Source organism: Chionomys nivalis, chromosome 6, assembly GCF_950005125.1.
Source record: "Chionomys nivalis chromosome 6, mChiNiv1.1, whole genome shotgun sequence".
NCBI classification, from domain to species: Eukaryota; Metazoa; Chordata; class Mammalia; order Rodentia; family Cricetidae; genus Chionomys; species Chionomys nivalis.
The window spans coordinates 42,490,185-42,599,658 of record NC_080091.1 but is presented as its reverse complement, the minus strand read 5'-3'; the positions used below and the strand labels follow the sequence as shown (position 1 = coordinate 42,599,658).

The window sequence follows — 109,474 nt, the reverse complement described above, 5'->3', positions numbered from 1 at the left end:
CAATGGTTTCCAAGCTATGGGAACTGCCCAGGAATCTCATGCTGGGAGAAGGAAGACTGGAGCCTGGTGCCAGGCGGAGGGGAAATTTGTCTCCCAGAAAGAGATTTTACACGGTTCTGACAACTTGTCAGACCGTGATGCAAAAGATATTGGAGCTGAGACAATGATGGTGCAGCGATGGGCAGGACCACACCTTGACCAGGACAGTTCCGTTATGCAGACCTCTTTCTCTCTACTTAAAACTAACTTCATGACAGAACCCTGAAAATGGTCTCGGTGGAGGGGGGTGTCACTGGACACCTTTGTTCCTCTTTCCAGTGTGGCCACCGTGAAACATCAGTCTCCTTTCTCTGCTTTTCACTGTGCTTATATGTATAATTGCCCCATTAAGTGTGGCCGCCAGGGCCCAGGTTGAGCATACTAACTTGGGGCCATATGACTTGTCTCTTCTTGCTGAGGTCCTGGGGTGGCCTCCACGATGGTCCATAGTCTCCACACACCCGCAGCAATCGCGCTAGTGCAGTGGGCTGGTCTCTGAGCAGCAGAACCTGACAAAGAGAGCAGACTATCTCTAAGGGGCGGGGGCTCTGAGCAACGCTCTGGATGACTCTATGGAGAGGCCTGCATGCTGATGGACTGAGCCCTCCAGCCAGCAGCCAGCCAAGCAAATGGAACAGCCTCCATCCATGTAATCTCCCAATCCAGAAATGCAGATTGGCTGTGTCTCCCTCTGACCAGGGCCTGTCTTCTCCTGGAGCCTGGCTTCAGAAACTGGGAGGTGATGACTGGTGACACCTTTTGCTGCTTGGGGACAGTTTGTTACGCAGCAGCTAAGGACAGACTCTCCAGCACTCCTCAGGAAGCAGCAGCAGTCCTCTGGGTTCTTTTCCTCACCCCTTAGAAGTCCCCACAAAGGCTGGAGAGATGGCTCAGTGTTAAGGGCACTGGCTCACAACTGGACATAACTCCAGTTCCTGAGAGTGCTGATGGCCCTCTTGTGGCCTCTGCAGGTACTGCACACACACGGTCCACAGATAAATGCCGACAAGCCCCAGGAGCCTTGAATGCTTTGACCCCACAGCTGCCAACAAAGGTGAGTACCTCCCTTTTTTTTTTCCTGAATAAATTTTGTTTTTCTAGATGTTTCCATCACTCTTGTCTCAGAGTTTGTATATTGAAGTTTAAGGAGGCAATATTCCTGACTGCCAGGACTTGGCAGTTTTCAGACATCCTAAGGCGAAACCACAGAATAGAGATGTGGAAGCTGTCATCCCCTTCAATGGGGACGGAGGTCTTGGCCTTGTCTGTCAGGATCAGATGTGGCCTTCCCACAAGCATTCTTGTGCCTTGGAAACTGAAGTTCCCAGAGGGGAAAAGGCTATGTTGAAGATTCCACAGGGTTGGTTGATTAGGACTTGCTGAGTGTGGGGGCCAAGGAGGAAGCTCAGCACCACTGTGGTGTGGTGGTGTGGACTTGTAATCCCAGTGCAGGGGAGGCAAAAACAGGAGCATCTTGGAGTACTCAGGGCTGACTGTGATCTACACATACACACACACACACAGACACACACACAGAGCGATTCTGCCTGGGTGCTCTGTTAAGCTTAGGCTTGGGAGCCATTTGGGGTTTAACAACAGCGGTTTTCATCAGAGTGGCCGCAGGCACTGTGCAGCAACCTTTTGTGATACACAGATACGGGAAGCCGGTAGACACCCACAGAAATGGAAACACTCCCTTTGGCTCGTGCTGCTGGCTGAGCATCATCCTGCAGCTGGCAAGGTTCTGAAACAGGAAGAATGTTCCTCCCATGCTCATCTCAGTTCTAGAACGTGTGCCTGCACAGGTGTCAGAGACGCAGCTTCCAGTCTGGCTGTGCTTTGCTGTGTAGCCATGGGCAGACCCCTAGGTCTCTCTGAGCCTCAAGCTCCTCCTCTCTGCAGTGTGAGGACTAAGTACCAAGGGCGGGTTTACTCTAAGAAGAAATAAGGAGTGTACAGTGACCGGGCCCTTCGGGTCTCCATCAGTGGGCACGACCACATAGCTCCAGGCATGGCGGAAGTTTGGACAGTGGCTAAAACATCCACCACTACCCCTGCAGGCCCCATGCTGAAGGGGCAGCTGCAAAGTCCCAGAGCACAGTATGGGCATTCTGACCAGGGGCTCTGGGGGCAGAGTCTGGCACCAACATGGCAGTGAGTAGCCTTGAACAACTTAACATCTTCTGTAGGATGACACGTTGGTGGTTGAAATATGCACACAGCCCTTAGTACTACACACGGTTCAGAGGCATCCCGCGCTGTGTGTGTGTGTGCGCGCGCGCGCTCGCATGTGTGTGCTCACATGAGTGCACGTGTGTCTGTGCATGTGGAGGCCAGAGGTCAACCTTGGATACTGTCCCTCAGAAGCTGCCACCTTATTTTTTGAGCATCTCTCATTGTCTTGGGGCCAATGATCCTAGTAGCTGGCCCAGGGTTGGAACTAGCCCCAGGTCCTCCCTGGTGCCAGGTTTATAAGCGTGTGCCACCATGATTGGCTTCCCCTCCCCCTCCCTGTGGGTTCCAGGCTTGCATAGCATCCATCAGATGACAGATCCATCTCCCCAGAACCGGAGGAGTCCCTCTTCTTACTGGTGACACGGAGTGAAGGGGCTGACAGGTGCAGGGATCGCCGGGGATCACGGGGCTGTGCAGAGATTAACATACAAGCTTGTTTTCAAAGGGCAGATGACCCTGAAAGGCTCTGGAACCCGAGTCTGAACCTGAGCACTGCTTCATGAAGGCCTGGAAAGCTCCTCCCCAGGGCATCAGAGGGTCCTGTCTGCTGTCCAGGGTGCAGTGTTATGGTAGGTCTGGCTGGCTGCCCCTCTACTGTTCAAGTTCTGGCCCTGGGATCCATTCCTCCCCACCTATGACCACTCAGCTCTTCAGGAAAGTGCCACCATCTTCCCCTTTAGGAAGGCCTCAGTGTGGTCTGGGTGGATCCAGTTCCCACCCTTGCTGCCTGTTCTGTGCTCTGCAACTTGGGCAAGTCCTGGGACACACACACACACCCCCCGCCCGAGCATCCTGTCTGTAAGGGAGGTGGGAATGTTCCTACATGACCTGAGGGAAGGTTCTAGTGTGCTGGCCTGGGGCTTCTGTGACAAGGGCCACAAACTCGGTGTTTTAAAAGGAACACATTCATCTCTGCACAGTCCGGAGGCCTTGAGTCCAATGTGGCTCTCAGTAGGAGAAGTCAAGGTTGGCAGGGCTAACCTGGAGTTAGCCAGTCCTCTGGAGGCTCCAGCAGTGACACAGCTCAGTCAGTAATGCATGCTGGACAAGCATGAGGACCAGAGTTAGATTCCTGGAACCCAAGGAAACCAAGGTGAAACCATTGGAGGAGAAAGGAGGATTCCCAGCTAGCTACCGGAATTGGCAAGTCTCAGGCCAATGAGAGACTAGAGACCTCCTAGAGTCGCTGAGGCTCCTCCTCCATCTCTACAGCCAGCCATGGTGCCTCTCTGAAGCTTTCCTTGATGTCACAGAGGGACAGATAGTCCCCCACTATGGAGAGCTCAGGAGATCTGATGGGACCACCTGGGTCATCCGGGATAGTCTCTCTACCTTAAGGGCATGGGAGCAGCCGCCGACACCAATGATGATGTTCTGTCACTGTAGCTGAAGTTGGACTTGGTGAACCGAGGTCACAGCATCTGATGCCAGCTTCCTACTGTGCTAACACTGTGCTAACACTGTGACCGTGACAGTTTGAATCATGACCCACCACCTCCTAGTTTTACCAATTCAGACATGATCCTTAGTTGCCTGTGAGCCTCAGTGTTCCATATAGGAACTGGGTATAGTGACAGTACTCTGTCCATACTCTAGAGAAGCATCCTATGGAGCTGAGGCTAGCCGATCCTGTATCAAAGTCTGCACAAGGGCACCGAGCCTCCATGACAGAGCTTTTATCTCGTTAGTCAGTCAGAGGTCCTGCAGAGCCATGCTCTGTTTACACGTGTGGGTCAGAGGTCAGCCAAATGACACATGGCCAGGAAGTGACCTCATCTCGACGCTGACATGTGGACAGATGGCGATCTTAGTCCTGCCGCCCTCCTGAACCTAAAGGACCTTGAGTGTGAGAGGTCTGGGCTGCAAGGAATACAGGGAGCTGGGAGCTCTGACTTCCTCCATCCAGCTGTCCATTTCCAGAACCCAAAGCCTCTGCAGGGTGCGGCCCACCAAGGGACTCTAGAGTTGAGGCCAACTCCAGAAAGCACACGCAGCCGGGATACTAGGCTAATGCCCCTCTCCGAGCCTCAGTTTTCTTCCCTGTGTTTGTACTGAGTCATACACACTGCTACCCAGGGAGACAGGCCATTCATGGAACACATGCCCGGCAGAGGCTCTGCAGGCTGCCTCCCCCAGGCACATATACGATTGGTGTCCCTATTGACTGTTTCCTCCACCTGGGTTAGGATCAGGGCCAAAAAGACGCTGCCAGATGTGACCCCACCCCACTAGCCCCCCTCCTGGACCAGCTGTCTAATCAGCAGCCTTCTGAGCCTTGTCTTAGATGTAACATTTGTTATTTTATTGGAAAAAGCTGGTATTAACATATTTATAATTTTATTCAACAGTTGGATAGTTTGTGAGACACCAAAGAAGAAAACAAGAATGCACCTATGAGCCACAGAACCCCAAATGACTGGGCCTGACTATGTTACCAGCACGGACAAACCCAACACCCTCCAAGGGCTTTGCCCTCAGAGAAGAACCAAAGCAGAAGAGATAAACTCAAAACCCCAAACAATGTCGCGATGATTATGGGAATGCCACATATTCGAGACCAGAGAACTGAAGCAGAGTCAGGTAGCAAAGTCTGTGGCTTGGCTCTGGTCCCTCTTTCTCACACTGCCCCTCCCCCCTCCGCAGCTCTGTCCTCAATCAAGACATGAAGCGCTATTTTCAGTCTGCTCTGGACCTGGGTGATGTCCTGGGGTCCCAAAGACATGCTTTTCTTCTGAGATCGTGTTCTGTCTCTTTTTCCTTCCTACTTTGGTACCCAACGTTTAAAACATAAGTCTAGAAACGAGGGGCATATGAAAGACCCCTCCTTTTGAAGACCGTGTGAGATCGAACTTTGAAGACAGCACCCGTGACACCTGCAATCTCACAGCAGCAACCAGCTCCCAAGACAAGAATCCTTTCTAACGCCGAACTGCAAAGGCAGGTGGGTGTGCCAGAGATCCAGACCTGCGTGCAAGGCCCTCTCACCTGGATTTTGGCTTCAACGAGATTTTTGTACAACTGGCCACATTCTTCAACTTCCTTTACAAGAGGGGAAAGTCACCCGATCTTTTGATTGCTCTTTTTAATCAGGGTCAATATGTACATATAATACTGTCCAGAGTGCCTGGATTTTACAGTGATGGATAAACATTCTTCATTCACGTTGATTTAAAAATAAACTAAAAAAGAAAAAAGACCCAAAAATGTAATGGACCCAGTTTCTGTGTAAATACATGGCCGGAAGTGAGTGTGCATGCGGTTGTGCTTTGACACACACAAGGATACCTTGATCCACTGAGAAAAAAAAGCTCCGTTGCATCTGTTTCCTGGTCGGCAGTTCAATCCATGTTGTAAAAACAAAAGCCCCTCTGCTCGCTGCTTCCAGAGTCGAAATGCCAAGTCCTGCAGTTCTGGGATTCCAGGAGGGAGGATGGGGGAGGGGTCACCGAGTGGCCACTGACCTGTGGCTCTGGGGAAGGCCGCCTGGCTGCATGCAACCTCCTCGGGGAGCAGCTGGGAGGGCAGGAGAAAGCTGCAGCAACAATGGAGGCGAAGTGCATCTGGGAGGCATGCCCAGATGCCACCAAGCAGAACGGGGAGCCACGGCCGATCTTCTCCGTCTTCTCTCCCATCACTGGTGTACCTGCTCGGACTTCACCAAGTACAGATGCTTCCCTTCCAGAACCTTCCATTGGGACGCTGCTTGAAAACCAGTCACCCATGTGGTGGGCCGGAAAGAGCCCATGGAAAGACCTGCATGGGACCCTAACTCAGCCCTTGGGGTGTGACTCCTTAGGCACCCCGTTTCTCTGCTTTAGTTTCCTCCTATGTACAAAGGGGATGGTAACTATACCCCATGCCTCATGGCTTGAGGATTCTGCAGTCAGGGACAGGACCCACTGTAGGCTGCGGGAAGATGACTGGCTAGCATGGGAGGGCGACAGCAAAACCACCACAGAGTGGGCTGTGGGAATCCATCCACAGCCACTGTGGACTGAGCACCATGCCCAGCGTGCAGTGGGCACTCACAAATGGACGGCAGTGAGGTAAGGGCTACAGCCACACAGGGTCCCCAGTCCTGCCTCTCAGGACTTGCCCCAACCTGGAAAACCACACAAGGAACCTAACCCCGCCTCAAGATTAACCCTAGGACTTCAGCTCTGCCTCTCAGGACCTGCCCCGGCCTGGCACCTAGGATACGGAATGACATCCCAAACACCCCAGTGGGGAGCTGGCATTGCCAGCACTCAGTGAAAATGCATCGTCCAAAATCCAACATGAGCCAGCAGCTCCGAGTCAGGGCACGTGGCTGGCTCCTTTGAGGACCCACAGATCTTGCCTGGCTTGGGAGCTTTCACTCTTTCTCTGGAGCCCCATCAGGGACCAACTTGACTTTCCCTGATAGGAACTGACCCACTGTGGTAAAAATCACCCCTGGACCCGAATCAAGTCCTGATAATAAACAAAGGCCCAGCCTGAAGCAGAAAGACCGTAAACAAAGGAACCCTGGACCAAGGCCTACCAGGCACATCCATTTTATCACCTGTGACTCAGGCTCCTTCCTTTCCTTTGTTTAAACCGGCATTTGCCATCCAAGGCAACTCCAGCCGAGGGACTCACATCCCCACAGTGGCCACCATGCTCATCTTGCCTTCCTACAGAGGTGGCCAGGAGGGCCACTGAGGCCAGCTAGTGCATGTCAGAATTGACCTTATCCTGGAAGATGTACAGGTTGTTGGTGGCCGCAATGGCGATGATATTCTCGGCTGGGTGCCAGGCCGTGTGCAGGATCTTCTTGGTGAAGTCCAAGCTGTCCACGCTGATGTCATCACGCCGCCGCTTGCCACCCACACACACGCGCCGGGGCTTGAGCACTGCCCTGGGTTTGCTGCTCTCCCTGGAGGCCTCCAAGGTCACATCCCGCTTGGTGTTGCGGTCGAACATGCGGAAGAAGTTGTTGTAGGCCCCTGTCATGATGACACTGGGGAGAGAAGAAGAGGACTCAGCGTGGGAAGACGGAGGGGACACGGGCGCCCTGGAGCTATGATGTTGCCCCAACACTATGGGTACTTTCCCATCATTTGTACACAGCCTAAGAGACACAAGGCTTGCTTGTAGCCCCAGGGGCAGCAGAGACAGGGATGACTCTGAGATGTGACTGTGGCTGTCCCAGGGCCTCTGTACCTGCCAGGCCTATGTCCCCTCCACAACCTGAGTGGCTAAACCAATGGATAGATTAGTGCTCACCGCCATGGATGACACGGAGTGAGGCACATACCACGGCAGACAAGGGGTCCCTGGAAGCAGACTTCTGCTCTATGCCTTCTGCTCCATGGACTTCGTCCAGTGAGACATGGTGTATACATTAGTCCCCTGATGCATGTGGAAAGCAGGCCTGGGCCTAGAGGAAGAATTTGGGCTTGGGCCTGTGAGAGGCTGGAAAAGCTATGGGGAGAGGAGGAGGAAAAGCCCAGGGTGGGGGGAAGCTGTTTACCACAGAGGGCTCCACAGAGGAGGGAATATTTGAACTGTTTCGGAGGCTGATGAAGAACATAGGCCTACACCAGCTTTGTTTATACAGGTCGCAGAACACCACTTCCTTGTGTGTATGCATATGTGTGTGGGGGGGGGGGTCATTAAGCCTAAGACATTGGCAAAGGCTACATAAAGCCACTTTCCAGGGGGCTGACTCAGATAAATTCATCAGGTCCCAGTCAGGGAGTGAAATCAGGAATAGAACCAAAGCTGGGTCCCGTGCCCCGACTCAGCGATGCTGGAGGGAATGAAGGTGCCACCTTCACTCAGGGAGCGGCACAGCAGCCCTCTGTGGGCCCTAGAAGGTAGGCATTGAGGTCCCTGTCCACAGACAGACCAGGCTCAGAGGAAGGCAGGGGAAGGGGCAGATTGCTGTTTACTTCCCAGAAATATGGATAGCTATTGGCTGGACACTCTCCTGAGGTCCCTCCCGGGGGAAACAAGTACAGAGGTAACGAGAATTTGTCAATTCATAAATAGCGAGCTACAGGAAGAAAGCCCAGGACTCTGTGGGGCAAGGCAGAGAGCCCCAGGGCAGCTTCCTGGAAGAGACGGCAGTGGAGCAAGCTTAAGTAGCATGTGCTTCAGCAGGATCCCAGAGTCAGGGAGAGTGGATGTGAAGGAAGAAAAGGAGGCGTGGGACACATCTATGCGAAGTATCAGGCAGAAGTAGGCTGCTGCTGGGCCTCCATCAGTCAGAGAGGCTCATTGTTTTTTGTGCTGGGCTTAGGGACTCTCTGGTTACATACGCCCCCTGGTGGCAACATGAAATGCAGGCAGTGGGTGATAACTTCAGCCATCTACCCCAATATCCTGCCTTATCATTGTCCTTCAGTGGACTCTCTGGACCACCACACGCGCGCTCTGTTCAGCACGGTTATGTCACGAGCCCGTGCAGAACTGGTGGACCCTTGCGATAACAGCAGCTCCCATGTGGGTCCAGGCCTGCTCAGAGTGGCTTCCTCAGACTGGTTCACTCGCTGTCACCACCACCCCTACTTGAGCACCACTCAGCCTTGAACACAGCCACCCTTACAGGCCAACTCAGAAGCTCTGGAGCATCCTGCCCACCCAGGCGCAGGGCAAAGCAGATGCCACCTGTGTGGATCCACCCCTGGATGGAGGGGAGTTGGGCTGAGGCTCTCATGCCACCACTTCTCACCTGCCGATGGAGGGACAGGGAACGCGGGGAGGGAGGTGATGCCTCAGAGGCTCCGATACAAACACATGCCAGGTACTATGCTGCCCTGGTCACCTGGAGCCTCTCTCCTTCATCTGGGTGGGGGGATATGCAGCTGTCCATCCATAGGAGCTGAAGAGGTTCACCTACCAGCCACAGGTAACTAACTGGGCCTGAGACCTGTGGGGCCTAAGAAAGCATGAGGGGGGACAGGGAAGCAATGTCCCCTCGCCAGTAGAAAAGCTTCTGAGCTTTGGGATGGGGGACAGGCACACAGGAAGGCAGACTCTTGGGTACGGGAGGGGAATGAGGTGGGGTGAAGGATGCAATGGGCCCATCCACATCACTGCCGGGTCCAGGCTGTGGTAACACAGGAGCCTGTGCCATGTACTAGGGGCTGGGTTCCAGGCTGTGGGATGAGAGAGGTCACCAGTTCAAGTTGTGAGCCCCAGAGGACCTGTGTGAGGCTGCCAGAGCGATGGCAGGAGGAAAGTGTGGGTGGCCCAATGCCTTTCTGTCTTCTGGGGATGGAGATACTGGGCTACAGCCCTCACCCGAGGGCCCAGGGTGTGGGAGGCACTTGGCTGATCCTGACCTAAAATCTCACAGCACCCTAGGATAGGGGGTTAAAGTGGGTGTCAGCATCAGTCACAGGGGTGAAGCAAAGCTCACTTCTCAGCCCTGAACTTGAGTCGGAGAGCTCTGCCTGCTAGGGAGGAGACCTCCCACACCGCGACCTGGCAAAGCTCAGCTCTGTGATCACAGATGACAGAAAAGACCCCTCCCGGGGTGAAGGGTGAGGGGCACGGCAGGGTGGCTGAGGCTGGGTGCCTGCAGCTGGCTCACCTGTCACTCCCATTCCACGCACACTCAAACTTGTCAAAGATGCAGTCACTCTCATACAGGGAGCAGAGCTTACTCCGCAGGTAGTCGTGGACCTGGAGAGAAGAGGGGAGAGGCTGAGCAATGGACACCGAATAGCCCTGACACCTCCATGGGACCAATGGTCTTGGCATAGCCCTGAACACACAGCCGACTCGGAGCTGTGTGACATGGAGACAGCATCAGGGAGCGTTCACCTCTCAGAAACCATAGAGCCTGTCACTGGTGAGGTGGCAAAGGGTGGGCACTGCTGTCTACAGATTAGGGGCCCACTCCTCCTGCTCTAGACTTTGGCTCACAGCCCTACTGTGCTGTCTCACCATCCCCATGGTCCCACCTGCCTGGGACCCCAGAGGACCAAGCCAAAGCTCTACATCTCTCTGATCCCAAGGCCAGCACCCAGCAGTACACTGACTAAAACCAAAGGGACCCACGGTGCTGCCAACCCTGCCAGCAGGAGGGGTCCTTAAGTTCCCATCCTCTCGCACAGGCCCATCAGTCATTAGCAGGTCCAAGCAGAGGTGTGGCAGATTCTCCTGTGTGCCAAGCCTGGTTTGCTCCCCGGGGGCAGGAGGAGATGGTTCAGCTATAGGGAAAGAGTGAACACCAGACTTCCTGGGCCTGCCGTGAAGGATGTTCCATGCTTATGAACCCAGCATCTTCAAGAACCATGGGCTGAGGGAGATGGTGAAGTCTTGGGAAACCCCACTCATTGCAGCCCATTCCAAGACTCTTTTTGATGGATGGATTAGCTCTCACGTGTCAAGTACTGCAAGCTGGCCAAGCACAGTCCCACTATCTACGGTTTCCAGGACACAAAAGTCACCTCCAAAGACCTGAGTGGGAATAGTCATTAATCATGGCTATTTTAAAAACTGTAGGTCAGCTGGACGGAAAACCAGGCACCGAGCTTCAGCGCTGGTGAAAACAGTAATGCTGCCCCTTCATGGGGGCCCCCAGGCTTTCAGAGGCCCAGAGCCTCCACACTCACCCCTCCTTAAGAAAACATGTATACACCTAGGCCTGTGCTGTCTGCAGTATTGGGATGGCCCCAGGGGGCTGGGAAGGCGCTGGTTCAGTCAGCTCACACCTCACAGGAGGTTGTTTCCAACCTCAAGTCTTGGGCTGCTGACATTTTCACAGGGGACACAAGAGGGCCTGTCCCTATCTAGAGTGTACAGGGCAGGACCTAGAGAAGAGGGGAGCCACAGGCCCTGCCCACTGCTAACAAAGGGGCGGCTGGGTCAGTGGGAGAATGTGGCTTCTAGGAGTCCCTGCCGGAAGCTTTTCCTCTTGGGTGCACTTCCTCAGCTTTGGTAGGAGAGGAAAAGGGCTGAGCTTTGGGCATGCCACCACTGGGCTGAGATGCCTCTGTCACCCTCAAACTTCCCAGAGTGTCCCTTGTCTGCAGAATGGGCAGTCAGTATTGTCTTTGCTGGAGCAGGACAAAACAGGCGATGGGCATCTGTGTGGACACACACACACACAGCCCTGTGGGTGCGGGTGGGTTTCTGGTTGATTCCTTATCTGCCAACCCAAATTCCAGGCGACCTTCAAGGCCCAGTACAAATGCAGTTGCCTCCAGAAAGCCCTGTCCTGCCCCGCCCCCACATGTGCCAGACACCAACAAGCTACACTACACATGTGTTGTTTTAACAACAAGTCAGCTTTATCCCATGCTCCACCAAGAGACCTGGCAGGATGAGGAATGAAGGAAGCTTCCCCAGAAGTGCTCAGAGGTCCACCCTGCACACTGACTCAAGACTACCCTGAGGGTCTAGAAACATCTCCCACGCGGCCACTGAACACAGTCCATGCTTACCTACTTATTGATAAGGCTGTGGGTGCTGGGGGTGGCATCTGCACTCTGACTTTAGGCCTGGCTTCATGCCTTTCTTTGCCTCTCCCTCCCCTCCTTTCCCAGAAACTGGGGTTCTAGATGCAGGTGGCAGTCCCATGCAGGAGCCTCCTCAGCACCAGTGTCTGGGGTGGAAGATTCTTTGCAGCTTCATCTACAATGCAGCAGAGGAAGCCCCTGTGGCTGGGCAGCCCCCTGTGGGGATGTCAGCAAAAGGAAGGGGGTGTTCCTGGGAGATCTCACCCCACACAGAGGGCCCCGAGGCTGCTAGACATCCACACACACCTGGTAGGTCTCTATGGGCCTCGCCTCCATGTTCAAGTCCCAGACCTTGACCGTGAGGTAATCCCTTGTGAGCATGTAGCGCCCACTGTGGCTGAACTTCACGTCGGACACCGAGGAGATGATCTCTGAGAAGAAAGAGCGGTTGCTGGGGTCCTCGGGCTCTTCAAAGACTGTGGAGAGAGAATCAGCGGCTGTCATCGACTGCCTTGCTCACAGTCAGAACCACACAGCCCACTGTATCAGGCTTAGCTGTCTATCTAAACCATCATCATTCATTCACTTGTCAAGCCTTTCCCTAAACACCTACCAAAGCCCTTGGCTCTAAGAACTCTCCAAAGAGGAAAAGCCCTCAAAGGGCTTCCTTGTGGAATTATGCTAATTGAGTATTTACTGTACTGTGAACGACTTCATCTAATCCCTAATAAAAACGGCAGGGTGGTAGCCTAATTATCCCATTTTATATCCAAGAAAACCAAGGCTGAGAGCGAATCCACGGACAGCTCTCAGAGGCAGATGAAAGTGGGGTATTTGAACCCAGAGCTACACCTGCTGCAATGCTCTGCTGCCCCCTACTGGCAGTGTAGAGCTGAAAGGTTCTTGCCAGTCTCTAGGCTGGGCCTGATGTGGTTCTGGTCCCAGGTCTTCAAGCCAGAAGCTGCCTCTGGACCTGCGCAGTGGATGCCTGAGGTCACGCCCCCTAAGTATCTGGTGGCAGAGCAGATAGGGACCAGGATTACTGTGGGGCTGGCATTAACTCCCTGGGCTCTGTGGGCAGACAGAGGGTGGAGTAGGAGTGGGGTGCTGGCTGGCAGCCAGCCATGATCTAAGCATCTCCAACCTGTAGAGCCAGCCTCAGGAAGCCACTGAGTGACAGCCCTGACCACTGCCTCACTGGAAGAAGAGGGCTGGCCACAGCTCCCAAGAGACTTGGGACAGACCCTTCCAGTGGGCCCCTGGGGAATCACAGGTGTCATGGCCGGCCTCCTGGGTCCCACCCCTTTGCCTCTCATCTGGGACTTGCCATTGCCCTCTTGTTCAACACACATATCATTGCTGCCCTAAGCTGTCCAGAGCCCCCACAGGGCATCTGAAGATTCTGACTTCCTTGCTAGGCACTCTCTCAGTCAACAAGCCCACGCCAAGTGTCTGTGATGCCCTGGGCTCTGTTCAGGGTACTGGATGAGTGACACAAAGCTCTGCTTCCCGAAGCCAACAGGACAGGCTCTGCCAGGAGGCTGTGCCAAGAGCAAGGGAAAAGATGGAGGCAATCCACCTGGAGCCTGGCCCAGTACTGTCGCCCCTCCTGAGCCTTTCCAGGACACAAGGTTCTCAAGAGTCAGGGGAAGGGTTGAGAGGGAAGAAGCAGGCACCCTGGGGAAGGGAAAGCCATGTCAGGAGAAAGAGGCTGCACACCTTCTTTTCCAAGCCCAGCCCCGGCATTAACCCCCAAGCAGTGGCCCAGCCCAGAAGGGATGGAAGCACTGAGAAGCCGATGTAGCAAAGCTCTCTGACTACTGACTGACAACTATCTGTTACCTGAGCAGCCTCATACAACTGGTCCCCATGTGACAAAGTGAAATCTGTTCCTAGTTGGGGCCCCTCAAGAACTGACATGATTTGGCACCCATTTCTGAGTCCCACTGTCCCTTATACTGTAGCATGCAAAGGGCACCCCTGGGGAAGCTCTGGGCTTCACCCCACAGGCTTGCTCTGCCAGAGCGGCCCCTTCCCACCATGCTGGTTAAGAACGCTATATTGAGAATCTTGAAGATTCTCCTGAATCTTGAGATGGGATGGAGATTTGCACTGGCTGCCTAGGGGCTGGAATGACAGCCGTGAGCTGAGAGGCACGGCGGCTTCAGCAGCTGGAAAGGACAAAGGAACAGCTGCTCTTAAAGGTAACCCTGCCCACACCCTGACTAGATCTCTAACCTCCACAACTATGCAGAACACACATGCGCTGTTTTAAGCCACAGGAAAGAAAGCTCTCTCACGGCTCCAGGGTGATAACTTCAGAAGCAGAGGAAGTGTATGTGCCTTTCATGGGTTAAGGGGTATCCGTGGCTCTACCCTGGGAGGCTCTGAGCATTTGATGGTGTGCCACTGTTAGCTGTAAGTGTCCCAGTCATTTGCCATTCACATGGCTGGAGTCCCATGACGGTGAACCATCACCCCCACCCATTCTGACCAAGTGCATGCTCAGTGCTCAGCCCTTCCTTCTCGCAGACTCTGCTGCAGAAATAACTGTCTGTTCTGAAGACTCATGGATGGCTGTTTCTATGGTTACCCTGTCACGGTGCCTAGCAGACAACAACCTGGGTTTCATCTAGAGTTTCTGAGAGAGCTGAAGCCATGGATGGGAGTACAGGATAGCCAGTATACCCCAGCCTGACCTGGTTCAGACAGGTCTGAGGAGCTCCTGTGCTCCTTTGACTTTTGGCCTCCTCCTCTGCTCAGTGCCAGATATGATGAGCACACAGTGGTCTGCAATGCTTCTCACTAAGTGAGAAGAAAGCCACAGAGTCATCCTGTTAGGAAAGGAGGCTGTGGGCAGGACCCTGAGGGAGTCGCTGACAGCTACACCCTGGCTTTTGAACATAGGAGTGGGAGGCAGAGAACCAGCCAAAGCTCCAGACTTCTTACACAAATACAGCTGGAATGATGGTCATGGCTAATTAAGAACAACCTGTGCCCGGCAACTGGGAATCAGCTGCTTGACTTCTTGTGAACACTGAGAACAAACACTATGGATGAGACACACAGTTTAGGGACAGTTGCCCTTGTAGCAGCATCAAAGTGTAAGATGTTGTGGCAAAGGCGTGGTTTAGTGTCAGAGTGTTATCTAGAATGCTCTTGGCTTGGATTCCATCCACTATGGGGTCGGGAGGCAAGCAGGTGAAGATTGAGTCTGGATTCCGGATTCTGGATTCTATACAGGTGACTTAGAGGGTGAGGAAAAATTTTCATAAGAATGTAAAATATAGAATTAACTGGAAAAGAACACCTGTATGAGCCTGATCTACAAGAGCTAGTTCCAGGACAGGCTCCAAAGCTACAGAGAAACCCTGTTTTGAAAAACCAAAACAAACAAACAAACAAAAAACCCCAAAACCAACAACAAAAAACTGGTTTGCACACACCTAACCCACAGATAGACATATGATTAAAGGAAATATAATAAGCCCTTGTGTTAAAAGAAAAAACCATGTCTCTCCCTCAAAAGGATATCTGCCAGATGTACACACGACCCATACAAGACCCTGGGGGATGGTTGTACGATGCCAACCTCAGGAAAAGGGAAGAGAGCAGAGATGAGAGCAAGGAAAGAGCTATCTTGATTGGGGGAGCCATTGTGGGGTAGCAAGAAACCTGGCTCTAGAGAAATTCCCAGGAATCCACAAGGATGACCCCAGCTAAGACCCTAAGCAATAGAGGAGAGGGTGCCCAACTGGCCTTGCCCTGTGGTGCTGTAGGAAGTCTTACTGTCTCTTTGCAACACTGTAGTTAGACTTGAGGGGCCTCAGTTTCCTCTTTGGTTTCAGTAGATCCCTTGGAGCAATATGACCATCACCTGAGACAGGTAGAGTGTGGCAGACTTTGCCAGAGGTTTCAGAAATGACTCTTGCTGTTTTTGACTCTATCCTGGGCCTTGCAGACGCCCCCTGGCGAGGGTGAACATTATACATCCTGCCTTCAGGAGCTAGAACAACCCTCCCAACCCATGCTGGTGCACCCACTTGCCAGTCCCAATATATCTAGTCCCTACCCACCCACCCACTCCAGTGCAGAAACTTACGCTTAGAGTGCTTGTCGCACAGGGCAGCTGCCCGCATGTCACAGAGACGCAGGGAACCCTTGCTGCTGCTGTAGACAAAGAGGTTGCAATGGTGGGGATGGAACTCGGATGCTGTGATCACCTCCGTGAGGTCTTCCATGTTGGCTGGCTTGATGTCGACGATATCTGGGTTGGCGAGGTCAAGGGCAACAGTGAGGGTGCTTTTGCTCTCTCCCTCCATAAGACCCAGGGCAAGCCCAATCTGGTTTTTAAGACCCCCTACCCCAGCAACCAACACACCAGTCCCTGGTCCTCTAAGCCACACGTACTCACGTAGAAGACTGCTGCCCAGCACCCCTTCCCAATACCTGCCCACTGGCACTGCAGAACTGAACTCATACCCTCTCAGAGAAGAGTGACTGCCCAGCCCTGAAGTCACCATGGCCCTCTCCTGACAGCCCACCTTCCTCTCTCAGCAACCAAAGAGAAGGGGTGCTCAGTGTGTGCTGTCACGGTGAGCTATCCCCCACAGGCTTGTCCCCCACCAGATGATTGCCCTCCAGTCGCTGCTGCTTGGGGAGGGTCACTAGGGGCAGGACTTTGAAGGCAACACCTGCCCCTGGTTCCTGTCTTACTCTCCATCTCCTGGGCCACACACTCCCACGGTCATGGACTATGTTCCTCCACCGTCCCTTCCTTGCCCAGGTCAAACTGTCAACCCAAACCAACCCTTTCCTTCCATCAGGGGCTGTGGTCATGGAGACTCAGCAGGTGATAAACAGACACACCCACTACATGCTGGGCCATGGGCACCTTTAGTGAGTAATTTCACATCACTTCCCCACTGAACTGTGTCTGGACCATGTGCATTGGTTTGTTGCCCCAGCAGCTACTCTCGTTCTACCCACAGTATCAAGACTCTCCAGTGGAAAAATGTTCTCTGATCTCAGCCAGCCCCACACAGCTCTGACCTGTGCCTTGGAGGCTCCAGAACCTGGAATACAGGGATGCTGGGACATGGGTTCCTTGGGGTTGGGTGGGAACAGAGGAGAGGATTCTGGGGCCTGGAGTCACACCCCAGTCCCTGCCTGCAGGGCAAAAGAGCATTCCACAGTATTCAGGCTGTGGGCATTTAGCTGGCCACATGATCGTGGAGCTTAGGATTGGCCAGTACCTGTTGGGCATCAAAGTGGCCTACAGGCTGTAGGTGTCCAGTTAAGTGCATGGCTCTAGGACTCAAGGACTGGCCAGTGCCACTGCCTGGCTGCTGTCAGGTGCCACTGGGATGGACGTTATTACGTACTGAGGGTCTATGCATTACTTCCCTCTCTCATGGCTTCAACAAAACACCTGGCAAGAGCAACTTGCGAGAGGAACATGCAGAGAATGCTGATATCACAGGCACAACAAACAACAGTTAATAAACTGAAGCTCATGAGACTGAAAGGCTCCTGCAAGGCAAAGGACAGCATCAATAGACAAGATGGAAGCCTACACACTGGGAAAAGATCTTCACCAACTCCACATCTGACAGAGGGCTACTATCCAAAAGATACAAAGAACTCAAGAAACTAGACAGCAACAAACCAAACAATCCAGCTAAAACAGAGAATTCTCAATAGAGGAACCTAAAATGGCTGAGAAACACTTAAATGGTCAACATTCCTAGCCAACAGGGAAATGCAAATCAAAACTACTTTGAGATTCCATCTTACACCTGTCAGAACGACTAAGATCAATAATACAATTGACAGCTCATGCTGGCGAGGATTTGAGCAAAAAAAGTGCAAACATATCGCCACCATGAAAATCAATATGGCAGTTCCTCAGAAAATTGGGAATTGATCTACCTCAAGAGCCAGCCATAGCCGGGCCGTGGTGGCGCACGCCTTTAATCCCAGCACTTGGGAGGCAGAGGCAGGTGGATCTCTGTGAGTTCGAGACCAGCCTGGTCTACAGAGCTAGTTCCAGGACAGGCTCCAAAGCCACAGAGAAACCCTGTCTCAAAAAACCAAAAAAAAAAAAAAAAAAAAAAAAAAAAAAAAAAAAAAAAGAGCCAGCCATACCACTCTTGGGCATACACCCAAAAGATGCTCCCTCCTATCAAGAGTATTCTCATCACTTTAAAAAAAATGACATGAAATTTGCAGGCAATTGGATAGAACTAGAAAAAAATCATGATGAGTGAGGTCACCCAGACCCAGAAAGACAAACGTGATAAATCCTCACTTTTAGGTAGATATTACCTGTTAAGTGACTGATAATCACGCCACAATCCATAGAGCCAGAGAGGCTACGTAACAAGGAGAGCTCAAGGAGGGAATGAATGAATCTTCCTGGGAAGTGGAACAGATTGCACGGGTGAACTGGGGGCAGTTGGGGATGGGAATAGGAGGGATCAGGTTGGGGGAGGGATGGAGGAAGAGCAGTACTGGGAGAGACGACAGGAATTGGGGGGCACTTGGGGCTCAATGTGGAAACCTATTGAAGTGGAAATTCACTGGAATCTACAAGGGTGACCCTCGTGAGGACTCCTAGTAATGGAGGACACGGAGCCTGAACTGCCTACCTACTGCAACCAGGCAAGGCTTCCAGGGGTAAGGCTGGGAAACCAACCCAGGCACAAAACCTTCGACCTACAATCTGCCTTTTCTTGTAAGATCTGCTGGGGCAATGGTGGTACAGAATTTGTGAGAGTGACCAACCAATGGATGATCTAATTTAAGGCCCATACCACAAGAGAGAGCCCATGCTCAACACTGCCTGGATGACCAGGAACTGGAGGCTAGATAGCCCAGAGACACAGGTCAGAACCAAACACAACTGGCAGGAAAAAAATCAATGAAAAGATTCCTAAGATATTATGCTATACTCACAGATTGGTACTTAGTCCAGCTGTCGTCAGAGACTGCCTGCCTCCAGCAGATAGATGATGGGAGCAGACACAAAGACCCACAGTCAAACATCAGACAGAGAGGGAGCCCATGTCAGAGGTCTCCATCAGGTCCCTCATGCGGAGCCCAATGAACCATGTGGAAGAGGGGGAGGAGGAATTGTGGGAGCCAGAAGGGTTGAGGATACTGAGAGAGCACAGCCCATGGAATCAACTAAGCATGGTTCATAGGGGCTCACAGAGACTGAAGCAGCAGTCACTGAGTCTGCATGGGTCCTTGCTAGGACCTCTGCGTATGTTATAGTTGTTGGCTTGGTTTTTTTGGGGGGGGAATCCCGACAGTTTTTAGGACCCTTTTCCTCTACTGGGCTGCCTGTCCAGCCTTGAAGCAAGGGTTTGTAGCACTCCAGAGGCAGTTGTAGGCTCTGTTAATTTGAGGTCAGCCTGGTCTGCATAGCGAGCTCCAGGCTAGCCAGGGCGACATAGTGAGACCTTGTCTCAAAAGGGGAAAGGGGGTTCTGACTTTGTCCTTTTCACTCTTTCAGGGACCTGAGCCCAGGGAATGGTGTCACCTACATTTGAGATGGCTATTCCCCACCACCTCAACAGAAGGACTAGGGATTGGTTTCCATGGTGATCCTAAATCCAATCAAGTAGACAATCGAGATTAATCATCACAACATATCCCACTAAGTTTCACTGAATCTGTCCTAAAGCAGGGGACTGAAGGAGACATCTGAGAAGGGGGTGGCTGCAGGAGGAACACACAGCACAAATGCACCGCGCACACTCTCCTTGCAGGTTGTGTCAGCGGGGTCTTCCAGATACCCTCAACTAGGACCCCTCCATATGACAGCACTCCTGGCTTCCCCTGGTGTCCTGGAGTCCAACCCAAGTGTCCATATTAGACCATACAAAAGAAAAACTGGCACAGAGTGCTGGGGGTGGGAGACAGGCACATACCGAGTGACTCAGTGATGGGGACAGCAGCTGCCACCAGGGACTAGAAGGGATGGTAGTGGGTAGACCACCAGAGACAGCCCTGAAAAGCAGGTGGATCTGCGGGTCAGGCAAGGGACCATCAGGCTACGGCAGAGCCAGGCTCCAGAATGACATCTGTGGTCCTTGGTCAAGGACACAGGAAATATGAGCCACACGGGCCTCTGCAGCATTGTCAGGCTGTAGGGACTTTTATAGGCTGTCCTTCATCTCCTGTCACCAAAGACACTGCCTGATCTCCCGAAGCTCAGCCTGGGTCATGCTATCACTTTGGATGGGTGAGTTGTGAAAAGGAGGGGCTAGGTGTCCCATGAATTCCATTCACTGAGTCTCAGCATCCATACTATGCAGTGCTGGGGACTAAGGGCCACTCCTCCTTCACAGGGGATTCTCTGCTAACCATCCACTGAGTCTGGACTGCAAGCTGGAGAATCATTGACTTGTCTAACAAAATACCAAGCGAGAAGTAGGCACAGAAAGCAGAGAACCAACACCAACCCCCTTCACATGGGCATTCATGGAGACACCAGGAGGGAAGCTAGGGTGGCAACGATGAACTGGGCCTCCAGACACAGCCCTGGGTAATTAACAGCATGGAGCCCATCCCTGAAGAAAGCGGGGAGGCTGGGGTGAGCAGAGCCACACCCAGAGCCACACGTGGAGCTGTAGAGGAAGGAGCCAGCTGCCAAACACCAGGGCAGGGCAAGCCTCCCAGCAGCCTCAGCATGCCAAGGGCCCTGAGGTTGTGGCTGTGGCTGTGACACCAAAGTGGATGCCAAGTGCAAGCGGAGGTTTCATGGGGCTCCAGACTGCACCAGGAAAAGCATGAGGCTCACCCGCATGTCTTCCCAGGAGCCTGCTCTCAAGACCAGATGTTGTCATGGCAACCAAGTAATGACTGGAGTGAGACAAGAGGCAGCTCTGCCAAAACCCTGCAGAAGGGCCTCCTTTGTGGAGCGCCCCCAAGGCCTTCTGCACATAGAAGTGGTCTAAAAATAGAATTGGTTTTTCTCTCCCAATTTTCTTCAGCAGATGACCTGGCTGCAAACAAGAGCTGAGGGCACTCAAGACACAGCCTGTCAACTCCTAGACCCAGGTCCTGGCTGCCATGGCTCAATGCCAAAGGTGGGTGCGTCAAGCCTCACGCACCTGGCTCTCAGAATTTTTGAAGCTAGAAGTTCACTGCTAAGGTAAGGATAGGGAATAAGTCACCCAAGGCTCTATTGATGGCATTTCCAGAGGTCACCTTCTCTGTTCCCTGTGTCCTTACCCCTGCTGGTGTGAGGTATCAGCATCTCCATCACCTCTTCAGCTAAGGCCACCAGCTATACTGGACCCCTAGAGCTTGATTATAAACTAACAATCCCTGAACACACTGATGGCAGATCAGCGTCATCTTGGGATTCTGGACAGGGCTTCAGAACACCAGTGAGGGCCACAGCGTGATGTCAGCAGCATAGTAAGTCCCTGTGCAGAATAGCTCTCTGACTTACCAAGAATCACCAGCAACCACTGAGGAGCACAGAGCAGTCTCGGAAGCCAAAGGAACCCCTGCGAGCTTTGAGCAAGAAAGAAAGGAATGCAAGACCCTGGCCCTGGTCTAGCCCCAGCCCAGCTCCCTGCCCTCAGTGTGGCCTCCAACCCTGATCTCAGCTTCCTCCTCAGGATGAATGAGCCAGAATCCTCCAGGTGACCCATGCTCAGAGGGTATCTCATAAGCTCAGAGCCAAACCAGCTCAGCATGAGGTCACACATCTTCTGGCCCCATCCATGCTGGAAATGAGACATCTCCAATGACTCAGCTGCCATCATATCTGTGGAAACACCTGCAGCCCGGAGTCCAGACCCTTTTCTGCTAAGGGAGGCTCACCAGAGCTCTGCCCCAGGTGTCTGAATCTCATCCCTCTGTGGCCTGGCATTAGTAGCCACAGGGAGGCAGCACAGTTCCCCAGTGAACCTGTCAGTCAGAGAGGAGGCTGCTTTTAATACTAGTTTTCCCTAAGCTACCTCTGGGTCTTTAGCACATGACACACACCCCTTCCTCCAGTGAACAAGCCAGGCATCTCTTGTCACCGGCTTACCAGGCACTTTCAAAATGGAGCCACACACAAGTTGGATACAGTTCCACAACAAACACATTAGTTGCCTAGTTCCCACAGGCCCACCAGTCCACTGACAAGCTCCCCTTCCACTCGAGTTCCCACAGGCCCACCAGTCCACTGACAAGCTCCCCTTCCACTCGAGTTCCCACAGGCCCACCAGTCCGCTGACAAGCTCCCCTTCCACCCCCTCTCAGCAGCCCAGGTTCTCCGGTCAATAATCCCACTCACTTTCATACATGCCATCTGCTCCAGGCCCACAGATTCACATGGCAAAGGCCCCCCTTGGTTTCCTCTCTGCCAACCTGCTGCCTATGACCCATGGCATATGCTGGTCTGTGTCCAAGACCCCCAGTACTGGTCACGAAAGACTCCTGCATGCCAGGGCCTTGCGTACCTAATGCCAGTTTCAAGCACGTCAGTGGGTATTTGATAAACACCTGAGGGTGAGTGCTGTGCTCTTCACATGGGTGAGCATAAGTCCTGTATTCTGGATGGGAAAAGGAAGCCAGTGACAAAGAGACAGGTCTCAGTGTCCTCATTCACGACTAACTTGTTCTAATGTCCTGTGGCCACACAGGTTCAAAGACAGTTACAACTCAGCCCAAAACGACGAAGTCAACATTTTTTACTGTCTCCATTTTATAGCAGCTATGGGCTTCCTTGCCCCTCACTCTCTCCCAGGAGATACTTGTCATCTATGAGCTCAGGCTCTATGACTCAGGTCCCTTACTGGAAAGGTCTGGTGACAGTGTCTGCCTCACTGAGTGAAAGGCCAGTGCGTAAAGCTTAACTTAGCATCGCTGTCATTAATAGTCCGCACAACAGTGACAAGGTAACAACCTGCCCTTCCTGGACTGGCCCTGACCTTCCCCAGCTTGGTGCAGGCTATACACGCACATCCTGTAGGTGGTCCTCTCCTTAGCAGGCCGCAGGAGGGGCAGTGCTTAGTCCTTAGCTTGTTCTGACACCAGGACCCCATTTCTGCCTGGCTTCAGATACCCAAGTCTCTGATACCCCAGTTGTCACTCTACATCCAGGGTGACACACACTGGACCAACACAAGGGAATGCAACCTCTAGGTAGCTGTCCTGGGGGGTCAGCCTCCTCTCCTCCAGGGCATGGTGCTTCTAGCTCTCTCGCTCCTTCATGGTTCCTATGGGGACCCAGGTGATGGAGACCACTGCCATCCTAAGGTGGCACTGGGTGTGATGGAGCCTTCACAGCAACCATGTCCTTTAAATGTTCATAAACACACACCTCGTGATCCCACACCTTGCCTCCTTTACACTCTAGGTGGGACAGTCCTTCAGTGAGGAAGTCGCCAAGCCTGAAGCCCTGGAAGACAGTACGCTTATACACCAGCCCAAAGTCACTTCCCTGCAGGTCAAGCCAAGGATACTAAAGCTCCTATCAGTGATGGCCAGGTGCCAGAGGTTGATGCGCAGGTCATCCGCCGACATGTATGTCTCACAGTCGCTGTTGACTGAGATGGAGTTGATATGGTAAGTGTGGCCATTGGCAAAGATCCTCCTCGGGCTCACCTCCACCATCAGGTCCATGGGCTTCAGCACAGGCACCTGCAGAGCAGAGGCAGGCAGAGTCACGTGGGACAAGTGTCGGGAGACACATAATCTTTTTTCTTTCAAGACAGGGTTTCTCTATGTAGCCCTGCCTGTTCTGGAACTCATTCTGTAGATCAGGGTGGCCTTGAACTCATAGAGATCCTCCTGCTTCTGCCTCTCGAGTGCTGGGATTAAAGGTGTGTGTCACCACTGCCTGGCAGAAGACTCACAATCTTCATGGGAGACTGCATCACTCATTCGGGAGCCGGGTGCGAAATAAACAGTCACATGTGAGATAAGTGATCACAGATGGCAAATGGCCTTCACCTGCCCGGCTCATGCAGCATGTTCTGTATGGCTGTTCAACTGTGAGGTTTTCAAAGTTTCCTAGCCTGTACAAGGGGCTCAGGTGGTAAACCTGACCCACCTCACATGAACTGAAGTGCCCAGCATGTGTGCACACACATGCGTACACATTCTCTCTCTCTCTCTCTCTCTCTCTCTCTCTCTCTCTCTCTCTCTCTCTCTCTCTCTCTCTTTTCTCTTTCTCATTCATTTTATATTTTATTTAATTTATTTTATGTGTATGAGCATTTTGAGTACATGTATGCATATACACTATGTGTGTGCCTGGTACCCAGGGAGGTCAGAAGAGGGCATCGAATCCCTTAGGACTATAGAGAGTTGTAACCTATAAGCTGTCATGTAGGTGCTGGGAGCCAACCCAGGTCCTTTGCAAGAAGAGCAAGTGCTCTTAACCACTGAGCTATCGCTTCAGCCCCCTGAACTCTTTCTTGCAAGTTCCACATTCTGCTGAAGGATGCAAGCTCTTGTGCCTTTTAATTAAGCAGGACAAATGCCCAGTTTGGTACAACTCTACAGCGCCACCTTCTGGGCTTCACTGCACCAAAGATCTAGCCCAACTCCCTCCAACTCCCTCTGCCAAATAATAGCCCAGGGCTGGGGAGCACTGAGTTCAATTTAGTAACTGTTGGAGAAGTGTGGCCATACACTGGGCCTCAGTTTCTCCTTTCTGTGTGGGTATTTTCTGATTTGCTATCCCCCTCAACTGCATATGAAGAGCCCTTCACAGACAAAGCCCACCACACCAGGCCAGTAAGGAAGTAGCCAAGGTATATGCTGTATAGTGGATTAAGGAAGAATTCTGAAGACATAGGATGTAAAAGGGAAGTAAAACAACAGGCTATTTTAGGACAGGATGCTTACAAGGAGGTGAAACAACAGGATGTTCTAAGTTCTCGACCTCTGGGTCGACACCCCTCTGGGGGTCAAATGGCCCTTTCACAGGGCTCACCTCAGATCTCCTGTATATCACATATTTACATGATGATTCATAACAGTTGTGAATTACAAAATTACAGTTATGAAGTAGCAAAAATTAGTTTATGGTTGGGGGTCACTACAACATGAGGAACTGTACTAAGGGTCACAGTATGGGGAAAGTTGAGAACTCCTGGTCTAAGGAGAGGTGAAACACTTCCATCCTGCAGGAAAGCTCCTCTGGACAGTAGATAAACAACCCATGATAGCGTCAGGAAGTCCCTGAAACTGACCAGGGTCGCTGAGTCCCTCCCTTTCCAGGAGCATATAAACAGGAAAGCCTGCCAAGAGTCGCTCTCCAACGAGCTGAGCTGCTCGGCTCAGAAAAGGCTTGGGCCGGCAGCCTGAAGAGACTCAGACCAGCCGAGTCACCTGGAAAGGGCACCTGTCGAGCTACCTGCAGGCTGTGCAGTGTGCTCCAGGTCCCCAGCTTTGTGAGCTGTCACCATGCTGGGGTGGACTTTGCTAAGGTATCTGTTTATCACTCATTTCTGCTCCTGGAAGTAATCCCAATAAAACTCATTGATTCGGTTAGGTGTGGTGGCACATGCCTTTAACCCCAGCACTTGGGAGACAGAGGCAGGGGAATCTATGTGAGTTTGGGGTCAATCTGGTTCATAAAGTGAGTTCCAGGACAGTTAGAGCTGTTACACAGAGAAAACTGTCTCAAAAAAAGAACAAAAACAAAAACAAACAAACAATATTTAAAAAAAAAAAACCCAAACTCATTGGTTCACCATGGTGGACTTGGTAGTATCTGTACTTTGGTCTGTCGTTGGTTCGCCATCTAGGATATGTAGAATAACATCACGACAGTATGGCTCTGGCCCTGACACCAAGAGTCCTAAACATCTCATGGCTTAGGAGGACATAAATGCCAAATATTCTGTTCAAGAAGCTCACCTGCAGCGATGTCACCGTGGACAGGTCTTTCAATTTCCCCTCCTCATCCTTCAGGTTGTAGCCCTCGGGCCTCTTGTCTCGTTCGGTGATCTTCCATAATTTAATAGTTTTATCTTTAAGAATAGAACAGGAAGAATAAGGCACCCTGTCACAGCCAGGTCAGCCCAGCCCAGGTCTATCACAGCCAGAGGGACGTGACATGTACCTCAGGAGTCACCCCACAGCCCTGTTCTCACACAGCCAGGTTCTCCCTCCCAACGCCTTACACAGAATACACAGAATACCTCTACTCTAGCCTCAGCCCATCTTCCCGAGTCCCTGGCAGGGGATGCTGCTAGGTCAAAGGGCATGGTCCTTGCAAGGATCACTACTGACCTCTACATTGAGTCTGTACCACTGTGTCTTCCTGAGAAGAGGGTGGCCTCCCTGCCATTGCTAGCTCAGTGGTACCTGCCACCCAGAAGCCAGTTCCAGGAGCCTCTCTTCTCTGAACTCCTCTCTTGCACCTCACAGGAGGAAGCGCAGGTGATGGTAACCTTATGGCTCACCTGGGCTGTGCCAGACACCATCCAAAATACAAGGTTGGTAAGAATAATGGGTTAATATAAGTTATAAGAGCTAACAAGAAGCCTGAGCTAATGGGCCAAGCAGTGTTTTAATGAATACAGTGTCTGTGTGATTATTTAGGGACTAAGCTAGCTGGGCGGCCAGGGCTACAAGCAAGCCCGGCCCTCATGCTACACATTGTCTCTTGCTAGGAAGGGTCTTTCAGATGCAATTAAAATTTAAATCTGGCGAGCAGATAAGCTGCCATCAGGAGCTGGGCCTTGCATCACTGCTGAAGGCCCTGACAGAACCAAAGTGCTGCTTCTCTCAGCAGACATCCTCCAGGCTTGAGCTGTGTGCTTCTGACCTCACAATCACAGGGGCAAGTTCCTCTCCATCTCCCTCGTTCCCTCTCTCCTCTCTCTGGATTCCCCAGAGAACCCCGATAACCTCAGCAGTCAAAAGAAACAACAGTGTAAGCATGGGAAGGATTGAGAAAAACTGGTTCCAGATGGGGCCTTCTATAAGGGTCTTCAGTCTTCTGTAAGGACAGGGCGGAACTGGGGTACAGAGGATCTATAAGTTTTGTGGGGCTAAGAAGTGGGTGACTCCCATGGCTGGCCTTCCTTCCAGAATGGCAGGACGTTATTTTTGAAGACATATATGCATGCATGGGCGCTCACGTGTGTGCATACACATGCATGCGTACACACACACACACACACAAGCTTAGTGCCATCTTTGCATGCTCTCATGTCACTATCCACCCACTCTCACACAGGATAAAGACCCCAGAGTACAGGTGTGCTGAGCTGATCCCAGGCAAGCCTCTGGGAGGCCAGCTAGATCCTGTCCTCTCAAAGCCTGACAGATGCACAGCTAGAATGACAAGTGTCCTGTCAAGGATGGTCCAGAAGAGGTGAGACATCAGGACAGACTTCACGGGGACGGACAGGGGAGGAGGAGGGAAGTCACCACGTGAGAGACTGTGGTGGGGTAGGCAGGGGGTAAAAGCTGAGTCATTCTCAGGAAGCCATTGAAGCCCCCTCAGTACTAGGACTTCCTCAAGGAATGCAGAGGTGACGCCATCTCACCAGCCCACCTCAGGCTCACACAGCATTTACTCTTCTCAGAGCCAGATGGATATAGTATCTCATAACCCCAGAAGGGAGCTGAGACCCCTGGGCAGTGTGCAGACTGAGGCTAATGAAAGTAAGACTACATTGTCCCAGTCCACAGAGCTGGCCTGGACCCAAGTCTGCCCCACCAGACTCCTGGCCCGGGCTCATGGGCTAAGGAGGGGAGGGAGAAAAGCAAAGCAAGTGTGGGAACTAGGAGGCCAGGAGGGGCTGGGAGGCCTAGACCCAATCTAGAGGTGGCAGTCAGAGCTAGCATGTAGCAACAGCTTTCTGAGATCACAGCATGTCTTGAAGCAGAGGGACAAAGGCCAGCTACCTGTCTATTCTCCCCACCACTCAGGGCAGCTTCAGGCTGAGTGATTTGTGGCTCTGAATGAGAATTCAGTTTGTATCTGGTGGTCGCTGGTTTCTGGCCCTGGTCCCTGTTTCTGGAATATTCAACTTCATCTCTACCTTGAAAACATCCATGACCATTATATTTACAATGAGGGGAGATTCGTGATCAGCCAGGGAAAGCTGAAGAGAATGGCCTGATTGTCACTAAAGCCACAGAGAAAGGGGGAAGCTTGTGTGAGGTCAGGCTGGCCCCACCACCAGGCCTCACCATTGGTGGACAGCAGCGAGTGCGCGGCGTTCTGCTGCGGGAGCCATTTGATCTTGTTGATCTTCTCCTCGATCTCCAAGCTCTTCAGGTAGTCAAACTCGGGCTCATGGCTCTGGAAGGTGCTGTACACATCGTACTCACCCTGGCTGTGAGGCGCGTTCTTACTCTGCAGGGAAACCCAAACGCAGATGAGCCACAGAAGCAGCCAGGGCGAATGGAGGCAGACATGAGATGAGGCTGAATTCGCCTTGCTGTGGGGGGTGCTATCCACACCACCAAAGGAAGATGCTAGTGCAAGTGTACTCGTATTGCAGGGGTGTGTGTGTGTGTGTGTATAGGGTGGGTATGTGCAGGTGTGTGTGTGTGTACACAGGGTGGGTATGTGCAGGTGTGTGTGTGTACAGGGATGTGTGTACAGGCTGTATGCAGGGGTGTGTGCATGTGTATAGGGGGCATGCAGGTGTGTGTACAGGTGTATATGTGTGTATAAGGACATAGGTGTGCATGCATGTGTGTGAGTACGCATACAGAGACAAGGGACAACCTTCGATGTTATCCTCGGAACACTGTCCACCCTCTTTGAGGCAGGGTTTCTCATTATCCTAGACCTCACCAATTAGACCAGCAAGCCTTGGGGGCCTGCCTGTCTCTGCCTCCCCAAAACTGGAATCACAGGCACATGTATTTTTTTATGTCAGTTCTGGGGATCAAACTTAGGTCTTCATGCTTGTGAGGCTAGGTATCTATGACATGGCCACCATTCACCCTGATGAGACCAGATGCTAATGTCAAGGCTCTACCTACCCTCATCTGTCTGGTCCTAACCCTGCTCCGCATGATGGCATTTGGGGCTGCAGAGTTCCTGCTATGAATCTCCTCTCATTGGAGAACCCCAAACACTGAATGTTAGACCTGCCATAAACACCAGGGATCACTTTTCCAGCAGACAAATCAAGTTTCTATGACAACATGAAATCACAGCTGGGAACAAGTGAAAATGGCCAGCCAAGCCCGGCGTCAGGCTTTTCTGTTCATTTTGAAAGTGTCTATTTTTAGGTCCCCATCTCTGTCTTGCGTTAGGATCTGTTTGAAAATCCTTCCACGTCTTTTGCCTCCTCTTTCCATGAGCACGAGTTGCGAAAATGTCAGCAGGACCAGCGGGAGGAGACAAACGGAAGGAGAAAAGCCAGAACCTCTGAGCTCATTTCTCTTTGCAGCAGACAGAACGATGGCTGACGCTGATGTGGGACGGTCGGTCTGCCTTGCGACACCTGTGCGCATCGGGCTGTCCCTCTCCTGCCCTTGCTGAGCTATTTTAAGCCCTCTGTGCTGCGCTTCTTGAGCTGTCAGAGGAAGGGTGACAGCAGCTCTCTGCCTGGTGGGGTGGCAACACAGGGTTGCATTCTCTATGAAGCACGGGGACCACACTCAAGGAGGCGAAGGTGGCTTCAGCTCCTCTCTCTAGCCCTGCCTCCCTTGAGCCTCTCCCTTCTCCCCTCCCTGGTTTCTCAACATTCAGTGGTGAGAGGACCCTGCCTGGGGTGGTACATGACCAGGCAGCAAGAGCCTGGCAGATTTCCATGGGACTGGCTTCTGATTGGCCTGTCTGTAAATGGGTGTGCATCTGTACCCTCAGGGACCAGCAAGGAGCCAAGGCAGAAACTGTATGGAAATGGACCGCTCAGCCCAGTGTCTGCATGAAGTATGTCCTCCGTGAAGGGGCAAGGTTTCAGAAATGACCTCCTGGGGGGATGGTCTCAGGTTGTTCTTGGCGTGTTCAGATTGCTACTGCATAGCAACTGGGGAGGACAGAGGTGCAGATGGAGACTTGCTCGAAGGGTGGAGGCCTGCGCAAAACCTGCCAGGGTCAGCAGAGAGCTGGATGGGGTGGGGGTGGCAGTCCCCGCTCCTAACACGGGCAGGATAGGTTCTCCTGGGGGCTCGTTGGTTTGCCTGGGACTGCAGCCTTGTCAGTGAACAGTCAAAAAACTCCTGTTGAGTGGGGAGGGGGGCTCAGAGCGTAGCTTTAGGAGCTGACCCAGTCCAACTGCCAGGTCCACTCCCTTTCCCTGCAGCCCCAGGGACCTCGTGACAGAGGGGAGCCAGTGAGGGACTAGATGGAACACTGGACAAGGTGGGCCAGAAATCCTACTCAGAAAACGGTCTGCACCCGGCCACACCTACACCTGCCTGACCCCACCCTCACGCCCGCATTCTAGCCATCTGCCCGTCCTCTTCCAACCTCCCTCTTGACCCCTCCACACACGTACCTCTGGTTCCCGTTGGAAGATAACCACGCGGCCACCCTTGTCACCTGTGGCCAGCAGTTCCCCAGTGTGGTTGAACTCAACAGTGGAGATGATGTCAGCTGGAGGGAGCAACACAGAAAGCATTTTCAGACTACGGCACCATCACACAGTGACATCAGTACAGGGCTCTGCTCTGCAGACCCCACAACCCTGGGGGCCCATGGAGCAGGCGGGAGCCCAGGCGAACAGAGCATGCTGAGGGTCCCCACCCTCCTACAGGAGTGTGTGACTTTTCCCTACACCCTGTCCCTCACATAGCATCAGGCAGCTTCCTCCTGTGCTCAGCAGGTCACTAGTACAAATCTGACACTTAGGCTGAGCTCCAGGCCCAGGGGACAGGACTGGGGACAGTGTGGGCCCCTTGCTGAGGGCCTGGAGCCTGTTGGGTATCGGAGCACGGAGGCCACCACTCCACAGCCCTGGATGCCATCGGGGCCTTCCACAAGTCAGGCTTGTTCAGCCTTGGAGGTCAGGCAAGGGAGAGCAATTTGTCTATGGGGACAGTAGGGACCAGGGGTCAAGACACGGTGGCTTGTTTGTGTCTAATGGGCACCTTTGGGGAAACTAAGGTCTAGGCCTAAAGTCAAAGCCACTGCACTGGGACAGGTAAGGAATGGGTGCAAAGTTGGGGACCACCATGGCTAGCAGACTGCCTACGAACTGGGGACAGAAGGTGACATTGAAAGCCACCTGGGTTTTCTTTGCCTTCCTTTTCTTGAACCAGGCTTCATGTTCACTCCTAACACCTGTGGCAGGCCAAAAAAAAAAAAAAAAAAAAAAAAAAAAGGAGCCACTCCCCCATCAGCACAGTACCTGGTAGGGGTTGGGTTGAACTGTCTGCTCTACCTCAGAGCTTCACCTCCAGGCAGGCCTCTAGAAGGCTGAACTCAGCTTGAAACCTAGAGGCCTTCCTCATGGGTCACCCCAGTAACTGGAGTGTCTGACCCACCTATGTGTGCAGATGTCTAATTAGAGCCCACAGCGCTCAACCCAGACTCCAGCCTCAGTATCTGGAATGAGGGCAACACCCAGTCTATTCCCCAGCCTTCTCAGGCTCTACGAAAATGGAGTGAACATCTCAGGGGCCATGCTTGGAAAGGCTAGCCCCTGGCCTGGCAGAAGGAAAGTTCTTCATTCTAGAAAAAGCTCCAGAGTTCACCAGCCCCAAACCCAAGACTGCCCTACCACCAGGCTTTATTAGAACCCCCAAATAATCTTTGTTTTTAATTTAAACATATTACTAATATTTAAAAAAGTGTTTCCTATATATTATGAATCACAGAAAGTTCTACAACGTTGGCCCATATGCCCAAGCAGCAACTGTTGGCAGGGCAGGGCAGAGCCTACTCCTGTGAATGGGCTCCTGGTCATTCTTCACATTCCTGGCCTGGGCTCTCTCAGTGCCAAAATCTCTGGCCCCAACTGCGGTAACAGGACCATCTGTGACAGCCCTCCAGGGACCCCAGTGGGGCACCAGCAGGCCTCCCTGCCTATTCTACTCTTCAGATAGTCACCAGGGAGATGCTTACACCCTTGAATCTTGGCATCTTGCCTCATGCTCCATCCACAGCAGTTCCCAAACCTAGTTCTCTTCTCTGGCTTTTAGCAGTAGCCCCACAGACAGGTCTCAGCTTAGCTTCCATGACACCCACATCCCTGTGCTATTCCCTGTCTGTTGCAGAATATCTGTTTACCTGTGCAAAGATGTGTTGCTGTTTTACCTTGTGCTCCTAAGACACCTGATTGGTCTAATAAAAAGCTAAATAGCCAATAGCAAAGGAGGAGGTACAGGCAGGACTTCTGGGCAGGGAGAGGAAGGGGGAGGAAGAAGTTAGGCTAGGGGGTGGGGATAAAGAAAAAGAGATGCCAGGGAGATGCTGGAGACCAGGCAGACAGACAGAGGAAGCAGGAAAGTATGACAGAATGAAACAAAGGTAAAAAGCACCAAGGCAAGACACAGATGAATAGAAACAGGTTAAATTAAGTAAGAGGAGCTAGTGGAACAAGCCTAAGCTAAGACCAAGCATTCATTGTTAATAATAAGTCTGTGTGTCTTTATTTGAGAGCTGGTTGGTGACTCAAAGAAAACGGCAATCACACCTGTCCTTCAAAGGAGGGCCTGAGCCCCTCCTAAATGTTCACCTACCTCACGTGCCCCACAGACTGCAGGGAAACAACAGGCAGGGCCCAGCAACACCATGACTGACACTCTGATGTGTCACTTCCCTGCCCAAGGCTTCTAGCAGCCTCGTACCCCACATTCAGAGCCATCTGCAATTGTGCACGTCAGGACCCCAGACCTTCACGTCCCCTGTGCCTGCTCCCCTCTTCAGAACTCACATGCCTCCCACCTGCCCTGGCCTCTGGGCTGGTCCCTGGGATTTGCTTGGGCCTCTGAGACAATAGCTGGCGAGCTGCAGCAGGGCCAAGAGGGCCTTACACACTCAGCTCTAGCCTGCTGCCTCTGCTTTTGCCAGCAGAGGGACCTGCCCGGGCTAGTCTGCCAGTCCCCACAGGAGCAGGTGCAGCAGAGCTGCTGGCCAAGCCCAGCCTGGAGCAGGCCACATACAAGCCCAAACTCAGCTCTCTGCAGATGCATGACAAACTGCTTGCCAGTGATAGACACCCTCTAAGCCTTATCCTGTTCTACCTCGCCATCATTCCATGCCTGTCCAGGAGCCTCCTCATCCCAGCTGACATCAGTGCCCAGTCTGGACATTGGGCCTGGGTGTCCTCGCTTGACATCAGTACTGCACAGTCGCCTAGAGACTTTCTTCTCATCTTGCACATGGGCAGCCTGCTCAGTGAGCCAGCGTGCCCACCTTGTTGAACCTTTCATCCTGTGCCCTCTTCCCCTGGCCCAGGCTGTATGCAATGTCCTTGTCTGTGTCTGGCGCCTGGCTCCATGATGGCCGAGCTCTGAGATGTACTTCAAAACCTCACTGGCACCTGTGTCCGGTATAGTGTGTGTGTCTACATAATACGAACCTTTTGCTTATCAAAACCTTTAATTTGAGGGTGCCGGGCTAGGACCTAGGGTTTTTATAGCCCATCATTGAGCTGTATGCCCAGCTCTAATGTGTGCCCTCCAGAGGGAACCCCTGATGCACACTGGGCCTCTGAGAAAAATGCCAGTCGTGGTAGCAACCAATTAGGGCATAGACACAAGATGTTAGCAGAACATACCTCCTTTACATTTAAATAGAGGGGACCGGCAAGTGCCTGCTACACACGCTGACCCCATCCCTCCACACAGCACCTGCCCCAGCCCACGGACACTCTGGGCTGACCTCACCCTGCAGTATTGGGCTCCCGGATGGAGCAGTGGCTATTGATACTTCACGTTAAAACTCCCTAAGGGGGAAAGAGCAGAATATAAAATTGCATATAAAATGTCTTAATTATATAGACCAGTGATCACAGCCTTGTTTTAAACAAGCAAACAAGCTGAAGTGGGTGGGGGGGTGGAATTTCCCAGAATGTCAACAAAGCTTTATGTAGGATGGATGCAACAAAATAAATTTCCCTTCCTGATTTTGTAGATGTTCTGCAATGCAGCGACATTATTTTAATAACTTTATTAGGATGTAATCAGTACATCAAACCCGGCATATTTAATGTAGACAACTTGATGAGTTTGGGTATATACATAACGCTCGTTATTTTTATGATGGGAAAATAATGCAATTAAATTAAAATGCTGGCATAACCTCACTATCCAGAGCAATCGAGGTCCACCGAGGCCGGACGGTTACCACAGTAACAGACACTAATGTCTGTGGGCAATTTACAATTTGTATGTCATTTTCATGTCCACTGCTTCCTTGGTGCCTCAAAAGCGTCCCCCACCCTACCCAGGGGAGAGATTAGTGTGACTTACAGTTGGTGGCAGGAAGACAGTGCTCCTTCCACAGGCAAAGCTGTGGGAGCTCTCCATGGACCAGTCAGAAGTCTGGGTTAGCATCCTGGCTCCCACAGTCAGCTGTGTGGCCTAGAGTGGGGATCCCTGCAGGGAGCAGACTGCTCCGGTCATGATAAAGATGTCAAGCTCTAGGAAGACCAGCTCTAAGCACAAAGACCTAACATGAAGATGGAGGAGGACACAGAGGCACATGGACATGGGGAAGGGACCACATGATGAGAAGCAGCAGGCAGACCCTAGTCTACAAGCTAAAGACTACCAACAACACCAGAGTTAGGAAGGGGCCGGGTGGAGTCTAGCCTGGGGCCTACAGGGGAGCACCAGCGCCACCTTATGGATAGCTGGACTTCAGCCTTCTGGCCTCTGGTGCTCAGAGGATATGTGTCTTTTGTTTTAAACTGTATAGTTGTAGATGCTGGCCCTAGAATTCAGCACACTCAGGCTGTGGTGAGGTTATGCAGCCATGACTCCTGGAAAACAGGAATCCCCATCTGTGCCCAAGTTGGCCTTCCACATCATGCCGTGTGGACCTGAGATGCCCACTGAGGTTCATCAAGGTGTGGCAACCCAGCCTGAGCTCCGTTACTCCCGAGCTGTGTCTCACCCATCTCAGCTTAGACCACGCAGTGATAAAAAGAGGAACTGTCGCTGGGCGGTGGTGGCGCACGCCTTTAATCCCAGCACTCGGGAGGCAGAGGCAGGCGGATCTCTGTGAGTTCGAGGCCAGCCAGGTCTACAAGAGCTAGTTCCAGGACAGGAACCAAAAAGCTACGGAGAAACCCTGTCTTGAAAATCCAAAAAAAAAAAAAAAAAAAAAAAAAAGGAACTGTCATCCTCACCTGGCCACCATGTGCCTAAGGTTTACAAACAATTCAGATGTCTGGGGCCGAGTATGGTAGGCACGCCTCTAATCCCAGCACTTGGGAGGAGGAGGCAGGCAGATCTCTGCAAGTTCAAAGCCAGTCTGATCTACATAGTGAGCTCCAGGACAGCCAGGGCTATATAGAAAGACCCCAACTCTAACAAAAACAAAACAAAATTCTTTAAAATAAAAAAAAAGCCAAAACAGGGATGCAAAGGAGGACCTACAACATGGAAACCTCAGTTCACAACTGACTGCTGGCCACAGCTGTGACTCCTGGTCAAGTGTCTGTTGGACAGTAGGGAACTGGCAAAACACAAGAGAAGGGATCTGTGACAGAAACAGACATCCGTATCCACCTGTCAGAATGACCAGAGCAAGCAAAGTCCCTGCAGGTAGGATGTTGCCTGTCGTCCTTCTCACCTTCCTCAGCCTGGACTCTTGCCCACCTCCTTCATGGTGGGATCCTGTAAGCATAGTAATCTTGTGCTGAGGTCAGCATGTTCTCGGCTAACTCAAAGCCCCCCACTTCTGCAGTGTACCTCCCCCTCTGTGGATTCCACACACTGGGAAGCCAAGAGTGCCATCTGACTCACACTCCCATCTCCCAGAAGGTTCTAGACCCTAGCAGCATTCTAGTCCAGCCCGGGAGCCACACACCTACTTCTATCCCTGTGGGATCTGACTACTGCCATTCTACATAAATAGCATCTCACGGTGCATGCGGTCTGTGAGGTCCGAGCACACTGTACTCGTTAGTGCCCAGTTGCCTTTGAGACTGCAACGCTCCACTGCCATTGTGATGGTTTTAAGACACATTCCTTATCCCTCAGGGGTGTGAGCCTCTGAAAGCCACCAAACCTTGATTAGGGCTGCAGTTGCTGAGGGAGCTGGTGGGAAGTGAGAACCTACTGCCCCTTCCACTTCATAAGGACAGGGTGGAGGTGGCTGGGACCCAGACAGTCAGTTCCTCCTACCCAGGCCAGATGACTTGATCCCCGCCCATGGCATGTCTGCTGGCCAGACTGGTTCAACAACAGATGGGTCTGGAAGGCAGACAGGCAGCTGTGAATTTGCCTGTGGTCAGTACCATGTGGTCACCCTGCTGTGCCTTGAGGCCAGGCTGGATGGTGCTCAAAGCAGGAGGACACCCAGCTCTGGTTCCAGCCTCATGGCCAGGTGGACTGAGGCCAGCCTCTGGCCTCGGGACAGAACAGGGTGAAGAAGATGGAGAGAACACCCTCCAATCACCGCCTGCTTCCCTGAACTTCCATGGAAGGGTTTCCATGGTACCCAGCTTCTCTACCAAAGAAGATCCCAGAGTTCCTCCTGACCTGGAGGGTCTGACGGGGCGTGGAATCTGCAGAGGGACAACTCTTCCCTGTGTGCTGAGATCGGAGGGGGATCATCTGGCCAGAAGCCATCATTAGGTACAATTAGCATGCTATCATCATCACCACTGTGCTGGCTAGGTTTATGTCAGCTTGGTAGAAGTTAGAGTTACCTAAGAGGGAACCTCAACTGAGAAAACGCCCCCATAATGTCAGGCATTTTCTTTATTTGTGATTAAGGGGGAGGGGGGCATTGTGAATGAGAACACCCTTGGGCTCCAGGTCCTGGGTGCTATAAGAAGGCAGGCTGAGCAAGCCATGTTGAGTAGGGGAGTGAGCAGCATCCCTCAAGGCCTCCGCATCAGCTCCTGTTTGAGTTCCCATCCTGATTTCCTTGGTTCCGTGGTCCTGGTAGACCATGATGTGGAACTGGAAGACAAATAAACCCTTTATTCTCCAACTTGCGTTTCACTCAAGGATGTTTCATCGCAGTGACAGAAACCCTAAGCTAAGACAGGCACTGTCAGCATCACCACAGTTCTAAGCATAACCCCGACCCCATGGCCACCATGATACTGACGCATGAATAACAGACATCTGGAGAGAGATGATGTGGGATGCTATGCTCTGCTGGGGACCTGGGTTTGAATCTAACCTGGCCCTGCGGCATGGTTTCGGTAGAGTCTCAGTGACTCTGTAAAGTGGTGACAACGGCGGTCGAGGATGAGGACGCTGCCCTGTGCTGTGCCAGAGGGAGGGGCACTGGCACTGATTTGGACTGACCACCCAGAGAGCTGATGCTGGTTGCTGGGGCCAGCTTTAGCCCTTCCAGCACCTGCAGTCCCCACTCAGGCTGCAGCTGTCAGGAAGGAAGTGGGGACCATGCCGATCTGGCACCATCAAGTCTCATCCCATCACTGTGTCCACCAGACCTTCCCAAGGATTGTCTGCTCCAGAGTGGGTCAGGCGCTGAGCTGTGGAGCTCTGAGTGCTGAGGTCACAGTTGGCAGGACCAGCCCATCTCTTCTACCTCTCCTGCTCCAGCTCTGGTTCAAGTCGTGACCAGCAGCATCCTATCCCAACTTTCCTACAGCTTTCTGTGGATCCCCATTGCCTCTGGGATACAGCCCCATCCTCTTATCACCTCCCACAATGAGCTCTGCCCTATAGCCAGGTCTCTGATGCTCTAAAAGAGACAGGCCTCTACTGTTCACCCACTAAGCATCCATTGCTCACCTACTAAGCGCCAGACCTTATGCTACACAAGGATTCAGAAGTGTGTCAGGTGAGTCTGACAAGCGAGGAGCTGTCCTCACATGCTGTAAGCATTCACACAGCCCGGAACAATGCTGGCCTCTGCCCAGTTCCTCCTCTTTCTCTGCTGACACCCACCCAGCCCCTGCTGACACAGCCTGGCCTGACAGCAATGGAGATAGTGGCTTTGGAGAGGTCCCTCACCTAGACACCAAAGGGCCTTACACAGATGCATTACACAATACGAGTTAACCCAGGAACGGGCGGCTACTTCAAACCTGCTGACCTCTAGGGCCAGTACCCTCAACTCCACCATGCAGGCAGACCCCTGAGCCTTTCACCGTAACAGCCCTGCACCTTCACGGAGCTCGACCACAGCACTGGGCTTCTCAAGCCTCGTCTGAGGCTGATGATCTGGAAGGCCAAGCATGGTCTTTAAAACTGGTTCCAAACCACTGTGGTTTAACAATTGCCTTTGAAAAACTGAAACAGCACAGGTGGCTTCCACAGCCAGAGTAAGCGGCGAGGCCCACCCAGAACATCAACTAGATACTACCTCATGGTCAGCCCTGAATGCCAGTGTCAGTCTGAGTTCAGATTCTCACCATTGAAGCACCGTGCCCTATGTGGCTGTCACATGACCATTACAAAGTCCCCAGGGAGGAGCCAACACCACAGACACCAGAACCAGGGAACCGGGCCTGAAGGACAGTCAGACCCCCACTCCCTGCTCCTGCTATGGTCAATGGCCTAAGTAATGAGGCTCAACCATGGCCAGGGTCTGGCTGGCTATGGAGAGTTCAGCTGCTTAGTGTAGAGGTACTGCTTCCACAGTGTGAGTCTGCCAGCCTTGGGTGCAGGGCGAGGGGCCGCAGGGATACCCTGGTGAATTCCTTCTCCATGGCTACTTTGGCCAGGGCATATGGACAAGAGCCAGACACCCCCTGCCTGCTTGTGCTGATTAATTTTATGTTAACTCGAAACAGGCTAGAGTCATCCGAGGACAGATCAAACTGAGAAAATGCCTCCATAGGATTGGGCCATAGGCAAACCTGTAGGATATTTTCTTAACTAGTGACTGATGGCAGAGGGTTCAGTCCATGGTGGGTGGTGCCATCCCTGGGCAGGTGTTCCTGGGTTCTACAAGAAAGCAGGCTGAACAAGTAAGCCACAGGGAGCAAGCCACTAAGCAGCACCCATCCAGGGCCTTTGCCTGAGCTCCTGGCTCCAGGATCCTGCCCGGCTTGAGTTCCTGCCTGGCTTCCTTCAGTGGCGAGTTACAACATGGAAGTGTAAGGGACATGAACCCTTTCCTCCCCTAGTTGCTTTGGTCATGGTGTTTCATCATGGCAACAGAAACCCTAACTAAGACACTGTCCCTAACCAGCTGTGTGGATTGGGGACAGCAAGTGATCCTCTCTAAACACTGGCACTCCCCTGTCGGAGAACAGTGTCCCCTGGGCATGGCTGTGACCGTCTTCGCCTGAGCAGCTGTGGTTAGCACAGAACAGGAACCCTCCCAGGATCAGACCCCTTGGCTGTCCAGCGTAGGAGGGTGCAGAGGCTCCTCAGGCTCTCACCTGAGATCCCACCTACTTCTCCCTGGCCCTTGCTCCCAGCCATCTGTAATCCTGCCCCGGTGACAGGATTATACATGATTATACAGGATTAGTGACCACCTCTAAAGGTGCTAGAGAGTATGGAGGGGGGGGAGATTAAGTGAAGGGGCATGCTATTTACTCAGCTTTGGGGTGGCACTGCCCACACTGGGGTGCGTGGACCTCTGAGGTTCCACCTGTTCCAGCTGTTTTAAGGTCACCCGTGATCGGGTTTCTTTGGTACATAGTCAGTGTCCTATCTGGGGTTATCAGACATTTGCTCACACCTCCCAGGGAACGTTAGTTACCACAGTCCCTTCACATTAGGGTTCATGATGGGGTGAGTGACAGCGTCCGTGGGGTCCTTTGAGGCTGTGATAACACAGAAAAGGATCTGGAATTCCAAGGGGTGGTGCTTGCTGCTCTCATTCCAACCAGTAGCCTGGGGAGGGCATGGGGAAGCCAAGGTTGCCAGGCTGATGTCCTGGCCAAGGCTGTAGAGCAGGCTCGCACGGCACACACCTCGCTGGTCTCTAACTACCTTACTGAGGCTCCTCACACTCTCCTCCCTGTGTCAGCGCATCAGATTCGCCCTGTTCGCGCTACAGGGAAAGCACGGGAACCTGGCAGCTGCCAGTGTCTCTGTGTCCTCAGCTGCAGCATGGACAAGGTTTATCAACCCATAGGAGCAGAAATGCTGCAGGTGGGGGACCACAGAAGGGTGTGCATGTATGCAACCGTTCCAGAGGGAGCCTGGGCCCCATTAGATCCTGGAATACCAGCTTCTTGCAAACTCAAATAACCACCAGGGAAGCCCACCCCACCCTCAACTAGGCAGCCTAGCACTCTAGGCCCTTATTTTAGGCAGCTAGCAAAGCCAGGAGGCAGGAGGGCGCCTCTCAGCTAATTAGAACAACTGAACAGCCAAGGACTTCAATTATGGCGCCTGGCAGGATGGTGCCTCCCATGCAGGTGAAGATTAGGCCCACCAGGCTGGCACTCTCTAGGCAGCTAAAGACAGGCCAGACAAGAGCAGCTTTCTAGCTAAGGTGGGTGGGGCATTCAATGCTGCAGATGGGAGCCTGCTCAGAAATGGTCCAGAGGCAAGAGTCACAGAAGCTCTTCCTCGGGCTCTGTCTGGGACCTCCCAAGAGTCTTGTCTGGTTGAGCAAATGAATTAAAACAATATAACTCTCAGGCACCCTGTGTGGAGGCAAAGGAGGACCTTGACAGCAGTGAGGCTGCCACAGGATCCCCAGGCTAGAGGGATGTCCTGCCAAGGGTGTTACTGTCCTTATCCAGGGAGCATCCTTTCCCCTGGTCTGGATGCTGCATCTCCGAGCATGAGAACACAAGCCCTCTGCCTACGGCTATACTACCCTGAATGTGCCTGGTCTCATCAGGTCTACAGGATGAGAACATGAGCCCTCCCTGTTGACAGAGGGCGCCTGCCAAAAGAGCTTAGGCTGCTTCTGATCCTGCCGCTCACCATGCCTCCGCAAATGGGGACGTTTTCACTTCTTGTGTTTGGTGCAGTATTTGTGCCGTTGGTTGCGAAGCACCTGGGAAGCACACTCAGTCTCATGAGGACTTGAAGGGACAGTTAGAAGTATCCTAGAGAGTGGGGGTTCTATACACTCAGCAAATCAGAAGCACCTCCAGGGTCTGCCAGGAAATAAAGGGCTCTGAGATCTCTAACTGGGAAGACTGGGGGCAATGGGAATCGGTAATTAAGAAGGTAATGTGGGAGGGCCATACCCTGTAGCAAAGGTGGAAGACACAGAAAAGCCAGGTGGAGCCAAGCCCAAGTGCTGAGGACGTGGGTATGACCAGAAAAAGACTCCTCCTGATCCTCTGTCCTGCACCTGGAAGATGTCTGTGGCCAAGGATTGCTGTGCCAAAATATCTTACATAAGCCGTGGCCTTTAAATAAGCCGTGGCCTTTAAATGGATGAAAGTCCGGGGTGGGGGAGTAACTGCCTAAATTAAAGCCAACCAACACCGTTCCTTAAAACTGGCCTGCCTCAACCCCCTTGTAGATATCACGGTCCCCGCAGCAATGTCCTGCTGCTCTCAGATGCTAACCAGTGGAGGACTTTTCTCTGTGTTATTTAATGTGCCGGGACAATTTTGGTAGTCTGGTCTGTGTGGGAAGCCCAGATGAGCAGGAGTCCCACAAAAGCTGCGAGCAGGCAGAGGCGTGCCAACCATAGACAGGACTCCCATTCTGCATGTGTCACCTTGAGTGAACCCCTGTCCTTTCCGGATCCCAACTGCCACGGCAGCCCAATATGAAGGATGCTTGCAAGATCCTACAGAGAGCTGCTAGAAGGGCTAAAAGAAGAAACAGAGGAGGTGCGCAGAGGAGCATGGGCACAAGCTAAGTGCAGCGTGAAAGCCGTGGCTTCTGTTACTGCCCTGTGGCAGACTGGGTGGGAGGTCACCTCTGTCCGTACCTTGGATTCTTGAAGTCACTTGTCTAGCAACTGTTGTTACGTAAACATCATCTCATAGATGAGAAAACCAAATCAGGATGCTAAAGGGACTCCCCAGATTGAGCACAGGCTTGGTGGCCCTTCTCTCCTTCCACCCGTCCACTCAGAACTGGTTTTCAGCAGGCAACCAGCTGGGATTTGGGGAGCAAATAAATGAATGGGGGTTGATGCCTAACAAGTGCCGTGGGGAAGCCTACCGTTCCTTCCACCCCAAAGCAGGAGGATCCCCGATTTAATTATGAGGAAGGAAGCCGCAGGCAGCCCCATGCTGAGCCTCATCTCCAGCGCTTTCATTACAGCTCACAGCTTCCTGGGCCCATTAGCACATCCCCAGGTTCCCTGGGAGTGATCAGCTGAAGGAGGGGCCAAGCCACTCCCCCACCACTCCCACCCCCAGAGCATGGGATCCAGGAAGCAGCCACCTTCAATCCAGACACTGACATAACATCCCAAGAACCTCGTTTGCAAATGCAAATAGTGCCATCCTGGTGGTCGTGGAAGGATGGCACACACGTAACTAAAGCCATGAGCAAGCATGACTGTAGATGGCAGGGTCAAGAGGAGCGGGCAGAGCTCATAAAGGCTGCCAGCACGGCGATCCAGCTGTTGGCTTATTGACTGGGCTGTGCTGTGTATTCTAGCAGGGGCACTTTGAGCTTCGTTTATCTATTATGGTCTATTGTTGCTCATCTGTTATCATCTATTATTGAGTTGATGGATATTAACTCAATATCCACCAGTAGTAGTATTTAGCTACGCGGTGAAACAGGGTGGGATATGGAGTACCTGAGGGACAGGGTTGTGGTATACAGAAGGGTGCTTGTTTGGGACCGTGACAGGCTTTCTCAGTTTCCTAAATGTTCATCAAATGACCTTCTCCCCCACCCTGCCCTTTGCTGGCCCTGGGGAAAGTAGCCTAGCCCCAGCCAAGAAGGGCAGTGGTACCCACTAGATAGGTGACCTGCGGCCATTTGCACATTTCCTGGATTAAAAGAACAAACTGCTAATTCCTTGCATCTCGGTCCAAAACAGAGGCTGAATGACGTCTTCCAGTGGCAAGTCTACCCACTGAGCCCCAGAACCTGTGTGTGTGACTTCATTTAAAAGGGGTCTTTGCAAATATAATTGAACAGAGGACCATTTAAGGAGTTTATCCTGGGTCACCCCGGTGGACCTTAAAGCATCCGGTGAATAATCTTATAGAAGACACGGAGTAGAGAGGAACAGGATGTGATGGGAAACCAGAGGAACATGGCTGCAAGTCAAGAGATGCTAGCAGCCCCGCACGGCCTTCTCTGCAGAACCAGAGAGAAGAGATTCTGGGGTTTTTAGCCACCCAGTGAGCACTGACATTACCACAGTCACTGTGGAGGAATGGGCTCACTTTGCGGTATACCAACCGTGATGGTGCCAGGACACGGCAAGCCAGAATGGCAAGCCTTCGTCCTGCAAGCGCCCCCTGCATGTGTGAGGCTGTGAAACCTTACACTTTAACATCAAATAGACTTAGACAAGTACACTGAAGACTCCTTCGATTATTCTGATGTGAGAAAAGATGCTTCCTTAAGGAAGCTATGGTGTACATGGTGGGTAGTGGCACTAAACCTGGCAATCAAACTAGAGGCGACCTTCCTGCCTCTGCCTCCCGAATGCTGGGATTTGGGGCATGAGCCACCATGCCCAGGGACTGCTAGATCTTCAATTCCATATGTGGTCTCAGTGCATTCCCACTGCCTAGCGCACTCACACAGGCTGCTGGAAATTGATAAGCCCAGCACAGGGGATTTAAATTAAGTGCTATGTGACCTCGGATTAGTTTACACACACATATCCATTGTTCAGACGAAAGAGACTCCAAAAGGAGGCCGACATGCAAAGAGCCATAAACAATTTCTTCCTGCTGTTTCTGCCAGGAGGTCAGCTCAGCCTGGACATAGCTTCGCACTGGCCACTCCCACGCTGCCTTCAGATGATTGAATCAAGAGGTAGTCATATCCTTCTACAAACAGCCAGTCACCAGGCTTCCCAGAGATCTAAATCAATCCTGTTTCTCTTCCAGGAATTTGAATGTGAGTTGTGGTCAGGTAGGGAGGGTCTCCCTAGAGAATAAAAAAATAACATTGCCAACATAAAGAAATGGGGCGATTGTAGCCAAGAGTGATCACTGGCGGGCCAGAGGTTGCTACTGAGTGGGACACGAGGTGAGGCACCCCAAGATTCACCCCATGGATAGAACAGGGTGGAAACAAGTAGGAGTCAGGTCTCTGGCCTCCATGAGCATGCTGTCTCCCCACTCTGGGACCCTCATCTCCCAAGTCCTTGCTGCCCTGGTCCCCTTCCTCAGATCCCATCCGCCTGTCTGTCTTGTGTCTGTTGAATGAAAGTTCCAGTTTCACTGCCACCTGAGGACTTGCCTGGTGTGAGGGTTTACAGAGACTTCAAAGGAAGTGGATACAAGCCGGGAGCCACGCCAGTGTCGAATCTACCTGACAGTCCCCATATGCCCTTAATCTCACTGGGCTAAACTCCACACAGCCCAGCAGGCAGGCCATGCCCACCTTGAAGCAGATTCCAGTGGGTTCATGAAGCCCCCCAGGCCAAGCTCTCCCTGGGCACGGAGCTAATGAGGCTGAGACTGAGCTGTAATTACATGAGCTCACGGGCGCTCAGGGGCTGGGCAGGCGTGCATGCTTGTTCACTCAGGGCCTAATGAGGCATCCCGTGTTCTACAAAGCTTTACCTCGGGATTTAATTAGCCCTCTGCTCTGGTTTTGCCCCCATCGCCCACCACTCATGGAGCAGACTCCCCGTGCCTGATGGGGGAGCAGGGCAAGGGGTGAACATTTGGATATGCTCTAGACGCTGGCATGGCAGGGGTCTCTATGCCCACAGCTAGTGGGGGATGGGCTTTGAGCTCAGATTTATATAGAGGTAGTCTTGGAATGATACTCTGGGGGGGCTGTTCAGAGAGGCACACCTGTTGCCAAAGTCAATGAAGGGAAAGAGCAGAGTGTGATATTGGGCCTTACAGGTCACTCTGGATGGTCTGCCCTGTGGAACAAACACAGCTGAGTACATGGTGGTGAGAACTGGACAGAATCAGTGAGCCACAGCTCTACCCGGTCACATCTCAGTGAGTAAGAGGATGTCACCCCTTCAGAAGTGTGAAGCCATCCTGATGTACTTATGAACCAAATCCATTTTGTATTTGCTACTCTTGCAATGGCATCCGAGAGGATCAGCAGCATGCCTGCAGTCACCCAGCCAGGAAGGGGTGTGCCCAGGTCTCCAGCCTCGGCTTTCTCACTGTTTGCTACTGCAGTCCTGACCCCCTAGGACCACGAGGTCAGCTCTGGAGTACAGGGGTGACTACCGGAGCTGGTGAGAGGCTGCGGAGTGACACCATCTGCTGTCCCTCCCTTCATTGTCTGCTGATCTTCTGAAGTGTTTGCTGCACTGTGGTGTGGCTTGCATGTGTCTCCCAAAAGGTTCTGTGTTAGAAATTTAATCCCTAAACTCATGGTCAATGGCATTCCGTGGTGGAGCTCTGGGGCGGTGTGATGGCTTCATTGTCAACTTGACAGGATTTGGAATCACTTAGGAGACACACCTCTGAGTATGCCTGGGAGGGTGTCTCCAGGAAGGTTTAACTCCAGGAACACCTACCCTGGAGCAAGACCAGGAAATGCATCCCAGGGGGTGGGGGCCTGGACTGAAAGGAGAAAGTGAGCTGGGCACCAGCACTCATCTCTCCCTCCGCTCCCTGGCTGTGGATGCTAGGTGAGCTACATCAAGGTCCTGCCACCATGCCTTCCCAGACACAGTGGACTGTACCCTAAGAGCCCAAATAAACCCTTCCTTCCTTGAGCTGCCAGGTACATCATTGGTGCCTCATACACATTCACCTCAGCCTGAGATTGCGTGTGTCAGGTGTGTATGCATGGTAAGTGTGAGAGCGTGTTCCTGGAGTGACCATCAGAGTTTTCCCTTCAGCCTCTTAGGCAGCAAGAGTGCTACCAGATTCCACTAACAAGCCAAGACCTGTGTCTATTATATATAGGTACCCCAGCAGCCCTTCTGTGGGCAGATGGAGATGCTAAGGGCCGAGGAAGCAGTGTGACCATAACTCTGGCCTTCTAGCTTGCCCCCAGGCTGACAATGTGAGACAGCAACCTTGTTAGCACACCAAGGTCACCTACAGCCTCTCCCTATTCTCCCATGAGTTCTTGGTTATGATTAGGACCAGCATGCCTCTGGAGCTCCACAGGCAGTGCCAAGGCAGCGCCAAGGCAACGCCATCTACCAGATGAAAATGGTCCAGATCTACTGAGTGATGTGCTGGGCATTAATATAGATCTCACACTTGCGTGTGTATGTGCGTGCATGTGTGCATGTGTGTGTGTGTTAATGTATGTGTGTGGAAGTGTGCTCAAATGTTGAGTACTCCAATGAAGCTAACAAAGAAACTTTCTACCTTAGGCAACTGAAGCACAATTAATAAAAACTCAGAGAAAGAAACTGGGGTTCAACCTGAAGGTCTGAAAAGCAAAGCAGCCAGCCACTGGCTCTTACCTCCACCTCAGTCCAAAATGGCAATCCTGCCTCCAGGAATCTCAGAATGAGACTATGTCTGAGAGCTGCCTTCTCCTGTTTTATAATCTCTCTAGAGCTGGGATAAAAGGCATGCACTGCTTGTTTTCTATGGCAACTAGTGTGACTACTGGGATTAAAAGTGTGTGTTACCACTGCCTGGTCTGTAAGGCTGACCAGTGGGGCTGTTTAACTCCCTGCTCTTCAGGCAAGCTTTATTTACTAAAACACAAATGAAATGCCACTACACGCTACTACCATTTCCACAGCTTACCCATTTAAAGACCTCTCTGGGGGTTTAAACAACTCTCCACAAGCCTCTATACTATAAGATTCCCTAACTGGTCCAGCCCTGCCAACCAGGACTAGACAGAGCATTCAACTCATGTCTCTATCCATATGAGTGATGGAGACCCCCAACACCAGTTTCTTGTCCTAAATTTCTAGCCATTTCTTCTCACCACACATCTCTTTGATCTGCCACCAGCAATCTAAACAACATGCCTAGGATCCAGATGACCATATTACAAACAAACCCCTCCTCCACTACTCCCGCCCCTCAGCCAGTTGGAGGGCTGGGCAAGGAACACTCCTCTCCTCAGCATGGACAGTACTGACATGATGATCCCTGTGTGCTCTTGCTTGGAGTAGATGCATTATATAAACGACTTTCTAGGGCCCCTCCCCCACACTGCAGATAAGGAACTCAAGGCTCAGAGAAGTCATATGACTGAGTCAAATCACAGAGACCAAACATGGGAGCTGGGACTCGAGCAGAGGTCTCTCTCAAAGCCCCTTTACTACCCCTGAAGCTGCCCTGCAGCTATTTCTGAGCCTCCCCACATCTCCTTCCAGATGCCCATACCTGGCCCTGGGAGGGCTCTTTTGCCTCTTTCTCTTACCCACATTCTCCTAGGAGTGATTTTTCTTTTTACAAAGACATTGGTAAGGCGATCCATCACCCTCCTCTTGGAAGTCACTCTGCTCTGCCCCTCCCACTGCCGGCACCCAGCACAGGGTGGATGTACCATACCAGCGGGGCTAATGGGTCTCAGGGGGCCCCCACGGCCACCATGCCCAGGCCAAGTACTAAGGAACAGCAATAACATGGTGACAAGGGCGAGACTAGGCTCCTCTAGTTCTTCTAAGTGAAGAGAGCCATTTCCCAGAATTCTGGTAGACCCTGCTGATGGAGTTGAGGAGCGGGGAGGGGTAGTAATGATAGAAGGACAGGTAGCCTAGCTTTCGTGTTACAGAGCGCAGGCTCGCTATGGCTGGATAGCATAGCGCCTGAAGTCATTACCTCCAGTTCCATGACCTTGGGTTTGGAAATCTTCCACTGAGCACAAGCGGCCAAGGGACCTATTGCTTTTCCCTGGGGTGACCATGCTCTGCCTTCTCCAAGGAACCACCCTCTTCTTGCCTCATGCTGAGACTGAACCAGGCTCCCTGAATCCCAAGGGAAAGCCACTGATGTGTTGCCTGCCTGGCCCAGCTCCCTCTGGATGCTCCTGTTCTGGTTCTTAGTAAACACGTTCACCTGCTGAGGCCCACAGAGGCTCTGAGGACCCACATCTATGGCCACACCCTAGAGTCACTGTTCTCATGCCTCCCACTGAGCATCAGACCCGGGATGAACAGGGATACCAAGGACACCCCATCCACACTTCACTCCACCCTCATGGTGGAGTCTGGCCAAGTCACCTTGCTAACAGGCTATGCATATGAGGAAAGTCTGAATTCATGACTCTAATCCGGGATGGCAAACTGCACCGCACAGGTGTGGCTCAAGAGCAGAGAGTACTTTTTGAAAGGGTTGTGGAACAGCAAAACAGAAAAGTACACCCAAGGAACTCGGGCTCCGAGTCACCCAGCCCTTTACAGACACAGCGGCATGATCGCGGCTCAGGACAAGCCTCAACCTGCAGCTGGGAGACCAGGGTCAGCTGGGATGGGCAGGCAGGTCTGCACATCACCAGCCTGTGGCAGGGGACAGAAGTCCATTGTCTCAACACAGCAGTAACCAATTCTCCTCCAGCTCTGGGGAAAGAGAAGCAGGGTGGCACAGGGCAGTCCCTCTGGACATGCGGGTGGTTCCAGGCTTTCTCAAAGCTTGTTGAGTGGAGCAATTCTGTTGTAGATGCTTTGCTCTAACCTCTGCCTCTGTGCTCACATACCTTCTCGTCTCTATCCTTTTTCTCTCCTCCCCTCCTTTCATAGGGATCCCAACCATAGGGTCCATCTAACCCACTGTAGCCTCATTCTAACTGGCAACATCACTAGGAAGCCATCGCAAATAAAGTCCCATCCTTGGGAATCTGGAGAAGATCTGTAATATGGAACACATTCTACTCTGAACCTCCGATTTCTGTCTCCTCTGCAGGACTGTGTTCTCAGGATGTAGACACCTCCCCCTCCTTTCGTCCACTCCCCTTACACACACACACACACACACACACACACACTACTCCAAATGACAGGTGAGCAAGACTTCCCAAGGACAGGTTGTAGGGCGACCTGCAGGCTGGCATGCAGCCGTGACAAACGACTTGTCTCTTGCCAAGTCCCACTGCCAGTGTATCCTTGTACCAGTCTGACCCAGTGGCGATGCAGGTGGGAATAAAACCTCTGCTGTGTGTGGCCCACCAGCATCATCCCGTCTGCTGTGGGGCCAGCTGCCAGCAGCTTACACAGGGTTCAGAGATGGCGCTCAGAGCCTTGTAGGCTTCTCGTTCTAAAGAGACAGAGACACTTTTTCTGCCGAACATCAGCCCTGCCCCAGCCTTAGGGTCCAAGCAGCTCCCCTCCCAGCTTCTCTGTCTGCCTCTCCATCTGATATGCTTAAATCTAGAAAAGGAATTGTCCTCTGTGGAGCTCTTGTGTGCTTGGGATGCCCCTCTAGGACTTCTTATGACCTGCTCACTAGCCTGCTGCAGGAAACACTGAAGAAAAGGGTGGAGTTGAGTCCATATACCTTTCAAAAGTGCCCACTAGTACAGCTTGAGCGTGTACCTCAAAACTCATCAGCCGGAAACATAGTCCCCAGAGCAATAACGCTAGATATCATGTCTGTGCTGCTGGAACAGCCATGGACCTCCTGCTCTGGGGCTTCCAGGCTGCCATTTTCACAGACTGCTTTTCCAGCCCTCCCCTGAGTCTACGAGTCCCAGATGGAGCCAGGGTGCATCCCTGCTTCTGGCTGCTCAAATCACCCTAATGGTACCTAGGTATGGAGTATTTATGGGTACATGACGAACAGCTCCAGACCCTTCACACCAGGTGTTCTGATAGCAGTCAGAGGCAACCATGACTGCCACATCCCCAGACCTGGCTCTACTTGGTCACTGGTAGGTGGGTCATATGGCACCAAGCTAACAGGCTGACCTCAGTGGGAGCTGAGAGGGAAGGGGAAGGGTGCACAGCTGAGGACTGTACCTCCGCATCTTCCCTTCTTTCTTTGAGACAGTCTCCGATAGCCCCAGGTTATCTTGAACTGGTTATGTAGCAGGAGCTGGCCTGGAACTGATCCTCCTGCCTCTGTTTCTCAAGTGCTGGGATTATAGATCTGTGCCACCACATTGAGCTGAACCCCCACTTCTTAAAGATGGGAGAAGTCTTCCAGATTGAGGCTCTCCGGAGCAGCTCTAACCAAATAAGGCAGACACCTGTCTTCTACTGATGAGGCTGGGAGCTGAGCTCAAGGTATTAGCAAGCCAGTTTCTGGGGCTTCTGCAAGGCCACTGTCCTAGGCTTGCAGATGGTTCCTTCTCTGTGTGTCCACACTTGGAGTTCCCTCAGTGTCTGGGTCCTGATCTGGACATGGAAGGAAAGCTGCCAGCCAGAACAGGACTCATCGTAGGGACCTCATTTCTCTGTGATTGCTCCTCTTTAAGAACCTGTTTCTAACCAGTTACATTCTGAGATCCTGGGAGACTAAGACTTTAACATAGGGTGTGTGTGTGTGTGTGTGTGTGTGTGTGTGTGATTTATATATGGTAATAATGTGTAAAGTTCAACATACACAGTGGGATCCCAATAGATGTCACACCTTCAACAACTGGCATCCACCAAGCACCTAGTCATTTCCACTTGCTGGGTATTTGATAGGCTTTATTGTTACTCACTCCGAGAACATCCCAGGAGATGCTCTGCCTCCTCCCCGGCAGGTACAGAGGAGCTGCAGAGCACCTGCACAGCCCCAGGTCCTGCCTGGGTGGTCAGCAGGAAATACAGCAAGAAACTACAGTCCAATGTACCGAGGCACAGGCCTCTGGGGAGGAGACCACTGCAGTAATTGTTAGGATGCTAGGGGCCCAGGCTGAAGCTGAGGAGACGTTCAAGAGGGCTTGAAGCACCAAGGAGGCCCCCTAGAAGGAGATAGCAGAAGGAAAAATATAGTGAACTGACTTAGGACAAGGGACAGAAGGGAGAGGGCACACATTTGGAAGGACAATGGATGGTTTTGCAAGGCAAGGATGAAAGCCTATGTTAAAAACTGATACTTAATGTCTTTCAAATAATTCACTGGAGAAGAACAGAGATGCATGGGAGTATGCTGATATCCCCACCCCCAGAGATTAGCAGAGCAGCCCCGATTCTTTGGCCAGTGCCAATTCATCAAAAACACACCAGGGCCTCAGCAGAGGACCATCCACAGTGGTCCGCTTTGGGTCAGCAGACTCGGCTGTGGATCACACCCTAGGACAGATCATGACCTCACCCTGCCTGGAATGGGCAGTCAAGCCTGGATAGGGGAGGCTTCTTCAGTATCCAAAAGAGCCAGGTGGGCCAGGCAGCACCAGCAAGTATGGGAGCCACTCACCTGGGGACATGGAGAAAGTTCTGCTCCACTGAGATCCTTGAACCAAGGAAGGGCCAAATGAGAGTCAAAGGCTCAAAAAAGTAGTGCCTCTTTATGTGACACTCCTGTCCCCAGACACTGGGGAGAACTGGTCCTCAGAATCTCCCCTCTACATGAAGAAAGGAAGACCCAGGGCCAGATGTCCCTCTTCGTTGTGCTGACCCTCAGAAAAGACAGCCGGCCCCAGACAGGCTGGGACAATAGTGGCCTGTTGCCAGCTCACTCAGAGCTGATGAGTTGACATGCCTACTTAGAGAAATCAAGCCAAGTCCGGGAGCCGCTGGCTCCTGCTTTCCACAAATAATGATTTTAGAGATAAGTGATCTTGCTTGCTCCCTCATAAAGTGCAGCAGAGGTTGAGGAGATTTCCCATGGTCCTGAAGTGCTCTGATGTCCACTGTCCACCCACTTTAAGAAACAAGGCCTTGGGGGAACGTACATGGGGGTCAGATGACAGAGGTGGCTGTTTGTGAGCTCAAAGGACTGCCTGGCTTGAGCATAAAGCCTGGAGAAAGACCGCTGACAAGAGCAGTACAACGTGGCCAGGACAAGGCTCTAAACTTCAGCACCCACTGGCTTCCAGTGTGTGTGTGTGTGTGTGTGTGTGTGTGTGTGTGTGTGTGTGTGCTGTATATGTGTGTGTGCTTGCACATATGTATATATGTATATATACTTGCACATGTGTGTGTGCTTACACATATGTATATGTGTGTATGTGTGTACTTGCATATATGTATATGTGTGTATATGTGTGTACTTGCACATATGTATATATGTGTATATACTTGCATAAGTATGTGCTTACACATATGTATATATGTGTGTATGTGTGTACTTGCATATATGTATATGTGTGTATATGTGTGTACTTGCACATATGTATATATGTGTATATACTTGCACATGCGTGTGTGCTTACACATATGTATATATGTGTGTATGTGTGTACTTGCATATGTGTATAAATGTGTATATGTGTGTGTTTGCACATGTGTATATATGTATGTATGTATGTGTGTATATTCCTGCCCTGCTGATTACATGACCACCCACAGACCCACCTTACCTATTGGCTCATACCAAACACAGCACACAGGAGCTCAAGTGAGCCAAGTGCCAACTGCTGGTAGCAGAACCATACCTCTGAGAGTGAAGAACTAGATGGAGTGCCAAAGCAAGGACCAGAACTCCAGAGAGCTCAGGGTTAGGTCCTCAACCACCTAGTGAACTGGAATTCAGTCCCACATACCCTGTAACCCTGAGGGTCTGGGAAGAGATTCATGGAGAGTCTGGAACATGTGTCCGAGGCAGGCTGGAGAGCTTTAGGAAGAGGTATTCCACTGGAGCCCCCAGAACAGGCCCCAAGACAAGGATCAGGGTGCAAGTGATTAATAAGGAAAGTGCCCAGAGAAGCCCAGGGAGAGGATGCTCTGTAGGAGTAGCATGTCCTGCCCTGCAGGAGGTCTCCATGGACAAGTGGGCCTCACCCAGGCCAAGGCAAGACAGGAGCCTCTGCTCTTCTGCACCAGCTGTTGCCCCAGGAGCTGGGCATTAAGCTACCAACCCTCCCAACTCCCTGTAGGGATAGTGAAGCAGCTCTCGTGTTCCGGTTCCATAGAGAGTCCAGGGTCAGGTGGAGAGCCCCACAGCCCTTGGGCCAGACCCAGCATTTCAGAGCAGAGAATGTTCCAGATGGGAGAAAGTAGTAATACAGTATGTGACTACCCGCTGGATCCATCAGCCCCAGGAGATCTGGGACAGAACTCAAGCATCAAACATACGACAATTCACACTCCTGCGAGAAACAAAGACCATAAATAGCCTTGCGTCAATTTAGGTCGGTCTCTCTGCCAAGCATGTTCAGCAGAGCCCACGGCTGGCAGAGCCTCTCTAGTTCCCTGACTCCCTGGAGATGGAATGGAGATGCACGGGGCTGCAGGCCTGGGCTCCTTTGACATTTCCCTCTGTGATATTGATGAGTGCACCAAGCGACTCTCAATGACTCTTTGCTTCTCCAGCCTCCCTACTCAAGGTAACAGGAGTGACACAGACCATGCCAGACAGGGTGCTGCAAGGCCCACCTTCATAATACCCCCCCCCCCCGTTCTTATGCCTGCCAGCAACTTCAGAAGCACACCTGAGTCACAGTGGTCTGAAGAGGAGGTCACAGTCCTTCTGCCATTACTAGTGACCCTACAAGGCCGACTTCTGCAAAACAGTCTGATCACGTGATTGGTGGATGGGGGATGCGATCAGTACCGAGTGAAGGTTGGGTTGAATCCCAGTTTTTTGGAAGCTGCCCCTGTCTTGCAGCAGTCCAGGGTAAAGCTTACAACAAATGCCATCCCTTACTCAGCAGCCCCTTCCATCTAGCTGCCTTTCTTCCCTCAAGATTAAACTCTCTAATTACTGCCCCATCTCCTTATTGGGAATTAAACAGCCTTTTATAAACTGTGCCAGATCTCCAAAGGATTCATGCTTTTGTCCCTGTCAGGTGAAATACGGTATAGGCTTCCAGGGCTCTAAGCCAACCTTAGTTGCGCCTTGGTCCCCAGGCCAATTGCTTGTGAGCTCGGGAAAGCCAGTGCCTGGTTACAGACAAGACCCGCAGCTGTTTAGAGAGATACCCAAATGATCTTTTGCTGCTTCCATTTGTACGCTTGTTTTCCCTTAATTGGAGAGGGCCACGTACCAAGAAAACAGAAGGTGACTAATATATACATGGTATACTGGTGGCTCTTGGCTGACTAGTGTTTAGGAGTAAGAATCGTGACGGTGAAGGCACACAGAGAAAGGCTAGTTAGTTATGAGTTCAGGTGGGTCAAAGGACCTCCTGGCATGCTGGGCAGAATCCATGTAGACAAAGAATTCTCTCCTTCCAGAACTGCACACAGAGATGTGGAAAGAGCCCAAGAAATGCCACATGTTGCTATTTTGCAATGCCCATTTCTAGAAAGGCCAGAATGCAGTCACAGAACATTTCTCCCTGCAAGATGCAGGCAGAAGAGACAGTTTTACATAACGGCAAAAGCGGTTCAGAGAAATGTGCTTCGCCCGACGTGTTGGTGCTTCTCTGCTAAGATCAGCAGAAAAGACTAATTCCTGCACTCCGAGGCTCGCGAAGACAAAGTTAGAGCCATCATCAACGCACCATGTGCACACAAGTCGACCTGGCTGGCTTTGCAGCTGGTGCACTGATTCATGGTGCTCCATTTGAACGGTTGTGATTTTATTTCCTAGTGCTCTAAATGAGCCACAGATTGAACGAAAATTGGAAGTGTAACCCCAGCAAGGCTCAGAAGCTCGTTCTCATCCCAGAGAAACAGAACAGAAGGACCGTGCCTCTGATGTTCTCCTGAGGTAGGGAAAATGATCTGGGCTGGTGAGAGGCTTCAGCCTGGGACCCATCAACACATCCCTCTCCTCACCCCTATGTCTGGAGAGATCTTCCTAACCTGGAAATGTGACATCATATTCTGGTAGGTTTTATTTTTGATTTTACAAAATAGACTCTCTTATATCCCGGCCTGTCCAAAGATGACCTTGAACTTCTTATCCTCCTGCCTCCACCTGCTAAGTGCTGGAATTACAGATATGCTCTATTATGCCTAGTTTACACAGTGCTGAGGGTCTGGTTCAGGGCCCTACAAATGGGAGGCAAGCACTCTACCAACTGAGCTAACTCTCCTAGACCCAGGTGGAGAGCGTCCCCTAAGGTTGGAGTCCAAAAGCCTTGAGGGGATTTCCTGGAGTCCTGGCTAGCCAAACCCATGCCCACAGCCCATCTCAGCTTGCACTTAAACCACACCTTGCCTTTGGGAACTTCTGCACCTAAGACACCAACTCACATACGGTCCACCCTCCCCCCACTGCCCTCTCCCTATCCCCTTCCTGTGTGGAAAAATCACTAACCTCTGTTGCCCAGCTCAAGCCCAGTTCCCAGAAAGCATCCTGGTGTCCTCCTCTCTTCCCTGCCTTCTAGCTCTGCCACCACACCAAGGTATGGTCCATTGTCTTGTCCCCTGAAGTTACGTCCCCGCAACAGCCAGTTCAAGTTTGCTCAGGGGAAACTTAACCCCCTGTGAAACAGTGGTAGGAAGCAACTGGCCCAAAGACTTAGTCATCAGAGACAGATTAATGTCACCATCGGGCTGAGTTTACGAGAATGGGCTTGCTGTTAAAGCTTGGCCCCTCAAGTCCTTTTGCCTTCAGCTGTGAGATGGTACAGCACATGAGTCCTCTCCAGGCACTGGCTCTCAATCCCAGATTTCCAGTCTCCCAAACCAAAAAAAAAAAAAAACCTCCTGATTGCCATTTCCCAGCCCAAGTTAGGACATCCATAATGAACTAAAAGACCTATGTATCTCTGGGGCCCATAAAACAAGATGCAGGACAGGACAGGTGGGCAGATGTCCCATGGGGCCTCACCCATAAAGTCATCCAAACAGAGCGTTTATCTTTAGGGCGTTATACCAAAGCACCCCAGCAAGTCTGCACCATTTCCCAGGACATGGAAGAAAAAGAAAGTGAAAATCCAAATCTTCCTAATGGCCAACCATCTGTAGGGTGATTGTGGGGGCTCAGAAGAGGCTCACTAAGGCACTGCTTCCCAACAATGGCAGTTCAGGACCTCTCAGCAGTGGAACAGACTGACATAGCATGTTAGTTCTGTAACATTGTGCGGAAACCAAACACCCAGGTGATGCTGATACCCAGGCAGGGGCCATACATCCCCAACTGTCCGCCTCATTCCCCTGAGTCTGTACTCCATAGTTCCTATTCCTAGACCTGGCCATATCTTCCCCAGCATCTGGGTTGGGCTCCCCTGCAGCAGACTCAGAAACCAGAAGAGCTGTGGAGAAATGGAACCAGAGCAAGAAGACAGCCAAGCAGAGTAACTGCAACAAGTCCCAGGAGCATCTCAGAGAAACCTAGGCAGGATCCTGGGACCTGGGCTGTATTCCCACTGTTGCTGGAAGCCAGCCAGAGGATATGAACTCCCAGGATTCATAGCTATTGAGTACACAGCCAGGGTGGGCTCCAACAGCCCAAGGTCAGACTCCTGCAAGGTGACCGGTACAGGCTCTGGAAGAGAAAGCAGCAATGGGACCCAAAGGGGATCTGCGCAGTGCTAATGACATCAGCTAGAGACATGACCTGTTTCTTCCCTGAGTCCTTCCTTACACTGCAGCCAGAGGCTTTCTCCACCTAGCCCCCATCTCTTGCTTCTCAGTTCAAAGCCCTAGCAGACTCCACCCTTTCCACCCACTGATCTCCGCAGCACAGATCTACACCCTCTGCCTGCTCCAAGCCTGCACCACTCCAGCGGTGCTTGCAGCCTCACCTGTTCATCCCCACACACCTGCTCTCTTGCTTCCCTGCACCTCCGCTCATGCTGTTACCCTCCCTGGGGTACCACCTGGCTAACAGCACCCCATCACCTTTGCTCAGCATACCCAGGACTCTGCAGCTACCTGTATCCAGACCTCCAGTCTGCACCCCAAGCCTCTTTCTCTCTGCTCCCTTAATATTGTCCCAGTGAGGATCAAAAGGGATTTTTAAAATGTGCAGAACTGTGAGAAGGGGTGGGGAGTTGGAGACTACTATGCACAGGCAAGGTCTCACTCTGACTCACTTGTATGTCTAGGTAGGAACCACCCAGCCTCCCTCTGCAACACAGTTACAGCTCCTCCTGGTACTGCTGGCATCAGAAACAGATGTCTTGGGGCTGAAGAGCTGGTTCAGTAGTTAAGAACACTGACTGCTCTTCTAGAAGACCTGGGTTCAATTCCTGGCACCCACACGGCAGCTCACAACTGTCTGTAACTCCTGCTGTACAAAATTCAAAGCCCTCATACACACATACTTGCAGGCAAAACACCAATGCACATACAATAAAAATAAGTAAGTTTTAAAAAAGAAAGAACTGCCTGGTGCCTGGCAGCTCTCAGCTACCAAAGCTTTCTTCCTGCCTGTGCACCTCTCATAGGCTACAAGGGAAGCAACTGACTACTGGACAGACAGAACAAATCTAGTTTGAGCCTGAGTGTGGAGGAGTAGGGAGGACAGATTAGGACAGCAGAGGACAGAAGAAGACAGAAAGGGAAAAAAGAGAACAGGAGAGGAGAGAGGAAGGGAGAAGAGGAGGCAGTGAGTCATAGTGACCAGCCTGCGGTGGTCACACTGTCCCTATACCACCCAGCCATGCCTGCCACATTCTGACGTGACTCAGAGACTACCAATAGCTTGGGGACCCTGCTCTTCAAGGAGGCTACTAAACTGTGTCTCACACGCCACCTCCTGCCCCTGTTTCCAGCACTTGGACTATACTCCAGCCATCTGCCCCCAGCAGAAGGCCTCCCCACCCACAGGCTGCAGACGGCCCTCCTGCTTGGGGCTGGGAGGCATCATCGTGCCTACCCGAAGCAAAGGACACATGGCTTCCCAACAGCCTATTTGAAAATGGCAGAACCCTGTGGAAAGGGAAAGGGATCTGCCCTTAGGGAACGGCTTCGGCTCTGGGGTCACCAATCCATCACCACAGAGGGCCACAGGCTCAGCTTAATCCAAATGGTTTCAGGCCCTACTGTGTACCACAAAGCATGGCCTAGTAGGCTGGAAAGAGGAGACGATGATGATGATGGCAGAGACCTTGGTGACTATGAAGACACCACGAGAAACTGGCGGCTGTGTGCTGAAGGTTACTCTCCCAGCAGGCCTAGCATGGAGGGACAATTCTACGACCTTCATCCTACAGAGAAAGAGAGTGGGCACAGAGAAGTTAGGCAACTTCACTGTGGCACAGGACTGAGAGCTGTGGGGCTTGGGGTGGAAGCATCCTGATTCCAGAGCCTTGGTGCTCACTAGCTCAGGATGGAGCAGCCGAATCTCCTGGGAGGCTGTGCTCTGTATGGAGGTCTAGAGCATCCACCCAAGAGAGGCGCCGTGACTGTGGTCTCCCGTCACAGCGAGGAGATGCAGGCTCTAAAAGCTCACAACCTGCTCTATGACACATGGTGCACTTGACCCTTGTTCCCCACCCCTCAGTATCCTTGAAAGCGGGACCCCGTAGAGAACCCCAGTTTCTCACCTCCCGAAGCCTCTCCCTTCCTGCCTCCCCCTGCTCTCTTCCTTCTCCCCAACTCTTCTTTTTACTCTTCCACACTCCCGTACCCGATCACAAGCCTCTCGCCTGCCTTCCTGGCAGTCTGCCTCTTCAATGATGTTGAGTAAACTTCTCCCTTCCCCCAAATTTATTTGGAGAGGTTTTGTATTGCTTTTTAAGAGGCAAAGGAGCCGGGTGGTGATGACACACATCTTTAATTCTTGTACTTGGAAGGCAGAGGCAGGCAGATCTCTGTGAGTTCAAGACCAGCCTTGTCTACAGAGCGAGTTCCAGGACAGGCTCCAAAGCTACACAGAGAAAGTCTGTCTCAAAAAGCCAAAGAGAGGTAAAGGGTGCTTTAGGATACACACAGAGCCGCGACAGACCCAGTCTTCCTGTCTGTCTGACCACAATAAAACTGGGTACAGTCTGGACTTCGAGACAAGGTCCAGGGACACACTGGGACTGAGGTCACAGCCCTCAGGGGCCCAGGAAGTCAGAAAGCCCTAGGTTCGGATGTCACCTCTGCCACCTCCTAGCTACATGACCTTCACCTGTAGTTGAACCGTTCTAGGCCTTCCATTCCTGGTCTGTTTAAGTGTGGGCTGTGATGAGGCTCTCAAAGATGCTGGGTATTTGGCAAATGTCTTCCCTCCCCACCCTGCCCCCAGGAGTCCTAACAGACCATCTGGTCCACGGGCTGCAAACAGATGGCTCTTGGTGCAGCTTAGTGGGCCGCTTCACTCAGCCCACGCAGCCGAGAGGCAGCAACCATGGGGACGCACCCTGGTCACGCACTTACTGCTTGCAGCCCTCTGCCAACAGCAGTGTCTAGGACCCCAGGCTGGTCCAAAGACTGGTTAGGGAAGTGAGCAGGACCCTAAGCCAGAGGTGATCTCCACAGGAGGGTGAGGCTCACGACAGGAGGGTGGGGATCCGAGGGAACAGACCCGCCCACCTGTGCAGTCAAGTCTTCCGAGCAAAACATCTGAGCGTTTGACTCCATTGGTTAGAAAGCCAAGAGACTGGCACTTAGGGAGGTCACATGGCTTCCCTGGGTACTCTCAAGCATCCTGCACAGACCCAGATGCTGCACCTTTCCTGTATCCTGCTATGCCAAGGACAAGGCCTCTGCATTTCAAAGCTGCAAAGCCCACCTTAGTTTCCCCATTTCTTTACACTGTGGGAAGCTGTGTATGAGGGGAAGGCAGAGCTCTCCCTTCTCCCAGCACACACACTTTGCAACGGGCTTGCTTGCTATCCACAGTGTACACAAATTTCGCTGTAACTACGCTGGTAGATGGGAACCATGCCCTAAACAAAGATACAGTCCTCAAAGGTCACTTCTGGGGACATCCTCACATCCATGGCCCAGTCCATTACAAATCCCTCTCTATACCTCTCTGGCATGACTCCTGATCATCCCACAGCCATAGCTAAGAATGTTCCAGATAGTTGTGGGTAAGACAGAACCTGCCGGAAGCACTTGCATACATACATGTATTAGCAACCACGCACTCAATTCCTCCAACTGGAAACTCTACAAGGGAGGTCAAGAACTAAGGTTGGCATATCATGGGGTTTCAGCCTGCTACCTGCTAATCAAACCCTCAGAATGGTGACAGCAACGGCCCATCTGCCACACAGGTACCACTTCATAAACAAACTGATGATTGCTACAAAGTCCAAGACTTAACACCAGCTCTCAACAACCTCATTCCATGAAACAGGGGCTCTGTGTCTCTCTGCCTTTCACCCCTCAGGACCCAGGACTAGGAGGATTTCTGGGCCCTATCGCTGTATGTCCTCAATCTACGGGTATTGTCTCCTGGTTTCGAAGCTTACACTGGGTATTGTCTCCTGGTTTAGATGATTAAACTAGCACCTGTCTCAGGGCCCCAAGTACCGGTGTCTCATGTGCCTCTGGCTCTGGTTCAAATCCACCAGGCACAGCACTGAACCTCTCTGTGCTTTACTTTGCTTGTCCTTAAAAGCCAGTAACAAAGGTATAGATCCTTAGAGAAAGTGAAGTTTACAACCAAGCACCCGGAGCAGCACCTGACCCTCGGGAGCCATTTAGAACGCATCAGTTAAAACCCCAAGATCCCAGAACTCAGAGGCATTCCTCCAGCTTCCTTGCCACCCCTATAGACAGTTCCCTCACAGTTTCCCAACACCAAGTATCACTGGCCTTAGCAATGCTCGAGGTCCTTCTCTTCCTCAGCTCCCAGCCCCACCCCAAGGCAGTACAGCAGCTAGGCCATGGGGTAGTGGCAGGGGGTGGGGGGCGGCGGAATCCTCAAAGACCCTGGGGTGAAGCCAAGCTGTGAGCTCAGCACCTCTCTGGACCTCAGTCTCCTCAGTTTTAGGAACAACAACATCATCTGGCCTCCCACCCTCCTCCCCCCACCAGGCCCTGCAGAAGCAACAGAGATACCTAGAACCCGGAAGCCCACTGCTCATAAATGGATGAAGGGATCCTACTAGGCTCCATTAGAGGGCACTTCCCTGCATCTTGCATTCCTTGGTGGCTTCCCTGCCTCATAGACTTCACCTGCCACTGCCCACCCAGGGCTGAGGAAATCCAGACCGCCACAAAGCAGCTCCCTCTCCACTGCTGATCTGAGCCACACCAGCTGGGCAGGGCAGGCACCACGGTTCCCATTCGTCAGATGGGAGAAGTGAGGCTCGCAGAGGTTCTGCAGCACTTTCCTGGGGCGAGGCATGCCATGAACTATAAAGATAACTCTCTGCCGATAGAGAAGAAAGGGGGGACGGGGAAAGAGAAAAGGAGTTCTGGGAATTATCCAGTCCATGGTGGGAAAAGATTTGGAGAGAACCCAGGCTTCAAAATAAAGAGCTCTAGGCAGGAGAACACTGGAAGCCTCCAATAGCCCCAGTCCAAACTGGCTGAAGAAAGAGGTGATTGGCAGGTGGAGCCCAGTTTGGGGATCTCTGGGGAGCGAGCGAGAGAGAGAGAGAGAGAGAGAGAGAGAGAGAGAGAGAGAGAGAGAATAATGTAGGGAGCACCCCCCTCTCTCAGGCCTCTGCAGACACCACTGTCAAAGTAGGTCCTTCATACCCTCTGGTAGGACAGGCTGCCACTGCAACCAACTCCCTATCTGTGGCTGAGAGGAGCCGCCCACTCTCCGTTTCCATGGGGATCCCCTTGAAATAACCCCGAAGCAATGGCTGCTATTCTTCCCTGCAGAGGAAGAGCTGGGAGGAACAGAATAGAAGGAGGCAGCACTTGCTGGCACCCAGGACGCTGTGGAAACTCAGGCCCCAGATCCAATCTCAGGTACTGGACTCCCGTCACTACTGGGCTCCCAAAGACAAGGGTGGTATCAGGCCTCAGAGAGACCTCCCCTTTATTCCTCCCCATCTATGGGAGACTGCTTCCTTGGCAATTATTTAATGGAAAAGAGGAAACTGACGATCACACCATGGAACCCCATCCTTCTCTCTGAGAGGACTCATGAGGCCCAGTAAGGCCTATTTGCAGGGCCACTGCCAAGGTTTCCTTCTGAGGAACACTGAAACCTCGATAAATGTTTCAGATTCTCAGGCTCTACCTAGCATCGGGCCCAATACTCAAAGCCTGCAGCTCAGAACCACAGACTCCTCCCTGGTGTGCAGGGTGGAGCTGCCTGAATGTCCAGTGTGCTGAGAAGTGCAGGCGCCCAACCACACCTTCCGGAAAGGGGCCTAAGAAAGGTCTGCCTTCTCTTCTCTTTTTTTTTCTTTTCTTTCTTTCCTTCTATTTTAATTTTTAAAACACTTTCTCAACTCTATAGCCCAGGGTAACTTGGGACCCATGCCAGTCCTCCTGCCTCAGCCTCCTACATGCTGGGACTGCAGCCACCCTACCTAGCTTTCTATACATTCTAAGGACTGCAGCCACCCTGCCTAGCTTTCTATACATTCTAAGGACTGCAGCCGCCCTGCCTAGCTTTCTATACATTCTAAGGACTGCAGCCGCCCTGCCTAGCTTTCTATACATTCTAAGGCTTCCCAGCTCTGCCAGGCTAGTGAGGGAGAAACTGTGGTCATTACGGAAAAGCAGAAATGTTTATTGAGCTTTTGTGCAAAGCCCTTCCATCCATTTTCTGGGAAGGACCTCCCCGCACCCATTATTAGGGCTCCAAAGTCTCTCACTGAACAATATGAAGGTACTGAACAGTCACAGAACCAAGCCAGGCCACAGCCCAGGTGTTCTGACTTTAGTCCACTAAACAGACTGCTTTGGGCCCTCCCCACCCTGCCAAGGGCCAGTTGTACCCACTGAGCTCAAGCTGGGTTCTCAGGCAGACTCTGCTGAGTGCCCCCTCACACCATCCCCCTCCCCTTTCCTCCAGGCCCAGAGTCTATGGTTCTTCTCCACTGGATGGGGTCCAAGCACACAGTTATCAAATCTCTGATACTACACGATACTCTGGACTCCAGTAGAGAATTCCTGGGCCAAGGATCAGAACTGCCAACATTATAAAAACAGAGAAGTCAACCAATGGAATCGAATAGAAGACCCGGACCTTAACCCACAAACCTATGAACACCTGATTTTCGATAAAGGAGCTAAAAGTATACAATGGAAAAAAGAGAGCATCTTCAACAAATTGTGCTGGCAAAACTGGATGTCAATCTGTAGAAGAATGAAAATCGATCCATATCTATCACCATGCACAAAACTCAAGTCCAAATAGATTAAAGACCTCAATATCAGTTTGAACACACTGAACCTGATAGAAGAGAAAGTGGACACAGGAGACCACTTCCTACGTATAACCCTAGCAGCACAGACATTAAGGGCATCATTGAATAAATGGGACCTCCTGAGACTGAGAAGCTTCTGTAAAGCAAAGGACACTGTCACTAAGACAAAAAGGCAACCTACTGACTGGGAGAAGATCTTCACCAACCCCGCAACTGACAAAGGTCTGATCTCCAAAATATATAAAGAACTCAAGAAACTAAACTGTAAAAGGCTAATCAACCCAATTATAAAATGGGGCACTGAGCTGAACAGAGAATTCTCAACAGAAGAAGTTCAAATGGCCAAAAGACACTTAAGATCATGCTCAACTTCCTTAGCGATCAGGGAAATGCAAATCAAGACAACTTTAAGATACCATCTTACACCTGTCAGAATGGATAAAATAAAAAAACACCAATGATAGCCTTTGCTGGAGAAGTTGTGGAGAAAGGGGTACACTCATCCATTGCTGGTGGGAATGCAAACTTGTGCAACCACTTTGGAAAGCAATATGGCAGTTTCTCAGGAAATTCGGGATCAACCTACACCTGGACCCAGCAATACCACTCTTGGGAATATACCCAAGAGATGCCCTATCATACAACAAAAGTATATGCTCAACTATGTTCATAGCAGCATTGTTTGTAATAGCCAGAACCTGGAAAACAACCTAGATGCCCTTCAATGGAAGAATGGATGGAGAAAGTATGGAGTATATACATATTAGAGTACTACTCAGCAGTAAAAAACAATGACTTCTTGAATTTTGCATGCAAATGGACAGAAATAGAAAACACTATCCTGAATGAGGTAACCCAGACCCAAAAAGAGGAACATGGGATGTACTCACTCATATTTGGTTTCTAGCCATAAATAAAAGACATTGAGCCTATAATTCGTGATCCTAGAGAAGCTAAATAAGAAGGTGAACCCAAAGAAAAACATATAGTCATCCTCCTGGATATTAACCTTCATCAGGCGATGAAAGGAGACAGAGGCAGAGTCCAACATTGGAGCACCGGACTGAAATCCCAAGGTCCAAATCAGGAGCAGAAGGAGAGAGCACGAGCAAGGAACTCAGGACCACGAGGGGTGCACCCACACACCAAGACAATGGGGATGTTCTATCGGGAACTCACCAAGGCCAGCTGGCCTGGGTCTGAAAAAGCATGGGATAAAACCGGACTCGCTGAACATAGCAGACAATGAGGACTGCTGAGAAGTCAAGAACAATGGCACTGGGTTTTGATCCTACTGCACGTACTGGCTTTGTGGGAGCCTAGGCTGTTTGGATGCTCACCTTACTAGACCTGGAAGGAAGTGGGTGGTCCTTGGACTTCCCACAGGGCAGGGAACCCTGACTGCTCTTCGGGCTGATGAGGGAGGGGGACTTTATTGGGGGAGGGGGAGGGAAATGGGAGGCAGTGGCAGGGAGGAGACAGAAATCTTTATTAAATAAATAAATAAGTAAATAAATAAAAGAACTGCCACCATGTAAGACCCTTTCATCTGCTCTTGAGTGTCCTCTCCCCACAACTGAGCAAAGGAACCACAGCCAGCGGCCCTTACCCATGGGACTGGATGCAGAAGGGCACCTGCATGAATCAGGGCAAGGTCTCTGCAGAAGTGCCGGTCAGTATCACTCAGCATCTTACCCTGCTGAACCCATCAGCGGGGAATCGGCAGGAGCTCCGGCCCACCTAAGAAGCTAGCTGTCCAGAGACCTGGACCAAGACGCACTTCCGGCCCACCTTATCCCGCTCCTAGGACTCTGTCCCAGACGAACACATGACTTCCACTCAGTGTGCACGTGAGACACCAAGAGCGCAGGTCTGCTGATCACAACAGGTGACTTTCAACAGGTCTCTAGCTCCCACACACAGGCCCCCGGCAATACACAGGCTGCAATCCAACCCTCTCCCATCCCCCACCCCGAGGAGTCTAGAAAGCAGTAGCTCCCCACAGGGCCAGAATGTTCTCAAGAAGTCAGACCTGGTGAGGGTAAATTTTCAGAACCTAGCCAGGTGTGCATGGGGTACAGGCTCGCAGAGGAGGCTGGGACTCACCAGGGCAAGGGAGAATGAAAAGTGCCCTCCCCACAGCCTCAAGACCCAGGGAATTACCTGCAAGGCTTCCCCTCAACTCTCCACAAGCCAGACTTGTGTTCCCAGGATTCCCCTAATTCTCTTTTATTCGGTCGCCTGTCCTAGATATCTTTGAGGTCTGTGGCTTCCAAGAGCAACAAAATTAGCACTGGGAGCTGCTGGGTGTGGTAGGAATCCCATCTGTGGAGCTGTCAATCAGGGTGAGCTACTCAATGCCCTACCACTATGACCATGGACTGTGATGCCCTGAGTTGGGCCTGAGTTCCTGTGGAGCCATCGGCTCTTATCTTTTGGGTGAGAGCAGGCGCACCAACAGTGGAGGTCTACGGAATCAGGACCAGACACACCTGGCCAGCATCCAAACCCAGTTCCTCACGGACACACAGACACTGGCTTGCCTCCCCTGTTCTCAACACTTCCATTTTTAACCCAAATACAGAGTCCCGCTCTACTTGGCATTGAATGTCTACCTTGTTTTTCATCTGGGTCGCAGAGACACAAAGAGGTGGCCCGGTCTCACTGTCTAAGCTAGCCAAGGGCTGGAAGGAAGTGCCAGATGACATGCTCAACAGGACAGCTTGGGGGGTTCTGGCCTTCTGTGGTCAGCAATACCACCAGACCTGCCAAGCAAATAATAGAGGGTGAGAGGCCCCCCAGAAGCCTGTGAGTGACCAGATGCAACCCTCACACAATGAGGTCACCCAGAGCCTCAGGGCTATAAAGCCTGTCATGTCTGAGTTCAAGTTCAGGCCCATCCATTTCTGAGCTGGGGACTCTCTCCCTTCCATCTCTGTCACTTGGAAATGACAGTCCTGCACTTGGCAGTGGCAGCATCCTCAGCCTGGGCCCTTGCCAGCCTCCCTCCATGACGCCAGGCTCCTCACTTACCCCGCACCCTATGCCCCGCCCCTCATCCAGAAGGCACTGTGACTTTGGGACTCTTTCTTCTTTAACACCAGCCTCCTGCTTAACTACAGAAGGCCTCGATTTACCCCTCTAGGAAACCCTCCTTGACCTGCACTGTCCATCACTCAGGCAAATGAGACGCTTCCTCTGGGCAGTTTGGCCTGTGGGAGCCTCCTTCCACTGAGCCTATGCTGACCACTCAGTCTGTTTGGGGACATCTCAGGACACAGACCTGTCAATCACATCTGTTACCACAGTCTTCCTCCCTTTAAAGCCCTTGATGTGGAGTTGCACCAGGTACCCTGCAGACCATCGCAAAAAAAAACCATGTTATGACCAGGAACTGCTGACCCTCAGATATCAGATACTGTTCCTAAAACATCTAAAACCCCTGGATAAACACAGCCCCAGATAATGTCACCTTTTTTGTGGGGATCAACTCCAAGGAACACTCTGCTACTGTACACAGATTCCCTTCTGTGGCTTGTGTCTTGCATGGCTCACAGCTCTGTCACAGTGGGGGCATGCAGCAGGCAAGAGGCTCCTTGGCCTCCCTGAACAGTCTGGAGGAGGCAGAGGTGATAAATCCAGCCAGGTCTGGCTGTTGCAGAAGGCACTGGCTGCAGATAGGTTTTTATAGCCGGCTGCTTACAGAGACAACATATAATTAATCCTCAGCCTCCCAGGATGGGGTGGCCAGGGAGGCAGGAGGACAAAGGAAAGTGTGTGGGTTGGGTCAGCCCCTCCCTTCACCTGCAGTGCTCTGGAGTGCTCTGTGTTGGATTGTCTGGGACTCTATGGATACCATCCTGATGATGAAGGTTCCTGCCTGAGTCTGACACCTCCCCTGAGAAGGTGAAACATGGGTATTAGGGCAGATGAGCTACTGACTGCAGTCCACGCTTTTGGGGTCGCTGCCCACACTGGGGACACTCTGCTGCCCCTGACCCTCTGCACAGCTTCACTCTGCACAGCTACACCCTGGCTGGCTGCAGAGGGAGGCAAGTGCAAGGGCAGCTTATCTTTCTTCACAGGCTACAGAGCATGGACAGACATCCCTCTGTCATGATCCCACTGCCCACTGTAAGGAGCAGTGTGGGGGAGGAATTTTCTTAGCACCGGCATGCATGATCTCTGTATATTCTTAATGTGACCCCAAAAGGACATTCTAGTCACTGACTTAGACCCAAAGATGACATGGGCTGCTGGGAGGGGCTAGGACTGGTCACCTGTGCACCGAGGAAAGGGAGCTCCAGATTGGCCTGAGCCCCTCCCAGATGCACAAACATCAGGAATCAGTAATGGGTGGAAGGACAAACTGGAGGACTTGGTGTTAGAAACCGGGAACCAACCCTCCCCAAGCCTGTCCCAGCTTCCCCTCGTGATCTGGAGAGACTTGGCAGGTCCACAGAGCAGAGAATGGCCCTCTGCGGCTCTTTGGAAGGAGCTTCACACACCACAACAGGGGCGGGACCACAAGGGCTGGAGTGGTTTCCAATAAACCTGCTTCTAAGACACTGAGCAAATTTGCTGCTGGGAAGGTCAGTGTGTCCTTCCTGGCACAAGATGAGCGGGGCAGAAAGGCCAACCTGGCTTACCTGTTCCCACTCTGCATCCTCCCCACAAGGTGTCCTGGCAAGAAGGCCTGCCCAGTCTCACGTTGACGACTATTATCTGAGGACCACCCAAACATGCAGGAGTGGAGAGGGTAAGGACAGGAACTCTGTGTATTTGAAACACCAGGGACTTAGGCTGTCTCCAGTCAATTCTGCTCTCTAAAGAAAGCCTCCAGTCATCTGTCCTGTTCTGCATGTTTAATGAGGGATTAAAGGATGCTGTTGGTATCATTGAACTGGGATGGGGAGGGAAAGATGTGTACTTCTGTCTGGGCAGGAAGATGGATGTGCATAGCACAGTAACCTGTCCAAGGTCAGACAGGGCTCGGCACCACCCAGACCATTTGGGGGCAGACTGAAGGCACCAAGAGGCTTTAGTACCACCGCTGGCCCTACCTGTCTGTTCTTGCTCTCAGCCCAAGCTGGCTTCCACCCCATGACTCCCCTTCAACCAGGGCTAGCCTGCAACTCACACCAGGGAAATGACAGGGACACCCAGGACTTCTGAGAAAGTCAGCGAAGACCCTGTGACCTTGACCCTGGAAAGCCAGCGACCACCTAAGGAATCCAACTGCCCTAGAGCTACGTGCTAGAGCCGGTAGCCTGACCCTCCAGAATTCGTCATCATCACCACCGTGTGATCACCCGCCCACCCACCGTTTATAAAGAGGCACAGCAGGCACCCTTCAGAGGGAAGATTGACAGCCTCACTTTGCCCGACCCCTCAGGACCAGGAGGCAGAAAAGAGTGGTTGCTGCCTGCCTCACTAAGTGACTCACCTGTCACACAGCCCGAATAACTACAGCTCTTGAAGAGAGACAGGCGTGTGCAGCACCCCCATAGCTCCCAGAGGGTTCCCAAAGTTCTGCCTGGACCACAGGCATGGCCGTCTGCAGCAGAGACTGAGATACAAGGACATCCTTGGTTACTCTTACTCCGAACTCATTTTCTATGAGGACAAACTAGAGCTGCGGACAGGCCAGTGACATTCCAACTTGTCAAGGACACAGCCCCAGCCCCACCTTGGAAGACCCCACCTAGTGAGAGCGAGCATGGCCACAGACTCCATGTGGTAGAGCTATGGTCAATCCTTCGGATAGAGCAGAGGCAGATGGGTATTTGGGTTCTCCAGATAACCTCCTACTGTAGTGGTTAAAGGGCTGCCTCTCTAAAACACACCCAGAACAAACGCTTGTGGCCAGCGAAGTTTACTGTGGTAGACAACATGTCTAATTTTATTCAATCCTTAAGAAGCACACCCAACACTTTTAACAAGATTCAACACTCCTAGAATGGCAACATGAAGAGCGCCTGAGACGCAGGCCAATAGACCCTCTCATAATGCTCAGCACATCCCATAATGCTCAGTGTATCCCATAATGCTCAGCATATCCCACAATGCTCAGTATATCTTAATCTAAACCAGCAAAAGCTAGCTAGTGGGTGTCAACAGCAGGGGAGATGCTCTCTGCATCAGTGACAGTAAATCTTGTCAAACTGATGGGACTTGGAATCACCATGGAAACAGTCCTGGATGTAGCTGTGATAGTGTTTCCATGAGCTGGGGTCCTGGACTGAAGAAAGAAGAAAAAGTGAGCCGATAACCTGCATCCTCTTCTCTCTGCTTGCCGGCTCTAAACAGTGGGACCTGCTGCCTCGCTGTACACCTCTAACTAAACTGTAGGTCCAGGTAAACCCTTCCCTGGGTTACTTTGGTCAGCTCTTTGGTCACAGCCAAACCGGACAACTACACCACCCTCCTCTGCAGCACCCATACTTCCCAGCCTGGGGCCTCCTATTCCACAAGGACCAGGCCAGGAAGCTCAGCTCCTCCTCCCACCGACTGGGATAGCTCTCCGTGCCACACCTCTTCCACCACAGTTTAGGACACATCACTGGGATGTTCTGCAAGAAGCACCCACCCCATCCCACCCACCTCATCCCTCCGCAGTCCACCATGCCTGCCCAGAACCTCCAAGACTGACAAGCAATGGCTCCGTAACAGAGGCTACACCAGCTGATCCTGACCAGTGTGCCTCGCACACAATGTCCCTCCGACCTGAACACCTGAGACCCCCCCTTCCCTTCTACTGTGCCACACAACTGCTTCAAGGCCATATCCAAGCCTGAGTACCCCTGATTACCTGGTTCCAGGCTGCAACTGTGCCCACTGTACCCCATCGTACTGCATCAGGACCCCCTTCCTTCTATACGCTCTCCCCCCACATCCCTACCACAGGTCCCATTAATGTGATGAGTGAATCCATGTGTAACTATTGAATGTATTATTATCTCTACTTGATGGAATATTATATAGCCCATAAAATTGTTCACTGTGAGCACATAACAAGGGAATGTTTACAGTGTACTTAATATTTTAAAAGAAACAAAACTATATATTATAATCTAGAGGACTTAAAACGAAATACACACACAATTTATACAATGCTTCTAGGGTAAAATCAAGGATATATCTACCCCCCGTACATCCACCTTTTCCTACTTTCTACACCTTTCTATTGTACGACAGAATACAGAGAAGTACAATCAAAACTTTCCCGCTGGGGCACCTTCCCAGCCACCACCATACCCAGCCTGACAGTGTGGGGCGCGGGATGATGGACTGTGTTTTCATGACTTCCATAAAGTGCCTAACCTCTCCTCAGGGCTATGAAATATTCATGGTGTTTTCACCATCTTCCTGGTGAAGAGCTGGCATAGCAATGGCTAACACAGTCCACTCCATCCAGGCCATTCCACACCAGATGGGCCCAAAGCGCACAGGCTGGCAGGGGATGTGCCTACAAGAACATCAAGGAGGGACAGCAGAGTCCATGTCAGGGCTGGGCTGTAGGCCACATTCGCTCACAGCAAGGAAGTCGGATGCCTGACCCTCTTTAACTGCAGCCTTTGGCGAGGGGAGAGGTTACTGCCTTCCTGCATGGCATAAAACACCACCAAGGGCTCACCCTGGAAGGGCATTTGCTGTTCCCCCTTCACACAGCAATATGGGGAAGTAGTGGTCCAGCCTAACTCAGCTCCACGTCGTTTCAGCCATCAGGGAGGCGTTTTACAATTGCCCTGTGACCTGTAGACAAGACATTACGAGCTCTCGTCCCGACTGTTTAAAATGTACAGGGAAGTTAGTAAGTAAGCCACTATTTATTAAGGACACTGTAATTGGGGGCAAGTGGAGTAGATGCCCAGAAAGATCTGTGTAACCCAGCCTGGCCTTGTGCTCACAGCAATCCTCCTGCCTCAGTCTCTAGAGTGCTGAGAGGACAGGTGTGAGCCACCAGCTTAGTTTCTTTTCCTGTTCTTAGGATAAAATGCCCCGACAAAACAGTTTATTCCTGCTCGCAGGTAAAGGGTGAGGCAGTAGGAATTCCAAGGAGCTAGTCATATCACAGACACAGCCACGAAACACAGAGCCACGAAACACAGAGCCACGAAACAGAGAGCCACGAAACAGAGAGCCACGAAGGCTTCCTAGTGCTGGTTCCATCTTATACAGTCCAGGACGCCCTGCTCAGGAACTGCCCACGGTTAAGAGGCTCTTCCCCCACCAGTCACGATACTCTCCCACAGGCATGCCCAGAGGCCCCTCTCTCCGGTGGTTCGAGACTGCAGGCTGGCACCATCAACTACTACCCCAGCCCCTGTGCTTGGCTCAGGACACTAGACTTGAAAACACTGGGGATTTCGAGAAGTCAAGTGTTTTCTTCCTTTTACTGTGACAGTGGTTCAAGCCACACCGGCTTCTGCTTGTTGGAGCCCAGGCAGTTGAACCTGAGGAAAAGGCCTTCCATGCCGGGGGGACCCCCTTTCAAAATCTAGAGCAACGTGAGGTTCCAACTGTGACTTTCCACTTCAAGGGTACCTTAAGTTACTAAACCTGGAGGGGGTGGAGCTCAGTAGAAGCATACCAGCCTGGACTACCCAAAGCCCCGGATTTGAGTTTTCCCCAGCCTCACTTCCTTGGGGGGTACCTCCATCTTTGGGGCACACTATTTTCCTTTTTATAGCCCTGAGTTCTCTTCGAGGCCATCATCCACCTTAGCGGGCGGAGCCTCTGACCTACTCAGTCCCGCTTGCAGCCTTCTCTCTTCAGGGCTCACACGGAAGCAAGTGTTCCAGCACTAAGCTAGGACATCTCCCAGCCCGGCACATCTCTCCTTATGGCCCTGCTGACTGCAGGAATCATCAGCCGATTCCTGTTCTGAGTTAGCTGTCTTTGTAAAGCAGCAGGTGGGGTTGTCACAGGGGAGTGCTTCTGTCCTCTCGGGCTGGAATAACAAAATGCCACAGCCTGGGTGGCACTTACTTCTCACGGGTCTGGGGTCTGGAAGGCCAAGGCCAATACTCCATTTGGTGACGGCTTCTGGATTCTCAGCGTCTCCTCACTGTGTTCTCAAGTCAAGGTGCAAAGGAGTCCTCTAGGGAACTAACCCACTCATCAGGGCCCCACCCTAGTGACTGAAACGCCCCGCAAGGCTCTTGCACAGAGATTTGGACTGAACAGGAACTTGCAGAGGACACAAACATTCCTCCAGAGAAGTGGCACAATGGCCCAAAAGGTTGTCTATGCCCAGGGCCCGAGGAGCCCTCCGAAGTTGGATGTTCTAATGCTACGATTCAGTTCCCACACTGCTGAGAGGCTCTGAACAGCTGTCCAGGACTGTGGTATTTAAGCCTTATAAAGGAAATTCTCCCTGGGCAGTGGTGGCGCACGCCTTTAATCCCAGCACTGGGAGGCAGAGGCAGGTGGATCTCTGTGAGTTGAGTTCAAGGCCAGCCCAATCCACAGAGCGAGTTCCAGGACAGGCTTCAAAGCTACACAGAGAAACCCTGTCTTGGAAAACCATATACATAATACATACATACATATGAAATCCTCACTTACCAAAACTTCACGTATAAATGAACAACTGCTTGTCCTGGAGGATTAGGCCGGGGGCAAGTGTGACACTTGGTAATTAGGTCGCCTGCACTGCTAAGGGCAGGTGTGAGAGGAGCCAGGTGTGTGAGGAGCCAGGTGTGTGAGGAGCCAGGTGTGTGAGGAGCCAGGTGTGAGAAGGAGCCATGTGTTCACTCACTTCCTCAGACACATGTTTTGGGACCTAGTAGATAGTAGGTGTCAAACTGGGTACAGAGGTGGCAGACATAGCCAGTGGGCATGGTGTCTGATGCCAGGGTGTGAGACAGGACCCCTGGCTCTTGCAGTAAAGTTGCTGGACTCCGGTCTTACTGCCTCAGGTAGCTCACCTCTCCCTAGGGGAGCTGAGTATTTTGCCTGGGTTTCGCAGTTATCAGCACCAGAAATAGACAGAATCTAACACAAGTGAAGAAAGAAGTGGGGGAAGGGGTTGCATGAAGAACCACCAGGGCCACAGACAGACCACACACATTATTGCCCAAGTGGGAGGAGACAGAGGGGCAGGACTGGGGATTCGGTATGAGAACTCATGACTGGTCAGGTATCTGTCACTCTGAATTTATCTGTTGTCTGGGCAGGTCTCAGGGGCCACTCTTCCCTCCCACACAGCTGATTTTCCTGCAGGGCCTTCACTACTCATGTAGTGGTCACTCACCCACAGGCACAGTGGCCCTAGATGCTGGCTTTGCCAGAAGCCCTGGCTCCTTTCCACTTGAGCCTCCACAAACTGCTTGGGCTTCCTCCCAAAATGGCTGCTTCAAAAACCCAACAACCACAAAGAGCAATCCCTGGCTTGACGCATAGCCAGCCTTCAAAGCCACACAGAGTCACCACACAGTCACCTCCTCTGTGTTCTATTGGTTTTCCTCAGAAGAAGACAGCAACATGAGTGACCATCTAAAATCAGATACCACGAGGAGCAAATAAGAAAGCAAGGAGCTGTGTTTGCAGCCGAGGTGATAGGTGACCAGACGGACAGGCGAGGAGAGTGTGCATGATCTCACAGCTGAGTGGACACCACGGTGAGGAAGCACCTGCGAGGATGCCTCGCCTCTCCACAGCCACTTCAGAACGCCGCCTCTTTATTGCCATGTTGGCAGGTGTGGGGGGTTTGACTGGAGCAGGCTCTGGGGGAACTGCTGAGTGAGATTCCTGGGGAAAGCGGGGGTCCATGAAGGTATTCCCGAACAGTATCCAGTGAGAGAAGCCCTTCACGGAGGCCTGCATGACTCCTAGCAGATGGCGCTTCCACAACACCCGCTAGCCCGCAAGTCATTAAAATTCCGAGGAAGAGCCCTACCAGTGGCAACGAAGTCCTAATAATTCATATGTTAAAGCCTTGTGCTCTGCCCCAGGCCTTCAGAGGGTGCCTGCATTTAGAGACAGATTTCTTAAAGAGGTGGCTGAGGTAAAATATGCTCTTCTAGGTCAGCCCTAATCCAATGTGCCCAATGTCCTTGCAAGGACACAGCACAGAGAGACAACCACATGAGGACGTCGGGAGAAGGCCCTGTCCAGAGGCCAAGGAGGGCAGCTTTTGGAGGAGCCAGTCCTCCCAACACCTTAACCTTGGACTTGTCATGTCCAGTACTGTGGGCAGGTACACCGCTACTGTTTAAGCTGCCTTCCAACACTTTCCTATGGCCACATCTGCAGGCACGGACAGAAGACTGTGCCCCTTCTAACACGAGAACTGTCAAGGTGTGTTATTAAGGGAAATCTTAAAAAGCAAAACTCAGCATGAGCACTTGATAAATGACCAAAAAAGAAGCATGTTTCAGTTTAGACAGACTGGAGAGACAGAAAAAAACATTGCTAGTTATAATAGACAGGTGATGGAAGGATGGATGGATGGACAGACAGATATGGATGATAGATAGACAGCTAATAGGTGATAGGGAGGTAGATAGAGGAGAATATATATATATATATATATATATATCCACATAAAGGAAAATAGCCCAAACTTCTTTCAGGAGTAGGACTTCCTTTCTTCCTATATTTTCTGACCTTCTTATACGTGCACATATATTTCGTGACACTGTAACAGAATTTAAAATGCTTTTCAGCAAGGACTGAGCCACCTCTATGTGACTCCTCAAGGTTGACAGTTTGAAATCCAAACTCCTTATTAGGGACATTTAAAGCCGTTCACAAGTCTCTCTCCTACACCCTCCCCCCAATCTACACCTCACGATCCCACAAACTGCTCCTGCAAGGATGCCCCTCCCAACCTTCACGCCCATGCATCCAATGCCTGTGTCCACATCATCCTGCAGCCGGGCTCAACCCTCCAGCCCTCAGCTCAGACATCCCTGACCTCCCGAGGTACTTTTCTGTATCTCCGCTCTGGCCCCTCATCACCGTGCACTGAGGCAGGGGCAGAGACCAGCAGGGTTTGAGGTGAGGGTACCTAGTGGGATTCTTTTGGAGGGGCAGGTTAGATAGGTCTATGTAGCTTTAGCTATCCTGGAACTGTGTAGACCAGGCTGGCCCCAAACTCACAGAGCTCCTCCTGCCTCTGCCTCCAGAGTGCTGGAATTAAAGGAGTGTGTCACCATACCCAGAGGTAAGGAATCCTCAACAGGGCCTTTGAGAGGAAAAGCATGGGTTTTGTTTGGTCAGGTCATGTGGCAAATATGGCTGCCCCACCAAGATCCACACTCTCTTAATACTAGCATCGTCCCTGGGCTACCTAACCATGGACTCCAGTGTTCAGCTCCCCTTACAGCTCCAGCCAATGGAATGTAGGTGGAGTGAAAAGTGTCCCTTGTGAGCCAAAACGTCTCAGAGGCCAGCGAGTTGTATTTAGAAACCACCTCAAAGAATAAAAGGGATGGAGGAGCATGACAGATAGGAAGGCCTGGATGCTCCCCCTATCATGCTGACCACCAACAAGCCAGCCACAACTGTGATCATCAGTTAACTGCCAACTACACAGGATCTAGAATCACCTGGTGTCCTGGTCTCTGAACAACCAAGGGAGGGACTTTCTTAATTGGGTTACTGAGGGGATCCCACCTGAACATGACTGGGATCATTCATGGGCTGGGCCCTGGACTGAATGAGGCACCAACATTGGGTTAAAAGGACTAAATGTACACCAGCATTTACCGCCCTTCTCAGTGTAGACACCATGTGGCCAGCTACTTCAAGCTCCCGCAGCCCTGATTTTCACACCAGGTGAACTGTACCTTGAACTGTGAGCCAGAGAATAAACCCTGTCCCCTTGAGTGGTTCTCAGAATGTTTTTTTTTAATTATTTATTTATTATGTATACAATATTCTGTCTGTGTGTATGCCTGCAGGCCAGAAGAGGGCACCAGACCTCATTACAGATGGTTGTGAGCCACCATGTGGTTGCTGGGAATTGAACTCAGGACCTTTGGAAGAGCAGGCAATGCTCTTAACCTCTGAGCCATCTCTCCAGCCCTCTCAGAATGTTTTATCACAGCAAAAGGAACGACAATAAGGGACTTGATCAGGACATAGGCAGCCATGGTATTCTGCCGCCGGTCTGTGGCTTCTATGGAACTGAGATTAACAATGGTATCACTACATTCTGGAATGGGGAGTCCTCGGCATCCATACCCCAGGAGCCCATCTGCGGCTCTCAGAGTGCTGATTCCCCACGCAGTGACGGTTCTGGGGCGAGGATATCCCAGCAGCAGCAGGACACACACAGGTAGCCATGACAGCGGTCCTTGTCCTGCCCTCACCCTGGGGAGGAAGATGGTTCGTCCCCACTATGCCAGGCCCTGGAGGCCTGTCCCATGTGTCACCCCACACAGCACTCGCCACACCTCAAGAGGAAGTCAACCACACTCACTCTCCCTCATCTCCTACGCTGTCACCAGGCGTGGCCTAGCAGAGAACCCCTTTAGTCACTAAGCAGGTCTGAACCAGCTCCTGGTGACGGGCCAGCCGTCCAGTCACTGGGCACGAACCAGAGTCAGTGGTGGAGGTGGCACCATGATCCTTACAGAGCCACATCAAGCACCTTCAGCAGGTCGGCAGTTTGGAAATGGAGAGCTGCCCCGCCTGGATCGGGAAACACCTGAGAGAGGCCCAGTCAGATGTGCGGTACGGGCCTCACAACCAGAGCTAAGTCAGTCTGTGCGAGAAGTTTTGGGGGACAATTGTGCGGCTTCTGCACATTTCAAAAACCTCCAACTGAAGCCCTGGTGGTCGGCAGCCCCTGTGCTTTGAAAACATGGAGAGCGCCTTTAGAGTTCAATGGCCACAGAATTCTAAGTGGCCACACATTGAGCAGAAAGGATGCTGGGCATCTTACTGGGTGTTCCACATACCCCCATTTTACAGAGGGGGAGACGGGGGTGTGGGCACCTGCCTGGCATCTTGAGTTTCATGAAGAGCAAAACTGGAGTTTAAATGCAGGCAGGCCATCTGCCCACAGGCCTGGCCACCACATTTAGTAACTGGGACCACCACGGCAGGGACAGCTGGCCTGCTCACTTCTGATTACACACTATGCTTTAGGAGGTTGAGTTTGAGCCGTCTGTGCAACTTGGCAGTTCTGGGCTCCTTGGAGACAGGGTCCCTGCAGTGCCAAGGGGAGGGGAGGCAGGGTCTACAGAAGCTGCAGGTTGAGCATCATCTACTAGGCTATGAGGCTTTAGAATCCTTCAGGCAGGACAGCCAGTCCACAGTCAGTGTTTGTGCCTGGCCGTGTCTGTACTCCTCTTCTGAGCCCAGAAGACAGTTGCCTGCTTCCCAGGGAACAGGACACACCCAAAGAGCCATGGTAGCCCTGATCCTAACACAGCAGGGCCATTGTCCTCCTGGACAGGGGCTGAATGGCCTATTGTGGCAGAACAAAGGCTGCCCACAGGCTCAGGCTGGGCAGTGCGGGTTATGTCACCGGGGATGGGGTCCTCAGCTGCAGGCCATGGCCTTTCTATGCCAGGGCAGAATTCGCAGGTGATTACCAAAGGGAGAACCTGGAAGAAAGCTGGGACCATTCTCCCACCTGCCTTCAGAGTGTGACGTTTAAAGTTGGGACTCTAGAGTCAAAGATGCCCAGCTACCCCAGAGGCTGAGTCAGGACGGATGAGAGTTCAAGGCCCATCTGGGCAACTTGGTGAACTGTCTCAAAATAGAAAGCTGGGGTGTGGCTCAGTGGTGGAGCGCTTGCCTCACATGTGTGGGGAAAGGAATAGGTGGGTGTCCCTTCTCCCTATCCCACGTCCACACCCTTGGTTTCTTAAAGGCCTTTATCTTGAGGGTTCATGTCTCAGGATGTCATTGTTTAGATCTGGATTCAGTGAGGGGCAGAGTTGGCTCCTTCAATACAGACATACTACAAGGGGCCATGTAGGGCAGTGGGTCTCAACCTTCCTAATCTGCATCAGTTCCTCATGTTGGGGTGACCCCGTCCATGAGTTATTTCGTGGTTACTTCATAACTGTAATTTTGCTACTGTTATAAATCATCATGTAAATTCCTGCTATGTGATTCCCCAAAGGGTTTCACAGGTCACAAGTTGAGAACCACTGATGTAGGGGGGCAGAGTGGTCATGTGAGGTCCACAACCCTGGACAGTGAAGGAAAGGAGCCTGTTCCAAGCCACAGCTCCTTGAACTTCCTTCCTAGAACTCCAGTTCCCAGAGAAATGCTTGAAAATTTCAGGACAGCACAGCTAGAACGGCCCTGCACACTTAGTGCAGGGCCCTGATGACCGCCCAGAGGATGCACCACGAAACCAGCCCTGCAGCCAAGCCCTGCACACTTAGTGCAGGGCCCTGATGACCGCCCAGAGGATGCACCACGAGACCAGCCCTGCAGCCAAGCAGCCCTGCAGCCAAGCCCTGCACACTTAGTGCCGGGTCCTGACGATCGCCCAGACGATGCACCATGAGACCAGCCCTGCAGCCAAGCCCTGCACACTTAGTGCAGGGCCCTGATGGCCGCCCAAGGGATGCACCACAAGACCAGCCCTGCAGCCAAGCCTGGAAAACCACATGACCTCATGCTAAGTTAGAGAAGCAGCTTCAGTCCTGTTTCTATAATGAGATTACTGTTGATATTAAAAACAGACCCAGAAATTAAGGCAGACCGAACAGAGGCTCACAGACTGCTGGCATGGGCAGCCTCTCCGCCCATTTCCTCTGCCAGTTGCTACCTTCCACACCTGCTACCCTCTCCATGGAACCCCAGCATTTCACCTGGCAAACTGCTCACTTTCCAAGGTCCAGAACAGCTCTCGGCAAAATGTCCCTTAGCTCCTGGAGCTTTAAGGACAAAACCCAAAATCTAGAGGAAGAAGGTGAGAGCCGGGAGCCAGTGTGGGAATCCATCAGAACTTGTTTTGGCGGAAGAAAGGCATAAAAGTACCAGCTGTGCCTGATCAGCTCAAAAAAGGAAACCAGGAGACAGGTGTGACGGTAGCGTCTGTACCAACAGAGATACAGGCAGGATTTGAGGTCAGCCTCCACTACACCATGAGGCAGAGGCCAGCCTGGGCTACATGGGGCAGGGTAGGTCTAGACATGGGTTTAGGGAAGCCAGAGTGGTGATTGTCTTCCCCAAGTTTAACTGGAGTATCCACATGGCACTTTGAGCATTACCACACCTGAGATACCAGGTAGCATGGAGACACTGAGGCCCAGAGAGGCTGAGAGATCTGAAGGCCATGACCCTGACTCTGCACGCTCCCCTCCATGGAGCCTGGCCAGACTCGCTAAGCTTTTCCAACAGAAGCAAGGGAAACATAAATCCAGCAAAGACTGGCTCTTCCTGGACTGCATGTATGTACCACAAAGCCCTCACCTAAACTCAGTTTCCCCATGGGTAGGGGTGGGACTTTGGCTGTCCAGTTTGATGAGAGTTCTGAGGGCAATTCTGGCTTCAGCCATATCTCATTTGTACATAAATTAGGAGGAGGCCCCTGGGCTCCAGGCCCTGGTGGACTGAGAATGATTTTCTCAGTGATGAGTGGGAGCTCATAGAGACAGACAGTACATGAGCAGCAGTACACTCCTCCTGGCTAATGATCTAAGCAGCAGCCAGGATCATGGAGGAAAATCCAGAGCCAGACAGCCTTGATGCAAGAGGCATAAGAGACATGGGAGGGCTCTCCAAAGAAGAAGCTGGTGAAAACCCCTCCCAGCTTCCCTAAATTCAGTCTCCTGAGTGTTAAAGGGTTCCTTTTGGGTTTCCTGACAGAGGGGCTGGGGTAGACATCGGGCCTAGACATCTCTGTCCTGCCACCAACCTTCCTAGAACTCCAGTTACCAGAGAAATGCTTGGAAATCTCAAGACAAGACAGCACAGCTAGATCCACCCCACATGCTTAGTGCAGGGTCCTGATGGCCGCCCAGGCAATGCACCACGAGACTAGCCCTGCAGCCGAGCCTGGAAAACTACAAGACCTCATGCTAAGTTAGAAAAGCAGCTTCAATCCTGTTTCTATAATGAGATTACTGTTGATATTAAAAACAGACCCATGTATTAAGACAGACCAAATGGAGGCTCGCAGTCACAACCCATGCAGGGTGCCAAGATGGCTATCAGAAGCCGTGCCAAGAAGGACCCCTTCCTATGTACTTTATCTTTCATTCATCCTCCAGAACTAACTCCTGCTTCCATTCTGGAAGCTGTTGGATGATGAAATTACCTTTGGACTTATCAGAGTAGTCATTGTACATGGTCTCCTAGAACGCACAGGTGCACAGGCACTGAAGGGAAGGCTGGATGGATGTTGGAGGGATCAGCCTAGACACTGGCTGTTCGATGGATGTGCTAGACACACACGGGCCAGACCCCTGCTCACTTTAGCCTCTTTATTCCCTCCACTATAAAGCCAGTGCAGTTCTGGAAGGACAGACAACTCTAACCTCACACAGAACACATGGGCACAGGTAAAGAGATGCCTACATCCAGGAAAGGTGGCTGAGGAATTCCAGGAACTAATAAGAGACCACGCTCCTTCAGCACCTACCCTGTGGAACACAGAGCGACTGGTCACTGCTGGGACTGCCCCTAGGCTGAACTCCTGCCCCAAGGACCACAACTGCATTCTATGGACAACCCAGAAGATATGCTGGCCAATGTATTAAGAGAAAAATGGATGGATGAGCTAGGTCTGGTCAAGCCTGGTCATGTCCATCCTACTCAGTCTAGAGCTGAGTCTTGGACTGATCTCAAAACTGAGCCAAGCAGAATCCTTTGGGAGATATATGCAGTTCTTTAAAATGTCTGATAGACAGACACTCCCCAGAGTACTCCATCCTGAAGCCCCGCCCCCTCTCTCAGGCTCAGATCCCTCCACTGCCCTACTTCATTACTTATCCCCATTTTCCCCCATCCTAGAGGCCCCCCTTGCTTGGGCTCAAGTCCTTCCACCACCCTACAAGCTTCTATTTCTTTTCTCTGTGCCCTGCACCCACAACCAAGGACCACACCAGCCCTCAACAGAGCTGAGTTCAGTCCAAAGCATTCACTAAAAAACCCACCCAAGGTATTCTAATGCACATCAAGGGGGTGTGTGAGGGGATAGGGAGCAGCTGGATACTCAGATGAGGGTCTTGTGGCCCCCCCACCCCTCTACTGAGGGTATAAATATCCAACAAACCCAGTTAGAATGATCTTTTGCACGCGGGCACAGCTGAATGCCACACAATGGCAGGTGTTCGGCTTGGAGGCTAGTCCTGGCCAATGAAGGATACGGAGAATATGCCCAGAAAAAAAGAGATAAAACTGGCTCTGACTTTAGACTCAGAGAACACTAAATGAGAAGGGAACTTGCAGGTCATTGAATCTGCCTTTCTTACTTTAGAAGAGAAGGTGGAACTGAGATTTCTCCACACGGATGGCTAACTAGCGAGTGGCCACATGGCTGGCGAAGCCCTTCTCCTCCGAACAATTGAGGTCTCTACACCAACACAAATCTATGACTTTTCATCTCAGTAACTCGAGTCAGGCTGACCCAAAGAAAGGAGTCATGGCATCAGGTCATCCGGAGCAGGGTCTCGGTACAATGTACCCTGGGCAAGGGGTCTGGGACCCAGATAGTCTGTAGAGAGACCTCCAGAATTAGGGGGGGGGGGACTGAATATAGGAGCTAGAAAGATGATCCAGTCAATAAAGTGGCCACCATGCAAACTGAGGGTCTGTGTTCAATCTCCAGAAGCGACATAAAAAGCCCAGCATAGGAGCACACACATGTAACCCCAGCATTAGGAGGTAAAGACAGTTGAATTCCTGGAGTTCACTGGCACATCAGTCAGGCCTAACAATAAATTCCAGGAAGATCCTATCCCCCAAAAGAACAAATAAATATGGGGCTGGAGCAATAAATCATCAGTAAAGAGCACTTTTGGTTCTTCTAGAGGATCTGGGTTCAATTTCCAGAACCCATATAGAGCTCAGAATCATGTGTAACTCCAGTTCCAACGGATCCAATTTCTTCTTTGGGCAACAGGCACACCCTTGGTTAGCAAAAGAACTGAGATATTGCTGGTATTGAGTGAGGTGGGGAGATCATTGATTCCAAAAGGGAAGAAAGAGCATAATGAGGAAATACCAGACCAAAGCAAGACAGAAAATCAGAGGGGCCAACTCCAAATTCTAAATCTCTACATTCAACGTCAAAGTGCTCCTCAGAACTCCAACTACACACCTCTCTCTCTCTCTCTCTCTCTCTCTCTCTCTCTCTCTCTCTCTCTCTCTTGAGCTGGTTTCACTCCCAGCCTGCAGTTTTCCTCAGCAGGTATAACTCCGGCATCTCCAACATCTCAGGGTTTCTAAGGTGATCCAGGCTTCTCATTCACAACGTCAAGCAGTGACCTATGCTGGCCTGCTCCATGGGGACACCCCTGACACACACCTGGCCTCAGCTGCTTTCCTTAGCCATGGAGGAGGATTCCACAACGCTTTTCTTGTGTCCTTGACTCTAAAACCAGAACCAGTGGAAGTGCCAAAGTCTACAGCTGGATGGGGCTGGATCTTGGTTCCCTTGTTCAGTTACCTTTGCATCAGCTCTCTGTTGTTGCTTCCTTCTGTGCTTATGTTTTTCCTTAATTCCTTTCCACAGACTGGAACCTTAGCTGAGCGGGGACTTGCCCTGAGGTCATCACTCCCTTCACTCCATTTAGCATCAGGCTTTTCTTTAAACTGTTAATCTCCTTGAAAATGTCACTTGGGTCAGTTACACTCCTGATGCTTCTTTTCTCCTCAAACTGTACATTTTGTATTTTTCTTCATCCAGCTTGCTTCTTCTCATGATAGGTCTGCATAAGAGTGATTACTAATAACCACAGGACAGAGTCAACACTGGATGTCTTGAAACCTCCTCTGCAAACACCATTAAACCAAAAACTCTTCAATTTAGCTTCAGGCAGACTTTTAAGAAAAGAGCAAAAAGCAGCCCCATTCTTCGCCAAAATATCACAAGAATGGTCTTTTTGGCCACTTGCTAACAATATTCTCCCCCTCTGAAACCTCTTGAGCTGAGCCCCTGCAGTTCTCACTGCCCTCAGCATTATCTTCCATGTCCCTACTAGGACGGACCATTAAGCCCTGCTTGAAGTGTTCAACTACTTTTCTAGAGCAAAGCCCCAAAGTCCTCCATATTCCTCTAACAAACAGCATGGAGAAGCCTATCACAGCAATACTTTGCTCCCTTGTCCCAACCTCTGACTTAGCTGTTGTTCTTTGCTACAGAGAGACACTATGACCATGGCAACTCTTATCAGAGAAGCCCTTTAACTAGGGCCTTGCTTGCAGTTTCAAATGCTTACTTAGTCTGTTATCCTCATGGCGGGAAACATGGAAGAAATGTTGCTGGGGAAGCAGTTGATAGCTACATCCTGATCTGCAGGCAGAGATGGAGAAGGGTCTGGCATGGACTTTCGAAACCTCAAAGCTCACCTTCAGGCATACACTTCCTCCAACAAGGCCACACCTCTTAATCCTTCTAATTCTATTACACAGTTCCACTCCTGGACTACTAAGCATTCGAATGAGAGCCTATGGGGCCCATTTTCATTCAATTCACCACAGTAGGAGTGGCTAACAGAACTCTGTTCTAAGGACAGTTAGGATTTACTAGGAACTTAGACAGGGTTCTCACTAGCAAAGATGACACTGGACTGGGGATTGAGAAAGGGGTGAGGGTTATTCCAGAGAGAACAGAGAGATACGGCAATGCCCCTGAGTCAGAAAATGTGCAGGACCAGTGCTGGCTTAAGGAATAGCTATAAATCGCATGGCTGGAGTGGATAAGTGAGCAAGGACCTACCTCCACATAGGATGGGAAGGCAAACACCTGGGTTTTTACAGAGTCTCAAAATCCACTCCTAGGACAAGAAGCTGGTGTGATTTATGAAATGCCTCCAGGATGCCCAGTCCTCTCTGTGAGCACTTTACACTCTCAGGACCACGGTCATCTCAACGATCCTGAGATAGAGGTCACTGTGACTTTTCCCTTTATAGAGCAGCTAACTGAAGTCCAGGGATGTTTCATGACTCATCAGGGAAGCTCAGCAGGTGGTAAACCATACACAGAACCTGAACACAAGTCAGTCTGCCAGCTGACAAATCTGCGCCTGACCTTGAACTCGAGCATAACCCAGTCGGGACTCTAGGGTGACTGGGATGTGTGTGTATGGGGTCCTGTCCTTATTTAGAGAGACCGCAATTTTCATCACCTTCCAGAAAGAGTCTAGAGGTGCCTCACTCATTAAACATCCCTGGAAGGGTAGGGATATCTGATGGGGTTCCTCCTTGCCTGAGCCCCCTACTGCTCGATGCCCAGAGTTCATGAGGAGACTTGCACCTGGCCCTGGGACACAAGAGGTGCTCAATACATTTCAGCTGCCAATCACCATTTACAGATCGAAGGTAGCCCCTCCTCACCGTCTTCACCCAGTTCTCATAGCCTGAAGGCTTGAGGGGAGGGTCTTGTTCCCTCCCATTGTACAGATAAAACAAGGCACATGAGATTCCCCCACAGGCCACAGGGTTCCTTGCTAGATAGAACACGGGATGGACGAGGGTATCCAGCCCCAGCGTTGGAACCTGAAGATTCAGGGGATCTCAGCAGTAGCAGCAAGAGCTGCTGAACCCTGAAAGTCCTTCCTCCTCCTGCAGACCCTGCCCAGGTGATTTTATTAAGGAAGAGGAAGTAGGATGCGGATGAGAGCGACACTTTGAACTGTCTGCTCCTCCGTGCGGTGGGCATCATGAATTTTGTGTTTGATACACATAAGCTCTGAGGACCATTGACTCATCCCCAGTGTGCAGGTGAAAAATAAAAACTAAGGCTTTCCCCAAGAAAGCCCGACCAACACTGGCCCTGCGTGCGACTCCCTGCCAAGAAGCTCCCAAGCCCCGCCAGGAACACAGGCTGCCTTCTGCCACTAGGCAGGCTGTGAGCAGAAGATCATCTTCACGAAGTGCGACCCTCCTCCGCAACACCCACGGGCGACAAAGGACTGAGTTCTGCACCAGGGGCCTCCGAAAGCCGAGATAGGGCAGTGCCGCCACCCAGCCCGGGCCTGACAGCCCTGCCCCCTCTCCCCGCACACCGCGCGGCAACGCGTGACTCAGCGGTTCTCCCCGGAGCGCGGAGCACCGCCCTCAGCATCCACACGCCTGGGTCGCACACCTAGCCTCTGCCTCCCGGGTCCGCGCACCCGCAGGGAGTCGCCGCGCCCGCCTCATTTCCGGCAGAGCTAGGCACGGGGGAGACCAGGCCCACGCAGGTTCCTTGGATCAGGAACCTATGTACACCGGTCCCCGAGTCTCAGTGCCAGGAGCCCTCCCACCGGGGGCAGCCACCTGCCTAAGCCCTAGACACCTCCCGGTGAGGCCCGCAGCACCGGAGCAGGAGGCGCCTACACTGCCCGGGAAGGTATCCAGCACCAGGGTGCCCGTGGGCCGCTGTGGCCAGGTCTAGTTCTCCCACTGCAGACGATTAACTCCTCCAGCCCCTAGCTGCGAGCTCGAGCTGTCCCCATCGTTTCTGCTGCGAGGCAGGGCCTGGGGACCCCGGAAGTTACTGTCATATTAGCAAAGGGCACTTATCCTCTGCATCCCACCAGCCTTTGGTGGGGACTGACGCACAGGGCCAACTTAGGGGGTTTTAAACGCAGAGCCTGTTTGGGGTAGCATGCCCCACTTTTTCCGGAAAACCATGAAGGTCTGGCTCAGCTCCTGTCTCAGTAGCACTACCCAGGAATACAACAGTAGCTGGAACGAGCCTCCTTCCCCCTCCCACACAGGGGATCCGCCTCTGGAGGCCAGGGAGGTGCCAGGGCAGCTGAACCCTGGAGGATCTGGCAATAGAATTTTTCCCCCTGGGTCTCTCTCCAGGGAATGGGCAGTCTAGAAATTTCTGCGGGCTCTGGTCAGGCTGAAAGGGCAAATGAAGGATTTTTAAGCCTTTCCACGTCCCAGAGATTTCCACATCAGATTTGTTGCAGGCTTGGGCTTTGTAAATGATAGTCAGGGCCCGATCCAGTGCCACCCGGCGGGGGAAGGACAGCTGTGTTCCCGAGGGCGACACGGAGAAGGGCGCTGGGCAGCGGTTGGAGCCCCTGGGTCCCTCCCTCCCGGCCCGGGGTCGGGGTGGGGTGGGGGTGGGGGGACACGACACACAGCGCGCGGTCCAAACCTTCGGAGGGCATTCGGTGCGACGGCATCCCCACGCCGCGGCCGGCCGGAGGGGGTCTCAGACAACACGTACGTTACCTTCTGTCACATAGCTGTGGTCCCGCAGGAAGCTGTGGTTAATTTTCCGCGTGTCCGTGTCCTCGCCCATTGAAGGCCGCGCCCGGTGCCCTGGGCATGCCCCGCCGCCGCACACCGATGCAATCCGCAGAGGTCGCGCCGGGCGCACGGGCCATGCCGCCGCAGCCTAGCAGGGTCGCGGGCCGCCGGGGCCCGGGAGGGCGGGCATAGCGGCCGAGTGGCCGGGGACAGTCGGGCGCCGCGCTCAAGCGAGCGTGCGGCGGACAGGCGGCGGCCGCAGCGTGGGGCGGGCCGGGGCCGGGGCGCGCATCCCGGCCGCTTGGTTCGCGCGGCGTCCGGGCGCCTGGCGGTGGCGGCAGCGGCGGTAAGGGGACGCGCGCAGCGCTGAGCTTGGCTGCGCCGTGGCGGGCCGTGTCGCAGGCCCCTCCCTCCGCCGCGCGCCTCTCCGCCCCCGGTCGCGCAACCACAGCGCAGGTGGAGCTGATGCACCGAGCCCAGGCCACAGCGGTCACCTCTGAAGCCTGGGACGCCACCCGGGAAGAGCACCTATCTTGAGTGGAGGCCACCTTGGTGGCCAGGTGTTCCAATTAGGGACATGGAGGCGGGACGAGAGACTTAGGGGGATTGGGAGGATGTCGCGTCCCTTTATTAAGAAGATGTAGGTTGGTCTGACAATTGCAGGGCGGGTTGGGGGGATGCCCTGCCCAGCGCGCCTTTGGGGAGCGGAAAGTCAGCACCCCCACAAGGCAGAGCTGGATAATTTGGTTGGGGGTAAGTTATCACCGGTCCTGCCCACCTTTCTACTCACAAGTGAGATGTGACACCTGCATGGGAGCTCTCTGAGGAAGGTTGACTGAGCTTCGTCCCTGCTAAGGGAGGGCTTCTGCTCTCTCTCCTTTCCTTCCCTTCTCCCCTCCCTTCCTTCTCCCTTTCCTCTTTTTCCTTCCCTCCTTTCTTCCCCTTTCTCCTCCTTTCCGTTCCTTTTCAGTACTTATTTCTTTTCTTCCTTTTTCTGTTCCCTTCCCCCTTCCCTACTTCCTCCTTCCCTTCCTTAGTCCTTCAGGTATTTCCAGCATCCCACAAGAGCCAGGTATATGCAGGGCCCTGAGGGGGTGTGTGGGTGTCTCTTTTACCAAGTTGCCACCTCTTCCAACCTCCAACTGACTCCTACTCTGAGGAATCTGGAGTCCTCTGTGTGGATGCGCGGGAGGGGTGGCAGGCAGGAGTGTTGATCCTTAGTCCACCTGGGTTCTCAGTGAACCCTCCTGTGACAGGTACAGCAGCTTAGCCTTCCTTGGGAGGCTGGGCACTAGGTTAAGTAGAGAGAGGGGCCTGGAGTCTGAGGCTGGGCGCAAGTTGGGGCAAGTGGTGGCAAGTGGCTCTGAGGCTGTTCCCCTTTCCATAGCGCTGTTTCTGGTGGCCTATGGGACTCCAGGCACCCTTCTCCCCAGTGCAGTCCAGAAAGTGCTGAAAGGGAGAGGGTGGGTCGGAGGGACTCTAATTTCCTGCTGGACAATGAAGGCATCCAGAGACAGAACTCTTTTCCACAGAAAGGCCTACTGAGGACCTATAAGGTGGAGCAAGAGCCCCCCAGAGTGCAGGGTAGTGGGGAGAAGGCTAGACTACCCAGAGACCTGGAGCTTGGCCTGCACTGCTTGCTGAGTGACCAGCCTGAGCTCTTCCACTGTGGAGCAGGCCACCACTGCCTTCCTCCTGGCCTGTGTGCAGAGTCAGGGTCAAAAATGTTCAGACAAGCTCACTCCCCACAGGAAAGTGACTAGCAAACACATGGTCTCTTCCTGACCTGGCATGCTCGCCCCTCGCCAACAACCGCTCTACTTAGATGCCCACTCCGTATCCTTACCCAGTACCCCACTATGCAGCCTGGCCTCATCTTACCATCATGATGAGCACCCCCCACCTCACAGTGCCCCATTCCTATCCCCTAGTCTTAAAGGTATCTCCACTCCCCTCTTGCCTGTCCATCCAGTTTTATCTGCTTGGATGCCCTGGACCACACAGAAAGCAGCCTGCCCTGATCTAATGCCACAGTCATAGCTGAGCCATGCTGAACATCCCAGCTCCCATGGGTTCCAAGCTGGCATCAGTCCCTCTGCGTTTTCAATATGCTGTTTTCCTCAGGGCTCACCTGCACTGCCTCAGTGTTGTGAGAATTTTTACCTGGGGGAGGCGGAGGGGACTAGGCAACATCTACATCCACATCCCCCCTCCCAAGGCCCCAATGATAAAATGTTGGAGTCCACCTAAGTTCGCCCTGGGAACCATCAGGCTTAGCTATAGAACAATGAATGAGGGGTGTGGGTGACCTTAAAGCGGCCATGCTGGGAGGTCTGCACACAGCAGAGATGATGGAGATGCATCCTTTAGTCCAAGTGGTGGTGGCTCACACCTTTAATCCCAGCACTAGGGAGGTAAAGACAGGAAGTGAAATGGCTGGGCAGAGAGGGGAATATAAGGCAGGAAGAGCCAGGAGCTCAGGATTCAGTCTGAGACTTCTAGAGACAGGATACCCAATTAGGTCTGAAGATTTCGTAGAGGTAAGGACTAGTGGCTGCCCTGCTTCTCTGATCTTCAGGCAAGCTTTATTTGTTAAAGCACAAACAAAATATCACAGCTTCCCACTTGCACACTCTAGCCCCTCATTGAGAACCTCCATCCTTTAAGGCCATATGTAACTAGAGCAGAATTGCATACAGCCGATTGGGAGGGGCAGCCAGATATGCAGATGAGGGTCCTATAGCCCTCCCAGCCCTCCTAGGAGGAAACATCAGCAGTCAAGAAGCCCCGGTGGGAAGATGTTTTGGAAACAGGACCCACTAGACCCCTGATGATGGTAAGCTTGGCATGGAGAATAGTCCTGGACAACACTCTGACCCTCAGTTAGAGCCAGACCTCCTCTTCCTGCCTCCTTCTTGACACCCACACCTCTCAGCCACAGAGCCTCTGCTCCTCTTCTCCTCCTGTGCAGCTTCACCACTGCTCCTAGCAGAAGCACGAGCCCCTGCGTCCTCTCTCTGTGGACTTCTGCCTTTCTGCATTCACAGCGAATGTTTCCTATGTCCCTACCGTGTAGTCATTCCCCACAGTGGCACAGGAGAACATGAACGGCACCGATAAACACCCTGCTTCAACGGGTCATGACGATGAAGCTTAGCTGGCGCTAAGCCAGAGATGCACCTGCAAGATTCACTGGAGCCTTTCTCTCCTCCACATAAAGAGCAGCCTCCAATAAAGAGCAGCCTCCAGGCAGGCGGAACTCTGTGAGTTCGAGACCAGCCTGGTCTACAAGAGCTAGTTCCAGGACAGGCTCCAAAACCACAGTGAAACCCTGTCTCGAAAAACCAAAACCAAAACCAAAAAAAAACAAAACAAAAAAAAAAGAGCAGCCTTCATAGGCCCGTGAGCTCCAGCCGTTTCATGGCTGATGCTAGAGGGATCTACACAGATGCCTCCTCTTTCTCACTCGCTGCCACAACTCTCCCATGGCTCCTTCCAAGAAACTGTGCAGTTTGTGTTTTCTCTGGGTTCCTTCTGACATCCAGAACATGCATTTGGCGGGTGGGGCACAGATGTGTCCCTTATCCTGAGGCCTGGGTCTCCAGGCGGGGCCTTTGGGAAGGCTTAGGGTTAGTGATAAGGATAGCAGCTTTACAGGAAGAGACAGAAAAGCTTGCTCAGTTCCCCAGGTGAGAGATGTGGACTACCTCCAAACCAGGAAGAAAGCCCTCTCCGCAGAATTATGTTGGCCCAAATCTCCACTTTGGACCTGATCTTGGACAGCAATCTCCAGAGCTGGGAGAAAATACATTTCTGCAGCTGAGGGCACCCAGTTGATGGTATCGTGTTATAGTTGACGAATGTCTGCAAAGGTTACATGTCCTTGGTAGGCAGTACGAAGTGACTAAACGGACTTGCTGTGTCCTCTCTGCCAGGATGGAGATACAGCCTCTCTAGGCCTGCCCCAACCCACTCTGTCCCCAAATGTGAGTGTCCTTCCTAAGTCACCTGTTGAAACTGAGTCAGTGTCAGGAGGAGGGTCTTTAAGAAGTGATAAGGTTGCAACTGGAGAGGGAGATGATTGGGTAAGAGCACTGGATGCTCTTCCAGAGGACCCAGCTTCAATGCCCAGCACCCACATGGCAGCTCACAACTGTCTGTAATTCCAGTTCCAGGGAATCTGAAACCCTCACACCAATGTACATAAATAAAATTGAAGTATTTAAAAGAAAACTCTCAGGTCAAAATGAGGCAGAGGAAAGCTTCTCACTGTCCTGTTCTCAGCTTAGTTTCTTATACAACCCGGACCCACTGACTAGGGATGGCACTCACTGCCCATGATGGCCTGGGACCTCTTACATCAATTAGCAATTAATAGATAAGGCTAATAGATACGCCCCATAGCTAAGGCTACAGGCCAACATGGTCTGGACAGTTTTTCACTTGAGTTTCTCTGCTCCCAAGTGACTGGATTCTGTCAAGTTGACAATTAAGCTGACTCTGACAGGTGCCTTTGTTAAAACACCCCATAGATGACCTCAGGCAACTTCTGTCCACTTTTACTAGTTTGGGGACTTCCTATAAACAGACTTATGGGATCTGACTGTAGTTGGCATTTTCTTTGACTGCCAACCAGCTCCCAAATAAAGGCACGGGGACTTATTATGAATGCTTGACCTTAGCTTAGGTTTATCCCACTAGCTCTTTTAACTTAACCTGTTTCTATTCATTTATATTTTGCCTCAAGGCTTTTTACCTTTGTTTTATTCTGTATGTCCCACTTTTGTGCTTCCTGTCTGGCTAGCTGGCCCCTGGCATCTCTTTTTCTTTCTTCTTTTCCCTTCTATCTCCTTTTGTCTCTGTTGAGCCTAGATCCCTCTTCCTACTTCCTCTCTCTGCCTATACCTCCTGCCTAGCTAGTGGCCGTTTAGTTTTTTATTAGACCAATCAGGTGCCTTCAGCAGGCAAGGTAAACAAATGCAACACTTCGTTGCTCAGTTAAACAAATATTCTGCAACATCTGACCGTCTCTCCTGGGTTGTTGTGATGTCTTGGAGACTCCTTCAGGCTTTTGGATATGCAGTTGTGCTTTGGTTCTTGTTTCTGGTGGGTGGTTTTCCATTACAGAGCCATGCTGCCGTATGCCCAGTTTTAATGGGCGCGCAGGGTAGCTATTGGTTTAAAAGCTGGGTGGTCAAGTCTCCTGTGTCTCCACACTCGCATGGTTTGTGGGTTTTTCTCTCAGCTATGGATGCTAAGCATTGAGAATTATGTTCCTGCTGCCCAGCCTCCTTCAGAGGGCTGTTGCCATGGCTTATGGGGTCAGCTACTCACTGTTCCCACCGCTGAGTCCAGCACCCTCTGGCCTGGCCCTCCTACCAGTCAGCATGCCCTGGGGTCGTCAACTCTACATCCCATGCCTCCCCAACCATCCTCACCCTCCTCTATACAGCCTCATAGTCTCCCAGGCTCTCCGTCCTGCTTCCCATACTCCGGGCTCCCAACTTCCAAATGCTAAGTCTAAATTCTGGAGTCTCATAGTGTACACCCCAACTTCACCTCCCTATTTGCCTCATTTCCTCCTCCACTAGACACTAGCAACTTCTGTGATTCGGTGGACCCCTCAGACTCCGCCTTTTCACAATCTAGTCACTGCCTAGCCTGCTGTCTTCCTCCTCCATTCAGAATCTACAGGCCAAATAACCTCTCCAATGGCAGCCAGTGGGCCTCAGGTGTGACGATGAGGCATGCTTTGGACCAAGGAATGTGAAGCATTCAGTGTCCTCTGACCTGGCACTCCACAGCCTCTGTGTGCTTTACTAGTTTTCTTTTTCATGTCCAGGAATCTTAGGCAAAGTACTCATCTAGGTAAAGCCTTCATTAGATACTGAGTGACTGCAGATACCAAGGCCTCTTATCACATGTGTAAGTTTAGCAAGTACAAACCTATGCAGTGTGGAGTCATTAAGTCCTGGAGGCTGTTCACCTCTGCAGCATGCCTTTCCCTGTCCTGACTACTGTAGTCTTGTGCACCAAGCAGAGGCAAAGCGTCCCCACATTCTTTCTCCTCCTGTCCAATGGACCAAGTTGCACGCTGCCAGGAAAAGTAGTTCAGAAATACCTCTTAGACATATCACAGACCATCATGAAGAATTGGTTTCAAGGACAAGAAACATAGCTTAGTGGGAGCTTCACTAGCAATATGCAAGGTCCTGGGTTTACCGTCAGCATTGTAAGAAACAAAACAAAAGGAATTACCTGCTAGTCTGACCCTCACCATCTTCATCCAGAACTTAGGCTGATGACAGTTTCTTTCATTTAAGACATAAGACCAGTGCTGAGGAGATGGTCCGGCCTTGAGCGCTTTGCAGTGCAAGTGTGATGACCTGAATTCAACCTCCCAGCACCCATGTAAAAACACTAGATGTGGCTATTCCCCAGCACTGAAGAGACCTGAGACAGGAGGATCACTGGGGCTTGCTGACTGCTAGGCTAGTTCCAGGATCAGTAATAGAGTTCTGGTTCAAGGGAATAGAGTTCTGATCCAGTGTCTCCTCTGGCCTCTGTGTGTACACAGGCATGCTCACCTGCACATACGTGTGTATGCATACCACATGCATACACCACACTCTCTCACACCCTTATGTACATAGAAAGGAGAGAAAGAGAAACTGAGACTTCTTCACGCCTTCTGGTCATACCCCCTATCTTCCCTTCTTCCTAAAGGCAAGCACTGTTCCTGAGCTAGCCCCTACACTATTATTTCTATCCTTGAACATATGAACGCACATTTGAATCATTTTGTCTAATTCTAAAATTGACGTAAACATTGTCATACCGACTGCCCTGTGTTGCGAACTGCTTTTACCTCCCCGCCCCTTCAGAGCATGGTTTCTTTCAACCCTACATAGTTTCCCTGTTGATCTTGAGTGCAGGAAGGAAGCAGTCAATGGTGTGTGTGCCACACTTGCTCTGAGAACCTTCTTGGCATATCTGTCTGTGTGCACCCTGACTGTGTTCGTGTTCAGTAGCATAATGAGGCTGGCAGGAAATCAGCCACCATGAAGAACTTCCATCCCAGAAGCTGGCAAAAGCTACAAGTTTAAGTTTTTCTCTTCAGATAGAAGGTTAAGTGTTTTTCTGTGGCCACAGAAGGCTATCATTTCTCCATCTCTGCTTTTACTCACCCTGACAGACATTTAGCTTGTCTCCAAACTCCCAGGGCTGCAAACAGTCTGCAGTGCCAGCCTCCCACACAGGTCCCCACACCCAAAGGTAAAGGCATTGGGGATGGGGCGCTCTGGGTGACAGTGAAGTGTGTATTTAACATTTGCTCATTGCCACACTGAGAAACAATGTCCTCCTGCTGCAGGGCATGAGTCCCCACCACAAGAACTCATAGAAGATGCTAAGCTTCATGCAGTGAAATATATCAGTGTGTCATTTGGATATGTCACCTTCTGTCTTCAGTTGGGTCCATACTTTCCATACCCTGGACTGTGAGGGAGGTCTGCAGAGTGTATTCTGTCCATGCTCACAGGTGAAGACATGTATCGGAGGGTTCCATCTCAAACACTACCTACATCCCATGTGAAGAACCTAATTCCAGACCATCCGTAGAACGATACGTCCCTTCCCATTTACCCATGACGTCACTTATCTTCTGCATGAGGTACCTGTGCAGATATGGGTCTACTTCTGGTCCCTGTTCTGTTCCAGTAATCTTTTTATCTGATTCAAATGATGGTACCACCCCGCTTAGGTAGTATAGCCTCATAGTAGTGGATATCTGATAGACCACAAGGCTGAATCTCAGCTTTTCTCCGGAATTGTCTAAACTACTTCTGAGCTTTTTACTCTCTACATAGATTTATAACCATTCAAATCCCATTACAAGTGCTTTTGAGGAGCTGGAAAGATTACAAGCGCACACTGCTCTTGCAGAGGACCCAAGTTCATTCAGTTCCCACAGGAACATCAGGTGGCTCACAGCTGCCTAAGGTGTCAAAACAGAAATAAATAGACACATGTCCAGATTCTTTTTGATATTATTTTTGAATTTTGCATCTAGGTGTAGAAGTTATACTGGTTAGGGAGTCTCTTTTCCTATGTTTTTCTAGAAGGTCAGTCTTCAGGAAACCAGCTGAAGAACTTTCTTTGCACACTTTTAGGTACTGTGCAACAAAGGCCATTTTCCAAATGGTTCCCATGATGGTTGTACAGTTTACACTATCGGTCATCAGGGCTAGAGACTGCAGTTTCTCTGCGTCTTTGCCAACACTCAACGCTCCAGGCTTCTCGCTGTGGTCATTGCAGCAGGGTCAGGGGAGCAGTTCACTGCAGCTGTAGTGCCTTGCTCTGTGGATAAAGCAGTCACCCTTTCTTCAGCTTGTCATTTAGTAAAGTTCTGGCATTTTGCCCACTTGCAAATTAACTCATTGTTTTCTTATTATTGACTTTTGAAAGATTTCCCCCGTAGCTTTAATGCAACTCACTGTCAGATACAAGCTTTGCAAAGATTTTCCTCCCAGTCCAACACTTACTTACGTTTGTTTACTCGTTATGGCTTCCAAAGATGAAGCGGTTTTCATTTTTAGGAAACCCAAGTTCTTAGGGTTTTTCTTCTTATTTGAATCCTACTTCAAACGCCAAATCTAAGAAACATTTGGATAACTCAAGGTCACAGAATCACGAAGGTGTGTACCCTGCTTTCTTCTACAGCAGAAGCTGGCAAACTGTTGACAGCTGTTTATTCTGAGCTATAGAGTGTCAGAGGAATGCAGCTGTCCCCATCCATTTATGCATTCCCTGCAGCCTCTTTCACAGCACTGTGACAGACTTGTAGAGAGTCACCAGCGACCACAAGACCCACAATCCTAAAATACTCCGCTCCTTTAAGAAAAGGGTCCTGATGAGAACATTCATAGACTTGCATTAAGATCTATGCATAGGCTTGCATTAAGATCTATGATTCATTTTGATTTCATTTTTTATATGGTGCGCAGTTTGTACTGAATTTATTCTATATTATCTACAATCTGTACCATGAACAAAATGAATAAAAACCCAGAGACAGAAATTGAGGTTCAATCAGAAGGTCAGAAAAGCAAAACAGCCAGCTGGCTCTTACCTCTACCTCAGTCCGAAATGGTGATCCTGCCTCCAGGAATCTCAGAATGAGATTGTGTCTGAGAACTGTCTCCTCCCATCTTGTATTCCTCTCTAGAGCTGGGATTAAAGGCGAGCACCATTGGGATTAAAGGCATGCACTACCTGGTTTCTATGGCAAACTAGTGTGGCTACCGGGACTAAAGGTGTGTGTTACCACTGCCTGGTCTATAAGGCTGACCAGTGGGGCTGTTTTACTCTCTGATCTTCAGCAAGCTCTATTTATTAAAATACAAATGAAATATCACTACAATAATCATCTTCGTGTGTATGCATGTGTGTCTATGTATGTTGTGTGCGTGTATGTGTATGTGCATGTGCGTACGTGTGCGTGTGCACGTGTGTGTCAGAGGTCAAAACTGAATGTCTTCCTCTATCAGTTCCCTCGTTTCTATGGACACCAATTTTTCCGTGGGTTCTGGGGATCTGAACTCAGGTCCTCATCCTTGCCTTTATCCTGTTGTCTTTCCTGAAACTCAGGTGTGTGAGGCCCCACAGCGTGTGAGTCTATTTCTGGCCTCAGGTCTCTCCCACTGACATACTTATGTCTTGGCACCAGTAACCTGAATCCGTGACTAGGCTCAGTTAGTCCTCCGGCTTTGTGTCTTTATTCCACAGCTAGAGCTCTGCTGGGACCTTCGGGTTTGTCGATGACTTCTAGATTCAGTTGTCAGTTTCTTCTAAAAAAAAAAAAATATCCTGTCCTGATTTTATTTGGATGTTAATTTATGGATTAATCTGGAGACACTTGACGTATTAGGAACACCCAGCCTTCCAATCCACTGGTATAATCTCTCCTCATTTATTCAGATCTTCAACAATTTAATATCTGTCACCAGAGTCTGGAACCAAATAATGTCCCCACTCTCTGTGAATCAGGACTGTTCTCATGAGGCTGATGAGAGCAGGCGCTGTCCTCAGTAAGGTGAGCCTGTACACATTCCCTGGGTCCCTCCGCTTCCTCTTCCAGCTTAGTAATTTTCTCATGCGTGTGCTTGTGGCCATCAGAGAACTCAGACTAGCCCTTTGCCATCAGAAACTCTCTCTGTTCCACCCATCTGCCTGGTGACACCCCCTTACCCACCCAGCTCAGCTCAGAAGCTCCATGGGGCTAGGTGGGTAATGTCGGCCTGGTGTTTAGTTGTTCGAGAATGATAGAAGATTCCATGCTGTGCCCTAAATTCTGCTCCTACTAGTCTTTCTTGGCCAGAAGCCAGAATTCACATTCAGCTTTGAGTATGGGGAAGTCAGGCTCCCTGGTCCCTCCCCTTACCGTGTTGGATCCCAGTATCACCCCTCCAAGTGGCATCCTCTCTAAGCCTCCTTCATTGCCCACTGAAGGTGGAAGGACCTTACCACCAGCCCCAGTTTGGTCAGTTTTGGGGGGTGGAATTCTGTTCTCTTAGCATATCACAGTTAATTTAATTGACTATTTGAGAAGAAAAGGAGGCTGTGGGTGCTACTTGGGGATTTGTGGGGCAGAGGGGCATTTAACTTTGCCCTACCAGGATGTGCAAGCCCTCCCCTGGGCTTCAAACTTAAAGTGCAAGGTGTCCCTTTGTCCCCAACACACCCAAGTCAAGAAAAATAAATGGGCATACAGCTAATTCCTCCCCGAGGCTAGCCCTGGGGAAATCTGGAGAACTGGCCATTAAGTATGATCAAGCAGTTTAGCCTAGAAGAGACATGACCTCGTCTGTGTGTGCCTCTCCGGTGATCAATAATTCACAGCACTTGCAGCCCGGCAAGCGTGAAGCCCCCACGTCAGCTCTGGCATCGTGAGCCACACTCCAGGTCCATGCTCACTCTACTTGCCACCTGGGCCTGGTGATGTCAGGGAGAAAAGAGAGGCTCTCGGGGTGGGCTCCTGAGAACTTGGTATCACGGCCCAGGAGCCAGCCTGTCACCTGTGGCCACACTCCGTCCATCAGTGAAGTGGTCACTTTGTCCAGCTGCATCCATAAGGACACTTTCTCCTGTGAGCCCTTCTTTATTACCTCAGTGCTCACACACATTGCTAAGTACTGGTTGAATTAATTTGTTCATTTACTTTTTAAATGATTGGTCAGAGTTAGAAGGGCGGCTGACTCAGTGGGTAAAAGTGCGTGCCTTGTTAAGCTGGTGACATGGGACCGATTCCCACATCCCACAGCAGAGAGAGAGAGCTGATTCTCACGAGTTGTCCTCTGACTTACACATACACACACACATCAAATACATAACAAACAAATTAAAACAACAGCAACAACCATAACATAGAACCAAGGAGGTGGCTGGGGATCAGTGAATGAAGAAACGTCATAGACCGTACATCCCCAAGAACGAGGTGTACCCCATCTTAGCTCAGCATCCCAGGGGACAGTGTCTGACAAGTGGCCCAGGCTGAAAGATCATGCCCACTCCATGAATGTGAAAATACTTCAACCCTCCCTCTGCCTCCAGACCCCACAGGTTGGACTCAGAATCTCCATGTCACTGATGGAAAACTTCGGCCTAACGGTGTTAGAGGTAACCTCAGCCACATGTGATGACCTAATGGGTGCTGGCCTGAGGCCAGAAAACTGAATTTCTAGTGTGTGGCAGATGGTCAGGACTTGTCTATGCTTCAGTCCCTCCTCAGCACCGCCCAGCAGCCTGTTGTGCTTCAACTGACCTTCAGGGAGCAGGCTTGGGAAGAACGTGGGTCAGAGTCACCTGCTGACTTTGTTGCAGAGTTTGGCAGCACCAGAGACAACAAAAATGCTTAACTGGGACTCTGCAAGAGAAAGAAAGGCAGTCTGAACCAGTTTAGTCAGAAAGGGAACACCACAAGAAATGCCTGGGGCTTCAGACTCTGCCCAGCACACCTGGCATCTTTCCACGGCCAGCTCTCGGACATGTCTGAGGTCACTGGGTTGTGAGCATGTGCAGGGCAGACTATGGAAAAGCCAGAGCCTCCATGGCAACCTCCCACCAGCCTGAACCCAGAAGATTCAGAATTGTTCCTCCCCACCTGCCCTTTGTAGCTGACTCACTTATAGAGAGCCTCCTGCAGACTTCTTGGTGAGACCAAGTTCCCCATTCTCTATATTAAGAACATACTGATATGTCTTGAATGAACTACCTACACCCCCAAGCTTCTGGGAACCACAAACCATGGCACACTGTGGAGAGACAGTAGGTGCAACCCAGTCATTCGGAAAAGAGCAACTGTCCCTGAAGGCCACAGGCCCTGGATCCCAGTAGGGGAATTGGACTTTGGGGTTTATTTATTTTTATTTTATGTGTATGGGTGTTTTCCCTGCATGCACGTCTGTGCACCACAAGCAGACAGTGTCGTAGAGGCCAGTAGAGGGGATTGGGATCCCCTGAACTGGAGGTACAGATGGTGGGAGCCTCCATGTGGTGCTGGAAATCCGACACTGAGGTCAGTGCTCTTAACCACTGAGCCATCTCCCCAAACCCAGGGGACTAGATTTAGGAAAATTGCAGTTCCGACCTGTCAAGGTGACAACGATCTACAGTGACTTGGGGACCCTATAGGGCCCTCCCATTCCTGCCACACTGCCCCCCACCATTACTCTTCTAACACAACATGTATGCCCTGCCTCAGGCCTTGGTACTCTTTTCCTCCAATCCCCACCCAATCTCAACCCCATCACTATTTCTTAAGTCCCTGCAAGGCTTAGTCTCCCTAAGATATCCGCAGGGGTCACCTATGTGTGGTTAACCAGGGTCTACCACTTAGTATTTATCTCTTTTTACTGACTTCAGAAGGCAGGGGGTGGGGCTCCATGATAGAGTGTTTGCCTACCACACCTGAGACCCCAGCACCACATCCTAAGACACCCTTTAGTCTTTAATCTTGGTCGCTCCTTACTACAGTGGTTCTCATGCCCCTTCTGGAGTTACATATCAGATATCCTGCATATCAGATATTTACATTACTATTCATAACAGCAGCAAGATCACAGTTATGAAGTAGCAATGAAAACAATATTATGGTTGGGGGGAATCGCCATCACATGAGGAAGTGTATTAAAATGCCGAAGCACCAGGAAGGTTGAGGACCACTGCCTTGTTGTCCGACCCCTCACCCCCAAATCTGAATGCCAGCTTCATGTTGGATGTGACTTCTATATATTTCATGATTGTCCCCAGGCCAGTCCTTTGTATCAGCACCCTTGTCCCTGCCTGTGAATTGTGCTATGGGATGGGAGCTGTGGGTGACGGCAAAGCGGTCACCAATCTGACCGTCAAAGTGACATGCTGCAGTCAGTACACTGGGGAGTGACATCAGAAACGTGACACACGTTGGGTGTATTTACTGCAGGATAGAGGATACATCCAACACTGAGCCTTCCTAAGAAGCAGCAGCAGCTAGCTCTAGGCTACCTGGAGTTGAACGTGCCCTTGAAGGCATGGAGGATGGGAGGGGGGAGAGACTGTTCCAATTGCTTCTACCATCTCAAGTGCTCTCGGCTTCACTGAGCCCTCCCCCACTCCCACCCCCATTAATGATTTTCTCTTTGGTCAGGAGCCATAGCTTTAAAATCACACCCACCTCGGTGTACTCTGTTGCTTAGCAACAACCATAAATCAACAGATATGCTGGAATGCGCAGGCAACCCTGCCTGGCTGTTAGGCGCTTTGGCTTTTTTAAATCCGAACATGTTATCCGCCCCACATCTTGGTTGCACCCGTTCTCCACCTCCTGGATTCACGGAGTTACCAGAAGGTACCTTCCCAAACTATCTCTGGTCTGCTGAACTTTTCCCCAGGAGTCTTTTGTGCTTTCCTGGCAGTCTGCCCAGCGCCCAGGGATGGGATGAGGCAAGCTCTCTACCATGGAATGGAAAGGCCCCTTCTTTCCAAACTGGAGGTCTCTGGTTTTGTTCTCCTATCCCAGGCTGCCCTGCAACTGAGGAGGCACACAGGGGATACTGTTTCCTTACCACGGGTCCCCAAATGGCCCATCAGCACAGTGCCCTGGGTCCATCATACACGTGTGATATACCTCCTTGAGTACCCAGCGATTCCTCACGTAGACCCATTTGCTCAAGCCCTCCTGCACTCATTCATATGGTTAGAGCAATCTAGAGCGAGTCCTCACTTACCGAGCTTGGATCCCTACTGAGGATAAAACCAACACTCAACACTGGTCCCCTAAGTAAGGGCCATGTAGGCCAGGCTCCATGCCAGAAGTCCCACCATAGGGAACAAAACAAGTTCAGCCCTTGCCTGAGCAACCAACTGTCCATGCCATGGCTGATGAGCTCCCATGATTCTCAGCAACACACGTAAGTACCTGGGGCTGCAGGAGGCAAGGCCATGTACAGGGGCAGGATGAACAGAAGGCCATCCTACTGGAAAGTGGCAAGTAGGTAGTGATCCTAGGTACAGAAAATGGAAATGGGCAACATTAGAAGGAAGTAACCCCCATACTTCGTCCCATGGGGGTGGTGGCGAGGGAGGTGGGCCAGAGGGTCATCCATGTCCCTCTCTCTGACCCTTAACCCCTTGCCTGCTTAGCCTGCCCTGCCCAGCTCAGCCATAGCACTGGGCAAAGGCGGCTCCCAGCTCTGAGTACTTAAGCCAGAACCCGTGCCCACCCCTTCCCTGCCATTCACACATCTGACACTCCTGAGCCCACCCTAGCAACAGTAAGCTGGTCTCGGCACCTCAAATGCCACTCTGGCCAATGAGGTGCTGGGACACAGGCTGAGCCACCAAACAAAGTAGCTGGGAAGGAGGACAGTATTAGCCACCTTTCCCCTTGAGGTGCCAAAATCCCTGGCAAAAACAGCTAAAGGGAAGACAGATTTCCTTCCACTCAGTTTGAGGGCACTGGCTGAAATCATGGGAACCAGAACTAAAGGTAGCTGGTCACAATGTGTCACAGTCGGGAAGCAGAGAGAATGCTGGCACTCAGTGCTCTCTCTCTCTCTCTCTCTCTCTCTCTCTCTCTCTCTCTCTCTCTCTCTCTCTCTCTGTCTGTCTGCTTTGTATAGTCTGGGACTCCAGCCCATGGGAAGGTGGGACCCACAGGCTATCTCTTCAGTCAAACCTCTTTGGAAGCATCAAGGTTGGAGGGGGCACTCAGGAGGTGGTGATGGAAGGAAAGAAAGTCCCACCCTGTCTCAAGCTCTATAGAAAAATGAACTTTGGGTAAATTAAGGAGCAGACCGGAAATTCAAACAGCTTTTGAAAGACATTACAGAAAACCACCACCATGACCCTGGGGTTGAACAGGACTCTGCAAACAACCCCAAAGCACAAATGGCCAAAGAAAATCACTTTCGGTTCTAGCAAAGTCTCTACACACGGATGCAAAGAGCAGCCTGGAGCAGGAAGAATATGTTTGCTACTCACAGAACGGGCATCTGATAGACTGAAAAAACATGGGAGGAATTCTAGTGTCCAGTAAAAAATATCCAAGGAACCAAGCAAAACATTTGCAGGAACTAGAGCATAGCGCTGCCCATGGAGTCAGAGAGAAACACCTAGAAACAGAGAGACGGGCTGCCAAGAAATGGAAATTGTTGCCCCAGGAGAGGTTATGGGCATGCCCAGACCTGTAAGGGCAAAGAGCCAGGGCAGGGGCTGTAGCTCCCTGCTAGAGGGCTTGCCTAGTGTGGGTAAGAGCCCAGGTTCCATCCTCAGTACTAAAAAGTAAACAAGATATGACTTCCTTCTCCCCCAGCAAAGTGAGCTGGCAAGTCCCCAGGGCACATTTACACATGGCTGGTGATGGCCGAATGGCTTGTGGGAGGATATAGTGGGGAAGACACGATAAAGTTGGCGTGCTACCCCAAACCCAGCAGTTTCTCTCTGGTTCCTATAGAGTCAGCCCCAGGCCCCACAGTTTGAGAGATGTGATAATTGCCTGAGGGCTTTGTCATAAGTACAAAGGGTGGGCCGCCACCCAGAAACCCACCAGGAGAGGTGGACAGTCACTGAGGTGACAGTGCCACAAGCTACTGCCTGCAGTGACATGTAACCGAGAGAAAGGGCAGTCGTTAAAGAATACAGACACAGAGATCTGATTCACAGAACTCAGCTCCACCAGAAGGCAGACATAATCAAACACCAGTGCTGACTGGGGCAGGGGGTGTGAGGGAGGACACAAAGTCATGCTCCGTGCAGAAGAGACAGGTCTTGGAAACTGTGCCCAGGCTGGGACAGGGCTGCAGGCGCTGAACCACCCCAAATGGGTAGTGCGTTCCTAGGTGCAGCACACAGCTGCTGGCCTGGGGGTTGAGGGCTTCCTAGAACATGGTAACTCCAGCGCCACCAACAGGAAAAGTGCTTCCCCGCAATTTCTGTCATCACCCCTATCACCTCACCATCCTAGGAGGAACCTTGCAATGTCATATTAAGAATACAGCTAGAAGCCGGGCGATGGTGGCGCACGCCTTTAATCCCAGCACTCGGGAGGCAGAGGCAGGCGGATCTCTGTGAGTTCAAGACCGGCCTGGTCTACAGAGCTAGTTCCAGGACAGGCTCCAAAACCACAGAGAAACCCTGTCTCGAAAAACCAAAAAAAAATAAAAAAAAAAAAAAAAAGAATACAGCTAGAGAAACAGGTGTGCCAAACTATCACTTCTCTCCCCCTCCGTCTCCCCTCCCCCTTTCCCTCCCCTCTCTCTTCCACATTTAGCTTGGGAAACACAAACCAATTGGACATCACAGAACAAAGTGGACTCTGAAAAGCAGCAGAAAGTCGTGGCTGGGGAGGAGAGGGAAAGGGAGGGAGGTGCCAAGTGGCAGCTCTTCTTTTCAGACTTTCTTGCAATCCAGGGGCCCCAGCAACCAGGCCCTCCTTATCCTCTCAGCCCAGCACTCAAGGTCAATGACCTGCGTACCTGGCTGAATGAAAACCAACCTTGATGCCTGGCGGGTGCAGGAACTCAGTCATGGGCAAGACCTGGCCTAGAAAAGAATGAGACAGATATGAAGTCCACTTCTTCCCCAGTGTCCACGTTACATCATGACCAAAAGCGACTTGGAGAGGAAAAGGTTTATTTGGCTTACATGCCCACATCTCCGCTCATCGCTGAAAGAATTCAGGACAGGAACTCAAATGGGGAAGAAACCTGGAGGCAGGAGCTGATGCAGAGGTAATGGAGGGGTGATGCTTACTGACTTGTTCTCTGTGGCTTGCTCAGCCTGCTTTCCTACAGAACCCAGGACCACCAGCCCATGGACGACACCACTCACAAAGGACTGGGCCCTATCCCGTCAGTCATTAATTAAGAAAGTGACCTACAGGCTAGCAGATAGTCCAATCTCATAGAGGCATTTTCTTAATTGAGGCTTCCTCGTCTCTGGTGACTCTAGCTTGTGTCAAGTTGACATAAGACTAGCTGGTACACGCTGCTAACCCCAGCTTACTATTTCATCTCTCTCTTTTTAATTGTTAGTGTTTTTCCTTTTATTGACAAAACACTCTTTTCTCACAAAATATATCCTGATATCAGTTTCCTCTCCCTCTACCCCTCCCAGTTCCTCCCCACCTCCCCTCCCATCCAGATCTACTTCCTTTCTGTCTCTTATTAGAAAAGAACAGGCTTTGAGGAGATAATAATAAAACAAAATAAAATATAATAAGATAAAGCAAAAAACTATCACAATGAAGTTGGACAAGTCAAACCAACTGAAGGAAAAGAACCCAAGGGAAGACACAAAAATCAAAGACCCACTCGTTCAGGAATCCCATAAAAACACTAAAGTGGAAGCTATAATGTATACTCAGAGGACCAGGACCAGACCCATGCTAGCCCTGTGCTTGCTCTTCAGTCTCTGTGAGCTCGTATGAGCTTTGCTCATATTGAGTTAGAGGGACTTGTTCTCCTGGTGTCCTCCATCCCCTCTGGCTGGGACAGGCTGCCTCCTTTTCTGACGCTCTTAGGGGAGGGACTTGATGGAGACATCCCATTTATGACTGAGTGTACCAAGGTTTCACTCTCTGTGTAGTGTCTGATGCTGGGTCTCTGTATTGGTTCCTGACTGCTGTAGAGGAAACTTCTTTAATGATGGTTGAACAAGGCCCTGATCTGTGAGTATAGCAGAATGTCATTAGGAGTCATTTGATCACTATTTTTGTCTTTAAGACCAGTAGTATTTGATTTTACCCTACGTTCCTGGGCTATCTAGTCTATGGTTCTTGGTCACCAGGAAACATTTTCTTAATTGAGGCTCCCTCCTCTCAGATGACTTTAGCTTGTGTCAAGTTGACATAAAAATACACAACACACCAAGCCTCATGCCCCTTCCTCATCCTCTCTGTGGTCCTTCCATTGGTCTTCATAATTCCAACACTATCAGCTTAGCCGCAGACTGAGGCCCTTACACACACTTCCCTTCTGCATAGGAATCTCCTCCCCCTTTGCTGCGTGCTAACTTTGTCCCCTCTGGGTTCCCTGGGGCATTAGGCGGCACCTGCCCAGACTGGCACAGATCTTTCCCAGTCATTCCAGCAGACCCACGCATGCTCCGGTCAGCTCTGGAACCACACTTAGACACACTCAACATAATGCATCCCCCAGCTCCTAGGTGCTGCTCCTTTGTGTAACCTAAAAACTGCTCCTTGAAGTCACCTCCACGCCCAGAATGCTCCCCGCGACTGTAATCCCCACCCCAAGTATGAGCCGCCCCCAGCCTCCTCCTCCTTCACGATACTCCCAGGAAGTTGCCTCTCCTCCCGCTGCCTGTGAGCTTCTGAGGGGGAAACGTGTGGATCTCTTCACTGCCACTCCAGACTGGAACTGTAAATGCTGGAGGAACAAATGCGGGGGTGGTAAGGTGTTACATGGAGAACCCTCTTGAGGGCACCGGGAGACGGTGGTCATCCAGGCCTGTTTACCTCATCTCCTCAGGGCTGTGGGCTTAAACAGAGCATCATTTGGAAGGGACCCTGCCCCCATAGGACCCCTCCTGGCCCCCATTACTCCAGAAGGGACACCAATCAACTTCCTAGAGGTTACTATGTCACAAGCATGTGACTAGGTAGAAGGGAGGTGTGTGCTGTCTAGATTTATGTCAGCTTGACACAAGGCCCTGTCAGTTGAGAAGCGGGAACCTCAGCTGAGATAATATTCCCACCAGATGATCCTGTGCAAGCCTGTGGTGTGTTTTCTTGGTTGATGATTGATTGGGGAAGGCCTAGTCACTACTGGAGGTGCCACCTCTGAGCTGGTGACCCTGGATGCCGTAAGAAAGCAGGCTGAGCAAACCAGTGGACAACAAAGCTCCATTGCCTCTGCATCAGCTCCTGCTGCCAGGTTCCTGCCATCTTTGAGTCCTGCCCTGACTTCCTTCGGTGATGGACTATGACGCGGATCTGTGAGCAAATTAAATTCATTCCCAGTCACAAGCTGATTTTATCACAGCCATAGAAACTCCAGCCAAGCCCAGGTGTGTTTAAGCCGAGCGCTGGAAGCCTCTGCACCCACCCACCCACCAGTGACAAATAGCCTACGGGCCCTGCATGGCACACTTTCTCCGGACACCCCATGGGGAAAGCTTCGAAATCCCAGACACAGGATAAATTGCTCTAATTTAGGAGATCATCTCTAATTCTGCAGGGCCCTGGGGGAGCCGGGTTTAATGGTGACAAAAGCTGATGCTGGCAGAATGGTCACATTAACAACAGTCAACCACAGGCACACACGCACATCCTTGCGCGTTGGGGGCAGACGTCAGCAGGGAAGGTGGGAGCGCTCTTCCTCGCTGCCTTCCAGATGAGCAGGACGTGTCTATGCAACTCTGGAGGAGGAATAATCACTGCAAAGGAGGCTTTTTAAAGCTGGGATAGTGAGCTATAAATTATTCAGCGATCCGGATGCTATTTTCTGACAAACGCTCAGACTCAGCACCTCCCTTGCACAGGCCCCAGAATGCTGGGCTTCAGTGCTATGACTTGTCTGCCCAAGGGCTGCCATAAAATGTAATTGGCTGGTCCTAGAAACGGAGGAAATAATTACCATGGGGCATGGGAGTATCTCTGAAAGTAACATGGTAGCAGGACAGAATAAACTCCTCAAGCTCATGAACCCCATCTACACCAGGAACACCAGACAGAGTAGGAGTGAAGCTAGAGTCCTGTCTTTCCCTCTGCAAATGCTTACAAAGCCCCACGGAGTGGCCCAGTCCTGTTCTCAGGTTTGGCTTAGATACCAAATACACCCCCGCCCCTGAGTATTTTAGGTCACATGTGCTCCTGCCACCAACCCTGTGACATTCAGTTATGTAACCCTTCCCAGACATTGCTGGCACTGGCCTGTGTACTACAGATCCACAGTGGAGGAGAGACCAAGTGTTCATCCCCAGCAGGAAGGCATGTCATTGGCCTACTGTAGATTGGGGAAGTCAAGGCCCAGGTGGCATGCAACACTGAAGAGGCACCCATGGTCTCACTGCATTGGTCCCCTGATGCACCCTGAACCTTGGGAGATGTTGGGCTCTAGAGTGGAGGACACATGGAGCCCAGGTCTCATTATGAGCCATCAAAGTTATGACTGATGTGGCTTCCAGGGGAGAGCGGCTGGGAAGTTGAATGTTTGGGTCTCGGGAGCTCGGCACAGAGCCTGGATCAGGACTCTGCTGATGAACAGAAAAATTCAGGGTCAAAAATGCCAAGAGGATGGGTCCAGGAAATGTGTAAATGGAGACTGCTTTTTGGTTTCCCGGCCACAAAGACCTAAATAATAACACAAAACTATATTAATTACAACACTGCTTGGCCAATGCTTCAGGCATATTCTTAGCTAGCTCTTACATCTTAAATTAGCCCATTTCTATTAATTTATGTTTCTCCACGAGGCTATGACTTAACAGTAAGATTCCAGTGTCCTTCTCCTTGGGCAGCTACATGGCATCTCCCTGACTCTACCTTCTTTCCTCTTCTATCTCTGCTTGGATTTCCCACCTTGCTATATGCTGTCCTGCTATAGACCAAAGCAGCTTCTTTATTAATAAATGGCAATAAAATTTATTCACAGGCCAGGTGGTGGTGGCGCACGCCTTTAATCCCAGCACTCGGGAGGCAGAGGCAAGCGGATCTCTGTGAGTTTGAGGCCAGCCTGGTCTACAAGAGCTAGTTCCAGGACAGGAACCAAAAGTTACGGAGAAACTCTGTCTCGAAAAATAAAAAAAAAAAACTTATTCACAGCATACAGCTGAGAATCCCACATCAGAAATGGAAGTGTTTTCCATGGTAGAAGGGGCACTACTGCAATCACGGGTCTGCATTGAACAGCTCCTCATTGGAGAGCCCAGGCACCCGATTGCTGGGGACCATGGTGCAGTGGTGAGTGGATACTGGCTGTTTTAGTTGCTGTGGTATACTGCTGCCTTGGTATTTTGTATTTTATATATCTGTTGCTGTGAAGAGACCCCATGACCAAGGCACTTTATAAGTGAAAGCATTTAATTGGCTTGCCTATAGTTCCAGAGGGCTAGTCTGCGACTGTCATGGCAGGGAGCATGGCAGCAGGCAGGCGCAATACTGGAGCAGTAACTGAGAACTTCCATCTGATCCTCAAGCAGGATGCAGAGAAAGAGACAGAGACAGACACACACGCACAGAGATAGAGACAGACTGACAGACAGACACACACACACACAGAGAGAGAGAGAGAGAGAGAGAGAGAGAGAGAGAGAGAGACTGAGCCTGGTGTGGGCTTTTGAAACCTCAAAGCCCATCCCTAGTGACACATCTTCAACAAGGCCACACCTCCTAATCCTTCCAAAACATTCTGCCAACTGAGGTATATATGAGCCTACAGAGGCCATTCTCAATTAAACCACCATAACAGCTGTGAAGGACAGTGAGCGTCCAGGAGTGTTGAAGTTACCTCAGTTTCGGAAATAACCAGGCTAGCTAAAAGATAACACAATTCTATTTTTATCTATTATAAGGGGAAAACTCAGCCATGTTGTGAGGGAACCACACAGAGAGAGGGTACCTGTGTGTGCCTTGTTTCTCCAGGTCCCAGAAAGCCACACCCTAACTCGGCCCTACCTCTTAAAGATAATTGGTTGGCAAAGATTCCCCATCACAGGAGTCTGTCCCAGGAGCAGCACTAAGGTGTGGTTTTGTCTGGGAAGAGCCTTTGTTAAGTCTTGGGAGAGAGAGGTCGCTGGTCTCTAGCCTGAGGCTAGTGGGGCACAGGGGATCTTGTCCTAGTTTCGATTCTGTTGCCCTGCTAAAGCACCGTGACAAAAAGCAAATTAGGAGAGGAAGTGTTTATTTAGCTCACGAGTTCATTGTTGGGTGGAATTCAAGGCAGGCACCTCAAACGGCTAGTCACATGGCACTCACAGTCAAGAGCAGAGAGAAACGAATCCACATTAACTGTCTTGTTTGCTTGTGCTCAGCTAGATTCCACCTCTCTTACACAGTCTAGAATACCAAGCTTGGGGAATGGTGCTGCCAATGGTGGGCTGCGTCTTCCCATACCAATTAACTAAAGACAGCCCCTCACAGTCATGGCCACAAGCCAACCTGATCCAGACAATTCATTTAGACTCTCTTTCCAGGTGATTCTAGGCTATGGCAAGCTGAACAACTTAAAACTAGCTGTCACAAGGCCTGAAGTCTAGAAAGGCCCATCCTCCTAGGAGATGAGCCTCGCGTAACTGCAAGGAGACTGGTTATTGGCCTCAACGGAGAAGCTGAGTGGAGCAGTTAGACCCAGTTGGGCACCTCTTTCCTGAGACCTGGAGGGGGAATCCAGGGGGGTGAACATGAAAGCAAAGTCAGACCTGAGCGTGGAACAGACAGAATCCACTTATCAGGGAATCCTGCCACAGCTCCATCCTTCAGTGATGCAGCCTCTGACAGCAGGTGTACAGAGTAGCCCCCCAGGAGGCCTGGAGTGGGTGCCCAGGCAGGCAGGCAGGCCAGGAGGGCATCCCAAACCCCCTTCGCCCTACTTTGATTTGTGTGTGTGGGTCTCCGTATAGGAAACACCTTCCCTGAAGTTACCACCTGCTAGCCTCTGGAATGAATTGTTTTGGATCAAAACAACTTGGGAAAATATTTCACAAATCCCTGGTGACAGTAAATTAAA

The 109,474-nt window shown here is 51.5% G+C and overlaps 1 protein-coding gene across 2 annotated transcripts; it reads right to left on the bottom strand.

Annotated features, from left to right (window-relative positions):
• Positions 1-4,560: 4,560 nt before the first annotated feature.
• Positions 4,561-86,603, bottom strand: Ppp2r2c (protein phosphatase 2 regulatory subunit Bgamma). Of its 2 annotated transcripts, none has more exons than XM_057772296.1 (9): positions 86,235-86,603; positions 30,149-30,246; positions 27,879-28,044; positions 25,590-25,702; positions 23,183-23,360; positions 15,811-15,975; positions 12,015-12,184; positions 9,836-9,927; positions 4,561-7,255 (listed from the first exon to the last, which is right to left on the bottom strand). In XM_057772296.1, exons 1-9 carry the CDS (start codon positions 86,302-86,304, stop codon positions 6,964-6,966), a joined length of 1,344 nt encoding a protein of 447 aa, XP_057628279.1. In that variant the 5' UTR covers positions 86,305-86,603; the 3' UTR covers positions 4,561-6,963. The 2 variants fall into 2 exon arrangements, with proteins under 2 accessions (XP_057628279.1, XP_057628280.1); XM_057772297.1 differs by having other exon boundaries at positions 86,158-86,298.
• Between the last annotated feature and the right edge of the window lie 22,871 nt (positions 86,604-109,474).

What these genes read in the sequence shown, in the direction of transcription:
- Ppp2r2c (XM_057772296.1), bottom strand. Translation starts at nt 86,304, where the DNA reads ATGGGCGAGGACACGGACACGCGGAAAATTAACCACAGCTTCCTGCGG. An exon ending in TCTTCCAACGGGAACCAGAG is followed by an intron (nt 28,045 to 30,148) that starts GTACGTGTGTGG and finishes GTTTCCCTGCAG; the next exon opens with AGTAAGAACGCGCCTCACAG. An exon ending in CCACGGTGACATCGCTGCAG is followed by an intron (nt 23,361 to 25,589) that starts GTGAGCTTCTTG and finishes TCTGCTCTGCAG; the next exon opens with GTGCCTGTGCTGAAGCCCAT.